A 123813-nucleotide genomic window follows, 5' to 3' on the forward strand; every position below is an offset into this window, starting at 1 on the left:
CCTATCTGGCAGGACAGCTCCTTGCTGATTTTTTGCTTATCATCTTGTGGAAGTTTGGTCTTCACAAACTACAAGAGATCAGCACTTCATTTATTTCTCTAAAGAAAATGTAAACAACTGTCTTAAATAAATATACTTAAGTGGGTCCTAATGGGATATCTTGTAAGATGACGACCTTTATTTCCTGACCTCACATGAAACAGAGCAGAGTTGTGTTTTCACCTTCTCAACTGTGTCCACTTTCTGCCGTTACTTCAGGTACTTTTAAATCCATATGGTTTTTACAAGTTATGGTGCCAGTTAAGAGAGGAATTCTGTTTCCAGATTTGCCATTAATATTGTTATAAAGAATGTTTCCAAAAGCTCTGAAATGAACTATAAAATACTCCATGACTGAAAAAATCCAATTAATCAATGTTTTAAGATTACTTGCTTATGAAGATTGAAAGTCGACTTTATACATGTGCAAGTACCGTCATAGAGGTAAAATACTTGATGCTGACTGTCCAGCTTATCAGAAAAATGTGTAACAAAAGCCAATATCTGGAATTAAAAATGAGACAATGTCAATCAAAAAATCATGACTTTTAAAGCTGGAGATGACTATCACAGAATAAACTTTCAAAGAGAAGTAGTTGGTTCTTTCAAAGAGAAGTAGTTGGTTCTCTGTTGCTTAATGTGATTTCCAATTAAGACTGGCTGCATTTCCAGGGGGTGTACTTCGGGTGAGTATAATTACTGAATGCAATACATGAGTAGCTGGATAAAATGAAGTGGCCTCTGTTAGGTACTTAGGGAAGATGAATTACGTTCTTTCTGGCCCTGAAATGTGCGAGTCTATGAGAAGCAAGAAGAAATCATTACTGGATCTATTAAATCCACTTCTGTTCAGGTTATAAGCATGAGATTATGAAGCTGTGCTGCTCATACCAGAAATATTCTTCACTTCTTTGACCATTCAAGAAGTCAGCAAAGAGCCTAGCAGTAAAGAGCTCTCCAGAGCAGCGTGACACAGTAACCCAGCCACTTCCACCTGTCATATGGAGCATGGGTGAGTTTCTCTAACAGAAGCCAGAGAAAATAAATAGAATCACAAAGCCACCAACACACAGACTTACCAGCTCAGCCTTTAGAGTTCAGCTTTTCATGTACTGTATTGAATGGTTCAATTAGATTTGCAGCAACAGTAAAACTAATATGATATTAGATTAAGGAACAAATTTTATGTGATCGAGTAGTCAGGTGGATTGTTGCATATGTTGCTTATGTTTATATACCTTCTTGTAAATCATTCAATGTGTTTAGCTTAAATAGGGAAGGGATGACAGACAGTAAAGATGTGCAATGTAGAAGCTGGAAAATCAGTCTCCTTAGGCTTGGTCTGCTAGAAGTTCGTATTCTTGATCATATCTCCAATTGTTTCTTAGTGTATTTTTTTTATCTTCACAGTTTGTTTTAATTTTTGGCTCAGTTATTCTTTGGCACTGATCTGGCAACAGGACACCACATGTCTCTGTGTTGTAACTTCTGAAAGCCTGGCTGCAGAATCACTACTTGTCAATGTCTACTAACTTCCACTTCTAACAATATAATGAGCAGTGGATACACCCTTATGAAACTATTGTGCAGAAGGAGAATCAGTCATGTCTGGCAGTTACAGTGAGAATCAGGCTAATACCATCTGGATAATGAAAGGCACGCAGCATTTATATTTGTCATTACAGCTAAAGATCTCAAGTCCAGCGCCTGAAGTGCCAGCAGGAGCTGGAGGGGAGACACAAGGAGGGTTGGTCATGGATTGAGCAGAGTGTGGTGGCTGCTAAATCTGCAAGGGGTAAATGTGAGGAAGGACAGGTGTGTGATGTGGGGCAGGGCATGTGTACTGAACACATGATTAAATATGTTTGTGGATTCAAGCAGAATGTTTGAAGCACCTCAAGTATGAAGTGCTCAGTGCAGAGTTATCAGGTGACAAGATGTAGAAAAAAGGATTGTTCTCTGAACTGTAAGCTAACACCAAATGCTATGGCTTGGTGGTCTTTTTATGTACACACCTGTGGTTTTCATAGTTTAACCAGCATAGCATCTGATTAACATACACTTATTTTCTGTTTGCTACATGCCTCCTCCCCACCCCCCTAAATTCATCGTAAATGCATTGAGATTACTTGACAAGACTCCTCTTGACTTCAGAAAGGTTGGACATGAGCTTTTCTTAGATTTCAAGAGAATATTTTACTAGTAATTGGCTACCATTTTGTGTCAGATTTCATCAGTATCATGCAAGAGGAGATCCTGGGGATGTGTATTTTCTTATATTGTTTCTTCAGATTTTGCTGCTCTAAAGTGAATGCCTGAGGAGAGAACAGAAGTTTACAGGAGAAAGAATGTTCCAATATTTTACCCAGCATTCAGGAGATCTATGGTCACTTCTCAGATCTGCCAGAAACTCCCCAGGTAGTTTTGAGCAAGCTCTTCAGTCAGTTTTCCCCTCTGTGCCTGTTAAGTGGAATGGCAATTATAGCACTGCGTTAAGTCACAGTTCCCTGGCTGGTGAGAAGGCTAGCATGTTCGGGACTCTCACTTTCTTCAACACTTCAGTGCTGCGAGCTGCCTGCTTAAAATAGACCTCAAGGAACTGAAGTGAGGGGAGTGTGCATCACGAGCCCTGCAAGACCTCGTTGCTGGCAGCAGTGCTCCTCACAGAGCTCGTGAGTGTGCTTGGAGCACAAAGCGAGCTGCACTTGTGATGGGGCACTGCTGACTTCCCAGCCTGCGAGGCTGACACATTCCTGGCACAACCTTAAACAGCATAGGCCACACTGGCTTTATGACTGCTATTGAAACGTGCTTCTTTTATTCTACTCATGGCAGTATTCTTTTAGGAATAGTTTGTAATTTTTCTTGCTTAAGTTACAAGCATCTTTGGTTGTTCTTCTATTTCCTTTTTGTGTACTGGCAAGCCTGGTATGCCAGTAGTGATAAGGGAGGGGCCATAATTCTCTTTATTTCTGTTTTGCCAGGCTGCTCTGACCATCATACCAGAAACCAAATCTCTATCTTCAGTACTTCAGGCTTTTGACTGCTTCCTTTCTAGAGCTGCTGAGCATGTCTTCCTAAAGGACTGGCTGTACTAAGAGACATATGAAGCTTACACTGACTGGTTTAGATTTCTGTTTTGTTTATTGTGCTTCTTTTGTGTCTCATGAGGGTCTCCAGTGACACCATCCATACTGCTGTCCATTTGGGAACATCTGAGGACCTGGAGCAAAGATGGAGTGAGTGGAAGGGAACAGGAAAGGGTAAGCATGTGAACCAAAAACTGCATCTCTGGAGTAGTAGCTCTACAGCCATATTGTCCCCTGTAAGCAGATGTCCTCCCACGTAAAGCAGGTTTGCCAACAGCCCTCTCCAGAGGCTTGGCTCAGCTTGAACACTTGAGCAGAGCAGAGAGGCCCTTTCTGCTAAGTCTCCTCTTGGGTCACAGTGGCAGAATATGTGGCTTTCCTCCATCATCTCACTATCAGCTACGTTGTCCTCTCACAGTGAGCTTACAGGCCTGGTCCAAAGCCAACACAGCTCAACAGCACACTGAGACTTGGCATGGACTGGAGGAAGAGTAGGGGAATAACCTCTTTGCGGGGATATGCTGACATTTCCTCTAAGTTTTGCCTCCTGCATGGTTGGAGACAGGGACTTGCTGTTTGGGAGTACTGGAATCTAGGCTCTGTTTCAGAAATGTGGCATTTGCCAGCCTCCTGAAGACCCACGTACATTTGTTCAAGTTAGAAGTATTGTTACCATTATCTAGAGATAAAATTAAAATTTATGGCTTTTATTAAGAGAATTAGAATAAGATCAACATGGTTTTGGCAGAATTAGAGGACAAGTCTTGCTAAATGCTGACCTACATAAAGAAAAAGAACAAACTGTGAACATTTTCACTTGGCATCAATGACAGGAGAGAAACAACTTTGCCTGCATTAAGCTGCATGCCAAGTCCCATAACTTAAGAAGTTCTACATATTTATCAAGCAGACAGAACTCTTAGACTTTTAAAACTTAGCAAATGTCTACTTTCAACTTTATAGAATTTCTAAAAATGTCTAATTGTGATAACATGTGGAATATAAATTGAAATGAGCTAAAATTAAATTTCTAAAACTAGAATGAGTATTTAAATTAATGCATACCTAGGAACAACTCAAAATAAATTTTGGGGCCTCTTAGGGAAACATTCTGAATTGAGGTATTATATATCAAATACCATGTGTTTTTACAAATACCTAGGCAATTCAACATAAATGAAATTGTAAATATGTGTTTCTACATGATGCTTTAAATATAAATTCCATCAGTCAAATGGAATTTATCTATTTGATTTCTGTTATCAAGTGAGTGAGTGGCTGACTGACCTGTTGACTTGCTGTATTGATTCAGTACGAAGCCATGCCTTTTCCTTGCTGCGAGACAGACCTGCATACAGAAACATTTACTTTTCTTGGAATGAAAAGACTATGATTGGAAGCCTGTGGGAAAAAAAGTCTAATTTAACCATCACATTCTAACCTGAGCACTGAAAAAGACAAACATTCTCCTCTGAAAGTAACTGAGCTGCCTCAAAGGCCATGGGCACAGTCAGGGTCTGTCAGTAACTGAATGTGCCTTTGAGAGTTGAGTTGATGGAACCAGTTTTACAAGTATCAGGTTGCTCTACCTGCCAGGGAGCACCAGGATAAATCACAGCCAAGGGAAAACTGCCAGCTCTAGAGCATGGAGGGTTTTCCTCTAATTTACAAACAACTTTTTAAAAATTTTTATGAGGGAAAAGACATTCATTCTCCTTTTACCTCATCCTCAGAAAGGCTGGTATCTTTCTCAGAATGAATTTTTGAATGACTTTACTTTAAATTACTGTATTTTAATGAAAATTTGTTTGTTTTCTTAAAAATGAAGGGAAACGCATTGTTTTTCCCATATGGTTGATGTCACCAAAAGTGCTGAACATTTCACCTATTCTTTTAATATGACTTAGGCAGATCCCAGGCAGGAAAATACAGCAAGAAAGAAAATAGGCAAGTGCCAGTAACATTAAGGAAAGGCATGATTATTGTCAGTGCTTGCAATATCTTCTGGAATAATAAAACCAGGCAGGGTCTATTTAAGCCCTTTTTTGTTATGCTTTTTAAATTTTACTTAGGCAATTTAATTTTCTTCATCTATGTTATAACATGATCATTTGAACAAAAAAGTTTATGCTGTTGAAATGTTAGAGGCAACTACAACAGAACACAGTAGTAACGGAGGATTTATTTTTAATAGGAAAAAAAGAGACTTCTACTGATATTGTAGGTTTTTTTTCAATTTAACACTTCTTTTTTTCTCAAAATAATTGGAAAGAATTTTGCTGCTCTGTCAGGAGTTGAAAGCAAAATATGTAAAAATGTCCTGCTGATGTACATACATTGTCCTATCACAGCCTGGGCTGAATGTTCCACATCTCTCTGAAAGTTATTAACATATGCCAAAGAGCTTGTGGAAAGCCTGATGGAGGATCAAACTCTATCCTAACAACCTTGAGGGGTCTTGCCATGGAGCCATGCCTCCCTACTGGCTTCTTCCCAGCAATCACAGAATGCTAAAATATATCAAGAGTGGTGGGAAAACATCCATTCCTGAAATGTACCTGGTATTGTGACAAAAAACTGTGAATTGCATTAGGACTGTACAAAAAAAAAAAAAAAAAGGATAATATCATCTATTCATAATCATCAAAACATCTCCAGCAGAACTCATCTGACAAAGGAGTGTTACGTTAGGACACATAACAATGGTACCAGAAATTTGCCAGGAGATTTAACTGGAAAAATGCCTTTCCATTTTCAGGCACTTCCCACAATGGCAAGAGCAAAAAGAAATTAAATTCAAAAACTGAAAAAAATTATGGGAAAAAAAACATTTTATCTGGCAGTTCTGCTGGCAGTTGGCTAACATTTTTGTGCCATGTGGCTGTGTGGTTTCTCTGTTCTGGTAACCCCTGCCTGAGCATGGCCTACATAGAAATGTGTGTTGATCTCATGAGTCATTCCCAGGAGAGGGCAAACATGACTAAAAGACTGGAATACAAGACACATGTTGCAGGATGAAAACCAAAAGAGCTGCAGGGTTTTTAAAAAGCAGTCAAGAGATTAACTATACAGAGGCTGTGCAAGGAAATGGACATGAAGGAAAGATGCAGAACATGACCACAGTACCCTTTGCTCCTGTTGCCCTCCAAAGCTGCTGCTCGTGGGCAGGGAGTCCATTGCAATCCCACGGAGAGCTGAGGGAAGAGACAGTTGTCTCACTGGTCCCAACCCCAAGACAAGGAGACCACTAATGGTCCCTCTGGCACACAACTACCATTCTCCATTACACACGTACCGCAGACTTTAGTAAGCTGTGCAATAGTTTGCTTGGCACAGGGTTGACATTGTCTTGCTATTTATGAAATCAATAAAAGCTTTTTTGTTTATTGAGCATGTGTTCTTGATTAAAAGGTTTATTGAAGCACACTTGTCCTTCCTAAAACATGTGGATGTCTTTTGGGATGGACAAGCAAATTTTCAATGTCACAGAAGGTTGTATTCAATTACAAATACCATAGCATATTGACAACACATGTAGAGCAGCTTCAACGTTGATAATGTGCCATAACGAGCTATTAAAGTTCATCAAAAGGGTTGGGGGCTTTTTGTGAATCGGGGCATGAAGAAGTACTGGGTCACACCAAGTAGGCCCCTGCACCCTGCTTTTGAAGACAGAAGTGCCTCCACACACTTGTCCAGCTGACGGAGGTGCTGAGCAGTCACTTCTCCTTCTCTCCTCTGCGCTCTGCTAACAGGAACTTTCTGCTATCCTGCCACCCACCAAGTAGGCATTTGCCTTTAGAAAATTCTAAAACACAATGTGTATTGGTAATACAAGGCAGAAATTTCTCAAATGCTTCAAGCCGTGTCCTGACATGTTTCCATTTTCCTTTCCCCCTTCCAGAGTTCATGCTTCTTATTTGAAAAATTGTCTGTAGCTCAGAAGATATCTTTCTCAGATTTCCACTTACTGAGAAGCTTATCACCCTGAGAGCAGATAAAATCAAAATAACAGTAGTACTAGCAGACCATTTAATGTCTGCAATGTGAGGCTGTGGAAAGTGAGAGAGATGCAATATATATGCAACCAAATGGGTTTTGAATCATCTTGGCATGAAAAGCTGTTCCAGTACTTTGTAGACCATGTAACCTAAAGCAATTCAGGGACAGAAATATGGAAATATGTTTTCAAGTTTAGTTCAATATTTCAACAGAAGAGAAGCAAATAAAGAGAAAAAATTAGTCAGTATAAGTCAATAATGCATTTCAAAATGATGCTTTAATTTAAAATGTAAAAAAAAAATGCTGCAGCCATTTAGATCTGTAAAACATAAGTTAATATATCATTCAAAATTGTAAAAATATCCTATCTTACCTAGTTTTTGTTTTGTTGAAAAAGAAAAGTCACTAATCAGTTATTTGTTTATCTCTGTCTGAGGCTGGCTGCTGTATGGCATTTCTTGTTCTCTTTCTTTCAGTTTTAATTCCTTTTTTGTATTTACACTCTATCTTACTATCTCTATCTCATTCTGCACCCTTCCTTTTAGGTTAAAAGAACATAATTTTTTTTAGGTACTCTGAATCTAGCAGTGAAACATGATAAGAAGATATTTCATATAAATGTGCTTGTTTGTTTGCTTGAACAGCAGACACCACATTCTCAGCTCTGTTCTTTAACAACAGTTCCCAACCAAGAATTGGGGTAAAAAAGCAACATAAAAGTTGGTATTGAAAATTAATTCTACATTTCCAAAACCAAGTTTTAAAAGCACAACAGCCTATCCTATAATAAGTTATTGTGGTGAATAACTTCAGCCAGCATGGGCTTTTGATTTTATGTTACAAGCTTTTGAAGGTGACAAAAGTACACTAAACGTATTAGAGACAAATATATTACCACTGATCTACTAATTTAGAAATGTGGATCAGTTGGCCAATTACCTTTTTATCTTTCTCTATGCAAAACTTAGTAAGAACAAATTGTATTAGACCTAAGCACTTGCTTAACATTTCTTTGTTAGCACAGTTACATTCAAAGGCTTGTCCTCATTTCCTAAAGGCCAAGCTGTATAGATGTTCAGCCATGGTGTCACTGAATTTCCACTTCTGTCTGTACAGTCAATTGAAACATCCCCACATTCTTGCATTTTGTCTTTGTGGAAGAAAGTAAAGCAGATTTGGCAGTGAAGGAATGTTGCAGCAGAAATGTTCACATGATAAGAGCTGGATGAAAACCAAGACTATCATTGTACCAAAAAAGTAATCTAACTTGGTTTTATTTTAAATTTAAAATATGTTTTAAATTTAACTGCAATTTCAAGGCAGAGTTTCTTTGCTTTATGCAACAGTGGCTAGTAATAGTGAGTTTTACTTTGGGGACATCAACTCGAGTTTTCTTTGGGTTTGTGAAGGCTTTTTCCTTACCGTAGCACTGCCCGTTTGGACTGAATAGGGTTTCCTTTTGTATTTTTCCATGCTCTTCACTCAGTTGAAATGTGTCAAAGAAATTGTCATTTCTTGAGAGACTGGCGTCTAGCAGTCACTGTTACAAGTCAAATGTTAAGCAAACTTCACTGCCACAGAGAAGCTTAATTTTTCTAATTGGTGTGTATGGTAGCATGCTGAGGTAAGGCTGGAGAAGGTTTCCTAGTTCTAGCAGATGTTAAGCATAGGATGACTTTGCATCTTTAGTCTGTTTCTGAAATTGCAATGCTTTTAAAAGTATTTTCTTTTGGATTCTCAGAGAAGTCTAAGAAACTCTGACCTGTGTCCAGCAGGGATACCTGTGGAAGGAGGCCTTGGTATACACTCCATATACACTCCAGCTTTGTATTCCTGTTGCCTGGAGCAGTGACTCATGAAATACATGTACCTACAACATGCTGGCTCCTGTGGAAACCCTGCTGGCTCCCTCCCTCCCTGTGAGCATCTCAGTGGATGGCCTTGCCAAGGGGATGTTCAGACCTGAGGTACAGGGAGAAACGTGGGATAATGCCACAGCCCCTCATGATGACTAATGGACACTGGGTACTCATGGATCTGGGGCTTCCTGGCAGCTGAGCTCTCCCAGGCCCATGTAGCTTTGTCCTCCTTTGGTGAGAATATTTTTACATTTATCTTCCTTTCCATGCCAGAAGCAAGCAGGTTACCCCCAAAAATGAATGGCCTCCTTCCAGCCGTCACTGCTAAAGACGTTGTAAGGAATGCAGGAAAGCCACACGCTGTAGTCTCCATGGATGCCAGTGAGAAGTGGGTACCTAAGCACCTGAGGTGCCTTGGAAAATCCCAGACGCTTATGAAACCAAGCAACTTCCAGCTGTCATTCCACGTTCCAGCAAAAGCTGTATGTCTCTCATTTGCAGGCTCCAGACTGTCTCTCTTTTTAAGTTGGGAACACTGCTGCTTCAAGGAGCGACGATGCATTCCTGGTGCGTTACACTGTGAAACCCTTGCTGCTGTGAAAGCACCCGTGGCCTGAAATATGGGGACAACAGATCCCACTGAAGATAGGTTCATGCTCTGGGTGTCAAAATGTTTCCCAAGGACTGGGCTTCCTGTTCAAGCTTTTGCTATTTTCCCTGGTTTGCATTTTGCCACTTGTTTTTTCCATTCTTTTGCTGCTAGCTATTTTTCATTAATATCTCTGGTCAGCAGGAACCTACCCTGCTTCAATTTTACAAGAATTTTGACAATTGAAATTCACCCCATCGTGTGTTTCAAAGCAAATCACGACAATTCTTCATCTATTACAAGCTGTGAATTGCTGAGACATCTGACCCAAATTATGGCTTCAGCTGGCATGAACAGGAATTTACTCAATGAAAATCCATTCCTTCCAAAGAGTTTGTTTCATCCATGCAATATTTTTAATGCAAGTTTGAAAATTAGTAAGAACTCTGTGTTATCACTTATTACCAACTAAAGGTTGATTTCCTCCACTATTTTAAAAACAGATGGAAAATCAATTTCCCTGAAATTTCATTCATTTGTATCAATTCTAAAACAAAATTTCAAAATAATAATATTTGAATGACTCAAAATGAAAATGGGAGATTGCAATCCAACTCCTTCAGTTTATTTTCAGCCTTCCCATTTCCCTTTCACTGTTACATTGCAATTTTTAATGTCAGAAATGTTGCTGTCTATGCCTGTCTATGTCTGTGTTGCTGTTTCTATGTCTACAAGATTCAAAATGTAAGAATTTGCCTTGGGATTTAATTTATGCTTTTCACCAGCTCAGAATTTGATCACAGCTGAATCATTTCAGTAACAGGTCCTGTATCTCACATCAGATCCCAAAGAACTGACCACAGTTTATCTCCATCTGCAGACAGATGCACTATCTTCATCCCAGGCTGTCTGAACCTGGGCAAGTACCCAATTTTACTGGGGGCTCACATGCCTCTAGGCAGATGAAGTGCAGCTGTAGCTCTTCAGGGATTTCAGCTCTAGGGCGCCTTCTGCCAGCCTTTCATTAGGATGCAAACCCCCATATTCAAGCTCTTCCAGGTACTGAAACTAGTGGCACAGGTCACCCAGTGCCCTTCTTGGCCAGTCTCACTTCTTGGAGGTCCACCTACTTCCTCCAGGGTAAAAGAGTAAAAAAGAATGCAAGGCCACTTCAATTTCCTAGTAAATTATACACAAAAGTATCCTGAGCTGTGATGTGCACACAGCCAGTCTCATCCCTGTCTGTGAGTCTGAGACAGCAGACAGAGCAAGAGCTGTGATGGAGACCTTGCTGCACTGTAATCCCCACTGATATGCCCTCTGGATATGCACAAGCTCACTGGAAAATAAACACACTTCTGCAGTGCCTGCTTAGAACCTCAGGGTCTGATTGGGTCCTGCAAATCTTCTTTTACTGGCCTCTCAGTATCTCAATAGTTTGTGCTGCGTTTCCACAGAAGAGTTTACATCTTGTTCAAACGCTGTGCTTTGTGAGAGCCAACAACTCTTAACAACACCTTGTAAAGTCTCATGAAAGCAACACTGTGAGACGTACCTTGTTAGCTGTCCTGACAGCTGCAGCCTTAGATAGAGCAGCTGCCATAAATACTAATGAGAATACAGTAGGGGCTGCCACAGCCTGCAGCCACAGTGACACTGGGTTATTTGGAGGGCCGCCCATGCCCAGAGGTGGAGTAACATGAGTGTCAACATTTCATAGCCCTTTGCCTTCTCTTCAAGTCAGGATACCATTGCAGTTAGAGGAACCCAGGAAGTACACGAAGGGCAGGAGGCAAGTCCCTGAACACAGGTGTCTGCTGCCATTTTACACACTGGATTTTGTATGCCTCTCCCCCTCTAATGTGCCTGTCTATCCCACGTGGCTTTAATCCTTCTGCACCAAACTCCAGTCACATGCCATCTGTCACACTTTCACAGCACGAGTTCCCCATCAGTGAAAATGGCCTCCTCATGCACCAGCTCAGGTGCTCATCAATATTCTCCCTGCCTTGCCTGTGTGTGACCAAACCTTTCCACTTCATGGCTTGTCTGCCAAGGGTCATCATCCAAAAGACAAACAGAGGTCATGGCTGAAACAAAGCATGGCATTTGGTGACATCACTCGCATTTCTCTCTCTCCAACTCACCTCAGTGTTTCTGATTGCCCACCACAATGTATGTGGGTTATTCTCAAGCCTATTTCAGAAAAAACAGTTGCATTAAGCATGGGTTTAAGAGCTATACATCAACGTGATGCTGAAATGATGAGGTTTAAAATTAATTTGCTCAAGCACATTCTTGTACCGAGGTGCCAGCATTATGTTTTAGCCAAAAGCTGGTGTCATGTCCTACCTTGATCTCTAAGGCAAATTTCCAGCACATTATTTAGGAGTGAAGGAATTGCTACATAAAAGAATGTCCAGAGTCCCTCAACAGCATCTGGTTCTGGGTGCATCAGAGAACCTGCTATTGGCACTCTTGCCCCCTACATAGGGCTTCTCTTGACACGAGTTGTGAGAAGTCTGATTTTAATGGCAAGGCCTAAGGATGCTGCTTTAACTTCTCTTGTGATTTATGTTAATGAAGTGTTCTTCACATGTGTCTACTCAGTATCTAGCTTGTGTATGAGTTGTGGGTTTTTGGTCTGAGTGACAACCATCTTGGCAGAGGGTTACAGTTGCGAGCTTGGGAGCAGGGAATCAGGGATGGTTTTGCTCTCACCACACCCTTAGAAGGATATGCTCAGTTGGTTTTACAGATGGATCTGAAGATGGGATAGGGGTGATCTTTTTTCTGGATTTTGCCTTGTTTTGCATGCCTGATCAATGTATTGAGGTGCATGTCTCTATACCTAAAGCCTGGCAACTGGAAATGATACAGGCTAAAGAGAATGAAAACTGCTGTGCATGTTGGACCAGTGATGGTGCTGGGGATCAGTGACTATCAACCATTTTAGTTTCAGTAGTTTGTCTGAGGCACAGCAATTGGCTCCTTTTCAGTTTCTGTAAAGTGTTTTGTGAACTATTTAAAGTGTGGGTCTCTTCTTTATACAGTGCGTGTTCCAAGAGCTGATAGGTTTATGTTTTGTGCCAGAGGTGCTCTTGGGCACACACAGTTACACTGACTGTTTTACTAAGTAGGAAAGAGAAGTTTTCCTGGGTCGTGTTGTAGAGCTTGCAGCTCTGTTTTGATTTTATTTCTGTTTAGGAAGTTATTCCAGGTTTTTATTGGTGTTTCGAGTGCCTCTTTTGATCAATATAATCCCTTCTTTAATTAATGCTTTTGTTTCTTCCACAGACATTATCTGTTCTTTTGGCAATTTGTTTAATGGCTGACCTTTTACTCTGGGGGAGTCATTTGAAGCACTCTTAGCTAGATGCTACATGGAAAACATTTGGAACTGCATCCTTTCTGATCAGTAATTTAGCCTTGGCTGATGTTTGGTAACATTTCCATTTCAAGGGAAGAGAGTATAACTCACAGCATTTTGGTGCCATGCTCTTTGTGGCCCATTTGACAGGTTTTACTACTATGGTAGGTAATTTATTTTCCATCTTTATTGTCTCTAACAAAGCTGTAGATAAGAATTTGAACAGATGCTTCACAGCACGTGTTTTATTTCAAACTTTTTCCTCCCATGACTTTCTATGACTCACCCTATATAAAGCATGTAATTGTGGTACAGTTGGAATTTCTCCTAAAGAGATGGATTTCTTTTGAGGCATGGCTTCTTCTCCATTTGAGCAGTATTGGGAAGTAGGAAAGTGAATATTGACTTTCTGTAAGCAGCACATGGAAGTCCTGGGATCTACAGAACTGTCAAAATCAGTCTTTTGATGAGCCTTAGGCACTACCAAGAGTAAATAGCAAAAAACAGTCTTATAGGAGGTGTGGTATGACCAAGTTTGGGGTAAGTGGTCTGGACTTGGCTCCTAAGCTCCCAAATTTTTGCACCAGCTCCCTTCTGCTTTGCTTTGGGCTGGGGTATGGGACACAGAAAGCAAGTGGCAGTGTCAAGAGCCTGGGGGGATCTTCTTTGACCTATCATGTGAATCAACACATATAGGAAACCAGGGCAATCACCAAAACATGGCTGAAATGCAAAGAAATTTACTGCATTACCTCGTTAACAGTGCCAGGCAGCTGAGACACACAGGGACACAGGCTCTGTTAGGCTCAGTTCATCCTAGAGACCAGAGGCACACAGGGACACAGGCTCTGTTAGGCTCAGTTCATCCTAGAGACCAGAGGCACACAGGGACACAGGCTCTGTTAGGCTCAGTTCATCCTAGAGACCAGAGGCACACAGGGACACAGGCTCTGTCAGGCTCTGTCAGGCTCAGTTCACCCTAAAAGGCTTCGTGCACACACAGTTTATCACAGGGCTGTGGTTTTATGATCTCACTCTCTCCCAGCAGGAAGCTGAAGCATGTCTGTTAGAGTGTCATCTCTACACAGGAATTCTACTTCTTGAAGCAGGCAGAGGATGAACAACACTAGGCATAATACATGGAGTTTCCCCACACTGACTTTCTTAGCATTCCCATCTGCAAGGTCACTGAGCAAAACCCATTTCCTCCTCACCAAATCTTCCAGTTTTAACCCTATCCTCCCAACAATTACATCTTGCAGAACAAGTGTTCAGTGGTGACTCATCAGATCTCATCAAGATCCTGACAGTATCTCAGCTTTGGATCTGCATGGTTGTCAGGAGCTGATTCTCTCCACAGTGACCCTTGACTCAAGCACCTGTGTTCCTGGGGATGGCAACCAGTGCTAAAGGTTTGCCACTTGAGATTCACAAGCTCTGTTAGTCTCTTTTTTCAGGCCATGTGAAAGACACTTGGGGAAAACTTCTGCTACTTAGTTATCACCAGGCCTTTACCCTGAGGCTTGAGGACAGATGGGCAAACCTCTAGGGAATGAGGCAGTGCAGGGTTTTGTCCCTTCTTTGGCTGTCAACTTTAGGCCAAGAATCTGACAAATAGACTGCAAACTCTGTGGTTTGGCTGTGAACCCTCATCATTCCTCTTTTGTTCTCAGTGGGGTTTTGTCTCTGGAGCATTCAACTTTTGCCTAAAATACATGAGGTTCTTCCACCAGTTTGATTTCTGTTGATAGTGGATGTCTTTTGAATATGAGGATTAAGGGTTCTCTGTCTGTATTCCAGGTGCTTTTGGAGTAACATCTGCATTTGTCTCCTGTGTTCAGTTATTGTAAAATGCCTAGAAAATGAGACAGGGCTTGGCCCTCCCTGAGTCTCTTTTTAACTAAGGCTTAGTTAAGAATATTGTGAAATTGTCTTTCTGGCCTTTCCATTTTGCTTGTTCTTGGCTGCATCTGAGTGAGCAAAAATATTTGAAGCAGGTATCTGAAAAAATTGGAATCAGATGCAAATGAAAGTTTTCACTTGAAAATATGCAAAGCCTGACATGGAAATCATTCAGATAATTTAGAAGTTTTCAAGGGGACTACAACAAATAAACTTCAGCCTGACATCCTGAAGGCTGGGTGGAAGTAACCTCAGAGTGATGCAACCTCAGCAAACCCACAGAGGGCAAACAAGGTGGCCTGAAGATGACAAAACCAAATCACAGGGGATAACTTTAAAAGGTGTAGAATGGAGATGGAAATTATCAGCTGATGAAAGGAAATTTCCATTGAAAAAATACTGATGGAAAAAAATGAACAAACTGTATATGGAAGACAAAGAAGATGAGTATTGGCTAAGATAGATTTGTCAAGTATAAATAATGCTAAAGTGGTTTGCTTTTCTTCTGCAACAGGGATAATATATCTTGTGGACAGGGTAAAAGCAAGAGTTTCCACATCCCATGATTCTAGCCAGGCCTTCCCTAGCACTATTTTATTTGATATTACAGTTTAGGGAAGCACAGTTTGGATGGTTGGTAGAACCATGAGGAAGCTCACAGTGCTCCACAGTAAATTCTGATTACTGAAAATACACCTACTTCTCTTTGCTACATTTCAGAAACCCCTTAAAGGCAGCACATCACAAAGACTAAAGACAATGCTTTCCCAATCACTGGTTTACACAAAACTACCACAGGCCCAGTACAAAACTGGTTGCACATACGGCTACAGAGTAGCCCCTGGTGGCCCACTACTAAATGTAAAACATTTACACCTGGGTTAAATTTCAGTCATGTCTTAGACTTTTCGTGGCTTTGTCCATTTTTACTGCTACTGATCTGCTTGTAAATTATTATGTGACTTGAAAACCTTGGCTGAACTCAAATAGGCATAATACATCTGAGCAGAATTTTTAGTCAACAAACTTTGTTGCCTCACTGTTCACACGTGTCTGATTTTTTTATGTACATGTTGACGAGCACAGACTCCACCACTGATTCCTTAGGGATTCCACTGAATCCCTTTCTCCACTGGGAAAACTTGTTTTCTATTACTCAACCAGTTATTGATATACAAATTATCTTCCTTCTAGCCCCCTGGCAATTTAATTCTTTTTGAAAAGCTTCAAAGGAATCCAACACACATTGTGACTTTTCCCTGCACAGTATGAAACATTTCCCAACTTACCACATTTATCTCTGTGACTACTAGTCTTAGTCTGTGCCATGACCCTGAGTGGAAGTCAGGATTGCTCATCTGTTTCCTGGATTAAAAATTAGTGTCACATCTATCATCTTCCCTTCCTGGGGCACCACAGCTGAGGTACTATGCCTAGATGGATTATATATCCAACAGCAGCTTCATGACTCAATATCTGAGTTACAGCTATATTGAGAAACGTGGTCTGAATAGCTTCTGGCCCCGCTAACCAGACATTATTCATATCAGCACCTCTGAAGTCTCGTTTACTCATTCTTTAGTTTTAGGAAGTTTTTTTTTCCATAAAGGAAGGCTAAAGCCCAACACAATAAGCACCAAAACTTTCCTGCTAACATTTTTGCCTGGGCCCATTAACTGTCTTGCTTGCTCATTTTACACCTCAATATCATATTACTCCCACAGATTTTTGGCTGGTTTCTGTTAGGGTAAAATACGTCATGCTGGATCTGACAGCTCAAGAGAGGCAAGTCTGCCACAGCTCCATACCCCAGGTCAAGCCAGTAGTGAGACTGGAAGTGCATTCCCAGTAGGTCCAGGCGCACAGAGCACTCCAGGTCACTGAAATCCCTGCCTTTACCGTCCATTGGTTCCTCCTCTAAGCATCTTGCCATAAGGCACGAATAATTCCAAACCGCTTTTCCCATAATGAGTCTTAGAGCTCAAGACAGTGACCCCCACAGATCAAAAGGAGATCTGGAGAGCTACTCCCGATGACACCTCACGATGGCTTTCAAGTCTGGACACTGGGGATGAAGTCCTCTAGGGACAGCCCTGGGAGGAGCCTGGAGAAGTTCCTCCTTCATTCTTTGAGGATCCTTGATTTGGATTCCCACTTGCCCTTGGGCCTCTGTGCTCCTCTGCCTTCTGGAGACGGACCTTTGGTGGTCTGATGGTCCCTGTGATGGGTCTGGGAGGACCCATCTGGGTGTTACATGCCCCCCACACTCTGTGCTCCTCTCTGGGTGTGGAAATGAGCTTTCATTACATAACCTAACAATTTCCTGCTTCTGATGTGTTTACAAACACAACTGCTTCTGATGTGTTTAAAAACATTTAATATTAGCTTCTGCCTCTGGTGACTTGCTCTAGAAAACCTTTTATCTGGTCCAACCTTTTTATGTTTTCACATTTAACTTGACAGACATCATCTTTATTCCTTACTCGAAACAACCTTTTCTTTTTTTTTTTTTTGAAAACTTCTGTTAGCTTCTGCTGGTTAACCACACTGACTTCTTTGCCTTGTCAGGGGTCTTTCAGAGTTTTTATTCATTTGAGAGATGCATTTATTCTCAATTTCTAAAATGGTGTCCTTAAAGAACCTCTGGGATTCCAATAAGCATATTGTCCTCAGTTCCTTTTTAATTCCTTATCAAACAGCATCTTCATTTTCTTCATCAATCTCTTCTAAAAATACAAAATAAGTCAATTTTGTGGGGTCTGTGTTTGCCTTTTTTGTTCCTGACAGAAGGCTGGATTTAATACATTATGAGCCCTTGTACGGGGCTCTATGTAAATAGTTACCCACTGAGCCACATGCCCTGCTGTGTCTTTGCTGCAGGTCCTCTAAGGTCATGGATACAGCATGACTTTAATCACTTTAATTAGTTTGTGACACCACTGAAGAGGATGGTCTCCCCTTTTCTCCCTGCTGCTGCTCCTTCTCCTCTGGATCAGGAAATAGAATTCAATAAAACTATGTGACACTTAAAAGATCTGTTTGAAGCCTGCTGCCTTTCACTTTGGGAACAGCGTGTTAAGCAGGGGGTTGAGCTACATAAAGCTCCAGCTCAGCTTCCTTTCAGGTTTGGCTGGGGCTGAAAGCTCTGCCAAGAGCAAAACTTCAACAATTTGTCTTAGGCTCAGCTCTCATCCAGTTTTTTGTCTCAGCTTACTGCAGACCCATCAGGCAACGTGTCCTTTGATCCGTCACTTGCCACGCTTGAGCAAGAGGGCCTTTACTTGGCTTCTAAAAAAGCCAGTATGAAAGTACAGGAGGTTTATCAGGAAGAAGTTCACCACCTGTTGGAGGAGCAGCATTTTGCACTCTTCTTCAGTTCTAGGGGAAAGGTTTTGGCCTCTGCAGATGGTAAATTTTTTGCAAAGAGGAGATTGAAAACATCACGCTTCTTACCTCCTTTGCCAAAAGCACTTGAAAACAACTTCAAAGAAGAACATCCCCCCTCCACGCTCAGAGTGCAAAACATCCCTTTGTAGGGAGTCAAACCAGACCAAGGAAACAGGGGAGAGACATCTTCTTTGATCATTTGTTGCTCAGACAAACTCCTGGGTAACAGTTTCTAAGTTAATTAAAGTTACTTTGTACTGACAAGCTGAGCTTGTGTTAAAGCCTCAGGATTTGTTTGTGTGGCTGAAAGCTTGCACTCCCTCATAGTCACAGCATAAACCACAAACCTTCCAGCTTAGTAACATGCAAACATAATAGCAAACAGCAAGGTACAAGACCTGACCTCTTGGCTTGAGTACTGGCTTTGGGGAATGAGCTTCCCGTGTCAAGAACTGGTTATCTTCTCAAAATCCTTTTCTTTTCTTCTGGGAAAGAAGCCTGCTTCCAGTTTTTATAAACTTTCCCATTTTTGTTTTCTTTTTTTTTTTTTTTCCAACTGCTCCCTCATCAGACTGGCTCAGTCAACTTGCTTTCTCTGCAAAAAGGAAGAAAAGGGCAGGAAGAAGAAAACAAATCTTGCCTCCTCTTTTTATGATTAGGGGTAAGAGGAACAAGTGTGTTATATATGGAGCTCTGGTTGCTCTGTGAACTTTCCCACTGCTTTCCCATGTCTGCATGTCAAGTCTTGCAAAGCTAGCACAAAAATCCTGCTGTTGTGGGAGAAGCATTATTTCCATGCAGTGCCACTTACCCGCTATTTATCTTAATCTGAAATAGTTCCTGTCATGGCAGAACAATTAAAGCAGAAGTTCAGCTGTTTCTTGGGCAGCCCTTCTTTACCTGTACTTTATTCTGGGCAGTTCTTCCATAGATTCCAAAAGGCTTCATCTACAGGAAAGAACAGAACTTAAAACTACCTTGTGGTGCTGTGGGTGTCAAGCCCCTGGTGACAAACCTGACTGTGAATGCTACCTCTGGAAAAGTGTTTCTTGCTATTGGGGCACCACAGAGAGCATCAGATGCTGCAGTGCAAATACTAAGTAATGTTGGGCAGCACCTCCAGAACAGACACAAACAGCCAGGTAGCTGGCAGATGAACCTCAGGGTCCTAATTTCCAATATGTGCATATGGCAGAGCACATGCGAAGTGACCTAGCAAATCCACGGTAGTCCCACTCACCAAATTGCCAGCTACACATGTCCAAAAATCGCACATCAGGCTCTTTCTTTGTATAAAGGGGTTAGTTTTAAAATGATTACATTAGAAAAAAATACCCATGACTTTTTGCTTCTTTGAACCCTTTAATAAAAAACAAGTAACAATTTCAAGCTTCTCTCTAGCTCATGACAGCTAGAATCTGAATTACTACTTTAAATCAATTCTGGGATTGTCCTGTGTTCCCTGGGCTGTGGGAGTTGGGGCTCTAAGAGACCCTCTGGTAGCATGATAATTACAATAAAATGCCTCTGTTACACAGAGCACACCCTTGGCACTGGAAGGGCAGATCTGTTTGTGAATTTCATTCTAAATAGCTTTTGGATTTAATTCTCTTCTGCTTCAGTTATTTACATTCAGGCAATGTGTGCCTCTCCAGGGATGGGCTCAGGCCTCTCCCACCAGCACAGATAGTCTGGCTTTCAGTCTGACCAGCAAGGGCCATGGGAAACCCTGGGAGGGCTTTGTACCCACTACATTTCTGTTGTCTTTGCACATAGGAAGGTGTAGAAAGCTGACAGTGCAGCTTTCACACAGGACATTTTCCAACAGGGCCACTCTCTTTTAAAGTATCTGGGTACTTTGCAACCCTTTCGAGCTGGTATTTCTAGAGAGAAGAACTGCAAGTCAGCCTTGAATTCAGTGTGTGGGGAATGAAAGCCTGCCGATGCTGTGACCACCACTTGTGTTTTTTGATCGAGACACTGAGCTCAGGACCTGTGTTTCGCTGGAGGTGAAGTGCTGGTAATTTTTATCATAAAGATGATAAAGGTAATATGTAGGCTGTAAGCATGTGATCACCTCAAAAACCAGCACTCAGTTACAAAGCACCCGTGCCCTGCCCCTGTGAAGTTTCTATCAGGGCAGTTTTATTCCAAGGTAATAATTTTAAGTATCTGTCACAGAGCCAGGACCCTTGGACAGAGGCAGTACAAGTGCAGCTCTCCAGAGCACAGAAGAAGAGACCAGGATAGAGGAATTACAACTCACAAGACCAGCAAAGCTCCAGTCTGTGTTCCCAGAATTATTCTTGTTTTTTGTCCAAAGACTAGAGTGCAATGTGTAAGCAGACCTGCCCTCTGCCCCAAGAGCACTCTCTCCTGTCTCAGCTACAGGCTCTTTCTTGCTGATTTTCTCTGATCTGGGTTTGAACATCCTTCAGCTGAGAAAAGTTTAAAAAGCATGTGTCGCATTTCCTGAGCACGTGTTCAAACCACTAATAGAAAATTTAAGCATTACCACCAACGCCTTTTTTTTTTTCCTGCTTTTGAAGATGCAAAGAACTTGTTTGGTTCTGAAAGGCAACCTGTTAGCACTAACCCTCAAAAGAGAACCCAGGTTTGGGTGACCACAGTCTGGAGGAAGGGACTGGATCTTGACCTTTCTCAATGTGTCTCTTGATGGCAGACTGTAGAGGCACCCTAACCCACAGTATGCCTGGTTTCTAATCCTCTTTAAAGGGTTCCAAACTTCCTCTGTCTCCTGTATCACAAGTATGAGCTTCAGGTTCTGGTTTCCATGTCAGTGGCCCTGATGGACTGCTGCAGCCCTGCAGTCCCATGACACACTCAGGAGTTGAGAGACAGCTGTGCAGGAAAAGTGTGGTGGACCATGGATCCACTTTCATCTCCTCAGGGTCACAGGCCAGCACCCAGAAGGCTTTCCCCCAGCACCCAAAGCAGACTGAAGCTTGGCTTTGAACTTTGGAGGTATTACCTCCTGCTGCTAGGAAACAATAATAGAGCATTTAAAAGGAAATAAGCAGTGGTTTAGAGCCTTCAAAACTATGCAATTGAAATTTGATAGAAACAATGCTTCTGGTGTAGATACTTCATGATTGTAACACCACCAGAAAAATACATGTTTACTGAAATTACACATTTTAGTAGATTGCTATTGCATAGCAAAATTCTGATTTGTTTCCTTTTTAATAAATCACCTAAGAAATTTCCACACGGATTGAAGAGGCTAACCTGACCTGGCAGTCACGAAAGACAAAACATGTTTTTAACGCAAAGCAGTCTTGTGTAAGGATTTACTTTCAGAACACTGTTTTTGTAGGGAAAAAAATTATCATTGCTAAGACAACCTTATGTATTGTCATTCTAAATATAAATCTGCTTGCTGGAAGAATACTGAGTAATCTGTTCTGATCTTCAGGATGAAATAATATTTTTACTTCAGCATGAAACAATACTCAACCCTTTCACGGTCCAAGGTAAGACAATCATCTTGACAATTGCAGACAGAAAGAACTTTTCTGAACCAACATTAGAAGAACGTTTTTTTCATTTCAGGACAAATTTAAGAATGGTGTTTCTCTTCAAACTGAGTACTTGATGATGCTAAAAGAAGAAAATACAACAGATAAACATTTATCTTGTCATGGTCAAAGTGCGTTTTATTCTCTGAGTATGACATCACATCAAAATAACTTTTCAGATTCCCTGAGCAATGCAGCAAGCCAGTCAAGGTCCAAAACAGTTCAAGTGTATTCAGCAGACAGTTCACCATGGTAGTGGGATCATGCTGTGAAGACAGTAAAATCTATATTTTATTACAATTTTCTGTGCAACTGGTAGTTGCAGGGCCTCTCCTGCCTTTTTAACTTCTCTGAAGCTGATGCCTGCACAGGTAACACTGCTCCATGATCAGCTGGACTGATAAAGCCTGGTTTCATGTGGCTCCACCTCCCTACTTGAGCCATGCTGCAGACTTTCTAGAGGACCCTCATCTCTTCCTCCTTCCTCTTCTCCCACACTGCCAACACTGTGCTCAGCTTTCCCCCACTGCCTTCTCCTGGCAACATCCTCAGCATCCCAAACTGCTGGGGCAGCCAGCAAGAGCTGCAGGCTTTTCAGCAAGCAGGATGAGGATAAAATTGTTGTCTGGTGCTAGAAGCAGCAATAGTGGTTAATCAGCATCCCTTCAGGTGTTGTACTGAGCCAGGCACATCCAGATCTAGAATATCCAAGTCTGCCTTTTCCCCATGGATGCCCTCCCTCATACCGGAGAATGAGGAACAGGCTGATATCACGCCTTCCTTTGGCACGAGCCAGGGCCTGTGTGAATTTGTCTGTGAGGGACATTGCACTTTGTTCACAGGATTTTTTGTCCTTAGAAATATTTCACATCTAAGAAAGGAGAAAAAGTATTCATGCCATGAGTTCTGTCTGCAAACTCTCTCCCACTTCTTGGCAGTGGAATTTATTAGTGGTGCTTTGGCACCATCATGCTCTCCCAGGATGAAAAGATCAGTTGTTTTAGTTGTTTCTAATTAATACACAATTTTAAATAAATTTTCCACATAAATTAGACTCTTACACTCTTCAGTAGTGCCAGATGGACATAGCCATCTGTCAGAGATTAACACTCACTAAAGGACCACTAGTATTTAAAAAAAATAACAATAATGTAGCATTCCAAAAAATCTTTGCTTTGTACATTGCCTGAACAAACAATTGCATGTAAAGCTGCTCTTATTTTCAAAGATCATCATTTATGAATGCTTGTATAATACTTTACTGAATTTTAAACAAGAGGCTGTTGGATGATTAACCCATTTTTACAGCTTGGGGACATTTCTGAGGGTATCTGGTCTGGGATGATGATGCATAAAAAAATTGGAGAACTGGAAACTGTACAGCCAGCAGAAAGCCATAGGCAAGTCATAAGCAAGTCGTGGATTGCTGCAGGAAAGAGCGAAGCCTTGAATAAAGTGTCTTTCCCTTTGAAATGAGAAGAAGAACCTGTATAAAAGTTAAACAAAAACATTGTTTAAATGATGAGCATTGCCATTCCCAGGCTCTCTCCTGGAGCTGTTGTTTGTGGCTTTTCTCCTCTCTGTTCCACCACCAGCCAAAGCTTTGCACCAAGGGATCACAAGTCCAAGCCTTGCATCTCTCCCCCTTGGCACCAAGGGCTGAGGGAGAGGCCCTTTGGCTGTCACAGCCCACTCTGGGGCCACACTCCTTGGGCCACTGCAGCCCCTTCCTGCCTTGGGGACTGTTCCCCCAGGCCTCCCTTTCCAGCCTCAGCCCATTTTGCCACCTCAGCAGTGGTGCCTGGAGTCTTGCTTGCAGAAACTGCCCACCCAGCAAGGCAAGCACGGGCATGCTGGTGCTGCAGCCAGGAGTATGAACATTATCCTCTACAAAGGGGAAAGGCAAGAGGTAAAGCCCCGGGTTTACCCCTGGCAGGCTCAGCCTGCTTTTGCAGTGTTAGCAGCCCAGGGTAAGGGCTTCCTGGCAGGAACATGCTAAAGCAGCTTTGGCTTGTTAGGTGCAGAGATTTGTGTAGTCTCTGCATGCTGTTACATTTCATGAGCACTGGAGACAAGACTTACTGAAGCAGGTTGTCCTTTGCTTCCCACATTTCTATCACTTAAATCTATCAATGTCAACTGTGTCTAAATTTTTTTGTTTCCACTGGAAGGGGCAAGCTGTGACTGGACAGCTGACAGAACTGTCATCAAAAGACTGAGACTTCAGGGTACTAAAAGACTAGTAAACTTATTTAAAATGACAATTTCAATGGAATTCCCCATAGGTATGTCCACCTCTGGCAGAAACTATCTGAGAGCTGGCTGGGGTTTCCTGAGAATCTGGGGTGGGTGACCAAGGTCCCACAAAACTGATCAAGGGCAAGTGTAGTGATGAGCTTAATAAAGCATGGATAGAGGAGCAAGAAAACTGAGACAACTGCAGACCAGTTGGCTGACCTTTAGTACCCAGAAAAACACTGTAAGAACAAACCAGGCTACTTGCAAATACATGAAAGGTGCCAAGCAGATGAGTGATGGCAAATAGTTTAATGAGGAACTAACACTTCAAACCTTTTCAGGTTCCTTCTGTGAGAGGATAAAAATGGAAACTGTCATTCTATATAAGCAACAGATGTGCTTTGACTACAGTAAAGCTTTAGCATTTTCTTACATGGTATGTTATAGGGGGAGGTGACTTGAGTAAACGTGACACCATTACAAGGACAGTTCAGAGTTGGTTAGAAAACTTGCTTCTAAGAGTCATTGTCAGTAAACTTCTTGTCAAACTGGAAGGGTGCATTAAGTATGGATTTCACTGAAGCCAGTCTATGGTGCTACACTGTATCTTCATTAATGGGTACCGAGTTCCTGAAATACTACTGATAAATTTGAAGATGATGGCTGGGGTAGGACTTCTGGTATACAGGAGACAGCCTAGGAATTCAAAATGATCTAGCCAAACAGGAGAAAGTATCTGAAAAACACGTGGTTTGATAAGGACAAGTGCAAACCTGACCTGGGTTTCCAGAAGAGCAGACATTTTAACAAGGCAACACTTGGCTATACAGTTGTTCTGCTCAATTTAGGTGTTAGCGTGTGTCACAGTGACTTGCTGCTAAGGAAGGGGGAGCATCATCCTGGGTCACATCATGCAGTGGTGACATATGTGAAAACATGACGTTATACTCCCCCACATTTGGCACCGCTCTGGTCTCAGCATAAATGAGTCATTTTGGATGCTCCAGTTTGAGGAAGTGTTGACCAGCAGCCCGGAGGAAAGCATCAAGAGCAACAAGTCATGGTGTACAAAAGAATGGAGAGAATTAAGGCTATTCCTGACAGGGAAGAGAGAAATGAGAAGAGATACAATAAGGTTTTCACAATCAAAACCAGCATCTGCAAATAAGATGGAAGAGTTTAACAAGTCTGCTGGGAGAGGAAAGCAAATGGGATTAAATTGCAGAGAAGAGAGCTGAACTCTGCCTCCCAGGAACAGCAGCAAAGCCCTGGCAGGACCATGCTGGGGGGCCTGGGGATCACCACACCAATGGTTTTCCACAAACACAGTGGAGAAACATCTGCCACAGGCAATTTAAGCTTGGGTATCCTGAATGAAAGATGGGTGGTGGACCTCCCAAATGTCACATCATGCAACACTGCTATCTCTCCAAATGCCTGCAAGGGCAACAAGGCTGGTGAAGGGTCTGGAACACAAGCCCTGTGAAGAACAGCTGAGGGAGCTGAGGTTGTTTAGCCTGGAAAAAAGGAGGCTCAGGGGAGACCTAATCACTCTCTACACCTGTCTGACAAGAGGCTGTAGTCAGGTGGGGCTCAGTCTCTTCTCACGGGCAACCAGCGACAGCACAAGACAACACATCTTAAGCTGCACCAGGGGAAGTTTAGGCTGGACATTAGGAAAAAATTCTTCACTGAAAGAGTGATTGGTCACTGGAATGGGCTGCTCAGGGAGGTAGTGGAGTCCCTGTCCTTGGAGGTGTTTAAAAAAAGACTGGACATGGCACTCAGTGCCATGGTTTAGTTGGCAAGGTGGTGTTAGGTCATAGGTTGGACTTGATGATCTCAAAGGTCTTTTCCAACCTGGTTAATTCTGTGATTCTGTGTAAAGACCCTGACAGATACAGTGGAGGTCATTAATGTCCTGCTGCCATCAAAAGGAAGTTTCTGCTATAAAGATGAGGAACCTCAGGCATATATCCTCGCTTGGATGAAAGTTCAACATTTGGTCAAGGACAGAACTGGGCAAGAAGGCCAGTGAGGTCTCACCCAGAGCATGCAACCCCAACACCAGGGATCTGGTGGAGCAATTGCCCAGCTGGAATATACCTCTGGATAAAATGATCAGTATTAGAATCAAGGTTTATTTTTGTGTCAATGTTATGTTACTCAGGGAAATATTTAAGAAAAACATGGTGGTTTTTTATAGAACAGTTTAGAAAAAGTTTAATCCCTTTCATGAGATGCATATGTAAGAGAAACTTGGAAGATTTCATTGCCTTTCATTTACGTGTAAAATTGATGTACCCCTCTTACTCTTTAAGGGGGTCTTTTTCCTCCAGTAAATTTCATCCTAGAGTTACACATTGCAGAAGGTGAGTATTTGTCTGCTATGCCAAAAGGAAGAGGGCAGCTAAAATAAGACTTCATTCTTCTGATCTGTAGATGGGAGGGCTGAAGCAGTTTTGACATACTCTGGAAAATCTCAGAAGGACCAAAACTGAGAGCTACTCCTAAAACATCCTTACAAAGCATTTTGAAAGCTCATGATGAAAAATACCCCATGGCAGTGACTGTACCAGTACCTAACTGTGCTGTATCAGTGAGACTGAGCCCAGCAGGTCCAGGGTTACAGCTATCCCACATTATATCTGGGCACTGTGCCCAGTATTGCCCCCATGGTCAAGAAGGACATTAAAAAACTGGGGACCATGCAGCAGTTTTGGGGGTGGGGATGGGGGGTGAAATGCCCCAAGATGGTTATAGGAATGGAGACCTTGGCACATGAAGAAAGGCTGAAGGGATTGGGTTCATTCAGCCTAGTGAAGTGAGGGCTCAGGGGGATTCCATTCCTGCCTTCCAGTGTTAGATATTGAGAGATGATGAAGGCACTCTCTTCACGAGGATTCACTGTGATGGACAGTTAAGCCACTTCAGGGCAAATTTTGTCTCCAGACACAAAAAACCTTCTCCAGTGAGACCAACTAAAGGCTGGGACAGGCTGCCAGGAAGTGTGGTGAAATTTCCCTAGATGAAACACACAGGGCTTTGGCAATGCCCCGGATCACTTAAGGCCCTGCTTCCAGCATCTGCAGGGCCAGCCACCCTTTCTGGTCCTGGTCAAGCTGGGCTTTCCCCCTCAGTTTTTGTTTCTCTCAGTACAGCAAGATGCTGGAGAGTCCAAGAGACACTGTCTCTTACCTCTGTTTTACCTGTCCTCTTATGAGGGTACAGCTCTGCACTAGCAACAGCCAGCAGGACAAGGGCATCTTTAGCATCCTGTTGGCTACACCCATGCAAAAAAATACATAAACACAGACACAGTAGCTACAGTGCCCATTTCAGCACACACCTTCCTGCTCCTGGATGGAGAGCAACACCAGTGCTAGGCCTTCACTGGCATTTCTTGGTAAGGCCTAGTGATGGCACACTCCAGCACATCAGGAGGTGCCAGGGCCCAGATGCTCTCCAGTGATAAAAGCAACACAGCATGGAAAGGGAAAAATATGAATTTAAAAATTTCTTCACTGGCCCAACCCTGTTCCAACTAGAGACAGTTGGGGGAAAAAGAAATTGATGTTCTCTTTTTTCTTTCCTATTTTTGTCTTCTGCAGCATGACTTTTTAGGCCCTCACCTTCTGACTTCATTCTGGAATGCTGCTTAAGTATAAATTAAGCTGGATCTGGCCTGAGATTTCTGTCTCAGATAAAGCTGAGGTTAGTTAAAAGAAACTCCAGTCATGGAAAAGCTCATATGTCAAGAAAAGCTAGCAGTGTTTTAAAAAAAATTTAAAACCCAGCAGCTTGACTCCTATTCCTTTTATAATGAACAGAATAATCCTGTAAAATTAACAGAAGATCAGATAAACAAAACTTCTGCTTAGGGCTAGAAAGCATGGACATTTATCTCCAGGTACAATTTGAGGGCATCTTCTTCATCTCTGCTTTTGTTCCACTGCATGAGCTGCCAGATCCCTCCTCCCACAGCCCCTCCCCAGGTTACAACAGCTAAGGCCTGGATCCCTCATCACTTTCTCAAGCAGTTCCAAATCTCCTTAGGAATGTGAGGTTTGCTATGTCTTCCACTGACTTCAGTGAGAGCTTGGTCAGACGCAGACGTATTTTTTCAAGCTTTGAAAAAATAAGTATCTGTGCAGAGGTAGGATGCTCAAAGAAATGCAGCTCAATGGGTGCCCCCCCTCTCCACAGGTGGGAACCCCCCACTTGCCAGGCTACACCAAATGCAGGGACCAAGGCCTTGGGGTGTAAGGGTGGGAGATGCCACAGAGGGTACTTGCACCCCTCGGCTGTCCCCAGCTCGGGCAGGGCAACAGCTCCAGCTGCCCCTGTGAGCCCATGCTGCCGAAACCCACAGGACCTTCACCACCACCTTTTACAGCAGCAGGAGCATGTGTTGAAAACTTTCCAACTGCAGTGCCACTTGCAGCAAAGCTTGGGAGAAACCCTTCCCTCACACAGTAACCCAGGCTGCCACCCTGTCCTGGACTGCAGAACACCCTTCCTGAAACGCCACACAGATCAAACGCAGTAATTTCTGCAGGACTCAAAAAACACGGACTGGTTACAGCAGCGCAGGAAGGCTTGGGCCCAGAGGCACAGTGGGAGCTGTGCCATCGCTTCTCTTGGCGTGTTTGGTTATGAGCTTTGTCAGCGAAAATAGTTGTACATAATAGACGCTGTTACCATTTTTCCTGTAGTTTGTGACAGAGGTAACTCAGCAGGTGATGGTCTCCAAACTAACTTATAAACAAGGATTCGCATTTAAAACACAGAGGCTGTTGGAAAAGGAGCTTTTGGATATGGCGAAGAAGCTCAGGACAAAGCAGAAAAGGCAAGGCTGTGGGTGAAGTATCACCCATCACGGCAGCCGCCCGTGCTGCAGGCCAGCGGCGCTGCCGCCGCCGGGGCTGCGGCGGGAGCCGAGCGGCCGCGCTGCGACACTGACACCTAGCGCCGGCCAGCCCGGCCCGCTGCGCCCTGCTCCTCGCACTGACACACGCTTGGGGCACGGGCTTCTCCTGTTCTTAAGTCTCGGGAAGTTGTTTGGTTTCCGGGGCTGTGGTTTGGTTTGTTTTTTTTTCTTTAAATGAACATGACACTACTCGCGTAGTCTTTATAAAGTAGAGATTTACACCTGCCACAACACACCTGTTTTCCACTTAACTGGAATTATTTTCCCCCATCAGCCCAGTGCTTTGAAGTCGGCTTGGAGATACGTAGGTCATTACTCATCAGCAATGCATCCCGCTGCCCTGCCACCCATCTGATGGATGCAAGGCTGAGCCCATACCAGAGCTGCGTGCTTACATACAACAATCAAGTCAGTTTATCTCAGGACAGCTTGAAAGCAGCATCTGGTTACATCGCAGCTCTGCGACCAGAAAACCATTCCTTACAATGCAGAAATGTGCTTTACTCTCTGAAAGCAGTTGTGAGGCCAGTCCGCACTTCCAGACCACCCATTCACAGCAGGTATCTTACTGACAGATTATTTGTAACACCAGCTCTTTGGGCTGTGATTATAAAGAAAAATAAATTTTTATCAGTAAGATGTATGCAGGAGTTCAACACTTACTCATCACAGCTGAGCTTAAAGGCTCACTCTTCAAAATCTTTGTAACAATTCTGGAGATAAATGAAAAGTAATTTAAGTCTCAGCCGACAAATCCCAGGGGATGGTTTTCTCTACCTGCCCACACAGATCAGCAGCTCAGACTAGCCCATGCAGCCCAGGCACTAACATACCAACACTTCACTTCCTGCTGCAAGAGTTCAGCAGAAAATAAACATCTTTTACCAAAAAAGGGACATCATCCAAGAGCACTGTTCTTTTCAGTCTTGTGAAGCTACAGTCAACAGGCTCAGGAAAGTAATTTCTCACTTTTTTAAAACTCACTAGAGAAAAAAAGAAATCAGAGAAGTTTAGGTTCATAGTTTCTGGTTTGATGCTAACACAATGTTTTATTCTTTTTGTCATTCAGGTCTTTGCCATATACAGAGCAGGTATTAGATCACTGAGGCCTAAAGTTTCATTACTGGCTTCACTCACAGCAGAATTTGAGGCCCCGGCTAATTCTTTTAAAGAGATTTAAACACAACTACTAGAATTCGAATATATTTTTGTTTGAAATTAATAACTTGGGCTCCACAAGCTTTGAAAAAGATACCTGGAAGTGTTTATAGGGACTACATTTTTATATCAATTGAGACAGGGTTGAGAAAATTATTTAAATTATCTTCTCTTAACTCCACCAAGAACCAAACACATCACCTTAGAAAACTGGGGGGTATGGAGGTCCATCTGTCACCTTTGCAGAAAGGCCAAGACACCTTTATTTCCCTTTATAACTTAAAGATTTCAGCATAGGATTCTCACCCCTGAATTTCAACAAACTGAGATCCTCTTGACAAGATACCTCCAGTATTTCTGCTCTTTGAAGTAGCAGTAACAGGCTGCCCACCACTGCACCTGGCTGGCAGCTGCACTGGGCAGTACTTGGCAGCATGTCAGCTCCTAAGCAGGAGAGCAGAACAGTTGCTGACATCAAACTTGAAAAGCAACCATTTTCTTTCCCATCTATGATTATTCTCCTCATTTCTCTGCCCTTTCCAAAAAGATCCAAGCCTTTACCAACACACCCTCCTGCAACCTGCAACAAAACAAACAAACTGACATAATTGCTTTCTTAATTCAGATATATCAGCACCATGGCATTTTCATTCCTGGGGCATAAGCAATGGGAGAGACGCCTCAGATCCCAGCAGCAGGGAATGCACATACTAAACAGGCACCAGAAAAGACATGAAGAAACAAACGTTGAGTTTTCAGCTAATCCTGGCGTAAGATAACCCCCAAATGACATCAGGTATCTGGAAGCTGTCTGTAGGGACAAACTGTTTTCAGAATTAGGCAAAATCAAATAAGAAAAAAAAATATAAAAAAAATAAAGCTTTGGAGACAATAGATTGTGCATTACTGAGAGAATAAAGTAATTTCACCCCTACAGACTAATTCCAAGTCATGCTTTGCAACCATCTATTGAAAAGGCCATCTGGCTGCAGTGGGTCCCAACCCAAAACATCTCACAGCTTTGATGTGCACTACACTGGACCCCAAAATTCATTATTTGATCACACTAAAGGAAGTTTTGCCACTGATGTAGGAAGGCAAAGGGACTTCAAACATTTCTCCAGAAACACAATAGTTCTGGCAATTTGTTGAGAGTGGATCAGATGTTAGTTAGCACAACTCAGCCTGAGGAAATAGCAACTGCAAATCATGGTGACTGATACCATTTCAGAGCCAAGCTTCTTTTGATGCAGAGAAGAGCATGTTTTCTTCTAAGGGAATTAAGGGAACACTACAAACAGGAAATGGAAGAACCCTACAACTACAGAAACAACATGCTGAAGTTGTCAGACTGTGTGCAGGTATCAAACAGACACCCTCCTTCCTCTCCCCCCATTTCACTACTTGACATATCAATCCAAAATTCCCAAGTAAAGCCTAAAGCAATATGCAAGGCTCCTCAGACACAGCAACAAGCCCCTGACTGGGAACCAGCGAGAGCAAGAGCTGTCTAAAAAAGCAAGGGCAAACTCAACATTTCTGAAGGCATTGAGAAAGGAGAACTGCACTGAAGTAGAAGTCCAGCTTAAATAATAACACTGGATCAAAGCCACTCAAGTAATGATCTTTAAAATAAACAAATACAGCCAAACTGTCATTATCTCTTGACAAAGGCTGAGAGCTGGAGCAGCTACACCCAACTTGCTCCATGCTACGAGGGTTTCAAAGCAGAAGGTGGCTCCCAATGTCCAGAGGCATTCACTGCCCCACAGAGCGATGCTCTTTCTGCCTCTGCTTCCTTCTGCTGATCTAAACACAAAGCAGTGAAAGACCTATTGTGCCATTTCAATGTCAAAATCCTTAAACTGAAGAACTAAGAACTCAGTAGATAATACTTGGAAAGAACTTTTTAGGCAGTATTTAAGGGAAACAAAATACATAAAGTTCCTTTGTGAACAACATGAGAACAGAAAAACAGAGGAATACTTTAATCAACATTTTCACACATTGAGTATTTCTCTAAAATGCCAAAATTTTAAAATGGGAATCATGTCCCTGGCTGGATTTCCTGCACCAAAAGAGCAGTCAAAGCTCAGTCATTCTATGCATAGAAGAAGCCTCCAGAAAAGTGAACAGGACTGAATATTCAGTATTGTCTAAACCAGACACTTTGTCCCAATATGCTATAATCAAACGTATATTTAAACAAGAATAAAATGTGTGGTAAAACTAAAATAATGAATTAATAGCCTTGAGTGAAGATTTTTCAGGAGATTCTGCTTTTCCTCCTGATGCATCTTAAACAAACACACCACAAAACAGAGCACTGAAGTCAACTCCTTCCAAGCCCACCAATGGGGGGGGAAAAAAAAAAAAAATCTGAGTTCTTTGAAATCCGGTCTTTTCTGCTAAAAAAAAAAAAAAAAGGCGGGGGGGGCAGCTTTTACAAGGGCTTTTTAAGTTAGAACAGGTTTCACAAAGCTTTAAATTTCTGAGTGGGTTTCTGAACTGTCATTGCTGGTTATTACTAGTAGGCACAGAAACTCCCATTTTAATTAGAAACTTTATTTTGAAATACATTATACAGTTTACATGTGAAGTGCTTTCAATGTAAGATATTTAATAACATTATGCTGAGCAAAATGGCTGACCAATTTCCTCGAAGCTCTTCCAGTTATGGGCTTTTTTTTCATTAAAACTAGCTTACAGAGCTAAGATGCAACTTAGGCATTTGTATTCAGGAGCTAATTACTATGTTTACCTTAGGGATAAAGTAGATACTTAACTGTTCCAATTAACTGCATGTTTCAATAATGATGTTAAACATTTGGCATAAGACTGAAAGAAACCCAAGTCCTAATTAAACTTGTATTCACCAAAGATTTTTGTAAAAAACTTCACGATCAAACTACTTTGTTAATAAGGCACAGTCAGACATGTATTTACAAAGACTGGCTACCAATTCAGTTTTACCTGCACAGCCTTCTTGCTGGTCTGTCAACAGTAATCTGAAAGTTGTTTTCCCTGTCTGCTGCTGAGACATTCCAAGAACAAGGCAGAGCAGTAAGGCAACTAAAAGAACAGGCATGCACAGGAGTTTGGCATTTGGGATGGATTCTGAACATCTGCAAAGTAGTTCATTTTATAAATGGAGCATTCACCTGCTATTATTTAAATGGTGGCCAACTGTGATAAGGAAAATAGAAGTGATGCAAGCAGAGGGTATTTTAATAGGAATAAACAAGATGTCTGGTATGCTTTCAGCTAAGACTTTGCATGCAGCAATTCCCACAACTTTCAGAGATAATCTAAATTGAATTCTCAAATTCCCCTCTGCCACTTAGAAAAGCTGAATGTACCAGGAGGTTTCCTGAAAGCAGGTGAAGTATCAAGGAATAAGATCTCCATTTAGATAATGAGCCAATACTGCATCCTACTTTGCATTTATTAGAACAAAAGGAAGTCTTCAGGAATGACAACTGAAATAATTACATCATTATTTTGGCTGGAAGAAAGTTCAAGAACTCTTAACATGGGATGTTTAAAAAACATGACACAATTCTACCCATGGTCAAAGAATAAAAAAGTAAAAATGAAAAAAGAGAGAAGCCTTACCTTCCCCTCCCAAATAATCTTTGAGGAAAAATTGCTTGAGATTGTATGGCTTCTGTGGCCTATGAATGCCAGATACTCTAAGAATTATCATTTTCAAGCTACTGCTTGTTTTCAAATTTTAGTCATTTGAAACAAAAATACTTCATCTATTTCTCTTGAATAATCAAACTGAGCTTAAAAATCATTCAAAGTGTATTGCTGATACAAATTTGTATCACATACTAAAAGATACTGCTTCATAGATTAACTGTGAAACAAAAAAGATTATACAAAAAGTTTTTCGAATTCTTTTGCACAGCTGAACTCATAGTGCAGGTTTAAGATAAAAAAATCTGTAAATGAAATAGTCAACAAATGTTGAATACAAAATACATTCTAAAGTATTTTACAGAATGGCTGAATTATCAAGCATACGAACTGAGGATAAAGGATGTTAATGACAAGCAGCCACATACAGAACACAAAGCAATAAGTTTAAATCAGACTATTTTGGTTTGTGTAGCCCTTTATTAGCAACTAAAATAGAAGATATCTGTTGTACATCACGGGTAGTAACTGACTATACTGGAGTTTTATTATATTCTAATACAGAATCATTTATAAATGCGTTGTTTTCCTTTTTTTTTCTTTTATTAAAAAGCTTCCACCCCCTTTTTCCCCCTTTTTCCGTTTACAACTTGCAAAACTATTCTGAAAGCTGAGTATATGTGCACAGGTCTGCAAAGAGTGCAAATTTAGGATATGGTAAATGCTTTACATGTTGTATTTTTAAGGACAGTCTACCACCATGCCTTCATAGCCATTATCTTTTCCAAAGAAAAAAAAAATCTCACAAAAATTCTGATACCAGCCTTCCTTCCATTGTCCTAAACAAGAAAGCATTTTTAAATGAGTTGAAACTAAGGAAGGACTACACCTACTAGAAAAGAACAGAGTTCTATTAGTTTGAGGTTTCAGTATACCCAAAGACCAGGGACTGTATCTTTGTAAGGGCTAGGCTGGGACCCCGTATACAGAGTGTGTGCAGGTGCCATCCCTGAGCATTCAGCAGTTCAGTGGACCATAAGTGCTCCAGCTGCATAACTCACTGAGCTGTCTTGCCAGTTTCGACACTGGCTTGACTGAGCGTAATTCAAAAATGAAAAGCTCATATTCATTCCATTCTTCTGGAGCTCGTTGATAGCCTGAAGAGAGAAAAAGAGCTGTTCAAAATAAGGTATCAGTGAAATTGCATTTCCTAGTTCTGAAAGGTCCTTGCACCATCTCTCACAAGCTCATTATATAAGCACCTCCCAGTTTTGAGTGGACCCAGGCCACTCCTGTGCTGTTTCATTCACTGATGCACTATCCATGCACTTCTTTAAAGCAACACTAAGCCTTTCATGACAATCTTTTAGAAACAATGCTTCCAGTTCCATGGGGAATTTATACAGAAACACAGATACAGCAGGAAAAAACCCTACACTATTAGCATTTTTCATATTCTATTTCTTCCATTAAGGAAAAGGAAGGTACAAGGATAGTTTATTAAAGTGTGACAACTAGCAAAAACAAATGAACAAAATTTAGCTGTGATTCACTGCAAAACTAACTATCTGAGAGTAAGAGCTGGGTAGACTTGCAGAGTTGTCATAGTACTGACCTTTGCTACATGCATCTCCAGTATCGATATTGCTCATACAAACTTTTACAGACTCCACTTTAAAAGGTTTCTCTGTATGTTCGCCATTCAGACTACATTCCCAGCGAATTTAGTTTTCCCTTTTAAAAAAGTTAATATGCTTCCTGTTTCAGATTTGAATTACAATAAAAATACAGTGAGATTCACTCAAGCAATATGACAAATCTGCAGCACTCCAGCAGTGCTGTAAAGCAGCTGTGACCAAATTTAGACAACTAAGTTAAGCCAGGTTTATGTCCGCACTGCATCACCAAAGCAGAATATATTAACCAGAAAGTAATCTGAATTCTAATTGCTGTTAATTTATGAGTTAATGGTGGACTGCTCTAATACTTACAGAGGCCCTTTCTCATATTTGCAAAACGCAAAAACACTGCCAGACATCACAAGGCACTCAGAATAGCTAGCTAATAGCAACATAGAGAAAATATATACATGTTCGTAAGTACTGATTCAAAAGAGTAACTACATACTTCTTCAGGGACATGGATTTATTTATTTGTTTATTTAGGGCCCAGAGAAAGTGAATGATTGCATTTCACTGAAATTCAGAGCTTACATTTGTCTATATGCAAGACACAAAAATCAGAGACCAAATTGAAAACACTTAGAAATAAGTGTTCATTCAAGGCTTAATATTTCAGAACCAAGTAATACTGCAGCAATATTGTGTTTTAATAAATGCAAACATTTTTCTAAAAGTTACATTCTTCAACAAATCAAAACTTACATTTAATAGCACTCCAATCGGGTGTCTTCCACATATTGTATTATGGTATTTCTTCAAGTAATTACTAAAAGATACAGGATCTAGCTGCTCTATAATGCTCATACCCTGAAAAATAATCAATAGCAATAATTACATTACATATTCACAAGCAGGTGTTTATACATCACCTATATGTTACCACAGAGCAGGAGGAAAAACCCTCTACTTTGTACCAAGGGTATCAAGGGAATCTCAGCATGTGAGCTCTACCTTGTAGTCATCTTGTTTCCATTCCTTGCCAAACTAAAAGTGCAGGAGCTCTTCCAAAGCTGTCAATAACCCACAGATCTGTGAAGTTATCTTTGCAAACACCAGTGAAGCTCACGTTAAAAAAGCTCCTCCAGCAGACTAGTTGACCCCCACCATCCAAGAGTGCCCTACTTCTGTAAGATTTGGTACAGCTATAACCACACAAATTTACTAAAAGGGCAAAGCAGGAAGAAGTTGTGCCTCCACCTGCTCTCCGTGGTAACAGAGTTCAGGGCCAAGCACTTGTCTGGGACTTCTGGATGTCCAAAAACCCTAGATAAAATCATCACTACACATATGCAATTCACATGTGTAACAAGCATGATGTATCCTGGATACATCAGGCATGCAAGGCAGTTGATCTGGGCATGGGCTGGCCATTTGCTCAGAGCATAAAAAGAAGACCCAGAAAATGTCTAAAGCACTATAAAGTTGGTGCACAACAAAAATGTAAGAACCAGGAAATGGTGCTTCCACTTTACATAAGACAGTCACATGTATGCATCCTTTCCTCCATTCAGAGCAGGACCCATGGGCCCATGGAGTCATGCTAAGAATACAGTACATGTGTGGAAAACAAAACCTTCCATGTGTACAAACTTTTGCATTCTTAAAGGCAAAAAAATTCCTACAACTCCAGATATAGCCTACTCTTACCCCATCCCACAGAGCAGATCAAACAGCATGAAAGTAGTTTAAAAACAAGTCTAAATCAATTATTGTCTTAGCTTCATCATGGCTTTGCTCTTTTGCCTGTATTAGACTCCATTCTCTTTTCTTCCTTCCTATGAAAATTATTAATTCCCTTCACCAGGGAAATGAGCTCCAGACACTCACTAACTCAATAAAATACATAGTTATACTGCTTCTATTGGTGAAACAGTAAGTTCTTCCTTAGAGACGAGAAAAAAACTTCGCATGGAAACAACTGGAGGTTGATACCAGGAAAGGAGATAATTTCTTCTAAGATTTCTGCATTTGTCTCAGCTCTTTCCCCTGCTTTTGGGTGATAAAAGGAAAAGCCACAATGCAGGAAGCAGTCAGTCTGAAGTCTCCATGTCAAAAGTGAAATCTCCAGAACACTCTGCAAGGGTGTTGGCTGATCTGGCAGATATCAGCTAATTATTCAGACTGGATCACAGCTTACAATGGAGGAGCAGAAGATTCCCAGGAGAGCTGGGAGGATTATAAAACAGCAATGATAATCACTACCCTTGTGTACTTTTAAATAGAAACAGACATAAGATGAATTCATAAAGAAATACATTTTATGGAAAAACAAAACCAAGCTAAGCTAGCTAATTGCTGGTAAGAGCTCAGTTCTTTTGGAGTCATGGAGAGGGTGTTTGGACCCCTGGCCAGTAATTACAGCTGTTAATCACTCCAGATCTACAGAGCCTAAATGAGTGCCAAAAAAAAAAAAAAAAAAAAAAAAAAAAAAAAAATTGTAGCTATTCTCTAACTAGCAGTGATTACATAGAAACCATTTCCAAAGTTTCCAAAGCATATCTTTGAACCATCCATTTACTTGTAGATGGTACAAGTCAATACACAGCTAAAGAAAGCAGAACTAAATTTGACTACATACTCAAGTGAAACTGAAGATGCATAAAGCACTTACTCAGATACTGAACAGTTCACGAGAACACATTTTATCTGTTTGTAAAACCCTTTCATGACCTTTTAAAAAATGAAAATGGCTGCTCAACTGAGAGACTCGTTTTACAGTTTTAAGTCACTGGAACATACTGGGCAGAGGCATTTGAGCATTTGTCTCAAATGAATGGACATGGATTTATGAGAATGCCTAGTAAGCTTATTTCAATGCACAATTCAGCACTGCAAAACGCTTACAGCTATGCAGTTCACCCCAGAAAATACTAACAGAGTTCCATACATCACAGACTGGAGAAAATCCATAGGGAATTGGTATGAACAGATATCCTATAAGCATTACGTTGTGCTGAACTTCTCAATCTTTTGGATTCAGAAATCATTGTGGCAGAGGAGCAAAGACTACCAAGTTTGTTTCTCAGTCTAAAACAGTGTTGAGGAACAAAGGAAACATTTTTGCCAGGTTGTGTTTTATTTTTCTAAAAAGCAGAAGTATGAAGCTAATAATTTTCAGTATTCAAAACAACTCAGCAAGGCATGGCTTAGAACAGAGTTAAAACATGTAACAAAACCCACATGATAAAAGTGTAACCGCAGTTCCATGGTTTATCACATGGTTATGGCATCACATAAAAATTGCATCCCTCAGTTAGCCAGATACTGCTAATGGCATCTACAGTATCCTAGCACAGTGCACTCAGTATGATTAAAAACCTTACATTTTTAAATACCATCCCTTAATAGAATCATGTACAAGCCTGCAAAAAAACTTTAAAAAATAATAACCCTATACACATATACCCCAAACAAACAAACATCCCCTCCAACAACCTATAGGCTCATATTATACTATATGCCAAGAATGCTTTGGCTGGTCAAGTTAAAGTTTTTTATCAGTTATTCCAGCTATTTCTTCACACTTAAAGATCTAAACTAATAGCACTCTAATAGAAGTGGAAACAAATTTGGTCTTATTACTATCCAGCCCAACTATCTTTGCACGTGTGAGTCACTCAGACTAGATGACAAGTAACCACCAGGAAAATTACTGTCTGGGCACAGAGAAGAGAACAGGGACCTGGGTACCCAGGCAGAGAGCCATGGTCTTACATTATGCCCAGCCTAAGAAGCTTTCCCAGGCTGGAGCACTGCGGAAGGTCCTGCAACAGTGCAGCAGCACTGCAAAAGCCACCAGAATTCAGCAGGTCATTAGAAGTACCTGAGAAACTACCAATGCTGAACATTTTTCCTGGACAACAACTACTGGCTGTTCCTGCACAGCACTCCTCAGTGCCTGCATTTTCTCTCATCAGCATTCAAGGTAACACAATCCTCCCACTGACTCAAGTGAGGTGGAAAGTATCCCATACCAAATATATGCTCATATAAAATGAGCAATCTGGCAATGAAGATTGAAGTGGACAGCCTGCATTTTCAGGCTAGTCAATCAAAAATAATTACACTTCAACAATGTCTTGAAAAATACTTCCCTCACTTTTACTTAAAAAGATAGTGTGTTTCAGGTCATGATACACAAACTATTGCACATCAGCTGCTCAGTTATAACTCTTCATTTGAGGATTCTCCCCTAAGATACCCCTTCTTACCATGAGGCTATTTCCTCCTTTTGCCATTACATCACAAAGTGCACTGTGGTGACAGTGGTCAGATCAACAATTACGATGGAGAAACTGATGCCTGCCCAGCAATATTTACTACTCTATTTGTTTTATGCTAGAGTCTAATGGCTCTAACTTAGAACCACAGCAAGTAAAACTTCAATGCCCAAACTGTTCAGCAGTTTTTATTCACTAGGTGAGAAAATCATCATGCATCTATATGTAAAGTCCAGTCCAATTAAGGAAGAGGCCATCATCCCCCCCCAAAGGCATTTCTAAGGAAATCTGATTTTATCTTACCCCAGAATACCTTCCTGCTAACAATGTGCTCAGCTGACTGCTTTCCTTGTTAGGTCCAATAAAATTAAGCCAGTTTTAATACAGTTTTGTCTCTATCTGAATGCTATTTTGTCTGTGTAGAGGCCTACTGGTTACAGCAGTACAAGTTTGTTTAGCACATCAAATTATATGAAAAAATTCAATAATTATCTAAGGAAACAAGAACTACCCACGTGGGACATAAAATTGAACAAACTTCCAAAAACTGGAAAAATGTGACAGAGATCTTTGTGATATTGCTATTAAGACATCTTGTTTCACCAAAAAAAAAATCACCCAAAGCAAAACCTCCTCCATACGGTGTCTGGAGTTGTTGGGGTCCCTCCCCCTGCCATGGAGCCCTGGGAGAGGGGCCCTGGGGGGAGACACGGGGTTTCCCTGCCCCTGCTCAGCTTCATTCCCCATTGGTTGGTTTGGGTTCCCTGATAACGCCAAGGACCCTTGGGTCCCGTGACTGCGGAGTTCCTGAGCAGAGCCCCAGCCATGCGGCTGGAGAAATAAACATCTCTGAAACATCTACCACGAATCTGTCCATATATACTTCGCTTTCCACGAGACTCCTGGTTTGAAATATGCTTGTTGCAGTAATCCCCGCTGCGACAAACTGGTGGAGGAATGCGAGCAAGATACCGATCCCTGAGGAAGATTCGTGAGTAAAATAACCACTCTAGACCTCTCTCTTCTCATCTTGGTTTGGATATTCTCTCTGGACTATGGAAGAATCGTGGGAAATGGGGCTCTCTGAGCCACAGAAAGAAATGTACCTGGAAGTTAAAGGAATCCTTGAACAACAAAACAAAAAAGTAATGGAACTGGGAGACCTAGAACTTTTTTTTAATTGGCTTTTCAAAAATTTCTCCTATATTTGTCAAGACTTACTTTTTGATATTGAACCTCGTGGATCTTGTCAGGGGTGTTTTTGGGACGAGATCTTGTGGGAGATGAAAGATCAAACAGAACATGTATTAGTGATTGAACCCTTGCGTGGATCCATGGTAGTCAGTGGAGCTATTCAAGAGCATTTATACGGACCTATTAAAGCAAAGGATGGCCATAGTCCTGTGGCTGAGGCCGCGCGGCCGCCATCCCTGTGGCACATGACTGCAGCCGTGCCGGCGGAGGTGCCTGTGCTGGATGCTCCCGGCCCCCTCGGGAGCGCGCTCCTTATCGCGGACCCCATCCCTGTCTCGGGGTCCCCGGCCACGCGGCCGCGAGTGAGGGAGTGATGCCGCAGGCGCCGCGGGTGCCGTGGGCCACGAGCAGCCAGGAACCGGCATCGGCGTGGCAGCCCGCTCTGAGCACACGGCTCGGAGAGCCCTGCGGAGGGAGAAGCGGCGCTTTCCACAGCGACACGAGAAGCCGCGCAGCGCCGAGCCGGAACGGGGCCGCTCTCAAAGTAGTGTGGAGTTGGCAGAGCAGAACCGCTCACAGGGCACGGAGCCAGCGGCGATGGCAACGCGGGGCCGCGCAGAGCCCAGACACGCCGGAGCAGCGCCGCTCGGAGAGCGCGGAGCAGCCGCAACGCGGGGGCCCGGCCGAGACATCGGAGTCGGCGGCAACGCAGGACCGGCACCCACGACGAACACGCAAGCACGTGATAGGAGGAGTTGTAGCCATGAAAGTCACAGGAACCATGAAATGGTACAATGTAAAAAACAACTATGGATTTATAACGAGATGCTACAGGGGAAGATGTATTCATCGATAGAACTGCCATTAAAAGGAATAACCCTAAAAATTACCTGCAAAGTGTAGGAGATGGAGAAGTTGTACAATTTGATATAGTGCAAGGAAAGAAGGGTTTACAAGCAGCAAATGTTACTGGGCCTGGAGGTATTCCAGTCAAAGGCAGCCATTATGCACAAAATTATAAACAATATCCACCCCTGCAATTTCCCTACACAATTTCCCTACCACAGCCTACTTTCCCCTTTTACCCTATACCCAATATGAACCCCTTCCTAAGTTTACCCTATCCCCAGTTTATTCCTAATCCGTTTTTCACCCCACGGCTTCCCTATACAATTCCATTTCCCTACAATTCCTCTCCGATGCCAAGGGGGGGATGAAAAGGGGGAGTGAAGAAATTAAACCCTCTCCTGCCTCAGTTTCCCCACAAAGCATGCCCGGAGAGTTTTGTCTCCCTTCTGTCAGCCCTAAGGTGTTCCACAGAATCTGATTGGACATTTAAAGACTCAGGAGGGTGGCTTGTTTTGTCTTGAAACTGTTCTTGTTATGTTTATCCAGTTGTTTTCATTCTCCTTTTATTAAAATAAAATGGGTGAGATGTTGGGGTCCCTCCCTCCTGCCATGGAGCCCTGGGAGATGGGTCCTGGGGAGGAGACGCGGGGTCTCCCTGCCCCTGGTCAGCCTTGTTCCCATTGGTTGGTTTGGTGTTCCCTGATAACGCCAAGGACCCTCGGGTCTCGTGACTGCGGAGTTCCTGAGCAGAGCCCCAGCCATGCGGCTGGAGAAATGAACATCTCTGAAACATCTACCACGAATCTGTCCATATATACTTCGCTTTCCACGAGACACCTGGTTTGAAATATGCTTGTTGCAGTAATCCCCGCTGCAACATGGAGTCATGTGTTTAGATATGGCATGATATAAACAAGCAAAAAATAACCACAGTATACTGCTATACAGCATGTTTAGTTTCCCAGTTAAACTGAAGATCAAAAAAGTATTTTTATAGTTATTAAACAGTAGATATGATTTTCCATGTTACAAAAAATGTCACCTCCACTTGGCTGAATAACTACCAAAAGAAAGAGTTGGTGCAGCAACATATTCCCTAAAAGTAATTAAATGCCAAAGTCCAGTGTTTCTTCAAGCTTTCACCACAGAAGTTAACAAGGGGAAACTAATGTTTGCTAATGCACCATAATCTGCTCTCCTGCAAAAATACTCAAAGCTGCTGATTCTGTAGAAAAACACTTGTCTTGACAGAGAAGCCTCTCAACTGACTAAAAGCATTATTAAAGGTGGGATAAACAGAATGAAGGCAAATTATTTACTCATACTATTCCAGTGATGAATAGAAGAAAAACAAAGAGGTTAATATGGATACCCAAAGCAAAAAAGTCCAGAGATCTCTCCAACAGATAGGATTTATTCCTTCAAGACAAGGAAAAAATTAACATGCCATGAGTAAGAACAGTTCTCTCTTCTAACAGATTCTACAGAATTTACATAAATGATGCAAACAGCTGTAAAACAAATTTTCAGGTTACATATTTCCAGAAAAATTACTGCTATTCTGTACCTTAAGTATAGTCTTGAACATTAAGTTATTGGGGTTCTTTTTAATTTAAAAAGAAATCCTTGGCTCCTGTGACTGCAAAGAAAATGCAACATAATTGGCATAGGACCTTTCTGTATGTAGCATTCCTTTCAGCCTTTGGCCAAACCCAAAATGAAGTATGGTCTACTGCTTTTTCCCCACCATCTACCACACAGCAAGGGGCATGGGGAAGGCTACTGCCAAGGAAACGGTGGCTTTCATTTTCCTGACCAGTGCAATGCCCTACAGCCTTTCTTCTTCCAAATGGATGTTGCTGAAACCCTTTGCATAATCACAATGCTGTTTCTATATGCAGGTATCACAGCTAGCAAGCTGGAACTACCACAATTCTCCACGCATCATTTTTACTGCTTTCCAAATACACAAGAGGGTACGTGGACAGAAATTACGTTGCATTAGAGCTTTTTAAGTAGGTGAACATGCATTTCTTCTCATTAATTATGCTTACTAGTTTATACCCGCAATATAATTGTGCGCAGTCAGTAGAAGGGAGGATGCTAGCTAAAACCAACAGCTAAATTCTTATTGTGGTAAACAAAGGAAAATTATACATTCAATAAAATAGCTGATCTATAATATCTTGTTAGAGAAATTTCTGAAGTGTTCAAAGAAATGGAATGTACAGGAGAAATTTGTTAGTTAGTTCCACCAAATCTGAAAACTTACCATTTTATCTAGGTGCTCAATGGATCTATAAATTTCTCCTTGGGATTCATCATAGTAACTGTAACGGAACCTCTGACCTTGAAACAAAAATCACGTATAAAATAAAAAAGGGAAAAATTGTAGCTAAAACACTCCCTAATACTTACTAAATATTTGAAAGTATAATACTTGCAAAGTAGTAATCTTCATTTATTTTATACTTTTTAGCTCCATTGAGGAAATTCTAGGGCAATCATGAAGTAGCAGCCCAGAAGCAAAGTAAAAAAAGTACACGATGGGTGGCTATATTCCTAAAGAGAAATCTACTATGTAGAACTGACACTGAAGTATCACTCACTAATTGCCTGTTATTGCCTTGGAATCCAATTCTACCAGTTAAGAAATAAAGCAACATTTCATTTTGCTATCCCTCTTGCCAAAGTCAACCATGGAGTCAGGCTACTTCTGCTTGCACAACAATACCCACAGTAAATGAAGGTTAAAAGAAAAAATTCATGATTATTCAACGAGCAGTTCTAGATGGATCATTAGCCACAACAGGACCAGGTCATTCTTATATATACTTCCACCTACTCCACAATTCAAAGACAAATAAAACTTGCACTTAATTAAGTTGACCAAAGATGACAATGGAAAAAAAAGGAAGAAGGTCTGTTGTGTAACTTATCTTTCTGAAGCAGTCCCTTTTCCAGCTACTATCACATTTAAAAGAAAAATAAAATTATAAAGCAGGACAGAAGTCAAGGCTTCTGGAGTCTTTATAGCTCTGCCACCAAGATGAACTGGGGTGAATTGGCATAAATAATCCATCTGCTATCTTACCCAGCAGTAAAATATACAAAACTTATTTCTAGCAGAGGAATGTGGCCAAGCCCTGTGAATTTTTAGCTAATTTGTTTTTAAAGTTGTTTTGAGGTGCTTAAAAGAAGAGTAAAAAGAGCAAGCAACTTCAGACAATTATTTCATTGCAACAGTAAAGAGATGTATATAAACCCACACACCTTCACCATTTATTTCCTCCACTATACTGAAAACACATTACCACATCAATATTTTTCACCTATTATTCCAGATTTTAAAGTCTTTTTTAACTTTACAAAGGCATTTAAGTTGCAAAAATACATTTACCAGAAGTTTAAATGTTCAATGTTTAATAAAACACATTATTTTAAAATAGCTACAAAATATTCAATATATAATGAGACATGAAACTTACCCCAATGGCAAAAGTCAGAAGAAACCACAAAGAGGTTACTAGGATCAGCTAGGTATTTACTGAAGAGTTTTCCAAATTCCTGCTCTTTTGACTCACTCAGTGCTCCGACCAACACAGGAATAATAGTAAACTCATCCTTATGGCTTATAAGCAAGAGAAAAAAGGTTGTAATTCAAGTAACATCTGAAGATCTTTTTAGGGCTTGCTAATTGAAACAGCAGAATGTTTAAAAGTTAAAAATGTTTATTTGACGATAGTAATTTGGTAAGGTCATAGTAGGATGTGGTTTTAGAACCACAGAGTACTTCAACTTCAGCAAGCACACACCCCCAAAATCAGTATTTCTCCCTGCTGCAAAGTGAAAACACCAGGCAAACAAAAAGAAAAGACACAGTGAAATCAGGAATGAAGTAAGAATTAAATTCTCCCTGTACAGATGCTGTGTGTTGGGTAATTCGCCAAAGTATATAAAACATATATGAAAATGCTCAACATAGTACCCAAGTAGATTCCGATACTCTAGGGAAAATTCAAAACACAATGGAAGTAAGAAAAAAAGGGGGGGGGGGGGGAAATGGGGCATGTGTTAGGGAAGAAACCCCAACACAGATTGACATTTTTTCCTTAAAGATGACAATTTTTATTTAAAGCTAACATCTGAAACAGTAGCTATAAACACACCCTTAATTTCAAAATTAGTATTAAGGCTCCAAAGAAACTTAAAATCCCACAGAAAACCATCTGAACTTCTTTCAGAGCTGCCTTACAAAAGTGGGGACAAAAATCAGTTGTTGAGAAAAGTTCATGAAGACATGTCTAATATTAACTCTATTAAGGCAACCTGTTATAAGAGGTGTTATAACTTCATCATTCAGATGTTTGCTCTGCTCACAGTTTCAATTACAGCAGCTTATCCTAGTCTCTGACCCTCTCCTTACCAAAATTTTTATTGGGGGATGGAGGAGTATGAGCATTATATACACTATCGGGCCTTCTATGCCATAAAATGTATTATTATTTCCTACTGGACTTCACAGTAGCTCAAACATTTAATGCACATAATGTTCATTCTTGTAGAAGTTATTAGCCCTAGTACCTTTCCATGGCTTTAGCAGTATAAGGCAAATGCATTTCAATACTGTGTTCATCTTCGTCTGTTTGTAGGGACATACGCTCAAACATTCCAGTCTTCCACAATTCTCCATAAACTGAAATGAATGAAAGATCAGTTTTTACTACTTTTTTTTTTTTTGCTTATTTTTGAAAACCACTACAGGTGCAAAAAGCAAGCTACAGTCTACCTTTATCAGACCATAACCACTATAAAAAATTACTTGCCAAGGACTCCAAGAGTTATCATCATAACTCATTTGTTTCTAAATAAATTCAGGATTAAAATTATGTTGAAGTCATTAAAATATAACCATAATTTATTCCGTTTACAAAATAAGTGTATTAAATCAGTGACTTTATCAGTATATTGAATAAGATTTTCAGTTATGATACAAAATTTAATTACACAAATAAAATACATTTGAAAATATACAACCATTTGCCCAGTCAATGAATTTTTATCTTCATAAACGACCTTTTTTTTAAATAAAAATTCATCAGCTGAGCCATTGCTGGATGTGTTACTATTTAATAGAATTTATTATTGACTGAATCATGAAATCTAGAGACAGCCACAACTGATTAAGTAATCAACATTTGTCAGTTATCTTTTCTACTCTCAAGTGTACTTGAGAACATGCAGAGTCATCTCTACATTTTGAAAATTCTCCACTGGATGAATTCTCCACTGTGCCCCCTTCTCAGCTCCATAAAGGAATTCTACAGAAAGCAAAACATTTCTTACCTACGGAAATTTCTGCAGGCTCTATGTAGAAAGCCTGAATTTGCTTGCTTAATCACAGTTACAGTGAAACAACACATCTGTGCTAATTAGCACTTCTGAAAAAGATGCTGTATCACTTAGGTATACCTCAAAATATCAAATTTATCTTCACTGCACTTAGTTCAAAAGACTGGTATTTCATGGACTAACAGTATTTAAGTCTACAAGTTAAAAAGTCACATGCAATAATGCATCCAAATAAAAGCAATATTTTGTTTCTCTGTTATTCCTCGATCAGAAATCAAATTCAAACCAACTAAGGAACCTTTCTTTCCAGCAAGAATACTTCACAGGAAAATGGAGGTGGTGTTTAATGAGCTATTATTTGATGTAACACTTTTTTAGTTTTAAAACCCTGAGGCACACACTCAAAATGGAAAAGATAAGCAAAAATGTAGAATTCTTTACTTGCCAGAAGGAAGAGAGACATTACGGTTATAATGTGACCATGTCTGAAACAACCAGGATCTTTCAGAAGTTAGTTTTTGTTGCACTAAAACCAGATTTGCACTTGTATGCCACTTACAGCAAGGAAGTGCCCAACAAGAAGAAAATCCTCATCACTGTAGTACCACAGTCAATACTCAAGCCTCAGTTAAGTCCAAGCTTTATCACACACTTACTCTTTTGGTCAATTCGAAGATCATAAAGAGGTGTTCTGTAAATGTCCACACTGGAAAGTGCACATCGGGAGAGGGGCACATGATGGGAAGGCCCAAGGATGAAAATTTTTCGGCTACAACAATTAACACAGAAGGCCACAATTTAGACAACTGCAATTGTACAGCAACTTGGCTTAGAGCAACAAGTTTAATAAAAATGTACAAAGTGATACTTTCTCATGGCTACAATAGTTTCACTCTGCTGTCAGTAAGATCACAGATCAATCCGTGGCCCAGCCTTGCTCGGTATCCCAGAAATTATCATGAGTTCAGTTCAATAACACTTCCTCTAGCCTTAAATCTCTTCAGCAGGTTATTTATCAGAGGGTACTCATCAGCTAGAAATTTGCACTCATTTGGAGGCCAAATGATGTGTTACAGCCGCTTAGAACAGATTTTTGAATTCTCTCCTTGAATCAACACCTTTGGCTATGCACCTTCAATAAATACATGATCGAATAATGATTATGGGTTTATCATCTATTCAGAGTTTTTCGCTTATTCACTTGATTAGCCTTACTTAGGTTTCACTAAATTAAAATTTAGATCCTTCTCAAATGCTGGGTTTATGTTGTTATATGTTAAGGTTTTTTTGTTGTTGCATCAACAACAGGGACTTGGACCTGCACATTCACAGCTTTAGCTGATACTGCAACCTTTTACACGTCATCATGATGTTATTTCATCAAGTCCTCAGTTCCTGGCTCTTGATTAGATGTTAAGGGTCTCCTGCCACAGGACTTACAAGAAAAAAGAAAAAAAAAAATATAGGCAATTCAGCTTTTCAGATTCAGGATCATATCATCTTGTTTCTGGCACTGAATTAAAGGAGTGGGAGAGACATGTAAAGTTGTGAGGGTTTTTTTTTAATCCCTTACACAGGGAATGCTATAACAAGGTATACTAAAACACAAACTTTCTGCAAAGCTAATAAAAACAAATATCCAAACATGCAACAGTTTAGCTTAAAGCTGAATTCTAAACATCCCATGCAGTAAAATAGCAAATGATCCAGCAAGTTCAACCAACTCCATATCAGAGAACCTAGGGAATGCAGCTTGTTCAGGAAATTTTAGAGAAACTAGGTGTCTGTCATACCATGAGCTATTTTCACATCATTTGCAATAGTTTAGAAAGAACTAAAACCATTGCCTTTGAAAAGTATTACAGCATGTTATCTTATGAAGAATTGATAAGCCTAGCCAGTTTTTATTTAGCATTGCAAAATACATACTTTGAGTATATACTGGAGAGGTTTTGAATTTTTGTCATTTAAAAAAAACAACACTGCTGTCAGCATAATATAACAAGAATTATATTCCTTTACTCAAAAATAACTAGATTCATATTTTTAGGGGAAGGCACAGACTACAACAGCATGTTGGGGTTTTTTTTTAATTTTTCTTTTTTTAAACTTGTTAGAAACAAAAGTTCATTTAAAATTATTGGAATGATTAACTTTCACTGACTTCACATATTATATAAACACACTGGTCACTTTCTCCACAGCAGAAGAGAATCCTGGCAGTATTCAGCCCATAATCCTACACTGAAAAACCAATGCAGAATCATGGCGAAGTATTTCAATAGACTTTAAAAAACCAAACAAAACCTCACAACAATAACAAAAAAACCCAAACAAAATCCAAAAAAAACCCAACAAAAACAGCTTGGGCTTTTACAAAAGCAGTGGAACATCAGTAATAAACTGTAAAAAGAACATCTTTAATCCCTCCCTTGTAAAAAATTAGTTACCAATAATTTTAACAATATTAGTGTTTTCCCCCCTTTGTAACATCCAATTTGAACATTTACAATGTTCAAACAGAAGCAATGCATAGAAGGCCAAAAAGAATACAAAGTTAAAATTTGAGTACTTCAAGTTGTAAGAATGTAACAAGAACATTCCACTATCAGCTAATTGCAAGGGCCCTAAGCTTTGTAGAGAAAGCTGTAACACTCACGTGATATTGGGATCCACTTGTTTGTAAGCATGGGCTGCACAAGATCCACAATAGGTATATCCTGCATGGCTGCAAATCAAAGTGTACAAAATGTTAAGATGTTAAATACTACTTAACATCTTAAATATGTTGATATTAAATGTTAATCTCTTAAATTTATTATTTGTCCCCAGTGAGCCAGAAATTGTAAGAGTGATCCAAAAATCAACTCCTGAAAGAGCAGGAAAGCACTGCTGCAGTACTGATCACACAAGACACATACTTGTTGAAGAACTGGCAGTAACCATTTACTGACCGATTTAAAACCTATCAATGACCACTGAAGAGTCAGGAAAGCTCCAGATCAAAGGACCTTCCCTTATTTGTAAAGAATGCATGCAGACTGCACAGCCACCTGTTATGAGAAGCTCACGATAATGCCAACAGAGCAGCCAGGGAACAAGGGAGTGGCAAACTACTGGAGAAAGTTCGTCTAACCACACTCCAGTAACTGGATATAATGACAGTAGAGGGGCCTTGGCAAAGAGAGAACTACATGTCACAGCAGATAAAGAGAATAAAAATGCTCTGTTATTTAAGAATATCTCAGTGACAGAATGAATGTGCACATGGAAAGGAGAAGGCAGCATCATGCTAGCTTTTACTGCAGAGAATGAGCTACATGCTTCACCTTCCTTTCCTATCACTCTGGCCTGGTCCTTGCTCAACCTCTGTTCCTGTGTGTGCTCCAACACAATTTATAATCATTTTTGACTAGTTGTTTCAAATACTGCCTTCAAATCTGAAGGCCCATTCTCTTCAAGACCATTAAAATGGGTGAAAATTCACTTTACACCACTAAAAGCATTAATTTCAGAGATCATTTGCTCCCAGAGTCCCAGGTCAAGAGGTAGAAAATGGCTCCTGGTCACTTAGCAGTATGTCCACACCACAGCTTTACACAATGACACTGAGAATGATGCATGCTGCAAGCCTTGAGATTTACAGGATGTTTGAAGATAGAAGTTCCCACTGACAGCACTGAAGGATTTTATATGTACTTATATTTATGTATGCTCACACACATCTGTATTCATCCACAGACTGATACCTGGAGCAAGTTATCTTCAAAATGACCCTGGGATTTTACTTCAACATCACTTACCCCACTCATTCTGAAGAGCTCAGAAAGGTACTAACATACATACTAAGGGGAGAAGCAGCAGACCGAGACCTCACAAACAGGCAAGGTATGTTATTAGACAATGTCAAAAGAGCCTGCTGAAATGTTCCCACTGCTACAGGCTTCTTCCATCATCCACAAAAATATTAGACATATCTCACTTCACCGGTGGCAAAAAAAGGGTACAATTAACGAAAAAATGTAGTGAGACCACAGGAAGACCTTCAGCAATCCAGGAAAAAGAACTAGACTACATAATCTGCAGCTGAAAGGTCTCTTTCCTGACATTCCTGCAAGAAAGACTAAGGCAGATGTGGGACAGTTTCTTCTGCACACGCAATACTATTATGCAATACTTCAAACATTATGACAATGCTATGTTAGCACAGGAAAAGCAATATATTTAAGGTGGTTTTCCTAGTGTTTCCTTCCAAATCATAATTACTTGGAATGACCAACATATTTTTGTCATTACATGTCTCAACTATCTTCCAGAAATTGAATTCTCCCTAAATATTCAGATGATCCCTATTTCAGCTGTGGACAAATAGCTCAAATAAAACCAAACTAATATAACAAAAGTAAACCATTTTGGATAGTTGAATAGTGTTTAATTACTTGTTGTTTTTAAGTTTTGCTAAATTTTATTTAGGAGGTGGGAGAGATGCAGGAGAGTTGCTTACTTTGTTTTGCGGTTGGGTTTTTTCCCTGTTATTGGAGGGGTTTTGTTGTTTTCTTCATTAATACAACTTCTACCCATCTGACTGGGTCACAAACAAATATTATGTGTGCAGTCCATCACCAAAAGGAAGCTAATCACACATCCAAATGTGCATAGATTTCTGCCATTCTATGCTATATCCAAAACACTTATTTAGAAACCACACAACACTTCTTTGAACTAAATACTAGCTTTTACCAGTTATCAAAATCACTCAAAAAAGAAAACGAGCATGTAACCAATCAAATATTAGATATACTGAACTTTTATTTCAGACTTACGGTGCAATAATGGCTCTTGCAGGTCTTTTTGTGGACTGTACTTGAGAAAGCCAACCTTCTAGCTGCGCATTCAGCTGGGGTCCTGTGAAAAGACAGGAATACTGAAGCTGTGAAAGAACCTAACACACCTCAAGAACTTACAAATAAAGTTCAAAAGTCCAGCAGATTTAAAAGTCATCTAAAACATTAAAGGCTGGGTTTAAATCTAAAAACAAACAGAAGAAAATATGCCCCCCACAAAGAACCCCATGCAACACCAAAAAGAAACCCCAACCATGTAATGTTGAAGGCTACAGCAGGGAAGTTTCAACCTGGTCCAGGAAGCACATTTACTGCACATCTAAACACACAGTTATTGTTTCTTTCTCTGTGGGGACTAACGAACACACCACTTCACCATTAGAAAGGATGGCTGCTGATTTCAAAAGAATCACTAACAGATGATTGTTTCCTCTTGTAACCATATTTGCAGAATTCAGAAGTAAAAAGTTATGATCTTTATCAAGAGAGACCCAAATGACAAGATGACATAAGACAAAGGCCTGAGATTTGCATGATAGCCAAAGGTTATGGTAATAAATCCTTTATTAAGCAAGTACAAGAGCATAATACAAAACACACTGTAACCTGAAAAATCTGTAAATCCACAGGAAAAAGCTAAAAGTAAGAAGACATTATGCTTATCCTAACACCTTAACAACTTCTGATCAATCAACATATACTACAAGTACATGAACACTTTGTCAACCTTGATAACTGGCTAATCCAGAATTTAATTTTTTTTAAACTAAGGTCTGTACCTCAACAAGTAGCAAATATTCTTAATTCAATCACCTGACAGATGATAAAAAAGCCTTTTAGAAATACAACATTAAAAAAACCAAAACCAAACAAACCATACTTAGATTATTTCCCATCACAAGAAAACTTTCTGATGTCGCAAGTCTGGCAAATACAGCACAACATTCTTTCATATTAATGAACACTAAACAAGCTTTCAAGTAAAACTCATTCAGCTGCTATTGTTACAAGTAACATACCAATAACAAAGAAAATAGATGCACTATTTTCAGCTGATACTATGCTTTTGGCAGAACTCTACGGCAGCAGAGTTTATCTGTAAAGTATAGTGCAGCAAGCTGCTTTTCCTCTTCCATGCACGCTGTAGATTTTTGTATCTTCCCCCTGCAGGTGCTGAACTACCAACTGCCAGTGTAAGTCAAAACCAAATTAAGTATCTGAAGCCATTTCACAGATAGATTCCAAACAGCCCTGTCAGACAAGGGCTGACAGCTCTCCAAAAGGCTGACAAGAACCACAGCGAACAAAAGAAAAGATGTCAACTTTTTCAGAATCCAATCAATCCCTTTTTGACTACCCCTAATCCAGGGATAGTCAAAAAGCTTTCCCTAGGAAACCCAGGGGTGAAGGGGATGTGTTGAAGCCACTGGTTTTTATACAAAATTAAATCCATGTGTTTCTTGAAAAAGGACAACTTCTGTAGTTGTGAAGAACCCTACCTTCTTACATGAAGAAAGTAAACCATTTTCCTAAGCCTTCAATTACACCTTGAAAGCCTTAGTTACTGTCTACAACTCTAACAAGGTGAAAGAGTGACACAGATTAACTGCTGTCACTCATGTAATACAGTGACTTTGTGAAATGATGAAATTGTTATAAAAATACCACCACATACCAATTTTGTTCTGCTGCTTCTGTTGCTTGGGGAAATTACAAGCAGCCAACATAGCAGCAGAAGAGATAAGGATAATGACATCTTAGAAAATGGAGGCTGTTGGGGAAGCTAAGTAAAAATAAATGGATCTCTATTTCCATCCTCCTTCTAAGCTGCTAGAAGACTAACAAACCAGTACTCTTTCACAATATTACCACTTTTATTTGTTATATACTTGAGTGAAGAAACAAGTCACCTAAAAAAATTTCTACTCCCTAATTCTCCCAAAATATGTAGAAAGATAAAATACTTTCTGAATGAAGCTCTTTAGGAAGACACTTTTTTTCCCCTCCAACACTGACTACCCAGATTTAAACATTACTTTTCCCCACCTGACCCCTTCTCCTCAAAGAAGAGGATCCATAAGCAGCACAATTGCAAAAGGGCCAAAATTTGTTAAGCAAAGGGAAACTCTTCCCCAGCAAAGCACTGTGCTTAGCCTTCCTCCACCCCTTCTTTAGCAAGGATTTTTCACTAAGGAGGTGGTTAAGGCGATTTGTCTTTGGTTGAGATAAATCAGGTAACCTGCTGAACAGTTTAAAAAAGGTCAGAACACCTGGTAAGATCCTAAAATTTCATGAGTGGTCAAATCTGACCAGAACTTCCTGATCTTACAGTGTAGTAGCAGGGTAAGGTGGCCAGGTTTGCTTAGTCTGCTATTACAGACACACACTAACAAAGTAACATTTTCTTCCTAGAGGCAGTAAAATAACAGATCTGTACAACCCAAGGGATAAAACTTCTGTCAGAGTTTACTTAAGGACCAAGTAATACATCTGCTCTCAGATTTTTTCCCTTTAATGCCAAGTATGAGGTGCCCATTCAAATAATTAATTTTGACCTAATGTAAACTTTCATTTCAACTTATACTTAACTGCACTATTTTAATAAAACATGCAATCAAATTTCTCTCTCCAGAGGACTAACAGAGAGAGAAAGAATGGAGAGTACAACATATCCATGGCCTTTCAGTAAAAGGAAAAAAAAAAAAAAAAAAATCACACAGTACCCACATGAATTGAGATAAGTAGAGCCTACCTGCAGCTTCCTATGCTTACAAATACTTCAAGGGGGATACTCTAGAACTGTAATTTTCTTGTTACCAAATTAGCATCAACTTTTCCTTGAAGTGATCAGAGAAGTTTTTCTCCCAATTTCTCAAACATGAGGATGCTTAAGGCTAAAGTCAAAATATTTGACTTGGTTATACAAAATACAAATAAACCCACACTATCACAGTAGCTATGCTCTGCCATATGGAATTGTATTATAGTAGATGAGTAACTTCTTCATAAAGTGTTCTATAAGTACATTTTGTTCATATTTAAATGAAGCTTAACTGGAAAAAGTCATCAAGACAGCTGCAATAAATATGCATCTCCTTACATGACCAGCATGGGCAGTGAACAGCACTGCCACCCATGTATCCTCTTGCTGTTGTGGTGGGAAGTACAACAGGTCCCTGCTCCTTGAGCCTCAGGTGCAAAGCTCATCTTGAGAAAGATGGCAGGATGAGAGCAAGACAGGTTTTAAGGCTAACCCAGACAGAAGGGCAGAAAACCTTATGGATACAATTTCTGGATGCAACAATCAATATACTTCAGCATTACTACTGTAAGGTAAGACCTTTTATTGATCAAAAGAAGGTTAAGCAGCAAAATATGAGCTTCACTGAAGTACGTAACATTAAGATCTACATTTCAATCCTATGAAGTCAAGTATAAATATAGGTGTGTAACTAAAGATTTCTGACATTATCTGTGGATATTTCACATCCTGTTTTGTTTTGAAATCCAGTAGAAGTTATGACAAAGTTTAAAACAATTGTAAGCACAAGTCTCCCCCAGGCAAATTTATGGATACAAATACAGGCAGCATTTATTCAATTATGTTGCCTAAAAGGATAACTTATTTTAACAATCAACATTATCCCCATCAGAAAGCTCTAGAATAGAGTAAGAAAGAATCCTTCCAAGTTACTTGCATGTCATTGTTACCCAGGGAGTAATAACAGAACGACATCTGGTAGTGACTCAGCTAAGATCATCACCCTGGTTTACAGCTGTCTTGGTCCAGACTTTGTGGGTTAAGCCAAACCAGCACATTCTTTCCACAGCCAACCTCACCTTGTTGGTGAGGCTGAAGTGCTTATATGTCAAGTGTCTACACAATGTAATGGCATTTAGCTCCTTTTCCTGCAGCCACCATTACACATACAAAATGTACTTTTTCAGGTTGGTAGGGAAGGCTCAGTGTTTGCTGTGAATCCTCAGTTTCAGTGAATGCTTTTTTTACTGGAAGAGCATAAACCTCAACCAAAATTTAGAGCAGCACCAGGGAAAACTGCTCTGGTCTCCCTTGGCCAGTTGTGTACAGCACCTGCAGCAAGGTAAGTAATGCTGGAGCACAACAGCAACACTGCAGTCCCCAGCATTCACAGCTCTACTTGACAGCTTTTACTCGTCCAAGCATGTCTCCTGCCTATAGGAGCCTTTGAGTCTTCCTCCTTTTAACTACCTTTTCCCATTGATGAAAAAGGTCTACACCTCAAAAACGCTTCTAAAATATTACAACATGTGTGGTAAGAAGCAAATAAGTCTTGTAGAGTGTTAGAAAAATCAAAGTAATAGTGAGACCCTGGGGGCTGGCATACAATTAGTTTAGTAACTGCAACTAAGGGAACTCCTTTCTCCACAATTTTGAAGGCGACTCTGAAACAAATTGTTAGGCAAACTCAATCTGAAACATGACAGAGGACTAACTAACAGTTAAAATTGCAGAAAGTGTAAGGATTTTTCAAAAAACACAAACACCACTATAAAAAAAAAATTGATTCTCAATGCAACAAAAGCCAAATCCTTGAATAAATAAGTTTTAGCTATGCAAAGACTAGGATTTGTCAGGAATAAAAGGTGATTTCCAACAACTCATGTTGATGGGCACATTCTCCACTCCTAGCATATACTCTCCTCCAATATTGGTTAAATGGTGAAATCAGACTACAAGCAATGCAGAAATTTACCTATGCAAACAAGAACCAGGGGAAAAATTAAGACACAAATAGAGATTACACCAATGCCACATAAATTCCTATTTATACACATTGTAAGATGGAAGTAAAACTGCAAGTAATGCTTGAATGGGGGAATATAAAACTGAAGTCACAACAGAAACATTAAAACAGATATCGAAATCTGCTTTGGTGGCAGTTCTTACTTGCATGCCCCAGTTCTCCAGTATTCCACTAGCTCTTGATTTCCCTTTACTGAAAGTTGGCAGGAATTAAAAAAAAAAAATCAAATTATAACATTACTCATTAAGAATATCAACCAACATGTAGCTACCTAGCTTCATAAAAAAACCTTAGTACTCAGGTCATTTAGAGGTCCAAACAAATTACCTTCTGCTCCATACCTCTGAGAATGATTTTGGCTCTAATAGACACTAAATGTAAATTAAATTTGTGAAAGTATTCACTAAATGATACTTGCAGACCTATTTTAATGATACTAGAACTGCACCAAATGTAAAGCTCTTTTTCAATTCCCATTGTACAATGGAAGTTGAATCTACATTCTTTTCTTGAAGTATTTTGATTTTGACTATATTTAAGTGATTCAGCTAGAAATAATAGCCTAGAAATTTTATTTCAAATTATTCCAGTACACTTTTTCAGCATACAATGCTAAATAATACAGTCTGCATATTATTGCTGTTTTCCATGTTTAATTCATAAAAGAGTCAGTAATGACACATCCAGTTTCTCCATAAAAAGCCTAAAAAAAGATAAACTGCCAAAGGCAGAGAGATATTACATTTGGTATTTAACACTGCAAAGCAAATACTTGATGAATTTGTAAGACACTATGATTAGTTGTTCACAGATTGCAAGGTAAGAACTTAACAGCTGTATTTGTAATGCTTCAGCTAATGTCACAACATTAAGATTTCATGATCAGTACATTAATTATCCTGCTATTGCAGAAAGCTCTCTTCACTACAAGAGATCTTAGAATTATTCAAACAGGAAAAGACCTTTAAGATCATAGAGTCCAACCATAAGCCTAACACTGCCAAGTCTACCACTAAACCATGTCTCATTTCAGTGACCCCCCCCCACATGCTTTTTCCATGTTTTCCTGGATCTATTTGTCTATAACCATCTACAAACAACACGATGATTCATTACTTTTCCATTACATTTATGAACGAGCTGTGATGAGTTATTACAATTTTCGGGAGTATGCCAGGATTCCTGGCACACCACAGTAAACCACTTTCATAGACTTATGACACAGAGAACATCTTCCTCAACCCCTCGTCTGCATTCCTAGTCTAAACCACACACATAGTCACACGTGATTCCCTTCTGACCTCTTCAGCTGCTGCAGACACCCATATCCAACACACTACAAAGAAGAGTTTCTACCCTAAATTAAGGTGGGATACAGCCATGCAGGTCAGTGAACATAGCAGCACTCAAACTGTGGGCAGCAGGCCTGGTGAATGAATTATACGTATTCAGCAACATCACAGCAAAGCAGAAACAGCTGTAACTGATGTACACTCTTTTGCTAATGCTGATGAGAAGTTCCAGCTCATGCCAACAAGCATATAAATGCTGGGATGGCAGCACTATTCATTAAAACGAACAGTCATTCTCACATCACTCTTCAGGGCCCCCAAGCCCCAGAAGGCACAAATGAGAGCAGTTCTATCTCAGAATCACACTGCTACTGCATCTTGAAGCTGCCTACCTCGCAGAGCTACTAACAGAGTTAGTGGGTTTTGGCATCAGAAAAAACAGTATTTGGTAGAAATGCAGTAAAAAAGCATTCATGCCAATCTTACTGGGGATTACAAAGGAATAGAAGAGGCTGCAAACGTGTGAAAACAGTGGCCAACTTTGAGGGAAGTGCAACTTCTAAACTGATCATTCATGGCACACAGTTGCCTTTTCATTTATTTTCTGATCTGCTCAAGTTCTTCAAAATATTATACTTTCCAGCTGATCTACACACCATCATGAAGACTTCCCCCCAAAACATAAGGCTGAAACATCCCTGGCCCTAAGACAGCCAGTTATTCGACAGCTCTGGCATTTCTTGTCCAAACAAGTTAGAAGTGTAATCCTTACAAATGGTAGCAACAAGATGTCAGTGCCTACCTCCTTTGGGGTATGGCAGCTATGGCAGCAGAAAACTCTGAACACAAGTGCACCATTAGGTTTAAAGTCTCTTCAGATATTTACTGGCCATTTACTTGGCTCATCATTAAAAAAAAGAGCTTTGAAGACAATAAGTGCAATGGTGTTTCAAGTCGACACAGCAATTACTCTGCCAACTCACATTTGCATTAATAAGCTTATGGAAATGAAAGTTCTCCTAGTTCAAACAAGCTGGCACAGGCTAATAGCACACCTCTGCCCACTATGGTTTGGTCAGAGAAAGCATAGAAATAAGCCCTAACTAATAAAACAACAAACCTGTTTTGCAGGGCAAGTTTCACATGTAGTATTGTTATTCTCACACATTCTCAATTTGATTTTATTCCTGTGACCTGGAAGAGCCTACTAAAAACCTTTGTTCTTTACCTGTATCACCATGCCACTAACTGGGGAAGAGCTGAAACAAGAACTCTTATCACACACTTCAATAAAGAGCAGTGCAGTATTCAGTTAGCACTTCCAGGGGCCAGATGAGGGAGGCCAGCTGCCAGCCAATAAGCCATGTTCAGCACCCTAATGTGTGACATCCCACTTGTCATGGCATGCTACAGAGGGAAAAAAGATGCACAAATCTAATGCTTATTTCCATTTCAAGAGCATATGGATTGATTTCCCACAGCACTAACTGCCCAGCACTTACCGAATCTACTCTCATCAAAGAATAAACATGCTATCCTGCATACAGTCCATGCTCAGGATAGCATGTCATTTCCATTCTATTTCATCTGCTCCTTTTGTATCTAGGAATGCATCTGCCTGCATTCAAAGACACTCAAAATTATGCCATTTTTGTTTCAAGTTGTCCTTAATCTTCCTCTTCCCCCTGCTGGTTAAAAATCAATTTCTCAAGAGGTCTGGATACTAGGTGGTTGAATTAACACAGCAGGACTGGGACTTTCTTCCAAAAATAAATATGAGTGTACTATTTTTCACCACACAACAGTGATATTTTCTTTTTTTTTAAACAATCTATATGACAGCAGTGCAACAGGGCGATATTTTTATTTACGTTGTATGCTCTTATCTAAATGTTGCAAGTGTTTTCAGTGGCCAGCATGCACCAGGCTGCTAGTCCACAAAAGCAATGGCATGTCATATACCATTAACTTTTTTTAAAAAGCAGACATGTAGATCAAGGTCTACAAATAAAGAATGAGGTTTTTTAGAACAGTGGCCTACTATCAGCAATGGGCATAGCACCATTTCAGTTTGGAAGCTTGGTTGTAAAGCTTCCCATACTCAGTGGTGCTGCTAAGTAGGAGGAGGAACAACTGACCAGACTTCACTATTCTATTTGCTGCCAATCAAATGTTCCAGAGGTACACATCTGAAGGTCATTAAGGTGCTGCATTGACTGGTGTGGAAAGAACATTAACTTCCCCACACCGAGAATTCTAGAGAAAAAAGAGATGACAATTGCTTTGGTTAAAATTTTCATACTGAACTCACCTGCCAAAACTTCTTGAAAAACTTAATTTTTAGATTTTTTTTTTTTGTTACAACAGTGCACAATGAAGAACACATGGGAAGTTAAATGCTAACATCATGGCGAAGTCCATCTTCCACTTCTTGCCCCCTTTTCACCTCTATTGAGTAGGAAGCAGTGAGCTTTCTCCCTGGGACCTAACTTACCCTCTAATACCAAGTTGTTTACTTAGATGCAACATTCTAACATGTGAAGGTGCCTAGATGTGCATAATTGAACAGCCAGTCTCACCTGCTCTACAGCATTCATTAGCATCATGCAAGTAGGTGGCGTATTCATACTAGAATGTAGCGCACGTTTACATTTTCCAGGGCAGAACCTAAGGAGTGCGTATCCAATGGCTGGAGAAAATAATGGAGCAATGGTCTACTTTCAGCTGAAGCAATTGCTGTCCCATAGGAATGAGCAGCCTCTAAAGACAAAAAGTTGTATTTCTTCTAAACCCTCTTATATGTGTTGCATTGACCATCCGTGAAGAATAGCACCTCCCTCTTGGTTGTGGCTTCACCTCTGATATTACTTCCACTCCCGGAGTGCAGAGGAGACTGCTAACCCAGTTTAAGAATATCCTCTGACCACAAAAGCTAGACAGCATTACGGATCCACCCTTTGTCTTCTTCCCCCTCAGCTGGCTTTGGTCCTTCTTTCCCAGAGCTGACTTCCACAGCCAGATTTCAGAGACTTTTTTTTTTTAAAAATAGCAACGGGTGCTTCACATTTGCAGGTCACACCCTCCCAAATCCAGGATGCCATGCATCATCCTGGATGGTGTGTTGATGTTTTAGCCCTAGGTACCAGGCACCTCAGGATAAACTGCCACTTAAAAACCTTCTCCTCACTCAGCCCCTTCAAAAATGTTTTCAGATGTAATGATTTTGAACGTATATGTCAAAAATCACATTCCTCATTACCCCTTCAGATGGGTCATCTAACTACAGAGCAGGATGAGGGTAGCCAGGGCATCCACTCACCCTCTGTAATCAAACTCAGCTCTGTAGAAAGAGAGCAGTTGGGAGGAAATGGGAAGCTTAAATGCTAACCAGTTTATATATAACACAGCAAATCGCTTCTGGGCCGAGACAGGAGCGCCAAGAACAGAGGAGGTAGGAGGACTTGAAAAGACAATCCCCAGAGAACCATGGGAACACACCGAAGAACTATCACAGTTCAAACTAATCCCTGCCTCAGTTCCAGCCTTGGAGCTATGTAGGCTGAAAACACATGGTAAAACCCACTTTCTTCAAGCAGTACAATTGAGGAGCCTGTGTTACAAGTTTGATGTAGCAGCTGACATGTGAGTCTGGCCTGAAATACAGGAAGATTTTAAGTTAAGTCTATGACAAACACATAGCCTCGTGGTCCTTGTTTGTTTTCTCTCGAGTTTTGATAGACCTTCCTAAATGGGACACAAAAATTAGCTTTCAAGCAACAAATTATCCTTGCTGAATAGGCACAATTCCTGCTCTCACATACCCAGTGTAAACAGCAGAAGAGAGTTCTATAGCAAGACACACAATACTCTTTGTTCATTTAAGGAAAGACATATTTCCAAAATCCCCAGCTTATGCAACATCAACCACTTACCCCCACCATAACACTGTAACAATTTAACTTGTCACAAGTACAGCTATCATAATTCATTATTACAACATGATTCAGTTTTGGGGGTTTTTTTCATGCAGTGTGTCTGGGCAACCATCCCACATCTCCTCAATAAGCAGTTGCCAGACGGCTGCCCAAAAGCAATGGCAATAATATGCTTTTGGATGTCCTACTACAAACAGCTAGTACTGGCCAAACTAGTCACACACACTTACCAAGCTGTAGTCTAACTAAATTATGCACTGAATTTTTCTAGAAAAGAAAACAGTCAAAGACAGTATCCATGCCTCTTGAATTATTTTTAAAAAATTAAAATTCTTATTTGCAAGTATCCAGTAATAATTTGATATTAAGTCCAATACCAAGCAAAGTACAAAATTTGTGTGTAACATCATGTAGCCATTCCATATCACAGATCAGTTTTCTGCCTTACTCATAAATGAAAATATAAATAGAACAACCAACGTGGTTACCACAAAGCTTCAGTGTTTTGATGTCTTTGCACATGTTTAAATAGATACCTTTGACAAGATTTTGTATATTTTCTGTAAACAGAGAACTACCTACCTTTCTAGATCACTGGAAATAAATGTAATTGCAAGCTGCATGAAGATTTGAGGCCAGTTTTGTAATGGATACAAGATTATGTTTAGAATATTAAGCTCAGAAGGAAAACAATTGTCCTCTATTGTTGTCTCGAAACTGCCTACCCACCATTTGAAGCCCAGCTACTTATCACACAATCCACCTCTTCCTGTGTTACCCTCCCCCCTGTATTTCTTTTCTTCCCTTTCATTTTTTGCCTCATACCTCGTTCATCAATTTATGGAGGAGAGAAGTGTATGACTTTTCACATCTCATTCTTCTTAGACGTTAATTTAGGTTCCTGAATGCAACACTTTAATGTTTGGGTTTTTTTCAACTGCATCCCTCTATTCCTCTGAACTGCTCATTACAACAGCCACTTGTTCATCTAAGCTCGTTCACCTGCAGTTTCGTAATCATCTTTACTCCTGAGGCCAGTAAAAGCACATCCCTTACAAATCGCATTAACAGCTCTGAAAATACAAATGTGCATCCTTTTCATAAAACCTGTTCTGCCCCAAAACCGAACAAAACTTATTTCCAAGCATGTGTGCTACCAAGCCATTATTACAGGTTTCTGCCTTCTTTTTGGCGTGGGCAAGGGGAGCAGTAGATCTCCCTTCAGTGCACCACGTTTTTCTTCTATTCTTCTGCAAGTACCACATCTTTATATGGACAGAACCAGTCTGCACTACTGCTTAGTAACTTTTCACGCCCACTAAAGAAAGCGCTTGGGAAGGAAAAATAGAAGGTCTTCTTAGACTACAAAAAGAGAAATGAATCTCCCTCTTTTCACACCTCGACAAGAAATAAAAGAAACATCCCTCTTTTCACCTGCCTTCTAACCCCAGACAGGCGGTATTTTCTCATAGAATTAACAAAACAAAAAACGCCCAGGAGCAGCTGAAGATACTGAAATCCGTTCGCGTGCTCTGACGAAGCGCAACACTCGGTGCGAAGCGCAGCCACGGCTTGGCTCTATAGCCCCATTGCCGGAGCTGCGGCGAGGAGCGTCTGCCGGGCAGGGCAGGCACACGAGGCGCAGAGGAGGGCCCGATCCATCGCCAGGCACGAGCAAACGCCGCTTTCCGCCGAGAGGCGCCGCTGCCCCGCTGCATGTACCCGGGCCGGAGGAGGACAGCGGCGGCCGGCGGGCGTGTTCGGGGGGCTCCGCGGTGCCCCCTGCCCGGCTCTGCCCGCTCCCCGCCGGCGGCCGGGCCCGGCGGCCCCCAGACCCCCCGCCCGCCATGTGCCGGCGGGGGCGGAGCCGGCAGCCCCTCCCCGCGCCCGGTACCGGCCCCGGCGGCCCCAAAGTGCTGATTCAGCCCCGCCGCCCGCTCCCCGCTCCCGGCAGCAGTACCTGAGGCCGTGTACCAGCTGCCGGCGTGGCTGGCCTCCCGGCAGAGCACCCGGTTGGACATCTTGGAGCCGGAGCCGCCTATGGTGTTCGGGGGGGGCGGTGGGGGACGGGCCCGCCCGCGGCGGCGGCGGCGGCGGCGCTGCTCCCCCTCCTCCCCCGGCACGGCCCGGGCCCCGCGGGCAGAGGTGGCGCTGCCGGGGCGGCGGGGGCCGGGGGCGCGGGGCCGGGCGGGGTCGCGGAGGGGGGACGCGGGGACAGAGCCCGAAGCCGCCGCCGCCGCCAACTCCGCGCCGGCGGGTGGGGGGGGGCGCGGAGAGAAGGAGGCCGCGGCCGCAACTGGGTTTGGCCCCGCTCGGCTCCCGTGGACTAAGGGCCGCGCGGGCGCCGCGCCCCCATTGGGCACCAAAGCAAAAGCCTCGCCTTGATTGGTCGCTCGCCCTCCGCCGGCCCCGCCCACCGCTTTGACAATTGCGGCACCGCCCCGCGGGGGAGGCGAGTAGGGGGCGGGGCCAGGCGGGGGAGCCCGCCGCGGATTGGCCAGCGCGTTGCCGTGGAGATGGGTGCCGTGCGCGCTGATTGGCCGGGCCGTGTCTCCGTGGTGGCGGGGCAGATTCCGGGCGCGGGTCAGCCGAGGGGAACGGGGCGGGGGGGGCCGGGGAGACCCCCGGGGGTGACCCGCCGGGAGAGCCCCGCTATCCGCTGCCTCTGCGGCTTCCCCGCGCCCGGCACGGGCAGTGCGAGCAGCTGGGATCCTGAGGACTCAGGGACGGAGCACTGTTTCCCAAAGGCATCTTTGGGAACAGGGATTTTTGCTGCGCTGGGGCTTCGTGTTTCCGAACTAGGATCCTTCCCTACGCCTCCCTGCCCGTGCCGTGACGCCCATGGCACCGTGGCACGGAGCGAGGGCCGTGGGTGTACAGCTGTATGAAAGTCTCCGGTTCTTCTCAGCTTTATACTTCCCCATCCCTTTAATTTTTATTTAATTTTTTTATTATCTGGGTGAATGGACTGCTGCCATGGAGACATCAAGCGTGGCTCAAAATAGCTAACGAGGCAGAACTGGAAAGGGGAGTATGGCCGGTACAAAAGGGGGAAGGGAAAAAGCAATTTCAGCCGATGACGTGAGAGATGCAAGCAGCGGAGAGGAAACCACAACAGGAGAGATAAAGGGATGCAGCCATTAAGGTCTTACAGGCAGGCTGGGGCTTTGTGAGGTGGAGCACGTGTGGCCAGGTCAGGAAACACATTCTCCTCCTCTCTCTTTGTCATCTTATTCGAAAAGTCCTCCAGGCCGTTATAAATGCGTGCAGAGGTTTGGGGGCTTGTTTTGTTTTTATTTGCTTGGTTTTGTTTTGGATTTGATGTTTTTTACAGTAAAACAAAGGAAGCGGGGGACAAAGGCATTATTTGCAGTATGTCTTGGAGATCAAAAAGGCTCATGCTGCAGACATGGCTGCTCTCCTTCTTACCAGTGAGGACCGTCCTCTGCACCCATGACACTGGCCTACCAATGCAGCTGAGGGGCAGTATGGACTGGGGTCTTCAATTACTATTTCCAATAGGTGGTCATGAGGAAACGGGGCCCGACTGTCCCAGCAAATTTCTAATGTTTTATGAAGCCTTCACTGCTCTACATATCCTTACAGTATTCTTTTACAGTGTCTTGAAAAAGGTTAATGCAGATTATAACTGCTGCCTAGACTGGAAGAACTACCCTACCTGACTGCTTTAAGATAAAACTATATTGGTAGTTGTGATACCCATTTACACCTCTCAAATATACATAAACTTCAGTAGTAAGAATAGTTCCTGAAGTGATCCTTCAATAAACTAATCCTTTAATAAAGTTAACTAAATGCAGCAGAGGATAAATTTTACTGCATGGAGAAAAATAAATGTTGTGTTTATATACTTTAAAAATGGGTCACATCAGGGTATGTTCAAGTTATTGATACACCATTGTCCCACAGTCCATCACCAACAGTTAGAGGAAGCTGCTAGGAGGAACATTTTAGAGGAAATGGAAATTAAAATAATTTTTAATTATCTGGTATTATTTTCTATCATTTAGAAGAACAGCTTCCATTTTCTCTAAGCATTTATCTTTCGATTAAATTAAATATAAGAACTTCTGAGTGGTAATCCAGATGGTTTAGTAAATAAAAACATTTTATAAGTATTTTCTTCTGGGTGTACTACCTTCCTTTAGTAGTGTTTTTTGCCTCTTCATCTTGCCTTTTAAAATTTCTTAAATATATTTCTTCTTTTTGTTGCTGTATAACAGGCTGGATTCCTTTTCTCCTTGTGCTTCTTTTTTTGAAGCTTCCTTCTCCCTTGCTTTCCTCATTAACCTTCCTTTCCATGTGTGTAGTTTTATCTCTCCTAGACTAGGTGCAGATTAGCATGAAGTTTTTACTGTGTGTAACATGAACCCAGCATCCATGTAGATGCAAAGGAACACTACAGCTCAGTGTTAGCAGGTCACAGAAAGCACGGGCTTTCTTTTTGCTAATCCTTAAATTGTGGTATATGCCACAAACACTATGACAGCCAGGTGAATCTCTGCCCTTCTCTGCTATCAATTAGCATTGTCAATTCAGAGCCTGTGGAAGCTGGAGAATGTCCTCCCCAGTTTTGCTTGCTCCTGACAAAGCTTGTCAGCTGTAACACTACAAAAGGCATTTCTGCCATTTTCACTGGTAAGGGTGACAGTAGGATTTTAATTTGTATCCTATCACAGGTGGACATAATACCATTGAGCACTGTTTAGTGATTTGTGGGTTCCTGTTCTTAAACTTTTAACTATCCTCTCCTGATCATGAACTGCTTGTGTAAGGGCTGGTGATGTGCTTCCTCAGTACCACGTGTAAATGGAAGAGGCAGAAACAAAAAAGCAGCCAGCTCTTCAAGAAGTGTTTGGAAAATGCTCTAAGGCACACGGTGTGAATCTTGGGGTGTCCTGTGCAGCGCCAGGAGTTGGACTTGATGATCCTTGTGGGTCTCTTCCCGCAGGGCAGGATCCCACCGATGGCAGTGCTGGGCTTCCTTGTGCTCAGGACACTGAGTGTGGAAATGTTCTAGCCACAGACTGAGAAACTAGGCTGATCTTTCAGTGGAATGCTGTGAAGCTTGGGTTAGGTTGGGAGATGCTCCTGCTTTGTCTACAATTCTTCCAAGCGCTGTTTGTATGGGAAGCAGTAACGGGAGCACTTAACAGTTCAGAGCTGTTATTCCAGTCATTTTTCTCTGATATGCAGGAGAGAGCTGACACAATACATGGACAATCCCCAAGTCTGCATACCCTTAAAGCACAGACTTCTGCTACTTCTGCTGCACCTGTGTGTCTGTTGACAGTTTATCCCTTACCTGGAAGAAAAGCATGAAGGTACTGGCAAAAGTGTCCTTAGCATGCAGGGTTTCCCTTGAGTAACACCCTGTGACCAGCTGGGATGGGACATTTTCAGCTGGCCCAGCTTTAAAGGTCTGTTGCTTTCTTGGTTTTTGTTCTCATTGTCCTCTGGCACGTGTTTTTTTCCTATGGTGTTTTTCACAATGCCTGCTTCCTGTCCCCTCCCTTCTCAGGAAGCGATTCACTGTTACTTTAGGTGTTTCTATTTACAAACTGCTTTTCTGCATCTGAGGAACCTGCTGTTCCCACCAGTCCTTCCTTCTACTGTTAAAAGCAGACACCCCCGCCTCACCCTCAGCTTCACAGTCCTTACAAGGGAAGTATCTCCACTTCCTGTGTAACCTAAGAGCATCTGAGATAGTATCAGTGGATAATTATCCATCTTGTAAATACTTCTCAACCACCTAGCAGTCTTTTATCAATGTAGGCTCCTCTTGGAAAATGGATTTGTTACACACAATTGCAAAGCAAACTTCGAGAAGAGAGCTAAAAGCACATTTGGAATAGGAATATGACACATTCCTAGCCAGTGTTGCACTAGCACTGATGTAAACTGCTCCACAATTATTCATGGCACATTTACATTTGAAGTCCTTGCTTAAAACTGTATTTGAATGGGAACATTGGCAGAAACGGTGCTGATAAGACTTTTCATCATGGTAAAATGCCTCTTTCTGTAATAGCTGGCATTCTGTACTTCTGTGATCTAGGCTATGTAGTCACTCTTAAAATGAATCCTATGAAATGGAATAGGGAACACAAGCTAAGGCTTGGCTAAGAATAATTTGTTATGTAATTAGTACAATGGTAAGAATGTATCAAAACCTCCACTCAATGAAGCGTGGTAGGCATAGGAATTCTTCTCATGTTTCCTTTCCAACCTACGGATTTCAACTGCTTGTATCTTTTAGAATATTTCAGATTTTTCATTTGTTTGAAATCAGCTGTTTTATTTCTAGAAAGTCTGATGGGGAGAGAAAAGTTCTTTTGATCAGACCACATTTACAATGGTGACAGAGCTTCAAAAAATAAAATAGATTGCTCAAAGACGTACTGATTTTGGAGAAAGTCCTTGATAAATCAGAGGAGAAAAAGAAAAAAAAAAAGGGATTTGGCAAGTGAAACTGTAATTTTAGCTGGTAACAGGCCTCAGAATACAAGGACACAAGGACGTAGAGTCCTTTGATCAGAACCGCTTTCAGTGGGAAATCTGTTCATCTGTCATTGTTCCCTTCCAGGTAAAAGATAATGTTCTCGGTGGAAGCAATGAAAAAGGCACACTTCAAAATACTGCATATGACTCATATATAATTCTTTCACAGTTACTGAATGGTAACTTCTGGATATTGGAGATCTAAAATAGTCATCTTGAAAAGCATGTTGTCAACTAAACTAGGTATTCCATTTTATTTTCTACGCAATTTTACTGCCATTTGGAGCATATACTGACTCAGTTACCTGGGGTAGTGAACACTAAAAAAATATTTTTTAAAAACCAAGAGATAATGGCTTTCAGCTACTTAGCAGTGGCTTGTCATTCATCTAAAGTTGCCATTTTCAAGTATTTCTTCAAGCTTTTACTCTAAATGTATTTGTACTTCAATTGAAGCTTTCAGAACTGTTACTTCCTGTGGAAAAACAGTACCACTTTCTTTCTAGATTAAATTGGGATAGCAAGCATCTGTCAAGTCGCTTCACGGAATTTTCATTGTTTTGTAGTGGAGAGAGTTTAAAACAAGTAAATGCTTTGAAAATTTGGTCTTTATCATTACTTTTGTAACTGAGAACTAGATAATTCAGTAGTAGTAGATAGCAGACTAGATAATTCAATAGTAACTTGCTCCTTATTCCTGTTACAGAGTATCTTCTATGCAGAAGATCTCAATTGCTGAAGCCAATTTAGCAAGTAAATGAAAATGGTTGTGCTTGTCCTGTTGACTTGTCATACCTTTGCAGGAATCACTAAGATTTAATTCTTAGAGCTAGTGAGTTCACTGCTGCTAGTCACATTTCAATTTCATTCTCAAAAGAGACTGCCCAGAAGAGCTGCTGTAGTAAATCTTCTAACATCAGCACTGTGTGAACATGGCTTCTTCATTCTCTTGAATTAAATCTCTAGCCTAGATGGGAAAACAACAGCAGATGACACCACATACCAGTGACACCAGCAGCTGAATAGATGGCACGCTGCTGGCAGGGACAGCTTCCATTAGGACTGGGACTGATGTTTTGAGATTCCAGGTTGATGCAAGAGCTGTGCAGAAAGCCAGAGTGTTTCAAGTTTTATGCAGCTGCTTGACAGGTGTTACTGTGTAAGAAATCTGATTGTATTCTGAATTCAGGTACAACAATCTAAGAAAATTGCTCTGTCTGGGGAAGATTAATAATGAACTCCTTATTTTTATATGGTCTTGCACAAATTCTCAACATAGAAGCTGGGAAGCAGCATAGATTCTCATTGCATTTAGCAGTTCTTACAGTCTTGCGAAGTTGTTACTTATGAAACTTTGGAATGCCATTTTAGCAACAAAAATAGCAGTACCAAGATTTATGGTGTCTCCTTCTCTTCACTTAAATGTTATTACTCATTCCAGAAAGTCAAAACACTGTTGTTAAAATCCTTTCAGTATCTTTTTAGTGTCAGTGTTTGATGGAGACTCTGTTCACCACAATGCAATAGAATCAGTAATCTCGTTCCAAATTTTGGTACATTTTCCAAAAGGCAGCTTTTAGGCTTGATTTTGGGTTTGCAGGTTTCTTTCAATTTTTGTTCCCCACTCTTACTGCTCTTAGACTGTATTAATTCAATGTTTCTGTTTTAAGATACAAAGATATATGTAAAATAGTGAGAACCTTCCTACCAAGAGTAACAGCAAGACCTCAGTCACTGCAAGTTTGTAGAAAATTGGAAAGTTAATTTTTTTTCCTCTGAAGGATCTGTCTTCTGACTACTCTTACACCCATGTAAGCTATTACTGTTAAAAAAAAAATCTTCAGATTACCATAGGAAAGTAAGCTAAATGTCAGCAAACTAAGGGAAAATACTATTTGTGCAGTGGGACACTTATTATACAGCAAATACAGTGTGTATCTTTAAGTTATTACAGAACAAATCAAATGACAGATCCAAGTCTCTTTGTGAATTTATGCATAATTACCAAAAAATATGCAGTCTTTTCATATCACACAGAAAAAACCCCAATCCTTTCAGCAGATAATTTAATTTAAAGGTTTGAATTGCTTGCTATGTTAAAGCAATTAGCTAAGAAACACAGAATGGAGATGGGAATGGTAAGACGGCAGTATTAAAGTGGGGTTTTTAAATAAGAATTTAGGATTTTGATTGATTTAGCAACTCTTGGAGGCCAATTTTACCATTTCTGTGACTGTCACACAAATTCTGGTTATTCTCCCAGTCTGTGAGAAATGGGGCCATGCATAATCTGGATTCAAGTATCAAGTGAACATTGATTATGCTCCTTATTACAAGTATCAGAAAACAAAAATGGGAATTCTGAGTGCTCTGTCTAATCCCTGCACCTATTGCCAATATGTAGTGAGTCCCCAATATTCATAGTTTCAGAGCTTTTGTACTATCTTTTCACAATATGTTGTTTTCTATCTTAATTATTTTTCTTCTGATCTCATCTTCTGTTGCAACTTCTTACATTGCACCCAGAGGTTTGTGGCCTTTACCTCTACTGAGATTACAGGAGAAATAAACAAGCGGTCAAAAAAAGATGTTAAGCATGGGAATAACAAGACAGAAGACATGCTAGTAAACCCTATGGGAAAAAAAAAAATCAGAGTACTTGGTATTTTACCGTGGAGATTAGGGTTATCTTGGACATCAGAAAAAACTTTTCACCAAAAGGGTGGTCGGTCACTGAACAAGCTTCCCAGGGAAATGGTTATGGTACCAAGCCTGTGAGAATTCCAGGAAGGAGCATCTGGATGCTGCTCTTGGTCATATGGCTTAGATTCAGGTAGTCCTGTGAGGAGCAGGGAGTTGGACCTGATAATCCTTATGGATTCACTCCAACCTGATTCGATCTCTGATAGAGAAGAACATTCCAACTAAGGGTAGCAGTACAGAGCACTGAATTACAGAACCCTTATACATCACTTCTGAATTTATTCTGTGTTTCAGCTGAATCCAGTACACCAGTCATAGGAGATGAATGACAAATGCTGAGCAGCACACCTCATCAATGTACCTGTGTGAAACACTGGACACTGTCTGTAGGTGATCTGTTTGGCTGCTGGATCTAATTGTTTGTTTTAAATAAACCCATTTCCTGGTGTTCTGAAGCAAGTTCTCTCTTCTCTACTTAATAAATAAACTCTAATTGTTCTGCATTTGTTTGCTTTGTGCTTAAGCATGTTGCACTGGAGGGTGCTATATAAAACCAAATTAAGTTATATAAATTATCAGCATGTGATTCCAGTAATAATTTGTTCCCCTTTATTTCATGCATTCAGAGGATGTAGCCCCATGGAATTATTCAGACTTTCATCCAGTAGTGCCATTTCAGTACTTTATTTTCAAAGTCTCTTAATAGCTAGTTTAAAACAAGAGAACAATTAAATGTAAAGTGTTCTTTATTAAATAAACTCAAAAGATAAAGCAAATTGTGCAGTTAAGAAAGACAACAACGTGGCCAAAGGATTTTTACAGCAGAAAACAAGTTGCGGCAAATGAGCATTTCAGTCTAGCAGCCAAACTGTCCTCATTTTTATGGAGTTAATTTCGGTCCTCAAATTGTGACTTGTTTTTTAAAAGATATGCTGCTAGAAATTCAATGGGATTTGGTGGTCTGCAAAGAAAAAGAGTAAATCGAAAGCAATTATTTTTTGTCATATGAAATTAGGTAGCTGAAGAACCAATCATCTTCCCTTAAAAGCAACGTAAGCATTGCTTTAGGGATGACCAGCTACCTAGAGTGACTGTAAATTTCCAGTTTATGTCTGATGAGAAAGGTTTTAAAAGGGTCTTAGTCACTGTTGGTTCAATGTTACTAAATTGCTAGAACAGTTACATACCTAAAACCAGGGCATAGTCTGTAAGCATAAATCCTGTACGTGTATCATTGGATATGACATGCATTTGCCTATTTCTTGAACTCATGCTATATAATGTAGAAGTGAATCTCTGCTTTTTTGTTTCATTTTTTTCAAGTGGTTATTGTGTAGCTTTGTGTATTGAGAGTTGTTTTCATGGTTTCTGGCAACTGAAACGAACACAACATGAGTCTGAGAAGGGCTGTAACTTGCAAGCAGTCAATAATAAACACTTTTGATCACTGGCCATATTCTGTAGGTTATTTTAAAAAAACTCCAGCTGCGCCACATGAATCTTGCTAATCTGGATTCTGTCCACAGAATAAATGACAAACTTACTTATTCCACACTAGGTCAAACCAAAGGTCTGGCAGTGAGTAAATATGCCTAAAAAGAGCATAAAAACTGGAAAAAAATACACAGAAATACTCCTCTGGACCATCTTTTGGCTTCCAAGCATGTACCAGTTTCTGAGCTAGCACCCTTAATAGTCCTGGGCGGATTCCTCTACAGCTTTGACCAGCTGCCTCTTGAGCACAAATAAAATGTTAATGTCCTCAACTGAAAGCACAAAAAATAGCTTAATTATGTGGCCTGTGAAGGATCAGCTCCTTTTTTTCATTATAAATTTGCTACCTGCTTTGCTTAATTTGATTACTGTATCGGAAGAGATAATAAACAGTCCATCCCAATCCATCATCTCTGTGCTGTTGTGATTTAATAGGTTCCTAAGATGTTCTTCCACAGAAGCCTCTTTTCTAGATATCATCTATTCAGTCACTCTGTATACAGACAGCACTCCATACTTCTGACCACCTTGTCAATCTCACTTTTTCACATTCTACCAGAATTCAGGGGAATTGGCATTACACGTAATATTAAAAATACAAGAACATTACAAATTTAAATAGTGACATTACACTTGTTTTTTACCCCTTTAATTTTAAGTTGGTTTTACCCCTTCAATTTCTAAGTCCTACCATTCAGAATTTAGTTTTGATTAAAGCAGTGCATTGACATATACATGTTAACAGTTTAAAAACATTTTTCCACAAGGGTAATTTTCAGCTCAGAATCTAACATTTTGTCACTAGTGTTTGTCACTGCCCTCTGAGGTCCACAATTTTATGTTTATTTGAATTCAGTGTCACTTTCTGTCAGTTTAAATTTTTCATGGCAGTCTTCCCAGTTTTATGAAATCCCTGTGCAATTATTTACAATGGATCAACTTAAAAAAACAAACAGAAACTGAAACACAAAACTCCCTAATCTATTCTGTAACTCAGTCTCATAAACAATTTTTGTCAGCCACTTCTTCAAATTGTTATAAGTGATCTTTTCCATGATTCTAATGTTGAGCTCATTTCACCATGAAAACTCAACATTTACCTCAACCCTTTATCTCGTATCTTCCCATCAGTTCTTCATCCATTCAAAGGTGTTTCCTTTAATCCCAACAGCAACTAACTCTCTTTAAAAACTCTTAGTGAACAACTATGCAAAAAATTTTTCAGAAATTTAAACAGAAAGACTGCATCATCTGCACTCCTCTTTAGGTATGTTTGCTGACTCCTTCAATAAACTCCAAGACATTTAAAAGACCTGACAAAAATTGTATTGACCTCCTCCCAAATATGTCATTTATCCATATGCTCACTATCCTGGATGGTAATTTCTACTGAATTCCAGGCATGATCATCAGATGTACTGGGCTGTTCCCTGAACATTTCTATATTCCTTTGAAAAATAACTTAGCATCCACTAGTTACTTTCCTGTTCAATTTTAAGCAGTAGATTATACAGCAGAGCCAACAGTTCAGCTTTCTCACTCCTGAGGGTTTATTATGCTCAGCTGAACAGCCAATTTTACCTGGCAGGTTCATACAGTTCAGATTTCTACCTGTATGTTCCACAACCCCTCCTATCAGTGATCCAATTTCACTCCTGTGATGAGTCCCCATAAAGAACAGCTCCTTCCATAAAGAAAATGGAAAGGAATGGGAAAGGGAGAAGAAAATGAAAAGGGAAATGCAAACAGAAAGGGAAAGGAGTTTGCCTGTCATATAAATATCCAGAGTGTAAGAGTGGGGTATTAACCTTTGGCTGTATTTTACACTGAGTCTGCAGCAGAACTCCCACAGATGTCAGCTGAAGATGTGCACATCCCTCAGGTGTGCACATAGGGTGGACCTTCCCAGGTGACTAATTTTGCCCAATTAGCTGTTTGTACACTGCAGTTTAAATTCCCAACTCCTTTTGAAGTTCATACACTCTTGATGGTTGTTCTGAGTGTTGGTGCCATGATGCAATTATGGTTATCTATACCAGCTTTTGATTGTATTATTTCAATTTGAGAGACGGTTACAAGCAGTGAAATTTGCCACTAGTGAGGATACACCAAAAGGCTAGAAATTAGGTTGGTTAAGATGAACACCTGTTTGCTGTTATTGAAGGATACCTTTCTGCACTGACTGATAAAGAGAGCTGGGGTACCTCAACAGCAAAATATTTACTCAGAGGATAAACGATCAGTCTGCTTCTTACTGTGTTGACAGTGCAGGGTCAGCCTCACCCTTTAGAAAGTATTTTAATCTCTGACAAAGATGCATGTCGTGCCTGATTTGTCTTCTTTTAAATGTCAAGCAGAACTCCTTATAATTCCACACTACAAAAATCTTCAGAACTAGAACATCCTCTTGCCTTGCTTCTCTAAGGTGAATTACGTGATAATAACAAAACCCCTCCCATTTTTCCCATCAAAACTTTTGCAGTAGCATACCTCACTGGAAGATCATGAATCCAATAACTAACTCTTATCATGCCATACGCACCTAAGTGAGGAACACATCCTGCATGGTCGAGCACAGTAATTCATAGGCTCATAAACCCGTTGTAATGACGATCTTACAAAGAGCAAAACCATGGGTGGTGTGCGAGGCCTGAAAGGTGCTGCATTGCCCAAGTTTGAGATCTACGTTATCTCAGGAACAGAAGGAACACTGAAGCATCTTACCTCTCTTTTGCAAGAACAGCGAGTCCCTGTAGCAAGATAGGTACAACTGTCTGATCCAAGTAGGCACGTGTGGGTAATGACTGAAGATCCACCTTCTGCTTTGATGTTTTCTCGGCGTTTAGTTTCTCATTTTCTACTATCCTCTGAAGTAAAAAAAAAAGTGAATGAACATTGATAATAGCAGCCACATCTACTTTGAAGCGTGTGTGCAAAGTACCCACCTCTGCAACTGAATGGCAATAATTTCTTTACATCTTTTAAGAAAATTTAAGAGCATAATTTTCCTTGCACAAAAACTTAATCCAGAGGAACTTTCTGCTAAATTCTTATGTTTTGGGGAAACAACGTTTGGAAGTCGTAAGTTTTCTACAAGAGAAGACATCCAATCTCAGTAATTTTTATTTTTGCTTTTGCATTCACTGATTTGAACTCTACACCACTAGGACAGAATTGACTACTAACGAGAGTCTCAGTTACATGGTTCCTGTACACATGTGCTTCTAACACAAAATGCTAAAAGCACAAGGATTTCAGGTGAAGGAATTCAGGAAGTCTGACAAAGGGGACTCTGCTAAAGTCAAGTACTTTGAGACTGTACTCTCTACTCAAGTATAGATGGACACTTTAAAGAAAACATATACAAAATGCTTCCAGGTACTTTTTGGTCAAAAAGTGCAGAATCATCTTGCACTATTAACTGTAGTTAAAAAGTGATACTCTACCACTCCCAGTAAACCAAATGTATTCAATGCAATGTACATGAATCTACTGACACAGGAGCAATGAGTTACAATTCTGTAGTGGAAGCTGAGGCATAGAGACAAGCAGTTATCAGGGAGGTGAGTCACAGGAGATGTTTAGGAATAGTGTCTGCAAAAGCTTAGCACAGAGCAGGAACTTATAACAAAGGGAGACTGAAGGTTTTTCTTTAATAAGGAAGAGTAAATAAATGCCACAGAGTTAGGAAGTGATTGTCCTGGTCTACTCTGCTCCAGTTGAGCCTCATGTGGACGGCTTTTTTTGTGCCATAATATATATCTATCTCTCTCACAGATAGCAATTGAATAGATAATAATCATAAGACACTTCAAAAAAACCCAACTTATTAAAAGGCTCATTATTTACTTCAGTACCATTTAGCTCAATGGAAATATTGTACTAAACAACAGAAAATATATTTACAGCCATTTATGCAAGGGACAGGTATCGCTTGGCTCCATTGGGAATATTACATTTGCTGAAGTTAGACTCAAGATTCAGCTTTTTTCCCCTAATCACAAATGTGACTTTCACTGCAACAAAATCTTCGTTACCTCTACATTTTCAGTGAGGCCGTATTCAGAATGAGGATTTTCTGGAACCTGTAAAATAAGACATGGTTAGCAAAGCTAAAATGCTCCTTTTACACGTATAACATAATAAACATAAAACATTTCTTGCAATACCTGTGGCTGTCCCTCCATAATCTGTTCTCCCTCCATGATTCGAAAAGTGAAATTTGCTGGACGTACAGGAAAATCTTGGAAAGCAATAAAAAAACTGGTCAGCAGGCTGAGATGACGACCAGTGTGAGTTAAGCGATATTGCATCAGTTGGTTACTAATGGTTACTAAGGCACAATTACTAGAAAGCACAGGGAGTTGCTCCGTGCTCCCCCCCGCGCCAAACTTGAACTGGTTTCTCCCGCACGCAGAACCGAGAAGTGCCTTTAAGTTTCACGTTACGTCCGCTGAAGAGGGCACTACCGGGATTAGAAAATACAGCATTCATCCCCTCGGGAAGCCGGAGACATCCCTTTCCCTCCGTCCGCCCCTCCCGTGCCCGCCACGCCACAGCGCCCCGAGAGCCCCCGCGGGCAGGGCCGGGCTGGGGCCGCACCGCAACCGCGGGCCACGTGCGGGCGCGGGCCCCGGCCGTGCCCCAGGCGCCCCGCGGCGGAGAGGCGGCCCCGCCGCAGGGCTCTCACCGCCGGTCGGTCCGGGATGGGCGGCACACCGGGATCGGCGGGACACCGGGAGCGGCTCCGCAGCAACGGGGCCGCTGTCGCGAGTTGTTTTGACGTCAGTGAAGCGGTCGCGCGGCCGCCCCCGGCGCACTGCGCCTGCGCGGGTCGGGGGGCCCCGCCCAGCCCCGAGCGCGGGCGGAGCGCGAGGCCGGGAGCGGGAGTCGTGTTCGGGCGGCCTGTTGGGCGTGAAACTCGCGGGGTGTGTTCGCCTCCAAATCAGCCTTTGAAAGACGCTGGCTCTTGGGGTTTTGGGGTACAGAAGTGTGCTAGTAACCAGTGCGGTTTGGTGTCTGAGGAGGTCACTGTGGTGGTCACGAAAAATAACATTGCTAAAGTTAATATGGGTCCGAAAGTGGGATTTTGTTAGTGAAATAACCTTCCAGAGCTGCGTAGAGTTTGGTTTGCACAACGGTGACTGGTGGCCGTTAATTTTCTCTCTGTTCACAAAATCGCAACTGCTCAGCTTTCTCCAGGGATCAGCTTCAGTCATCCTGTCCTGACTTGGCGCTGTCAGGAAATGGAAGAGTCTGCTGCTTCTGTAGCTGTTGTGCTGTTACAAACTGTACCAGTGTTCGAACATCTGTGCCTGATTGGTTCGTTTTCATTAGAAATCAAATTTGTGGAAGGACTTCTTTACATTGAAGGTGGCAGAGCACTTGGAACAGGCTGCACAGGGATGTCATGAAGTCTACCTCTCGAGTATGGATGCATTCCTGTGTCACCTGCTTTTGATAACCCTGCCGTGGCCAGGGGGCTGGACTGGATGATCTCCAGAGGTCCCTTCCAACCGTAATGATTCTGTGACTTCTTTGTCTGGTAATGTGGTTTGTGCTAGTGAATTAAAAGGCCTTAAGAATATATTTTGGGTTTGACTTGACAAGGTAGTTTCATTTTTGTATGTTTGGGGTTTTTGGTTTGTTTTTTGTTTTTTTTTTTAGAAAATAAACTTTCTTTTGTTATTTACAAAAATAGGTCTGCTTCTTTTTCTGTCTTCTTGATGCAGTGATGACAATGTATATGAATGATCTAGCTGATGCTCCTAAAAGATTAGTGAAATGGAGAAATAACAGAAAATTCCATGTTTTCAATAGATTCTGCTCTGATGTAATCATCTAGTAGTGGTAATAATGAAGTGTGTGTACATAAATGAATTTGAAATAATGTTTGCAGAACTGACAATGTTACCAGTGTGATAAGCAGGCTCAAAAGCTAGTGTGGTCAGTCACAGATTTGATACTCAACTGATGGACTTGGAATTAGAGCAGAATTGTATCCTGTCTTTTTGTCTATTTTAGTACCTCATGCTGGCAAACTTACCTGATGCTAAGGAGGCAAGGTGAAAACACTGAGATTTTGGTACTAAAACTTAGAACAGGAATACAAACAACTTCTTAATGTGAAGAGGTATAAGCTTTTCAGTCCGTTTTGAGCTTCTGTCTGAATTTTTTATCATGTTCTAGTAATGCCATTTTAGAGAATTGCATTTAGAATACCTGAAAAACACCTAGCCCCGTTTCCCCATTTATATAGTCTCTTTTACATGCAGGTTTTGCAGAGAGATCATGTTGAGAACAAAAAAAGGTTTTCCAACTTACCTTTTTGTGCAATGGTAAATCGTGGTGTCAGGGTACTTGCACCTTTCTAATTCCTATGACTGTAATGGTGGTCTGCTCAGATTACCAGACCTTTTGCTGAGACACCAGATTGTACCTCCTGTATTTCACAAGTCCTCAATCTTCAGAGCAAAGCAAACAATTGCCCGCTCCAGAGAAGGAAGCTTCACTTTTCCCACCCCTTGCTGGTGTTCATCAGAACTCTTTCTGAGCCAGGATATCTCACTAAGACTGCAGAAAGCCACCCACTGCTCTGATGTGTTTTAAGGATTTGTGCTTTTTTTTTGTTCAAACTAGCATTAATCTTATGCCAGATTGCTAGTTAGAATAGTTCACTGACAAGTCCAATGATTGCTAGAGCCAACTTAATATAGAAGGGTAGGGAAATTCAACTTGCAGAGCACTAAAATATTGAATAGCCACAATAGTGAACTGGTTCTGTAGGTTTTCAAACTAGCATTAACACTTTCTCACAATTTCTGACTGATGTCTGCTTTTGAAGCTGTGATTTGACTTAACATGTTGTTACTCCCCTAGTAAGTGCACTCTTTTATTGTCATGATAGTCACATGATTTACAAAGGTGTAATTCTAATGTCAAATTTTTTAAAAAGTAAAAATAACTGAACAAATTGAAGTCAGGATTAACTAAGTTGTCTTCTATTGTCATTCAATCTGTCCTTATTAATGAACTTATTCCTTCGCCAGCTTTTCTATTTTGCTCAGGAATGGGAAGATAATTTAGATAGTAGTGGGATAATAAAAACAATAGATCAATCATCTGTTGTTATGCACTTATTTCACTTCACATTTTTGAATGCTACTTGCAGCTTCTGGAATTTCTTTGGTATTAGAAAATCTGTTAAACCTTTGTATCAATAAAGAAGAGATTTATTTAAAGGGCAGTTAAATATACTTAAAAAATATTGTTCACTCATGAGTAGGCTGGAAAATACTTGATATTTTCATAATAGAGGTACACAATCCTTCTTACAAAACAGAAGAAAAATACTTGATGTACATCGCTGCATTTTTTTCAGCACTGATGGGTTCACTGTCTCTGTCTAATAATGGCCTAGGTCATGAATAGTTATTTTGTTATATGTTTGTATGTTATTTTATGTGTTGATAAAATTCTGGATTTTATACAGTAGGAAAATGGTATACTGTGTACTGCTCTGTCATTAAAAGAAAATCACTCCACTCTGTCATTTAAGAAAATAAATACACATTACCAGGGGCAACTAGAAGTAACAATATGAGGCATAAACAAACAAGAAAGGAAACCCCAGTAGTTTTATAGCAATTTTGGAAAAAAGGAATAAAATATTGCAGACAGTAGTGATTTTAGTTTGACATATCCTGTTAATTAAGGTGCCCCACCAACTGCCATTTCTTGCTGTAAGCTGGGGGAAACTTGCTTGTGCACTGAATTATCTGTCTGCAGTTTTGGGACTGTCTCAGCTACTGGGTGCAGTTCAAGGGTGCGGCAGAGAGGTGATCTGTCATAGTCTAACATCAGTACCTCAGCATTTTATTTGTAGAACAGAGAGTGTGTGACAAAGCAAAACAACGGCAAAAAAGATCAGCCAACAGACGAAGCAGTCACAAAGGTGGGAAGACTGAAGCACAAAGAAAGGTGTTTGCTGAAGTGGTGAATACAGCGGTAGGCACAGAAGTGCTGGTGTAGGGATGCCTCCCCTAGTTTGCTAGACCAGAGGTACCAAAGCATTTTTAAGATTTGAAATTACCAAAGGAGTAGGGAGCTGGAGGGTCTATCTCATTTAGTTGAGACACAAATAAATTAATACCATGGCTGGGCAAATAATTGGCAAGGGCTTGGACAACTGGCTGTTTAAGGAGAGTGGAAATACAGTTAAGCGTTTGGGTTTTTTTCCAGAGCAATGTATCTATAATGTATACTGAATTCCATTAGCTCCCTGCATGTGAGGAGGCAGCCTGTCATTCCCATTACAGAGATGCGGAGCAGACAAAGCACCGGAGCACGCTCTCCCGGGGGCAGCTCCACAGCGGCGGGAGCAGGGACACCGGCGGTGACTGGCTGCTTCACGCCTCTCCGTGCCAGGGAATTCCCCAGGCTCTGCCCGTGTGCCACTAGCAATGACTCCAGGCGGGAGCGGCGCCAGGAGCCTGCGCTGCATTGTGCCTGCGGGGCGGCTCACAGCCCCAGCCAGAATAATTAGTCCTATTAAATTATTCATCGCCCGTCCACTCGGTGCGTTTCCTTGGGCCGACGCTGAACGGCCTCGGCCAGGGCTGGAGCGGGCTGCTGCTTTCACTCTCCAGTTGCGCTCTCTACCACTCCCGAAAGGAGGCTGTAGCCAGGTGGGAGGCGGCCTCTTCTCTCTGGCAACCAGCGAAAGGACAAGTGGACACTGCCTCAGGCTGTGCCAGGGGTGGTTCAGGTTGGACACCAGCAGGAATTTCTTCACAGAAAGGGTTGTTTAACATTGGAATGAACTGCCCGAGGAGGTGGTAGAGTCACCGTCCGTGAAGATGTTCAAAAACCGTCTGGACGTGGTACTTAGTGCTATGGTCTAGTTTTACATCGGTCAAAGGTTGGACTCGATGACCTCAGAGGTCTTTTCCAACCAAATTGATTCTGTGATTCTGTGCTTTCCACGCCCAGCGCGGAGCGTCTCCGAGGGCCCGCCTCTCAGGCCGTGGGAGCGGGGCAGGCCGGGTGCTGTAGGCGCCATACCGTCGCCTCCCATGGTGGCAGGGGCGGTGCCATCTCTCCCCGCCTCCGGCCGGGGCCGCCCGCATCCCGCCCTCCGCCCCTCCCCCTGGGCCGGCCGAAAGGGGCGTCGCCGCCGCGGCCATCGCCATGGCCGGTTGTTGTCAGTGCCTGGCAGCGGGTTATGGCGACGGCGGTGAATGAATTCTCCGGGTGGCCGAGGGAAGAAGAAGGGCTCAGCCGGCTCCAGTTTTGCGCCTCCGACCGCCGGCGCCTCTCCCTCCTCGCCGCCCGGGCCGGCGCCCCCCGTGCCGCCGGCGGGGGCGGGGGCGGGGGCGGCGTCCCCGCACAAGCGGAACCTGTACTACTTCTCGTACCCGCTCTTCGCCGCCTTCGCCCTGCTCCGCTTCGTCGCGTTCCAGCTCGGGCTGCTCTTCGCCTGGCTCTGCGAGCGCCTCTCCCGCGGCGCCCTCATGGCCGCCAAGGGCAGCAGGGCCGGGGCCGGCGACGCGCCCGAGCCCGGCGGGGCGCCCGAGACGGTGCGGGCGTGCCACAAGCGGGCCTTCGAGTGCATCTCCATGGCGCTGCGCATCGACGAGGACGAGACAGGTAGGGAGGGAGCGCCCGCGGCCGCCCCGGGGTGCGGGGGGAGGGCGGGCAGGGCCTTCCCGCCCTGTGCCGTGGAACCGCTTTCAGCTAAGAACAAACAAAACCCGCTTCATGAGAGAAATGCGGGCTGTGGTGGGTATGTGCGGGGGGGTGAGCCGTGCTGTGCCCGCATGCGGTGGCGGTGCTTTGGTCCCCAGCCGGGTCCGGCCCTGCCGCAGCCCGCAGGTGCGCGCTGGATCACAAAGCTGCGGCTCGGGCTCCTTCCCCACGCAGTACAAGTGCTTGTATTTCTCCCCAATAACTTAAGAGCTTTTGCTGCGGGAGTCTGGGTGAGGCGATTAAAAATTGCGGGCGGTTGTGCGGCTGGAACTAGGCTTTACCAAGCCAGCCGGACAACAAAAGCACCAAGGACAATAATAAGGGTGCATCCTTTAATGCACTGCCTGACAAATGAGTGCTGAAGCCAGACTTCAGGTTACTTGGTCCTCAGAATGCCCATTTGGAGTGGTCTGACTTTTGAGGAAATAAATACTTACTTGTATTTTGGCAGTTTCTTAAAAAATGTTTTTCTTAAACTGTTTGACATACATTTTCTTAAAAACCCTAAAAACTGACCACTGTGTGATGAGGAGACATTAAGGAGGATGTTTAGGGTTCAGTTAAATAAAATACAGGAATAAGGATTTTTTTTTATTTTTTGTAGAGCATTAAAAAAACCCAACCAACCAAAACACTTGATACTGCATTTAATTTAATCATTTGTTCTAAATGCAGCAGCATGATTCTGTCAGCATGCTAAAGGTAGGCCTTGGTGGCATGCTGTGCTGGTTTTTAAAATTCTCTGGAAAAGTCAGAATGCTGTATTCTAACCTTTCAGTTGAGCCTTAATGAAACTTCTGTCCTAGAGGAGGAGATTAAAAATATAAGAGTAGGCCTTCAATAGAAGCTGCATGCTGAGAGCACCATAAAAGCGTGGGATGTGTCCTCCTTTGCGTTGACAATTTGGGAGTGGCAGTGGTAAGCTCTAGGAGAGAAAAAAACCTGCACCATGTGCAGCAAGGTTAGTTCAGCACAGATGTACAGCGAGAGAACACTGAGGGTCATAGGAGCAAAGCATGAAAGAAGGTGAGGTAGCTGACAGCTTTGGTGTTGCTGATGATTGCTCTGTGAGGAGTAGCAGTCTTACTTTATCAGGCACCTGTTCCACTGTTGTGACCTTTTAACTCTTGGTGGTTTGGAGGGTGAGCCCTTAAATACCGATTTTAATCATGGGCTTGCTGTGTAGATGCCTTTAGGGTGATTATACATGAATTAGCTGCGCAGGTCAGACATTTAGTAAGGTGATCTTTGCTGCTAGTATGAGCAGTTGCACAACTGTTACAGCCCTGTAACTGCAATGTACATTCCACTGAGAAAGAACTCCCTTTCCTTTAATACATAGATTTGTTATTTGCTTATCTGATTTTACCAGACTACTTGTCTTTGAAAATTTTCTGGTCTGTAAACAGGCTTCTTACAGCTTCAAAGAGAAAACTGTATGTTAGACATAGTGTGTGAAATGGGTAGAATTTCTGAATTGTCTAATAGCCTATTAGTTATGTGGCATTTTTGCTGTTGTGGAAGCTATCCATACTTCAGTAATTTTGATAGCGCTTCTGGTAGCTTTTTATGCTTCTAAATTATCAGAGCAATTACTCTTGTTTTGGTACTTTCACAATTAAGCTTAATATCTTTTCCTAGAACTAAGAAGGCACATGTGGTGTGTTGACCCCTGCAAACAGTTAAGCATCTACACAGCTGCTTGTTTATTCGTCTCAGTGGGACAAGGGAGAGCATAGGAGGAGCAAAAGTGAGGGAAAAAACAAGTGGGAAATCTTTCCAAGCAATGATTGCCTTGGAAGATAGCCCCCATCCAGTTATTCATCTACCCAGGTTTATATTGATGAGCATTGTATTGTATGATGCAAAATATTGCATTGGCCAGTTTGGGTCAGTTGTCCTGCTAGTGTCCTCTCCCAACATCCTGTGCACCCTCAGCCTACTCACTGGGGATCTAGATGGGAAAAAGGAAACCTTGAGGTTGTGCTGTTCAGCAATACCCAAAACATTTCTGTGTTATCAACTGTTTTAGTCACAAATCCAAAACACAGTGCCCTTGGGGCTGTTTGAAGAAAATGAGCTCCATTCTGCCAGAGCCAATATAGCAGATCAGCAACTTCCAAGGAATGTGACATTTATTGTATTTTTAATGTCATAATCACTGAGAACTAATCAACCATTCTGTGTGGGGTTGGAGCACAACCTTTGCAAACAGGTGTCATATAGTGCTTTTAAAACATTCTCCAGTTAAAAGCTGGAAGTGAAATTTTAATGATGACCTTGGTGTGTTTGCAGCTGCCCCTAAGAATAACAAAGCAATTGAGGCAATAGCTGAGGTGGCTGGGATGATCTCAAACCAGATTTTTATTTAGTTATAATCAGTATTAGATTTACTATTTACACTGCAGTTGAAACTGTTTCTGTGGGTGGTGGGGAGAAGAAGCTTAAAAAGTCTTAAAGAGAGGATTGAAGTCACTCACCTTGGATGATTTAATTTATCTGGCTTTGTCCTTAACAGTCAGGGTATATGAGGCTGGTGAAGAAAGGGCAGTAATAAAATGACTCCCAAGGTGTGTGGTGTTCATGACTATAGGCAGGTGCACTGTGGTTTGTGTTGGTAAGAAGAGCAAAGCATGAAATTACCTGCACAGGGGAACTTGACAAATGTTATTATTAAGAGATTTTTTTATCTGAAGAGGAGCAAGAGAAAAGTCTGAAGAGGATTGTAGAAATGTTTTGAAATATTTTTACTGACACTGAAATTTGCTAAAAAATAGGTTTGGGACTGAAGTTCTCAAAAGATTTGAGTGTAGAAGCACACAGTCACTTGTAACTGGCACTTAGGAATAGTTTTGTGAAACATTATGTCATCTGAAACTAAGGTAATGATATCTGAAGTTTCATCGTAGGCATTTTTTGGTTTTTTCTGCCACTAACTGCTTGTTAATGCTGACCAGGTTTTAAGTTCTAATACCTAATCTGTTGTACTCCTCTGTGGAAATGCATGCTTAGTGTAATATAACTAGGTTGCAAAAGTATTTTTCCATACGCAGGCAAATATATTTTTAATGCAGAGTATTTATAGAAAGGGAGCAATATGAAATAGATATTTATAGGTCTTCAGTGGTTTACTTGCAGTTATAGTGGCACATACCTTAGGTCAAGCACAGGCATGTTCATGGCTGTTTGCTGTAATATCCATTCGGGATGTGGTTGGTACAGAGGTGTGCTCCAGCTCTACTTGCATTGTGCTTCATGTGGAAGTTGACACACACCTGTGATACAGCAGTTTCATAATAGCACAAAAAAAAAGAAATACCCCCATGACAGAGGAGCTGCACTGTACAAAAGTTAACCAGAGAAGTGTCTCTCATCTCTCTAGTGTAAAGTCTTAGACTTCTTGAGTTTCTGCTTCCAGTGTTATTTTGGTATTGGCTATCACTGGAGGATTAAGAGGCACATTTCTAGTTCATGTTCCAGAAGTAAAAACTGTTAATTTCATCACTTCTGTTGTGAGTGAATATGTGTAGGTGAGCTTTTCTATCTCTTTTTCTCCTTTTTTTTTTTTTTTTTTTCTTTTTTGGGTGGGGATTATTTATTTCTTTAGGGCAGATGTAGAATTATTCTCGAAACAGGCAAAAGTGATTTGAGGCTGGTGTAGTACCTGTTTTTAAGAGAAAAGCTTATTTGATGCTTCAGTAGATATAAAGTTGACAGTGTCCCTTTAAGACTTTCTTTAAATCACAGGATTTTGTTCAAATATCTCTTCCTCCCTCTTACTTGTTTTATGCAGCATTATATAGAACCATTCCTAAACTTTAGTTTGTTCAAGAAAATAATGGGTTCACTTCCTTTTTAAGCAGGACAAAAGGAACAAGCTGTTGAATGGTATAAGAAAGGAATTGAAGAACTGGAAAAAGGAATAGCTGTCTTAGTAATTGGTCAAGGTAAGCCAGTTTTGAGTTTTGTGGAACTGATTTTGGTTCATTGCTTCTTTGAAGTGAGAAATCAGTATTACTAAGTATGGTAGGGGCTAGGAACAGTCTGGTGTATGAGTTAATTCATAAGGGTCTTTCTTATTCCTGTTTTAGCTGTAGGTGAACGCTGGTCCATTTCTCTTTTCCACCTTAATATTCTGGTCTATATCACATGCAAATATTGCTCTAAATATTTTCAGACTCTGCAAAATCATAAGGAGTTCATGAACACTGTTAAGTAAAACACGTGATTTCTTATATAATGGGAATGCCAAAATACTGAGTTCTGATTTGATTTGCAGAAGTTGACAGTTCATGTTCTCACTTATGCAGAATTTTATATTCCCTTCAGTATAACATGAAAAAAACCACCCCAATTTGGAATGGCCTGACGTTGTGTTTCTGAATAACTTAGGCCAAAATAACTGAGCATTTCCAACAAAGGAAGAAAGCCATCTCTCTATGTGGAAACATTTTAACCTGTAGTGTAGAAGCAGGTATGTACTATAGAAATACAGGTGTAGTGAAGGACTTGCTGAGAATTTCTGTCCTCAAAATAATATTGTAGTTGTAATAATAACAACCTAAATCACCTGCCCCAACCCCAGATCTGTAAGTGCTTTTGCAGACTTGTATTTTGTTCCTCAGCTGTGTTTGGAAGTATATGGTGATCTTACTTAGGGGGTAATACCAGTAGCATTTGATAGAACCTTGCACAATTAAAAAAAACCAAAACCTTGACTTGAACAGATAATATTTCTTAGGAAGTGGTGTTGTTAATGTCTAGTTCTGTGTGTTTTAAAATGTAAAGGGACACGGTCAACTGAATTTAGATCTGTTAATTTTGCCAAAGTGAATTCTTTCAAAGTGTACTTGCCTCTCAGTCACTTTTCAAGCTTTTTAAAAACCTTTTTTTATTTGACTTCTGTTCAGAAAAATGCAGAGACAAGGGGCGTATTAGGTCAGCATGAAATGTTAGACAATATGCAAAGCAGTGTTTGGGTTCCCATCACTCTATAAGCACTATTGTAAAGCAGATAGTGTCAACTGACTTTAAATTCTTGATTAAATAGGAAGCTTTAGATTTTTTATTGTTAGTTTTGTAATGTAGTTCCATAGGGGAGGGGATAAATAAGGGGTGGGAGGAGGAGGAGGAGGGAAGGCTGGGTATCAGTATTTTAGCACTTAAAGTTAATTTACGGAATTATGTTTTAACATGGATTTTTCTTTGTAAGGTGATCAGTGTGAACGGGCTCGACGTCTCCAATCTAAAATGATGACAAATTTGGCAATGGCCAAGGATCGGTTGCAGCTTTTAGGTACCAGTTACAATTCATGACTTTGGAAAGTTTGTAATTATTTGCACAACTTCATTTAATGCATTCTTTTAAAATATTACTTTGATTTTTAAAGGGAAGGAGTCATTATCTTTGTAGGGTCTCTTTAGTTTGATTTTTTAATTGAGAGTAAGTGCTGTTGATGGATTTTGAAAATGGAATTTCATGACCCACTTTCAGGTACAAAGTAACTGAGAAGTCTTTATATCGTAGCACACTTGACTCATAAAGTGAGGAGGTCTTGATTAACTCCTGATGGAGTTTGTTCAGCATTTTTCTGTTAGAACTGTAGTGAAATGATGATATATTGCTGATCATGAGTGCCAAGTGTGCTGGCTGTAACTACTTCATGTTCCATTGATTTTGCTGTCACGTACATTAACAATTTTCCTTAGTATTGGTAAATAATAATGATGATGATGATAATAATTCTTTAGCATCATGTAGACCATAAGGTTGTGAAATTCTAATTTTCTTGCTTTTTTTTTTTTTTCTAGTAGTGTTCTATTAAGGTCACTTTTTTTCAGAAGCATAGTGTTGTACAGCTTTAGCATTATTAAAATTAAGTGTTGTATATAGGCTCTTAACAGCGTAAAGATCCTCCCATCAAAAACCAGACCCACGGCTCTGTGTAGTGCATCCTCTAAATTTAAAACTTTGAAAATGCTTTCAGTTCAGTCAGTAAAATTAAAATAAATATATATTCTTTAATTGCTCTTTAAGGGTAAACTAACAAATGTACTTGATTTTAACTTTCATATCTCAGCTTTAATCTAATGCTCTCTTGTGTGGAGTTTTACTAACTCATTCTTCTAGGAGCATATAGAGAAGACAGGAAAACTTGGGCTCTTTTCTCCTCTTACACTTTGTAGTTCTGTGGTCCTAACTGGTGATTGACAGGGAGTTGTGACAACCACAAGAAAGTGAGCTCCTTTTGTTTCCCTTGAGTTCCTAATGTCTGTAGTACTTTTTGAAAAAAATTGAAGGGTGCAGGAAGTGAAAGAGGCATCTGTCTTCTATGCTTTGATATGGGTGTTTCTCGGTACAGCTTTAGTATATGGAGAAAAGGTATTTTCCATTCACTAGGGTTAAAGGCTGACTTCTAGAGCTAATACAAACTAGGGAGCAATAGAGTGAAAGTGATTACATGCTAACAATTTTTGAGAAGATATGGCTTGTTGCAGACATCCTAGTTGCAAGTAACTAGAATTTCTTTCTAGAAAAAATTTGCTGTTACCTCAAAGCTTGAAGTAACAGTGTTTGTATTTTGTGGGTAGTGCTTCATCCTTGCTTGTATTACTTGTAGTAGCACTTGCAATGTTGATAAGTTGCTTATTTGCTGTGATGTGATTGAAAAGAAACAAAGGGAAAATTTCACAAAAAACCCTAAAGTTGAAGTATAGTTATCCTTATCTCTACTACCAGAATGTGTGATCACTTTGTTTGCTTCAGAGTGCAGATTGAAACATATACAGATAGAATAGTGTTTATTATGTAAGATGTAAAATAATACTTTATTTTTAAATTACCAGTTTAGTACTTTGTTTTGCCTAGGTCCTTGTTAGTTTTTACTGAGGGTGTGCTTCATACAATGTACCTAAAAGTGAAATTTGGATAAAAAGGAGCAAATGAAGTCGTGCCCTTTAGGAAGACAAAAGATGTGTTTTGGAGAGATATTTCAATGGCTTTAAATCACTGCAAGTTTGATCATTAGGGTTCTATTTGAGTAGTATTTTTATGCCATCTGACCAACTTTGAAGTATCGACAGCATTTTTTTTATTTTCTGTAATTTTACCTGGCTTTTGTAGAAATTTAAGGTAATCTAGAGTTTAATTCCATGTGCCATTCTAAACACACTTTTAGCCTGTTACTTATAGTAACAGATATTTGGAAGTTTTTAAGGGATGTAAAGATCCTTTTGTAGTTGAATTAAGCATGAGGCTCTTGAAGCTATTACAGTTTAATGAAGTGGTGTTTCCTATGAATTGAACTCATAAGAGCGTTGTCTGCTAGCTCTGTGGAACTTCTCCATTTCTTAAGGCAGAATAGGCAAGTGCTTTATTGCATTAGCTGAAAGGATAAAACAAATTTAAACTAGACAATAATACCAAGTGTTTCATCTTGCTTGCTAGACAGAGATGTGATTGCAGGCTGCCTAACTCAAATGCCATCCAGTCAAGCAGGTTACATTGGTAGTACATAGAAAACGTAAATTAAATCACTCTGATTACAGCTGTCCTTTGAAAGTGCTCAGTATTTTGTTGTTGCTTTTTCTTTTTTTTTTTTTGAAGTGTTGGTACATCAGTGTAAGTTTGTTTCATGACCCCACTGATGGGGGTGTTTGACACCACTGATGAGAGTGTGATGTCTGATCACACCCATGTGTTACCACTGTGTCATCACACTACTGATGCCTTTTAACGTTGGAACAGGATGGAGCTACCCACCTTTGATGATGGGTTTTCTGTTTTGAGCCCTCTTTTCCTCTTGCGTGTAAATTATGCTTAAAGCTGTACTGTGACACAGTCTGGAAGCTGAAGTGATTGCTGGTGTGTTTCAGGTCACCTCAAGGGGACTTGATCACTTTGGCAGTCCGTTGACAATACTGGGTTGTGCTGGCTGTCAGGGGACTTGAAAGTTCTTCCATTTGATTTGGTGGCAGCCCCCCATTTTTGACATGGTTTAGGGTGTGTTAGTTGTATGGTTAAACCTTGCTTTGATGGTCTTCACAGACCTGGTCTCTCCTGGATGACTGAGCACCCATGTTAGAGTCATTAAATTTGATGTATTTAGAATGACAGGAGGGTATTTGTTTTCTGCAGTCTATACACAGAACTTGGCAGCTTGTTGTTCCTAAAGATAGATGGCTGCAATGGCCAGTGCAACACTCTTCAGTTCTAATGCTATTTATGTGTTTTACCTATCTGTGTTCTCTCATTTCAGTGAGCCTTTCTGTAGGGGGACAGATTTCTTTCATGACAAGTGTCTTCCTGTGTATTATGTGTAGCTCCAGTATTTTGATTGAAGGGTGTATGTGGCACATAATTCAGGTATCTTCCATCACTCTCCTCTTTGGAGGGTATTAATATTCCTCTATTCTACCCGTATAGATATGGTTTTCAATGGACACCTTTTGGAATATTTCACTTTCTTGGAGGAGATGGTACTTTTTGCTTCAGGCTTATGTTACAGGGTAACATTTTTTTAGTAGAAATTGGAGAACTCAAGCTTTCCTGTTGCTTCAGTAAGACAGTGGTTGCAGTGCTGTTTGTTTTGTAGGTTTACGTCAGCGTTGTATCACCAAGGTGAAATAATGAATGAGAATCTGTAAACTTTTTGTCAGTGTCTGGAAAAATAGGGAGAAAGCATTTCAATGAGAGGCGATGGTATCCTATAATTCCCTGGAATAATATTTAAAAGTTCAATTTCTTTTTGATATTCCAGAGGATCCTACAGCTATACTGTCTCTAAAGAAGTGATATGTTTGCTTTTGGAAATTTTATGTGCAGTACTAATATGACATGTTCATAGGTAATGTGATGAGAGGACTCTGTGAATTGAAACTGGACAACAATTGGATTACATTTTTTCTTTTTTCTTTGGTTGGAGTTCTGTAGTTCCTGAATATGTGGAACTAGCTAAGCATTGATAATTGTAGTAGAACCCCAGTGTCAAATTGTAGCATTGAAGCAAAGGGCTTTTCCTGAATTCCTACACAAACCAATTCATGTTATTATGGTCACTCACTAGAAAGTCTTTTTTGTTAAGCTCAGAAATGTTCTCCAAAACTCAGCAGATTGTCTAATATCGTAAAAGTCTATTAATACTCATTTTGTTTCCTAAGCTTCTGTGTGTTCTTTCCATTTGGGTTGCATGCATGGGCAGGGAGTAGACCGTTCTGCTGCCTCCTTTGGTAAGGCTGTGTCCACTGAAGTAGTGCACTCTCTGCAGTCAGTCATGCTGAAAGGACTTTCCTTACCGTTCTAGAGAGGAAAGCTTATGAGGGTAACTTCTTGGAAGCTGTAGAGCTTGTGGTTGTTTGTAGGCTGTTCTTGTGTGACTTTTTTTTTTGTTTTACTCTACCTGACTTTTCAAAGCTTTCAGTTTAGAATGAAGTAAACCTTGTGTACACATACTAATCTTGAACTTTAGCTTTTCATATTTGCCTGTAACTACCAAGTTTTCATTCTAAACCACATCTGGTTCAACCTAAATGTTATTAAGCCATCACTTTAACTATGAGGTGTAAGGATACTATTCAGGAAAGCTAAGCCATGAGTGATCAGGAACAGGAACAAGAAGAAAGGAACGAAGCAGAAAGACTAGAAAAAGATCTGTAACAGGTAAAGAAGCCTAAGGAAGGCAGTTCTCGTTCATGTTGGTTGTACCATCTGCAGGCTCTGAATGGCAGTTCTTCCTCCAGTCAGGGTATTTATGATCTTAATTGTGTACATTTTCAGTAGAATTCGTCTGCTTTTGAAATATGTGCTTTCATATTACCAGAGGACATCTCTTCTCTACTTGGCATCTCTTTTCCTGCTGCTTCTTGGTACTGTTATCTCTAGTGGGGCAAGCAGAAGAAATAAAAAATTGGGGAGGGAATGAGAGAACTTGGCAGTGTATGCCCTGCATCCTTATAGACTGTGGTTTATTTTTAAAACAAGAGGGGTGTGTGTGAAATAAACGTGGGAGAGGCAATAAAGGGCCCCAGAAGTACAGCCTAGAGGTTTTTAACTGCAGTGGGAAAAGCAGGAGTGGTATCTGGGCTGCAGACAACAAGTAGTTCTTAATTCTTTTTTTGTGTTTGCAGCCTTACACCTCTTTGACTTATGGTTTGTCTGTTTTCATTACTTCTCAGAGTTAATTCCTTCCTCCTTAATCTTTAGATTTATAAATATGGTATTCAGGTGTTTCTGAAGTTAATCTTCCTAAAGAACACAGTTTGCATGACAACTTTATTGACTTAATTTCAAAGCAATTAAATATCTATATAGAGATCTTAAAAGACATCATTGTAATAGATATATATGGTGTTCTGCTTTAAGCTTGAAGGTTTCTGTAAAGTGTTAACTGGCTGTTCCTACTTAAGTGAAACATTCGTGCAGAGAAGTGAGGACTCCTTGCAGCTGGTCAAAAGTAACACCTTGAGGAGGACTTTCAGAAATGGGTTATCAACATAAATATTTAGTAAATTAAATTGAGTTAATCCTGAACATTGTTTTTGAGAAATAACTGCAATCACTAGACTGGAAAGATTGTTGTAATAAACTCAGCCATAGATGGTGAGTTTTAAAGCTGTTTTCACTCATGCTCATACTAACAGAATTTTCTTACACATTTGTTGAATGTGTAAAATAGATAGAAATATTCCTTTTATCTTTAACTATAACAAAGTCAAACTTGACATTTCTGTGTTCAACATACATAAATTTTCTTGGTTCATTTTTGGTTTTTGTTTGTTTATTTTGTCCTTTTTCCTCCCTCCCCCTCTGTCTACTATGTAGAGAAGCTGCAGGCAGTTTTGCAAATGTCCAAGCCGCAAATGGAGGTCTATAATGACAGTACTAACCTGGCATGCCGCAATGGACATCTCCAGTCAGGTGGGTTTGGTTTTACCAGCGCCTATTGAAGGGATGTCTCTCACTTTCTGGTGTATTACAAGGCAAAATAATGCAATGTTATATTCTGGCCCCACCAGCTTTAAAATAGAATTATTTATATTTCTGTTTTTAAAGACTTTGTGTAAAATTCATTCCATCCTTTCCATGGCTCTGACAACACTGTTTTATTTTGTAGTATTCAGTTTTCTCTTATGATGACTGTCCTGCAATTCAAGTCTATTTATTAAGGCAACATTTTAGAAAATATTTCTCATGTTATATTCTTCAAGGAATTACATTAAAGCTGTTTTAGAAAGTGTCAAAGTCAATGTCAGATATATAGGTTATATGTTGTGCCTATATTAATTAGCTCTTTCTTTATGATATTGTGAATATGCATTTGCATTAAGCAACTTTAAATTTCAGGGGGTTTTTACATCAAGAAAGTCATATGCAATTGAAATGATGGGGGAATGACAACAGCTCTTGCATTTTGTCAAAGAACATTGTTTTAATCCTTTCCCAGAAGACTGAACCAAACTTACTGAAATAGCAGAAGTAAGCTTTTTTGTCCATACACAAGGTATAAAGTTACGGTGAGGTTTGTGAATTGTCTTTGGGGAATGTTTTAAGCCAGCAGTAAGCTGTTGTCACAAGAGTGATCTCAAATGATAATTTGTACAGTAGACTACAATGAAGTTAAATAAAACACAGAGCTAACAAGCACTGGAATTCATAGAGCTTGTCTACTGGGTAAGAACAGTATTCAGTTTTTAAATTAAGTAAACTGAAACAGTGTAAACCACATGCTTTTCTTCTGTTTGTTTTTGGGGTTTTTTAAGATCCATTTCTAGTTTTGAAGTCATCTTACTGTTTGGTTTTATTCTTTCTGAAGTATAACAAGTTGAAGTAGTGGAACTGTTTCATGTTAGGCACCTTTACATTACTGATTTTTGTTTAACTGTGTTTGTCAAAAAAGTGTAGTTATGTAGAATCACCTTGAGAACACTGTCTTAAATGAGCCAGTACAACTCCTGGTTTTTTATCAGACTGGCTAGACACACTGCGAACAAATACATACATATACACACAAAAGTTGACAACATGTTCTATTTAATATGAGCAGCTTTTTCTTTACACTCTTTTCTAAATATTTGCTTGTACTTTGTCTCGATGTATCTCAGAATAGAATACTGCAGAAGGTTAGACTGAACTTTCAGTCTTAAAAATTGTAATATACTTAAATCTCTTATTAACAAAGCATAACAAAGATCCACTGGCATCTACTGGAAAGGGAGAAATGTTTTGCCAGTTCTGTGGCAGGTGTTTGTATTCACAGAAGTTGTTGTAGCAGAAGGTGGTCGCTCTTGGTAAACTTGTGCAACATGGTATTAGCCCATTTACGCATTTGGAGTCATACTCAGGTGATTTAGAGAAGATGATCCACTTCAGCCAGACTGTGGAGGAAACAGCTGCAAAGGGCTGTGCTCTTCTGGGAATGCATTTTTCTGAGAGTGTTCCCGCTTTCTGAAAAGGAGTGTGGGATAAGAAAGAATGTTCATTTACCACACTCAGTGGAATCTGAGGAGAGACAGAAGGACTGAAGAGCATGTCACTAAAAAAATTAGGTACCAGGTCTCTACTGATTACTTTGAACAAGACTTCAAGAGGCTTGTTCCATTTCTACTTGCATTTCCATCTGCCAAAGATAAACTTGAGATTTATAGTTTGTGGAAGTCAGAGGATTACCCAAAATACTGAATGATTGCAGCTGTGGGATCCCTGATACAGTACAATGAAAGGCTATTAACAAGCATCTGAATTTCTTAAATGGCTGGTGCCTATGCTCTTGTGCTTGCTTTCTCTGTCTCTCTATTTGGGGTGTGGGGCAAGGGCGTATTTTTTGTAAGAACATACTAGTAATACACTTTTTTCTTAAAAGCAGTATAAAAAGGTGGTTTTGCTTCAATCTGCTGATCATCTTGCTGTTGATCTTCTTTTATACATGTAAAATAGTATTTTCATATGGACAGCTCTAATAATTTAAAAATACAAAGTAGATGACCAAAATCGTAGAAAACTACAAAATCAGTTTGCAGGCTACTTCAGATAAGAGAACTGCTGTTACTGAGAAGGGAGAGGTACTTCAGAGGTATTGAGCCACAGGGCTCTGGCATAAGCTTGGTTTTCTATATGTGGAAAGTGTTACCTGCACTGTTGCCTAATCAGGTTGGGCTTTTTAAAAGTTCAGGACTTTATGAAGTATGAGTCATAGTCATTCTTACTTTTATTAGGAACAAAGTGTATTTTTGCTCATCATTTGGTATAAAATTACATTGTTTTCTTTGATTTGCTTTGAAGGCCAGAGTCTTTACAGATGTTTTTGCTTCATAATTTTGTGTAAGATTCTGTTCTGACACCTATATTGCACATTTTTTATATTTCCAAAGTATTACTGATTTGAGATTCTTCGTTCTCTCAAAATGCTATTTGTGTCAGCCTTCCTGGCCAATTTACTTGATTCTAACACAAATTACTACCTATCCCTGTCTTCAACATTTGTGGTTTCCAAACTTACATGAATAGCTAGAGATTTTTCTTGAAAGTTCATCTTCCAGATTTATGCTGAGGTTTTTCAAGACCTCGTTGCAGTGGTATCACCTGCCCTTCAGTTGCAGGGGGCTGTGCAGTAACTTGTCTAAAGAGTAATAACAAGTAGCCTTGACCCAAACCTTTATTTTGAAAGAATGTTAATTTAATATTCATCATTCTTCTTCTCATAGCAGTCTTAAATTAGATGTAAAACAATTTACCTGTAGTTTTTCCCCTCAGATGTACTTGCTTTCCTTTGCACTGTGGATTGTTGTTTTTTGTTTTTAAACAAGCTAGGGAAGGAGATTATGCCAGTCTTGCCAAAGGCGGAGTTTGAATTTTATGAACTCATTTACTAGTCATACAATATTTAGAGTATTACAGTAATTCTGGTGTACCATTTTATGTGTAAATCTCAGCATGATGGATGGCCAGAGAAAGCATTAAATTTCTCTTAATTACCTTGACATGAATGCTGGGCAGTTAGCTAGTATTTTCTCTCAGTTTTCACATGCAGGGAGTTGCTGGCTTGTCTTTAATAGTAGACATATATTGGCAATGTTTGTCATGCTGCAAAAGTTCTACTGTTAATACTGAAGTTTTCCAAGGAGTTCCCCTAGTAGAAGAACGGGTAGCAGTAAGATTGTTTTTAACAGCATAATTTGACAAAAGCAGATCTTTGACTGATGTGGCTCTGTCAGTTCAGAAAGGAGAACAGCTGTAATTCCTGGCCTGTGTAACTGTGCTACCATTTAAAACATGCAGCGGGTCCTTCTTAGTTGCTGGAGCTTTCTGTAAAGTAGCTTCTATTACTTGAATCTACTTATTTAAAAAATCTGAATTGAATTTTTGAAGAATTGCAATTTTGGGGGCTATTATGAATGCTTATCCCAAATAATGATCAGTCTTGCAATTGCTGCAAGTTTTAAGCAGCAATTTAAAGTTTTTTGGTTTTGTTGCTTTTTTTTAAATGAAACTACATACATAAAGTTACAGATAATTCTAGACAGGTGGATTTTTTTTTCCAACTTGGTGTCCACAGATCACATACAATAACTTGTTTTAGTCCCTTTATATTATTTATCAGTAGGCATATGTAGGGAATTTCTGAGGAATATTCACTCATGATTTTTAAGATGCCACAACTAAAGGCTGGAAATTGTTCTGAAATACTGGAATCGCTGCTATTGCTTTGAATTAAAATGTTATTTTGGATGCTTAAGAAGTTAGAGGCTAGTAGAAGCTTGTTTATTTACATGTGTTTTAATCTGGTTTAAATGCAGAAAAGAAAATATAATGGGTTTGCTTCTTAGAAATATAAAGGATGTTGTTATATTAAATAAATGAGCTACAGCTGCATATTTTTAAGATTGTTTTTGCATTTCCAGGTATTTAGTATAATCAAGCTTCTCTTAGATTTGTTCAAACATATTTGTACTTTATCTTTAAAACCAGTTTAATATAGTAAGTGTATATATTATATAATAACTTGTGACATTTCTCTCTTTAAGGGAGTCTGAAATTGAGCACCTCTGTCTGCAGCTTATCACAATTTAACCAACAGAAAACCCCAAACAAAATTTTACTACTTGCTTGTTTGTAATTGGTGTTGTGTGTGTGTTTGGGTGGCAGACTGAAATTGCAGGGATGCTTTTGGGACCAGACAGCTATTATGTCTGTATAATCCAGTGGTGTTAGCCTGGAGCTATAAAGTAAATTATTTTGTCCAGAATTAGAGAGTAAAATCAAACTGATTAAGCATCTATTACTATCCTATAGTATATTTGAAGCAGACAATTGAACTTGTTCAGTGTTTCAAATACACTTGAAAAAATTCCGTAGTGTCTCTTTGTGATTAGAGCATATTTTAGGCACTTCCTTATTGCTTTAAACAGAACAGTGAAACATTTGGCAAAAGGCTGCTGGAGATATTGTGAGAGTTTTGAGGTCACTTGCTATGTATTTCCAGTCTTTCAGTAGATGACAAATAAAAATGGGTAAAAAACGTGTTTGGGGGGTTTTGCATTTGTCACAGTAAAATACGTATCTTGCATAATGGAGCTGTCTGACAAGTGATGTTCACTTAAACACCTTGTGCTTTAGAAATAGGTTAACTTCAGATAAACTGTAATTCTGAACAGTTTGTTAACATTTTTGTTACGTCAATGAAAATTTGGGTATAAAATGAAATTTCCCTCTGGAATTAACACTCAGCAAACAGCTATGTTCAGGAGCTGTTCATCAGTGCTTCTTTATGTGCTGCCCATCAGGACTGACAACAAAATGTGTAAACTTACTGGTCTTGAATCCTGGAGGCGCCGTTAGAGTAAATCGTAGTTTGTATTAAAACCTTGTCTCTTTTCCCTTCTTTCCCTGCTTCTGTTTCCAGCTTCCTGAAATACTCCTTACCTGTGCAATTTTATGACCCTCAAAATTGCAATATCTGTGTATTGTTCTCAATGTGTGGGGGTAGTTCTGGTAGAGTGAGATAATTGAGCAGCATGTTAGGGTGAAGGACATGGAGAAAAACTAATTTAGGTTTTTGAAGCCTTCCCATGTTGACTTCAAGCCAGCTGTGCAAATGAGGTTGAGGTGGGCTAAAAAAACCCAACCAAACTGAGTGCCACCTTTTGATTAAATTGGACCAGTCAAAGTGCTGAGTAGCTAGATGTTTTAATAGATTCATATACTGCTTTTTGAACTTGAAAGTTACTAACTCTGCCTAATTTTAAAGAGTTTTTGATGTCTAAATTCCTGTGCAGGAATGACTAAGTAACTGTATCCAGCTCTGGAACTGTGTGTGATTTAGTCAGTAACCAGTTTTGGTGGTTTTTCTTGTTTTGTTTTTTCGTTTGTTCGTTTGTTTTTAACAAGAAACATTACAGGTAAATGTACTTAATGATATTCTTCAAATTGCCTTGTTTCTTGCATATTGATACATCAGCATTGTTTATTGTGACCACTGCAGAGTTTCTGTAACTCTAAAAAGGGCTGGATTTGTGGCTGAAGAAAGGCTTTAGAAACTTTTTCACTGGGTTGTTAAGAATACCTGCAGGCTGTGTAGAGATTTGCTCCTGTTAGAATGTTTAAAGAGGCTGAGAACGTAGTAGCTATTAATTAATCCTTCCATGATACTGTTTGACTCAAGTATTCTTTGAATTTTTTAAACACAACATTTAGAATTACAAGGCTTTTTACTAAAAGTATTTTTCATTGAACTGCAATGTTCTAAGTTAAAAATTCTTCATAGAGTCACTAATTTCCTTAAAAATCAGAGCTCTTTGGCCTGTTCCTTAAGATTAGCAGGTCAAATTGAGTAGCAAGTTTCTACAATCCTAGTGAAGACACTTGTAGCTGAAATCTATCTTGAGTTTCCTTACCTCTGATGCCCTTATTTCTCTTACCTAATAAAAAACCACCTTAATCCTTTTGAAAAGATACAGAATAAGACAGTATTTACAGTTTGTCACAGATGACGGTACTGTACTAGACAGTTCCCAGTAGTGTATTCCCACCACAAAAAATACTGTGATCTAAAGCTATGCTCTAATCATTAACCAGCCTGATCAACCTGCTTCCTTGCTGTATCACATTCTTATCTCTTAATCTCTGATTTGATGTTTTACACTTGGCCATTTCTGTGCCAAGGAAGTTTATTTTATCATGTATGCCATACAGAGAGCATAGACATCAAGTGCTATTTTGTTTACTCTGGATCAAAATGGCTTTTTGTAGTTTGACCTGTGGCAAATATTTCAAGTTTGTGTGTCACCTAATTTGAGACTTTCCTGCTTCATCATAGAGGTGAATAAGTAGTGTGAGTGGAATGTCTGGTGATGTTTCAATGTATTTTAAGACTTAATTTTTAATGTAGGAAGGTAAACTGCTTCAGAGCTGTCCATTCAGAATTTACTTACCTCTTGAGATTCCTAAAGTGAAAGCAAGTTGAAAGAAAAAGCACCTGACAGTCACTTGCAGGTATAACTATTGTAATTTTTCCAGATTAAAATGCCTTGGTGAAGCTTCTGTGTGGAAGGTGCTAGATAATGTTGACTAGCCTGCTAATGTCACTTAGAGAATGAACACTGAATCTAAAGGCTTGAAATTTGGGGGTTATTGTGATGATTGTTTTCAAGAGTTCTCAGGAAAGAAGGCAGCAGAACACAAGCCAGAAGACTTTGCATCGTAAGGAATAGATAGTGTTCTTCCCTTGATGACAGGACTGTTATGTCTGGCTTTTCTAAGATGGCTTACTAGGGTTCATTTTGAGAGCTCCTAAAAATTAGAATTTTAACTGTAGGTGGAAGCAGCAGTCAGTATCCCCTTAAAAACACTAAACCTCTTTAGAAATGTATGTTATTCTGCTCTAATACTGTATTATATGTTTCAACAATTCTATCTTGTAGTTGCAGTTGATGGTAAAAGTATGACTGCTGCCACTGTTCTTATGCCACTGGTTTTCTTTATAGAAAGTGGAGCAGTTCCAAAAAAGAAGGACCCCTTAACACACACAAGTAATTCCCTTCCTCGTTCAAAGACTGTTGCAAAAACTGGATCCACAGGCCTTTCAGGTCACCACAGAACGCCCAGCTACAGTGGGATATCATCATCTTCTGTGTCTAGACCAGCATCTAATCCTACACCTTCAACTCACAAGGTATGGTGAGGATAAATGTGGAAGTATACACTTGAAAAGTCAGTGTAAATTCCAGAACAAGCTTTGGATTTAATGCCTTAATTGCAGTGGAGTAGCAGCAGAAAGTTTTTTGAAAAAACTGAAACTCCCAAGTTTTTGGCCAAATCTCTTGAGCTAGGCTGCAGAGTGGATTTTAGAAATTGGAGGGCATCAGGTGGGTGCACGGGCAAATGAATTTTTAGTATAATCACAGTAATAAATAGTACTTGTTTTTAAAATTGCCTGGGAAACGGAGTGAAAGTTATCTAGATGAAAAATAAATGTTACTTCCAGTATGTAAAAGATGGAGGGGAAAAAAACTCTTACTCCAGAACTAGAAGATTTTTTCCCCCACATGTTCTTCACTTCAAAGCATGCATGCACGCACAGGTTGTATTGCAACCACATTGAAAAGCAAATTATGGTTAGGCTGTGACTGAAACACAGAAGTCAGTCCTATACCATGAATACAGAAAAATACAGCATTTTTGTTGACCCATCTTTTCCCCTGCCATCCTTATTACACAGTAAAGTAGAATGAAGAGCAGAATGGAGTGAACATGAATTCATGGATTATATCAGCAACATTGTAGCTGATATAATATGAAGGCTTTTAAGTGGCCTGTTACAAAGTATGACAGCAGTAGGAATTATTGCTTATAGGTGTAGAGAGCCTGAGATGGTTTGTGATGCTTATTTCCAGAGTATGCTGGGGGAAAATATTATAGTTAAATAAATTAATTACCAAACAAAAAAACCCCAAACCAAAGACCCTTCACCACTGCAGCCTAAGATATTCTACTTGTGGCTGACTAATGATAGTATGATTTGTGGCAAAATACAGCATTACAATATTGGGTATTAACATGCTGTTTTACTGAGCAGATGAAATGTAGATTTTATTTTGTTCAACCCTATACTTATAAAGTATTAATCTGGGGTTTTTGGTTTTTTTTTTCTTCCCCCCTCTCCAGGCTGCTCCTAAAAATAGCAGAACAAATAAACCTTCTACTCCTACCACTGCTCCTCGAAAAAAGAAAGACACAAAGATATTTAGAAATGTGGACAGTAATCTTGCTAATCTTATCTTAAATGAAGTTGTTGATAGGTAAGTATGAAGAAAAGTAGGCTTTTCAGTCCAGTAAATCAGTTTTTCATTCAGTACAATCTTGGTCCACTTGGAATGAAATTAGTGCTTCTACTTTGTTCTGGGTTTTTTTGAGGATCGTTTTGGATGGGGGTTTTTTTATTGTTACTTTGGCAAAAGGATGAAAATTCAAATCAGAAATGCTTGTGTTTTAAAATACTTAGCAACATAAGTTGTAGCTTTTCTCAAAAGGGTTCTGTATAAATAGTCAAATGCATGAAATTAGTCAGCTGCAGCTGAAAAAGAGTATCTCATTGTTAGACTAATTAGTGTTCCATTTCTTTGTTAGTGGGCCAGCTGTCAAATTTGATGATATCGCAGGGCAGGAACTGGCTAAACAAGCTTTGCAAGAAATTGTTATCCTTCCCTCTCTTAGACCTGAGGTAAGCAACTGGGTATTGTTACCAATCTGTGACAGGATCAAAGAAATGTACTGTGCCTCACACATGAAGTGATGATTCTTGAATCCTGTTTTTACTGATTATGATTGCTAAGTGTAGCTGTGTGGTGATAGCAGACTTGGAAAAGGAGAATACAGGATTTATGTGTGAAAATACTACCGTGAAATTCTTGTCTTCTGGTTAATCAATGTTGCAGAAAGTGACTGGAGCAAGAGCTTTAAAAAAAAAAGAACCCCCCAAAACCCCCAGTCCTCAAACCAAATCAGCAAACCACAAACCCCTAAAAAAACCAAACAAAACCAAAACCACAACAGCCCTACAACCCCACAAAAAAAAAACAAACAGCAAAAGCAAACAAACAAAATTTCTCACTGTTTGTCAGGCTGACTATTCCAGATAGCTATAGCTGTGTGTCCAGCCCTATATGGCCATGTAAAGGACAAAGCCCAGAACTGGAAGAGTGAAATGGAAGAGCTTTGTATAGGTAAATTAGGTTGTGACACTATCTGATTGGAAAAACGTTACTGTTATTTTGGTCATCCTCTCTGTGAGGGTGTTGGTTAAACACTCTGAATAGTTTATTCACAGATGGAGAGGACACAAAGAAGTGGGGTGAACAAGCAAATACACTGAGGCATACAACATTTGAGGGCAGATTTCCTCTTTACTTGACTGTATGGAAATTGATCGTTAAGGCTTTTATTTATCAAAGATGGTGCCTCAGCTACTGTGACTGCCTAGATTCAGGCCTAGTCTGTATACTACTGGAATTTTCTGAGCTACTTGTAAGGAAAAGTTAAATTGGTCATTTTCTAAAGCTGAACCTACTAAAAGTTGCAGTGCTTTTGAGGAAATAGCATGCAATGATTTACTGCAGTGCACTCATGAGATTCCCACCTGGAGTACTGTGTCCACTTCTGGGGTCTCCAGCACAGGAAGGGCATGGACTTGCTGGAGCAAGTCCAGAGGAGCAACACCTAGATGATGAGAAGGCTGGAGCACCTCTCCTGTAAGGAAAAGCTAAGAGAATCAGGGTTGTTAAGCTTGGGGGGGAAGAGAGGGCTCCCGGCTGACCGTATTACATTATTTCAGTACCTGAAGGAGACCTACAGGAAAACTGGTGAGGAACTGTTTACATGGGCAAGTAGTGACAGGACAAGGAAAAATAGCTTCAAACTGAGAGTAGGTTTAGATTTGGATATTAGGAAGAAGTTATTCACTGTGAGGATGGTGAGGCACTAGAACAGGTTGCCCGGAGAAGTTGTAGATGCCGCATCCTGGAGTTGTCCAAAGCCAGACTGGAAGCTGCTTTGAGCAGTAGTGGAAAATGCCCCTGCCAGTGGCAGGGAAGTTGGAAGTAGATGATCTTCAAAGTCCATTCCAACCCAGCCCAATCTATAATTCTATGATTATTGAAGAAAAATTACTGTTTGAAATTTGTTTGCTTGTGGGTCTCATTTGTCACATGGACAGGTGACTGGAGTTGCTCTGTGGTTTTCCTCTTAATGCAGCTACTGGTTTTGAAGCAGTGTAGGGAAGAAACCCTAAACCTGGCATAGCATCACAGAAATATGAGGTGTAAGGAAAACAAAGCTGTAGCAACAAATGTGTGTGCTCAGATGTTGTTAGGCAGAAGGAAGATGTCATTATAGCATCTCTGTTACTACAGTGCAGTAGTATGTCAGGAGTGTTCGTGATACTAACACAATGAGCTGGGTTGGAGCTTGGAGTAGCTGTGACTCTTTTCTGGTAACGTGGTATCTTCAGTAAGGTTGTCTCATGTTACTGTAGCTAGCAATGGGCCTGACCTTGGTGTGGGTTGAGATGTAATAAGGACAGAGAATCCCATGAATTTTTAACCTTTCCTTGGAAGTAGAGAGGGTTGGTTTTATTCCTTGTAAATGAACACACTAGATGTGGCAACTATAGGGGGATACTTAGTAAATTAACACTAGTTCAGTTTTAATCTTAATGAGTTTTGAACTCAAATTCATATTTAACAAGGCAATTAGTGGTATTTTTGTAGGAGAGCAAAAGTTGAGGTACCTAAACAGGAAACACTGCAACTATTTCAGTGGTCAGATGCTAATGAAATGGTAGCAGTTAGTTCAGACCATGTTTAGTATAATTAGTCTGTTAACAAAAACTTGAAAAGCTTAGTGTGTCTTAGTGATAAATGGCAATTGCAGCTGAACTGTAGGTGATGATCAAGGTGAGGAAGAGTTATAGATTTGATCTGGGCTGTGTGAAAATGGTGGAACTCCCCAAGAATTATTTCAGACAAAAGAAGTCAGACAAAAAAATGCACATGGTGATATGCAGCATGGAAGGCAGAAACACTGGAGTGTTCACTTAATGAATAGCCGGGTAACTACTTCTAGTGATTAGAGTCAAGACAAACAAAGTGTTGTGGATGATGAAATAATAGAGTAAACATGTGTTGGTCAGTCATGACAGAAATACAACACTGATAATGGATCTATTTGTTGTCATGGATATTGTGGAAAGAAATGCCTGCTGACAGTGCTGTTTACACATGGGATGTATATGAGATACCCTCCTATTGCTTTTGCTTGTTTATTGGAATTACTGGAAGCTGGAAGGGAGGGGTGAGTGTGAGACCAAAAGAGAAACTCTGAAACTTTTGAGGGAAAGTGCTAGAGAAAACAGGCAAGAGTAATAACTAAAAATTATGTGTTCTGTGAGAATTTGTAGACTTGATGTGGTGCTACATATGGTGGGGGCAATTTTATAGAGAAGGAAAGATGAATCTAGTGCAAAGTGAGAGAGAGGAGATGATTATCAGTAGCACAGAGGGAGTAGGTGGTTGTTAAGTAATATTTTAAATCATTTCGTTGAAAGCTTGTCTTCTCAGGTTTCATTGAATAAGGAAAGATGAAGGAGTTCTTCCATATGGAGTTGGTAGGAACACTACTTAGCTCTCTTACTATACACCTGCATTACTCCCTTTTTAACTGGAATTGATGCTTTATACTCGATAGGCTAGTCTGTCTTGTGGAAAGTGTTTTAAACTGCTTTCACAGTGCATCCATGTGCAGAACAGTTACAACGTAATTTAGCTGCTGTGTGGGAAACAATAGTGGTGTGCATTAGGTCAAGTTAGTAAGGGAGTGTAGTTCTCTCAAAGCCTGTACTGTTGTGGTACTGCTACTGTAAGTGCTAGCCAGTCAGCCCTTCCTCAGTCTTAAACCATTCTCTTGCAGAGGTGAAGCAGCATTTTATTCAAGTCTTTGAAGGTAACTTACGATGATGGCCTTTTCAGTTATTTACAGGTCTGAGAGCTCCTGCTCGTGGTTTACTGCTGTTCGGCCCACCAGGAAATGGGAAGACAATGTTGGTGAGAAAATTACTTCATGCTTGAGTTGATGGGCTTAAAATGTAACCACAAGGGGTGGCTTTCAGTTTGGGGCTTGGAGTAGTAAACTGTACATTCTTACAGAATATGTATTATGGTGTCATTTTATATATAAAAATGCAAAATTGCTCTTAACCCTGGGTTTTATGGAGGGTATTGCTAAACTGTTCTCTCTTTAGTTATTTTCACTATGACAAGTAATAGTTCAAAAGTTAAACCAGTAAGTCCAGGTTTCATTTTCAGAGAGACCAAAGGGAAGTGGGTTAATTGTTTTGTACAGCAGTGATTAATCAGAAATTATCTGCTCTCCACTGAAACATACTAGAAGTACATTTTGGAAAGGGGGAGCTAGCACAGTAGCAAAAAAAGGGATTGTCTCACTTGCACACGGCTGTGCAAAGAGCGTAAGGGCTGTGGAACTGCTTGGCTGCAGGTTGTTTTCTCAGCCTGTGCTAGGTCCAGGGAACTGGAGCAACACGACTGCACATCAGCCAGGGATTGAGTGTCCTGGTGCAGCTGAGCCAGGCACATGGTCCTGCATCACATGGTGTGGCTGCAGCTGCACACTCTCTGCTAACACTGGAGCTGGATCAGCTCTGAAGTGCAGGAGTGTGAATGTTGAGCAGCTCATGTAGGCTCATCTGTTATGTTTGACATACTGGAACATAATTCCTAATCACTAAAATTAGACTCTATAACCAGGGAATCACCATTTCTTGAGTATGGTGAAACTGTTAAAGAAGAGGGGTAATCTGAATGAGCATTCCAGCTGATTATTTTTCCTAGCTTTCCTCTGAAAACAGCTTTTGCATAGATAAAGGAAGGGAAAAACCACCATAATTCCAACTGATACCTTAAATTACCACCCTGAATTAGTTAAAACTGGCTTAGATGTCTATTCAGGATGAATTGAAAGGAAATGGAGTCCTTTATTCTTCAGAAGGCAAGTTGTGGTTGGCTATGGAGCTAATGGGATTAGAGAAGTCTATGGGAGTCTCAAAATTTCTCTTTTGGTTTGACTGCGTATCCATTCTCATTTGTAAATGGCCTGGACAGAAGTTTTCTGTATCATTTACAAGGTGCTCCCTTTGAACAAATAGGGGTTTTCAAAATCATCAATCAGGACATGAGTGTTCACTACAGATGCAGAGAACTACCTTCAATATAATGTTTTAAAAAGTACTTTTGCTTTTCCCCCTCTCTTAGGCCAAAGCAGTTGCTGCAGAATCAAATGCTACTTTCTTTAACATCAGCGCAGCGAGCCTGACTTCAAAATATGTAAGTAAGGGCTGTAAATTGTATTGATTTGAAAACACCCATGCTGTAATTGGGGCTTAAGAAAGCCAGAGACTTCTGATGAGTCCTTGGCGAACTGTTAGCCTATAGTGGACATAGTTTTTAAAAAGTGACTTGTGAAGTAAAGAAATTTTGTTTTGTGCTTGTGATCAATTAATGTCAAAGGTTTTTGCAGCTCAGCGATGACACTGACAGTAATGCAGATGAGTGGTTGTGGGGTTTTTCATCTTTAAAAAGTGAATGAGTTGGGTCCCAGCTCTCTTTCACTGTGATAATTTAGGCACCAAAATCTCTTGAAAATTAACTCAGTTGCGATTATAATAGAAGTTGTAATGTTTCTTTTAAGATGTGAACAATAGCACTGTATGTACTGAACCAGTGATAATCTGAATATGTATAAATGGACTGAGTGTGGTTGATTACCAGCTAGGTTTTCTGTAGGTCCTTCTGTTAGTTGTCTTGTAAAAATTTTTAACCCACTCCAAAACCAGTTTATTGTTATTTTAGGTGGGTGAAGGGGAGAAACTGGTGCGTGCTCTATTTGCAGTAGCCAGAGAACTTCAGCCTTCTATAATTTTTATTGGTAAGACTGTAAATGTTAACTTTTATTTATTTTCTTAAATAATCTTGCTTACTAGAGATTAGTAAGTAATTAACTATTGGAATAGTTGGGTAAACTTCTTTTGGGTAATTCTGCAGATACGACCTGCTGGCCAATCAGTAGTTCATATAAAGCATGTTGAATTACTGTTACGTTATTTAATTGGTGGTAATAGTGGGAAGAGGTGCTCTCAAAAAGAAAAATACTGTACTGCCTTTACAGAGTAAGTCCATTAAACATCAAATATGCAAATGGGTTTGCTTGTCCTGAGTAGCAGTTTTCATCAGAAAGATTTATATATATTTTTTTTTTCCCTCTCATCTGTGCTTGGCATTACCTATTCAAAGGCCAACACATGACACAAGTTTTTAAACTTTTCTAAGATCTGTCTGGCTCCTAAGGAATAAAGATCTGGTCTTTCTTAATGGAGCCCTCTATTAGCAAAGGAACTTGGGCAAATACAAAGACTATGATGTGGTATGCTTAATTAAGATGTATTTCTTTGTTTTTTAGATGAAGTTGATAGCCTTTTATGTGAAAGACGAGAAGGTGAACATGACGCTAGCAGGCGTCTAAAAACAGAATTTTTAATAGAATTTGATGGTGTAAGTATTTAGTCTTGGTATTGCTTAATTTAGCTAAATTGGCTAATATAGTGGGTGCCAGTACAACCTATAGGTGAATTACAAAGGATTTGGCTGCTGGGGCTTAGCTCAGCTTCCCTCCCACCTCACTGTCATCAGCAAACAGCTTTTTTTGGTTGTTCTGAATTTTCTACCTGCTTACTGTAATATTCTGGAAAATGCAATCTGGACTGAAAGGTAGCAATCTGGAGATGAGCTGTAATAATGTGTTAGAAGATTATGGACAGAGAAGAAAGGGTAACAGATGGCAATAGTAAAGGAGCTGTGAGGACAAGTGTTCTTACAGGGCAAGAGGGACATTTGAGGGTCAGGGAGAGTTGAATCCATGTTTGCAATTGCATGATTTGATGAATCACTTCTCTTTATTCTAGCAAAGTAAAACAAGATTAAATGGCTTTTAAGTAGTTTTTGGTTTCAAAGGAATATGTCACAAGCATGCGCTGTCAGGGGGTGAGACTTGAGGGATGAGGATTTCAAACAGACTAGTTCAGATGATATATATATATATATATATATATATATACACACACATATCTCATGTATACACAGCTCTGACACATCAGAAAGATTAATTTCTGTGTTAGTACAACTTCCATTGAACTATAACTTTTTTCTTGGCATCATAAGCTAGAGAAGGCAGAATACAGTAAGAAGTATTTAATGGCATGAATGCAATACCTGGGAAGAGGAACTGGGTTTCATAATGGAGTACGCGCACAAATGAGTATCAGGATATTTTTCTGTCACAGCACTGTTCTTGTATTGAATAATTTTAGTTTATGTTCCATTAGCACAGTGGAATATTGCTACAGTGGTGAAGCAACAGTAGTGAGGTACAGGAGGAGCAGATAACAATATGGAGAGACAGCAAAGTTGGGAGAAACTCCAAAATGGATGAATTAGGACAAATAATGCAATGTGACAGTGATATGCAGAAATTGTTACACACACATGCAGAATTTTCCCTTAAAATAAAAGGGAAAAATAAGCATAATGCAAGGTTTGCTGACTTAATATTTAAGGTGTAACTATGTCATACAATATTTTTGGGGAACCTTTTGAACATGGTAATGTAGCAGTGAACTTAAATCTGTGAAGAATTGGACAATAAGTGGATAATAATGTCTCTGATAGCCCAGTGTTTTCTCTGAAGTTTGGAAGGTCTAAGTCTCCATATTCTTGGGTATAAAATCAACTGAGTGAATTGGGAAGGAAATTGCTGTGTCTTTCTGCTATTATGATTATTTTGTAGCTTATTTTGATTAGTGGATTCCTGTGAGGCCTGTGTTAGATGAATCTCTGATCTGATTTTGTGGTTGTGGTTATATTTTAGTTTAAAGTTTTGTTTCTCACCCTGTTGGCTTCAAAATAATGTTTGGTGTTAAAACCCCAAAAAGTCTCTGGCTTTTTCAATATAATTATCTCCTGATGACTAAACTTACAAGTGCCTTTTATAGTTTTATAGTCTCAGTTTTCTCCAGCAAGACACTTTTTTTTCTTAATCTTTTCCTAATTTGACTTTACATTTATCTGAGGAATATTTTGAATGTACCTTAATGAGGAGAAAAAAAGCATATATAGTGAGATCCATCAGTGGGCTGAATACATGGCAAGTCTCTAACTGGTATTTTTGTGTTTCTACTAAATGTAGACTGTGTAAACTGAAAGCTGTCTTGCCTTCCTACATTATATAGGTGCAGTCTTCTGGAGAGGACAGAATACTTGTGATGGGGGCAACAAATAGGCCTCAGGAGCTTGATGATGCTGTTCTCAGGTATCAAAATGTCTCTTTTTCTGAATATATAGTAAGATGATATTCACTAAGAACAGGTTTTGCTTAGTATCTTGGTGAAGCTTTGTAATAAAAAAAAGCTGTTCAGCAAGGTTAAATTATTTAACCTCCCTAAGAGGGGCTTTACTCTTCTCTTTTGGGTTGTGTCTGCACAACCACGATGGTCTTGGAATTGTCTGAAACAGCAGTACCTGTTGAGATCAAGTCGGTGTTTTTTAAATTTCTTGCATCTGTTGCTTTTTTGTTATTTGGATTTTAATGGCAGAATAAAGGAGAAAACTTAAACAATATTCCAGATTGACCAAAAATCCAGTATTTCTTCGCTGTGAATGTTGGACTTTTGACGTCCTATGCAACTGCAGATCTTGCTGTAGATTTGCCTTAGGACTTTTTTGCTAGAAGTACTCATACTTTATTCTCATTTCATTCTTGATTGAGGAAAATAGATATGTCAGCACTGCCTAAAGAAATTACTCCAAAGACTTTTTTGTGTAAAAATTAAGAGATGCCTCATTTTGTTGCTGGTAGTCAGTGGTGTTTCTACCTTTAGAGTGTTTCCCCTCTGGGACAAGTCTTGTAACTTGAGATAAGAGTAAGGTGACACCAGTGGATTGTACATATTGTTTGGTTGGTTGTTGGTGTTTTTTTCAAAATCTCTAGTTCTGCTTCCTAGAATTTGATGATGGAAGTGAAATTTTGTCACTTAACCATACCAAATGTTAGATTTGTATGTGCTAAATAGTTATAGAACAGTGTGAACAATGTATGTATGTTTGGGTTTTTTCCAGACGATTCACCAAACGGGTATATGTGTCTTTACCAAACGAGGAAGTAAGTGCTGTTTTCCACTCATATTTTTAAGACACTGATATTCTTAACTTGCCCTCGTGGGTGATTACAGTTCTGTGAACTAACTTCTGGTCCAGCTAGACCATATACGCTGTGCATTAGTTCTGGGAACTATTTTAAGTTTTTGCCTTTTTTTTCACTCATGCTAGTAACAAATCTGATGGTAGCTACTCAGTATGTCTTGACTAGTGAGGTGTCGCTTACATACTAGCAGACATGGGCAAGTCTGAAGTAGGACTTGCAGGAGCATGTTTGTTTGGCTGAAGGACAGTGTTTTATTGCAAAAGATAAAAGTAATTTTCTTAATGTTTTCCAGTTCAACGGGAGATCAGGACTTTTCATGAGGATTCTAATGGCTTCTTCTTGATACTAGTAATTAGGCCCTTGGTCTTGTTGTTATCCAATTCCTATCTCTGCTTCTGAAGAGATGATATTGTACAGTCTATTTGCACAAGCACTATAGGCAAGTTTAAACTGGTGAAGCACAAAAGCCAAACTGACAAAAGCGTAGTTCTGTTCTTGCAACACAATTTTAAGTGTTCCATGAAAATGAGTTTTACATCTGATAATTTTATCTTTTTCAGACAAGATTGATTTTGCTAAAAAATCTTCTAAGCAAGCAAGGAAGTCCATTAACCCAAAAAGAGTTGGCTCAACTAGCTAGGTAAGTATTTTGTAGCTATACTAAATATATTCCTCTACTGCATTCATTCAGCCTGTTTAATTCATTCAAAATGTAACTAACGTAAATCATCCGACAGTGACAACATGAATTTGGGGAAGATGGTTTCCTGTCAGGCTGTATGAAAGTGTTTTTATATGTGCATATATATATATATGTGTGTGTAGGATACACCCAGTCAGGTTTCTGTTGAAACATGCTCATCAGCTCTTTCCTTTGAGGAGGGCAGAGGGGGAGGCTTCTTTCCACCCATCCCTCAAGCAGTCCAGCTCTCCTCCCTGATCCAAAAAGGTAGCACCAGTTTTGCACTTGCTTTTTATTTGAAATGAACACCAAATTCTCTTTGCTGGTGCCTCACTAGGCTTGTTGAATGTATTACCAACATAGCAGACAAGCACTGGATAATTTTAGATTCTTTTCACTTTCATATTTGATTGGGAAAATGTGGGTTAATTTTTCCCTCCTGTTATGAAACGGAGTTGTTTTATGTTTTTCATCATTAAGATTGAGACAGTACTGCTGTTAGTCACCTAAATCTAATAATGGGTGTGAAGGAAGTTAGACTAAAAAGCAGGTAAGGCAGGAAGGAGTGAAAACAGAGCATGAGATAACAAAGATATGCAGGTAGATGTACTTCAGTCTGTTTCTCTTTGTGGTAGTACACCAGACATTAGTAGAGTCTTGGATGTAGCATTTGTCAGCCTCTTAGTAATATTGCAGAAGCTGATGTGTAATCCAGCTGAATATATTCTCTCTGTACTTGAAGGCTGTTAGCTCAGGCCACTTTTAGGCTGCAGTAATAGCTAACTGGAGGAAAAACACAGTCAGTGTCTTGTATTCTAGACTGCAAATATAAGAACCAAATTACAAATGCAACTTGAGTACACCTATTTTAAAGGGTTTAGAGAAAATGTAAAAGTTGAGCATCCTGCCTGCTTTGTTTTCCGTTTTTCTTTGTTTTGAAAGAGAGAAGTATTTAACCTCCATTATGATTTTGTGTTCCTTTGCTCCTCTGCAACTTTTTCTGTAAAATATAACAGACTTCATGATCTCCAGAAGACTAAGCTCTTGTTACTGCAGCTAGCCCCTGCTCTTCAAGGGTGGGGTTTTTGTTTTTAAGTTTTCCTACTGTACTACTTATTTTTTCTTATGTTGGCATTTTGTATTGGTGGCTTCCTGGTTCAGTGGAGGCCTTTATTCTTCAAAGTATTTAATTGGTTCGCTTGGATATTAAGTCTAATTCTGGAAAAGCTCCCACAGAGACTGGCTTCTTGGTTTGATTTTTGTTTTTCGTTTTACTCCCTCTCTTGTAGTTCTGAGGATTTGGATGATCTGCCAGGTTTATTAAAATAACAAACAAACTCTAGTGGATAGCAGAATTTACCTTCCTTTCAGTTCCCTTTGTATCATATTAAACCCATGGTACTGGGTTCTCTCATTGTACTGATCAGATTGAATGAGTACAGGACAGTTGAGGTTTTGGTGTTACAGTAATCTGATAAATGCCCATCCACTGCTGGTACAGAATTCTCATAACAGTAAATGTGCTTGAGATCAGTTTTCATCTACAAATTCTAGTTGCTACCTTTTTTTTTTTTTCTAGAATGTTATTTAGGACTTGAATATCTGTACTTTAAATTTAATCGTGAAAAATCACTTGCAGTGAAATGCAGATCACTTAGAGTGAACTTCTGATTTATTAAACTTGCAAAATAACATCAAAGTAATACTTCTGATTAAGTAACATTTTGATTATCTGCAATTAAATTGATGTGGTTTGAAGCAGGTTTTTGGTTTTTTCCCTTCCTCCTTGACCCCACTTTTTCCTTTGACAAAGAATGACAGATGGATACTCTGGAAGTGACCTAACTGCATTAGCGAAGGATGCAGCCCTAGGCCCCATTCGAGGTAAGCTGCAGAGATTTTTATTCAGGTTTTGACATTAGAGATATATTTTCTTACATCTTTATAATTCTCAAACCTCTGAAATGAAACTTTTTACATTGGATTTTAGTCTGTTCCTCATAATAGCATCTTTGTAAGATTTACTTACACAAAACCCTTCAGTATCTCACCATGTGAAACAGAAAATTTTTGTGTCATAGGAGAAAAGCAGTGTGAAGTGTTTCTCAGTGATTTGTGGGGTTTTTAACTAGTGTATCTTTCTGAGGCTGGTGTCAGTTCTGTTGTAGCTAAATTATTACTTGAATAGCAATTGCTGATTGCATTACTTGTCTTTATAAAGTGGTCAAATCTCTTTCAAGTCTAAAGGAAGGAAAACTGAAAAAGAAGCAATTTTGTGGGGTTTTTCTAGATACAGTTTGAATGGTATGGCTTTTTATATTTTTAACTCCTAATGCTGAATTGTGATTCAGATGAGAACTGTGAATGAAATAGAGTTTTACTTATATTTGTTCTCTCTCTGACATTTTCAACTTGGAAAAAACCACTGTTGTAATGTGAATATTTTTTTCCAGTACCTCCTCTCTTTGTTCTGTTTAACTAGCTAGCTATGTGTCCAGTAGCCACATCTGAAGGAACTGGTCTTGTTTAGTGGAGATTAGTACTGGGATTTTTGTGTAGAAAAGATTGTGAGGACTTGGTATTAGTTTTCTGTTTGTAGACATGCTTGTTGAATTTGTAAAGCACGTCTTTCACAATCCTGCATAATAACTGGGAAACAGAACTGCGTTAAATGGCTCTCATAAGAGACATCATGTCTCCTAAGAATTTGAATATATTTATTTAGAGTGGTGGAATTAATAGTGTATGCATTTCGGTATGCAGGCTTTACTTTGCTGACAACTCACTTCACACGCAAGTCCATTTCAAGAAGAGACCGTGTAACATTGTGCAACATATTTCTTTCACTTGCTCCTGCTGTATTCCATATAAAACAGTATATTTTTGAAAAAAAAGTTGTATATCATCTGTGCCAACCCTACCTAGTTTCTTTGTTTCTTTTTCTTGCACTCTCGTAGCAAAATATTTACTGTTACATGTTGGTACCATAAGAGCAAGTAAAAAAAAAAGAAAAAAAAAAAAAGGTGAATGATACAAGAATGTGTAGATCCCATGACTGTGGCATAGGACAAGAAGCACTTTGATATACCCTGCCTGATTTTATTTCTGTGTTCTTGGCTGACTGTACTTTCTGTTTCCTGAAATTCAGTAGGGAGGTTGTGGATACCGGAAATAATATGGGGGAAGCTACTAGCTCTGTTGGCTCGAGTGCTGTTTTCCATACTTTGGGAAGAAGGAGTAATTCTGCTACCACTTTGTACTGTGTGTGCAGTAACTGAGTGTGGGAGCAGCCTGGTTGAGGAGCTGATAAATGGGGAAGAAGGAGGCAAAAACATCATGTACCTTTCTATACAGGAGACAGACTGTGTTGAGGCAGAAAGGTATAATTTTTAGCTGCAGGGGGTTTTTTCTTCCAGAATAGAAGTACTTTTAACATGTTTTAGTTGTCAGAAGTGATGAAAATTTTCTTAGGAAACTCACTGGTCTATCTTTACTTTTACAGAATTAAAACCAGAACAAGTGAAGAACATGTCTGCCAGTGAGGTAAGCTGTTCTAGCAGCTGTATTTTCTGCTTTGAATAGAATGCATGCTCACTAGAAACTTTTTAAGGTCCCTTTTTTATGTGTAGTATCATACAAAATAGGATAATTTTGGGAGGTATTATCCTTTTTAATCACTGCTTCATTAAGAAAAATTCTTTAGAAATAGAGATTGAAAAGGTCTGTCCTCAGATGTCTGAGGTTCATGGGTGGTTTGAAAGTTGGCTTTCAGGCTTCAGAGCACTTCATTTTCTGTTAGTCAGTCTGTTGTTCTTCGTTTCAGCTGACTGTCCTATCTTTTCCTTCACACTGAACTGCAATATTTGTTACCTATCTGAGGATATCAGAGGCCTGGCTTTTATTTTCTCACTGTGTTACTTCCCAAGAACATTCCCAGAAGTATTACATGAAATTACTTCTACCCCCTCCACCCCATCTTTACCTAAAACAGATTTGTGCATGTATATGTATAATACTTACATTCATTCACGTGGACCATCATAAAGAAAAAAATTAAGCTCCTCGCCACAAACTGCAGCTGTAAACATCAAAAAGAAAAGTGATTGGTCCTGTGTACAAAAGTTTCTGTTCAGGTGTGTGTGCAAACCAGGGTTACACAGGGGAAGATGAAGCAAAACTTAATTTGACTTAATTTGTCGGTTGCTTTTTGTGTTTAGCCTGAGGTCATGGCTAAGGCTATGATAAACTGGAAGGATTTTTTGCAGAAGGATAACAGCATCTGTAGTCATTTGTTGTGATGTCCTCATATGCACCACCTACTGAAACAGGAAGTAATGACACGGTCTCACGAGCTATTAAATAACAAGGCAGACATTACTATTAGCAAGTGTTAGTATATTAAAAATGGTAAATACTGGTGGTCTTAAATTACAAGACTCTTGCATCAGGTCATACACCCCAGTTTGGAAGGGACCTTGAAAGATCACCTGGTCCATCCTTTTGTGGGAAAGGGAACTTAGATGAGATTATTTAGCACCCTGCCCAGTCATATCTTCAAAACCTTCAGCAATGGAGACTACCCCATCCTTGAGGGGGTTGTTGCAGTGAATGACTGTGCTCACTGTAAAATAATTTCATCCTTATGTCAAGGTGCAGCACTCATAGAATGCGTTTTGTTAAAAGCGAATACTCAAGTACTTCTTGAATAAATCAAAGTACATAAACCGCTTGTGACCCTGATGTCTTTCATTTTCTGTTTAGATGAGAAATATCAAACTCTCAGATTTCACAGAATCTTTGAAGAAGATAAAGCGCAGTTTGAGCCCTCAGACCCTGGAAGCGTACATTCGCTGGAACAAGGACTTTGGAGACACCACAGTGTGAGACACTACTGGAAGTGAAACAGTGCTGCCTGGGCAGCAGTTGGTGCATACAACTGGGAAGCAGCCAGAGTTTACAGGACTTCACAGATATTTAAGTATCTGCATTAAAACTTGAGATTAAGAGAAAATTATACAATGTGAAATGTGTTCATCAAAGCCTCCTTGCCATTTAGTGAGGATTTATACACTGTAAGTAAGAGCACAATAGGACTTGACATAAGATTCCTAGCAATCTGATTCTGGTTTGAACATTAATATATGTGTGTTGTTTCAGCTACAAGGCTCTGATGATATTGATCATTGGAAGACCTTTCCCTATGTTGTGTGTGTGTTTTTTTGTTTTTAATTTTGCCATGACATTGATGAACAATGAACTTGGAACAATGGTGTTCAATTGGAGGTTTGTAAACTTCGGTTCATTTTTTTGACTTTTTTATCCTTAATGTGCCAAATAAAACAATTTCCCTGTGCAGAATGGAAGAACAGCATTGGGGAATTACGATTATTAAAATGTTAAAAGCAGCTGGTCTGTTATTATTTGTCTTTTTGTTTTGTTGTAATGTGACTGAAATGTTCACAGGACAGGTTTAAAGAAGACCTTTGATAGCAGAACAGCAAAAAACCCCAACTTTATAAAACCAATCCAAACTGCCTTTTAAAAGAAAAATTACTAAATAAAAGAATAGACTGAGATATTCATTTACTGGCAGTATTTTCTCTTAATGCATTTTGTAACGCTTCCATTGGTAGAATGTTAGCTTATGCTTACAGTGTACAACTTGAGCTCAGATGATGTTTGAGAGAGTAAGTGATGCTAATTGTCAAGTTTCAGAAATGACGTGTTTCTACTCTGTATCTTGGTCTGTTTATGATAATTGAAAGTAAGATTTCCATTGTGATAATTTTTTTAATCTTCACATGTAAGCATTAAAATACGAGGCTACATGTTTAATACATGCCACACATTAATGTTTTTATAGCTTTCATATGTTTTGGTTTATATATTAAAGTATGAAACACTCAACTGATCTGCTTTTTTAAGAAGAAACTGCATCTTTGTACAAATACTTGTTTTTATTATATAAATGACAAGCTGTTAAAAAAACCAAAATCTTAAATGATAGCCTTTAAATACCATAATAAAGGAAAGCATTTTTGCCTTTACTTCTAAAGGCCCAACATCTTGTTTACAAATTCTATATGGATTAAACACAGATGTTTGCAAGGCAGAACACTAGTTCCTTTTTAAAGCAGGTTTGTGGCTTGTTGGGTTTTTTTTTTTGGTTGGTTTGGATTTTTTTTTACAACTCTCCCAACTTAGTGATACTGCAAAAATGTATATTGTTTACTGTTGTTTTAATGAAAATGAGTTGTAAGTGTTGCTTGCTTTTGGTCTTAACAGAGAATTTGTTTTTAGTTTTTCATTTAACTTATTTTTTGGAACTACTTACCTGAAAGTTGACTATAAATAATATATTATGTGTATATATGAAAAAAACCAACCCTAGCTGATAGATGCAGCTGTAGGTATAGTACTCTGAGAGGACTGTGCTCACTGTGTGGTGTTGAGTACTAAATAGCAGAAACTCTGTCAAACCTTTGAGATGCACATATGCAATATGTTTGGGATTCTTCTTTTTTTTTTTTTTCCAACTAGAGATGCTTTTAACTGATCTTAAGATTAAAAGCAATCAAATAAGAGAAGATTGTGTTCCACTAGTATGCCTTTTGAAATAGTCTAACCAAACCACTTCTAGCCTTCTAAGGGTAGGACTCTCTCAAATGTATGTCTTATGTAAATGAAACATGTGACTTTGGTTCCCCTGATTCACTTTTCTGGAGAAATGCTAAAGGATTTCAGATTCTTAAATCTCATGTCTTGCTTTGCCTTAGTTCTGCCTTCAGTAGACCATCTCTCTTGTTGGAGATTCCTGGCTGACTTGATCCATATTTGTAATATTCTTCATAGTGCTAAGCATGACTATTACTGTTGTATTAGCATCTGCCAAATAGCTACAGCTAAGAAAGGGTCTTGGTTTTATTCATAAAGCTTTGGTAAACTTTCCTTGAGATCCTTGGCAAATGAGAACTTTGACGATAATGCTTCTGGTTTTGAGTGTTCCTAAATGATTGTTATAAAACTCTTTGGTTTTGTCCACTTAATTTTAAGGAATATACTAGTTACTTATTTCAAATACATAGTCATTGGCATGGAGATAGGTACCTGAAATGTTGAGATAGAAGTCCCCATCTGCTACAGTAGCCCCGGTATGCATCACAAAAAGTCAGAATCACCAGCTGCTACACAGAAAGAAAAGGGACCTGCCCTTTCCCTTGTTTGTACAACCAGTTCAGGTCAAGAGAGTCTGTGTGATTGGTACAGCTGCCTTTTGGTCTTCTGTTATGCCTCATTGTTTTCTGCTTAATGGATGAACGACAACCCTATAAATTAGTGCTGGAACACAGTAAAAAGAAGAAAATTTTGTTCTGCAACATAATTTTGCCCCACAGCTGCTGCATTATTAGCCCATGGCCAGGTGCTGTTCAGTTCATAGATCTCCTTTAAATGTCTTATGCTATTTTCTGAATAGTGTCTTTTATGAATAATTCTGTTCCCTTTAAGGCATTCTCTTGCATCTTCTCATTTTACATGTACTAAGTCCCAGTCCCAGTGATTCCATCTCTGTGCTGGATTAACTGTGTACAAGAGCAGATCTGGGGAAAAACAACCACAACAGTGGAAAAAAAACACCAAACCCTCCCCTCCCCCTGCTCAAAAAACTCCCAACAACCTCAAATTACCTGTATTTCCCAAGTCTATAGTACTTACATAGAACTTTACAACTATATTTTCCATAAAATCAAGTTATGTTCTAATACAATGTTTTGAATCAAGATAAACAGGACAGTGCTTTTAACCTTTGCAAAGACTGCCATTTCATTAGCTCTCTGACCTGGTTTTTTCCTTTCTTTTTCTTTTTTTTTTTTTTTTCTTTTCTTTCCCCCCTCCCCCCTTTTTTATGTGAATCTGCTCACCGCTAGTGAATGGGTGACTTGACCCACTTTTTTGACATGATCAGTAAGCAGCTTGTCTGGCTCTCTGCAAGTGTGTTTTGCTGATTTTCAAGTGTAGAAGTTACTGGAGGGAGAAAATAAAACCAACCCAAACCCCTTGTGTTTTTCTAACCACCTTTTTCATATATCTTTCTGCTTTTATTAAGCAGGTTTCTCCTTTTTATTAAGCAGGAGCCACACTTTTTTTCTTTCAACATACTGGATGAACAATGTCTTTGCAGGCAGCAGGCTCTTACTTTTGGTGGTATAACAGGAGGCGAAAATCAAGCACTGTAGATTGCTCTTTCTCCTTAAAATGAGAATTTGTTACGTGTTATGATGTTCCCTTTACTAATGTTGACTTTTCTGTAGACTACAGCAAACCTGTGCAGGTTCTCTGCATATGCTAAGACAACACCAACACAGAATATTAAAGATAAGCCTTAAACTAGGGTATTTATGCACAAATAAGTTTCTCTGTCCTGTTAATTTCTTAGACTTTACAGAGTTTAGTGTATTAGAATTAGGCATTGTGCCCCTGAGATGTCTTACTGACTCAAAGCCAGTCGCTAATACAGTTCTGTTGAATATGGCCCTGCAACTTTATGTAGATAAGAAATGTGATAATAACACTTTAAAATTAGTAAGAATGGGATCTCTAAACTGAGAAGGAATGTTGTCACTGCACTAATTAGAGGCTATTGCTGGTTTTACTTTTACATTCTCTCAAATGTTTTTAAAATGACAGTTTTTATACATATTACTCAATTAACCTTACCTTCTGGTGTAGAATAAATAGTATTTTTTTCTATTCTAAACAACTGGGTTTTAGCACTGCTTGGCAGTGCTGTGAAGTCCCTCTTGTGAAATTTAAGTACTTTGTACTGGGAATACTGAAGTGAGATATGCTGGCAAATTGAACTGAGACATCTGTTCTGCAACTGGAAAGCAGTGTTCTCCTTAGGGTTTCCTTAATCACCTATAGTGAGACTTCGTGCCCTAGATTTTCATAGTGCTTTCCTAGCCAAGACATGGATAATGCATAGTTGTGCCTAGGACGTGCTTCTCTAGCTTTTCCAGCGCTTTCGTGATGCTTCTGCATGTGGCAGCTGTGGGAGGTGGCCAGTGTTACTGTATCTGATGAGATTTTCATTCCTTCTCTCTGGCAGCCTCAAGCTTTTGTGATGCTTTAAGTTGTTGGGGTTTCTACCAGAAATCGAAATGAAGAGTAGCAAGCAGGTAGTGAATGCAACTAGTTATTTCAGCCCTTGTGCTAATTAGAGGCAGTTTTACATTAGTTTCTCTTGAGCTGCTATTTAGTGTTGAATATTTTACTGACCTGTGTGAATTTTCATGCTTAGGATGATCTGCAGACATCCTAAGAGATGACCAATTGATGAGCTATTTTCTTTTAGAATTTTTTTATTGAATTATAATTTTCAGTATTTTTTCTTTTAGTTAGGGTAATTATAATGCCACAGGATGAGGAAGTTAAGCTGTCACTTCCTGCAAATACAAAATCATCTTGTAAAATATGGGGAAATGTGTATTCTGTTTTTCCTGCTTCTTGTGTAAATTGTTAACTGTCTTAGAGTGGAAACTTCTTACCTTGTCAATAACTACCTCCTGAGTTCAGCAATAATTGGCAAGGTACACACTCCTTCAGTGGATTCAATATACTAGCTCAGCACTGCAGATTCTTCAGAGTCTGATGTTTTGATGTGAAAATGCTTGACATTACTTCTGGAAACTATGGTGATGAACCTTGTTTTGCTGTAAGACTTTCCTTGCCTTCATAAGATAAACTTCTTAAAATCCTTTCTTCAGAGAAGTGGCTTTGAGGATAAAAGGTCAGCATTCTTTGTAGTTGGTTAACACAGGCCTATTTGTCAAAGATGTGGGGGTGTGGCCTCTCAGTTCCGCAGGGTTTTCTCCCATTAGAAGTGGGGAAGAAAGTACTTTATCTAATAGTCGCACACCTGTCAAAGGGACTGGAAGTACAGAAACTGATTTTGCCATATGATTCAAATTTTTAGTCATGTGAAGGGCTAGTCAGTATTTTTCAGAAATCTGTATTAAAGTAATGAAAACCAAAGGTGGAGACAAAACACCATACCCCACCCCCATAAAATATATTGGGCAACTCCAGTCTGGGATGGGATTAATTTTTGTATTTTGTTGTTTTGAAGCACTTTTGTTTCATTGTTCTTTTAAGAATGTTTTCTGAAATGTTAAACACCATTTTACTAATAAGCAATGTAAAAAAGCATGACAAGCAGTCACATAGCTTTAGCTCACAATAAAATGTTTTGTTTGTCCTGTTCTTACTGTTTTCTTGTCTGTTTATCAGATAAAATGTCCAAAACGAAAAGCCTTTTCATTAAACTTGAAGCCTATTAAATTGCTGCTGGTTTAAAAAAAATTTAAAAACATCAGGTGTTGTATACCAGATGATGGAACAATAAATATGTAAATAAATCAGTTTCTAAAGAACATAACTCAAGTTCTTAAAACTAATGTAAACAGAAGTGCTACTTCCTAAATAAATGTGCTTAAACTGAAAGTGTGTGCTTATCCTAGTCTTGCTAGATGGTGGTGAAAACCAGGAGGTTTCACTTAACTAATTCTGGTGGTCATGGTGAAGTCCTGAAAAATTTGGAGCCAATTTCCTTGGCTTCAAAATGGCACCTTTTCTTTTGCTTGGGGGAGAGTGCTGCTGTTAATTCTGAGTTAACAATCTAAATTCTTTACTTATCTCCATCTCCTTACCATTTGTAATTTCTTTGTCTTGAGGCTGCATCTGTACTGCTTACAACTACTGTGGTGTTCTGTTCCTACGGTTGCATCCTGAAGATAAGATTAATCAAACTTTTTTTTAAAAGGATCATTTTAATATTACATACCTGGCAGCACTAGGGGTCTCTCAAAAAGGAGCCATGACCACTGCCTTCCACACATCATCATATCAATCACTGCTAAAACCAACCAGATAAAAATCAATACAGCAATGAGGAGAAACCCCCAAGATTTTGGACTGAAGCATATGAGCTATTCCTGCTTCTGTCAAGGAGTGATTCCTTAGGATAGAAATACATCATTGTTGTCTGTCCAAGGTCTCTCTCTTTGGCTGAAATACTACTGCTTGGAGGTAGATTTTGAACCACTAAAATAATTTCTGTTGGTAATTTTGTGTATAGGTTACAGACATTCAAATATTTTATTCTTGCAGAGGGGGATAATCATATAAATTAAAATTAGTGAAGAAGGAAGAGCATGAAAAAAATATCCCACCATTTGCTATTTTGAAATCTGCAGATATTTTGGTTTTGGCAGCATATCCTGAAGTGTCTTGGACTCATTAAATTCTTCCCATTCCAGCCAAGGGGGAAGACAAGACTGCATGCCTAGTGTTATATGCAGGCATATCTCAGATGGAAATCTATTCACTTCTGTATTTTAGTGCTGTAATATAGCCAGAGAAAAGTGAGAAAAAAGTAAAGTTGGTTTGTTTGTTTGTGGGGGATTTTGTTTGGATTTTTGTTGGGTTTTTTTGTTTGTTTCCAATCCTGCCATCTTTCTGCAAATTTCCAAATATGTTGTGAACTTGTGAAATCCAGCCTGTTTCCTACAAGGGTTCAAATGGCTCTGGAAAAGACAGTTATGCAACTTTCTCTAAGTAATTTTTTATTCAGTGTGTCATGATAAAACAGAAAATACATGTAGTAGTGAAGGCAAAAAAATATAATTTAACTAAAATCCATCTCTCAACACTTATGGGATTATTCCAGGTGCTGTGTTGTAGCTATGTTAAAAAAAAAACCACCTTTTTTTTTCAGAATATCATCCTACAAACAACCTGTTGAGCAAAGTGTGTTGTTTTTACCACATAGTTTTGAAAATTCCACTTTCTTGGCAAGTATATGCTGTAACAACAATATGTTCTGTCGAAGTCTGTAACTTCTGTTACTTTCAAATCTCATTTTAGCAATTTCTAAAAGGCCTCAAATTTGCCTCAGTTGTAAGACATCCTTGAAGACTGTTAGTTTTGTTATGTGCAGAATGCTAGTACCAGCTGTGCTATTGTAGAATTTGTCTTCTGTGAAGACACTTTTATAAGTGCAGTTACTAATAACTAACTATTGGCCTCTTCTGGGAAGAAATACCCTGTGACATCAAATAATCAAAAAGCCTGATACTATGTCAATAATGAAGTAACCAAACAACTTTGTGGAGCAAATTATACAGTGATTCACCAGAGGTCTGATTTCCTAGTTAAATTTGAATGGAGGCAGCAGCTGCAGTTTGAATTTCCTTGCCTGTCATCCAGATTCTATAAAGTGCAGATCTATTTTCTGCAAATAGTTTCCAAAACTTCTTCCATACACTGGAAAAAAATTTACTGATTACAGCCAAGACCTTAGAATGAGGCCTGAGACATTAAATATACCTATGGAATAAAATTACCTGATCAGTCTGCTAGATATTCTTAATTAATGATACTGTGTCCTCTAAGGACC

General features: G+C 39.9%; 3 protein-coding genes across 6 annotated transcripts; 1 reads left to right on the forward strand and 2 right to left on the reverse strand.

Annotated features, from left to right (window-relative positions):
• Positions 1-34204: 34204 nt before the first annotated feature.
• MEMO1 (mediator of cell motility 1) lies at positions 34205-64206 on the reverse strand. The gene is made up of 9 exons (XM_082299432.1): positions 63860-64206; positions 51865-51946; positions 49701-49769; positions 47698-47810; positions 46274-46385; positions 45178-45320; positions 43962-44038; positions 36129-36233; positions 34205-34901 (listed from the first exon to the last, which is right to left on the reverse strand). The coding sequence occupies exons 1-9, from the start codon at positions 63918-63920 to the stop codon at positions 34770-34772; spliced, it is 894 nt and encodes a 297-aa protein (XP_082155558.1). The 5' UTR covers positions 63921-64206; the 3' UTR covers positions 34205-34769.
• A 7573-nt stretch (positions 64207-71779) lies between these two features.
• DPY30 (dpy-30 histone methyltransferase complex regulatory subunit) lies at positions 71780-77418 on the reverse strand. The gene is made up of 5 exons (XM_082302300.1): positions 77309-77418; positions 76788-76861; positions 76656-76703; positions 75343-75485; positions 71780-72085 (listed from the first exon to the last, which is right to left on the reverse strand). Exons 2-5 carry the CDS (start codon positions 76821-76823, stop codon positions 72013-72015), a joined length of 300 nt encoding a protein of 99 aa, XP_082158426.1. The 5' UTR covers positions 76824-76861; positions 77309-77418; the 3' UTR covers positions 71780-72012.
• Positions 77419-81789: 4371 nt separating this feature from the next.
• Positions 81790-121619, forward strand: SPAST (spastin). Of its 4 annotated transcripts, none has more exons than XM_082277188.1 (17): positions 81790-82266; positions 86226-86312; positions 87578-87661; positions 93185-93280; positions 100342-100529; positions 101522-101655; positions 101984-102077; positions 105379-105453; positions 106678-106749; positions 107275-107350; positions 107882-107973; positions 109707-109786; positions 110593-110635; positions 111238-111317; positions 113173-113243; positions 114862-114902; positions 116121-121619. In XM_082277188.1, exons 1-17 carry the CDS (start codon positions 81858-81860, stop codon positions 116241-116243), a joined length of 1845 nt encoding a protein of 614 aa, XP_082133314.1. In that variant the 5' UTR covers positions 81790-81857; the 3' UTR covers positions 116244-121619. The 4 variants fall into 4 exon arrangements, with proteins under 4 accessions (XP_082133314.1, XP_082133315.1, XP_082133316.1 ...); XM_082277189.1 differs by having other exon boundaries at positions 86229-86312; XM_082277190.1 differs by lacking the exon at positions 93185-93280.
• The last annotated feature ends 2194 nt before the right edge of the window (positions 121620-123813 follow it).

The sequence above is a fragment of the Coloeus monedula genome (assembly GCF_965178545.1).
Source record: "Coloeus monedula genome assembly, chromosome: 2".
Lineage (NCBI taxonomy): Eukaryota > Metazoa > Chordata > Aves > Passeriformes > Corvidae > Coloeus > Coloeus monedula.

What these genes read in the sequence shown, in the direction of transcription:
- SPAST (XM_082277188.1), top strand. Translation starts at nt 81,858, where the DNA reads ATGAATTCTCCGGGTGGCCGAGGGAAGAAGAAGGGCTCAGCCGGCTCC. An exon ending in GAAATGGGAAGACAATGTTG is followed by an intron (nt 105,454 to 106,677) that starts GTGAGAAAATTA and finishes CCCCTCTCTTAG; the next exon opens with GCCAAAGCAGTTGCTGCAGA. An exon ending in TGTCTTTACCAAACGAGGAA is followed by an intron (nt 110,636 to 111,237) that starts GTAAGTGCTGTT and finishes TATCTTTTTCAG; the next exon opens with ACAAGATTGATTTTGCTAAA.
- DPY30 (XM_082302300.1), bottom strand. Translation starts at nt 76,823, where the DNA reads ATGGAGGGAGAACAGATTATGGAGGGACAGCCACAG. An exon ending in TTATGGAGGGACAGCCACAG is followed by an intron (nt 76,704 to 76,787) that starts GTATTGCAAGAA and finishes CTTATTTTACAG; the next exon opens with GTTCCAGAAAATCCTCATTC. An exon ending in GCTGTTCTTGCAAAAGAGAG is followed by an intron (nt 72,086 to 75,342) that starts GTAAGATGCTTC and finishes TTTTCTTTGCAG; the next exon opens with ACCACCAAATCCCATTGAAT.
- MEMO1 (XM_082299432.1), bottom strand. Translation starts at nt 63,920, where the DNA reads ATGTCCAACCGGGTGCTCTGCCGGGAGGCCAGCCACGCCGGCAGCTGG. An exon ending in TCTTCGAATTGACCAAAAGA is followed by an intron (nt 46,386 to 47,697) that starts GTAAGTGTGTGA and finishes CATTCATTTCAG; the next exon opens with TTTATGGAGAATTGTGGAAG. An exon ending in TTCTGACTTTTGCCATTGGG is followed by an intron (nt 44,039 to 45,177) that starts GTAAGTTTCATG and finishes TTTTGTTTCAAG; the next exon opens with GTCAGAGGTTCCGTTACAGT.